We start from the raw sequence: 144179 nt of genomic DNA, 5'->3' as shown, positions 1-144179 counted from the left end.
ACACCAACACATTCACACCCCCTCACCATCAGCCTGGTATACACACACATCTACACACACATGCACACCTACAGACCCACACATACATCTATACACATACACACCCATTCTAACAGATACACGGCCAAAAGATTAGTCCACCTCCAAAACCCTACATCCCACTCACCCCCCTGCCCACCACAAAACACCCCTTCTCATTCTACCTACCCTAGAACAAACAACCACAACTCCCCACTTCTCTCACTGAAGTCCTACCCCCTTCATAATCATGACCCTTCACCCCCCTATACACCTACATACACATGCACCCCCCCACTCCCCCCTACACATGGGCCACTACCCCCCATACACATGCATCTCAATACTCCTCTATATACACACCCCTATTTCCCATGCATTTAACACCAGATTATCCACACACAAGCCCTTACCCCCCCCCCACTCCCTCATTCACAACCCCAACCTCCCACACAATCATGTACTATCACACGCCCCAAAACCTCCACCCCCACACCTACATGCCCTAACACACTCCCCCTTACACACAACCCTACCCCCCACAAACTCATGCTCCACTACACTCCCCATAAACCCCCCACATATAAACCACCACACACCTCCTACACCCCACACACTCATGTACTATCACAGTCCCCTAAACCTCCACCCCAACACCCCTCACACACTCCCGCATACACACACCCCTCACCCCCTATACCTTCATGTACCACTACAATCCTCTATACACACCCCACATATACACCACCGCACTCCCTCATACATACACCCCCACACATACATGCCTCAACACACTCCCACATACACGCACCCCTACCCCCCATACATTCATGTACCACTACACTCCTCCATACACACCCCATATATACACAGGCACCCCCCCATCCGTAATGTTTACAGAGTTCAGCGATCGCAAACCTGCAAAAGGGACTTTTTTGAAATTTGTGTCTGATTTCCTGTCTGGTTCTATCTGAACTGCTGAAGTTGACGCACTCTGGAAGTGTGGTCCATCAAAAAATAGACCTGGTGTGTATATTTACCATGTGTGTATTTAAGCCGCGACAAGGCGCTTCTGGCACACACCTGAAATGAACCTGGCATGCACCTGATACACACCTGGTGCACACCTGGGACACAACTGGCATGCACCTGGCACACACCTGGGACACACCTGGGGTGGCGTTTCTTTGTAGGGCCGCACAGCCCTCCATGTGCTCGCCAGAGGTAGCCTGACTGCCATTAGGTACTGAGATGAGATCCTCAGACCCCTTGTGGGACCATATTCTGGTGCGGTTGGCCCTGGGTTCCTCCTAATGCAAGACAATGCTAGACCTCATGTGGCTGGAGTGTGTCAGCAGTTCCTGCAACACGAAGGCATTGATGTTATGGACCGGCCCGCCCGTTCCCCAGACCTGAATCCAGCTGAGCACATCTGGGACATCATGTCTCGCTCCATCCACCAACGCCAAGTTGCACCACAGACTGTCCAGGAGTTGGCGGATGCTTTAGTCCAGGTCTGGGAGGAGATCCCTCAGGAGAACATCCACCGCCTCATCAGGAGCATGTCCAGGCGTTGTAGGGAGGTCATACAGGCACGCGGAGGCCACACACACTACTGAGCCTCATTTTGACTTGTTTAAACCCTTAACAGTCACCCCCCCAAAATGCCAAATGCGCCTGAAAAGACATACCCAAAATAAAGTAGCTGCTGTTCTTGAACCCTTTGGAGTAGATTCAAAAGCATGGTCTCTTTTTAAAGAAAACACTCTAAAGTTTTACCCTGAGCTTTCAAATTTATTGTAACTGTAACCAGCTTGAAGTTATTGAAGTTGGAACACAAGGAAATTTCTGTTTTTTTCCCTCGTCTGAATTTCTCTTCTACTTTGTCAACATGCTGCTCATGGAGAGATGGAGATATGGACTGGAAAATGAGCTGGAGCCGTAGCATGAAGCCTTTCCTATGACAAGTTAAAATTTGGTGACAATAGCAGCCACAATTATTATTCTATGAGGACTTCACTGTAAGTATGTTCATGCGCTCCCCAAAGTGGCCATTTGGAGTCTCCAAATGGCCACTTTGGATGCTCCAACTTCAATAAGCTATAACTCAAGAACACTTCAACATACAGTCATCAATGAGACTCTAATGAAAGGTGGAATCAAGAGGAATCTTGTTGTATATCCATATTTACTATCAGTATTATTGAAATTCACCAGGTGATGCATAAACACACTAAAAGGTTATTTTTTCTATTGTGCATTATAATAAAAGAGTCAGAATAAGTTTTACAGTCATCATGTTTATATATGTAAACAATATAATGCCATGTTATGTAATGGAAACAAAATGTAATAATAAAAACACCATAACACAATACAATTGACATATTTACATTAGATTTGAACTATTATCTGATAAAGAGCGTTTGTAAAAGTAAAGTTAAAAAGCAGGAGAGCAGAATATGTAGCTGTTATGATGAGCAGGGGTCCTGGTGGTCTGAAGGGCAGGAATGTAGTCTTCCTCTGGAAGGAGCTGGTCCTTCTTCATCTGAAGAGCTGCTGGGTTTCCATCACAATCAGATGACAGACTAATAAAGACAAGAAGTTTTTATCCCACATTAGTCCTGCGACTGTAATGAGTTTATGTTCTAACACACACACATCGCTGCACGCACACAGAGTATGGAAGCGGTCCACACACACGCAGATAAATCAGCAGCAGCTCATTTTTTTCTTTCTATGATTTTGTATCTATGAACAAATGTTTACAACTGGAGGGAAATAGAGGTGTTGAACCGCTGCGTCTCTTTCATCGCTGCTCTTTTTGCTTCACGCACACTCGGACTGAACGACACCCGCATGAACGGTTCCCCCGGTCCGGGGTCTGACTTCCCCCGTTCCGGGGTCTGACTTCCCCCGGTCCGGGGTCTGACTTCCCCCCGGTCCGGGGTCTGACTTCCCCCGGTCCGGGGTCTGACTTCCCCCGGTCCGGGGTCTGACGTTTTAGAGCCGAGACCCCAAGTTTTCTAACAAACCAGGTCCCACGTCTTTACAAACAGAACCACTGGAAATACGGCAACAGTAAGAAAAAAGCGCGGGCGCCCCCACCCCTCCTCCCCCATCCCAACGCACAAAGTAAACAAGCCCCCCCCCCCATAAACAACAGAGTTACTTTTCTAAACAGCTTATAAAGACACCGTTGCTGCATATAGAAGTTCATACTTTTCATGCTCTTCTGCTTCAGGAACTGCATCTTCTTCTGCAGTCAGAGACGTCTTCCTCTGTAAAAATCACTTTCCCTCCGTGTAAACGACTCCACCACCTCCTCGCGGGTGTATTTCCGCTTTTTGGTGTGTTTTGCCAAAGTTCATACAGAGAAAAAGCGGACAAAAAAGGCTTCCACTGCTTTTGCGCACGGACACACACAAGTACGCACGTTGTCACAAATGTTTACGCACGGACCCCCTGAAGCCATTTTACATCCCACACAGAGAAGCTGCACATCGCCATGACGGGAATTTTATTGGCTTTACGGCAGTGGGGTCAGAACTGGCATCAGAGCTGGTGGGCGAGGTCTGGAAGTGGAAACGTATGTGATGGTCAGACCACCTAGGTTGACACTCAGTGGGCATTATTGGGTAGGAGGGACCATGGATCAATCCAGTTGGTCAAAAATGGGGTCAATCAGAAGGGAAGAGCCTAAGGTTTTGTACGAGCGTGATATAAAAAAATTACGGAAAACGGCCCGCAGGCGGGCCGCCGACGGTTAAGGGATTAAAGGACATTACATGAAAGTTGGATCAGCCTGTAGCGTGTTTTTCCACTTTCATTTAGAGTATAACTCCAAATCCAGACCTCCATGGGTTGATACATTCGATTTTCATTGATCATTTTTGTTATATATATTATATATATTCATTCAGGCATTCATTCATACATACACATATATATATATATATATATACACATATGTATATATATATATGTGTGTGTATATATATATATATATATATATATATATATATATATATATATATATATATATATATATATATATATATATATATATATATATGTGGATGTATATACATCCACATAGGATCAGTTCAACATGATTTTTTCTTTCTTTTTTTTTTTTTACCCTGTCCTGTCCAGCATTGTAGCATACAGAATGGCAGTCTGTGTGCCATATTTAGCCATGGTAGATTTACTCTACCAAGGGAGACATGTCTTATATATGGCTGCCCTTGATTATCAGAATTTTTTTAAAATAATTTTTATTGTAATTATCAGTCCTTATATGGCAATGCTGGGGAGGGGAAGATAGGAAAAGAGAAAAAAGAAAGGTGCAGAATTGAAGTGTGAAGGACAAATTTTTGTCCAAGCTGCCAAAATCACAGTATCTACGCACACATTCAAACTGCTGCTGTACTATGGAACTACAGGTTTCCTAATATAGAATAATAATGGCATGTAAGAACACACATAAACATATCTGCAGGGAACCTGACAACACCTAAATATCAGAAACATTCAGTAAAAAGCAAATGAAAAAAGGACTGCCTTTGGCATGTGGGCGTGTATGTGTGAATGCGCATGTGTGATCATGCAGCAATGGTGACCACAGTGCCCCCCCCAGAAGTCCCAGACGGGCCAGAGGCTTGCAAGCCCCAGACCTGGCCTCCACATTCAACTGCCAATACACACACCCGCGTACAACCAGAAGTCCTGCCAGCCCCCAGCAGGCCACCAAGGACCCCCTGGGTGGTTTGCCCCCGGCAGCGCCAGACCCATGACTCTAGGCCAGACCCCCACCCCGACCACCCTCATCCCAAGCGCCTCCCAGGAGGCGGAAGCGTAGGAATACCGCCGCCCCGCCAACCCCCACGTGAGTTGTGTGAATGAGGTGTGTTTGTAGTGTGATTAAAAAGAAGAGTTGCCATGAGGTGATGGGTCCCGCTGTTGCCAGACAGCTGGACCCCCCACAGGCTCCCCCAGATGTGTGAGTGTGTGTGGTATGTGTGATTGCTGTAGTAAGAGTGGGCGGGGGGGGACAGGGCCACCACCATGTCTCCTGTCCATCCACCTACAGCCCATGTCCCTGTCCCCACAAGGCCCTAAGTGTTTGTTTTCTCTAAAATGCATCTGAAATATAGTGGGTCACACAGGTCTACAAGGGACCCCCGTTGGGGACCCCCACTGCCACCAACCCCACAGTGCCCTGGGGGGTAGAGGGGCGGGGGGAGAGGCACAACTGGGGAATTGGCAACTCCTCCAGAGGCACCAGCCCCCCATCCAGCCCACCCAACCGCAACCCGACCGCCAAGCCTAGGCCACCTTGACCACCCTGAACCCCCAGCTGCCCCCTACCTCGCCCCTAAGGGGTACTAGTCCTGGGCGACCCAAGCCCCAAACCAGCCAGATGCACAGCACCCCCCACAGTGACCCACCCGAATGCCGAGCCTGACAAACGCCACGTCCCGCAGCTCCCAGGCACCCCACCCAGCTCCCAGGGGCGGCAAGGCCCTTGCTTCCCTCCCAATTATGTGATGTAACTAAATAGCGGGGTCCATGGAGACTGAGGGTTAGCTGGTTGGTTTGTGATGGATGCAGATGTGATCTCTAGACTGATGTGTTTGGGCAGGAGATTTCTGTCGCAGTTGATACTTGATGATAGATCTCCCACTAAGCAAAGTTCGGGGCATGCAGGAATGCTACTTCTAAATCATATTGATAAATCGTCACAAACCTTATTCCAAAAATATTGAACAGGTGCACCGAGCCATAAAGCATGTAGGAAATCATCTACTGCGTTACTTGTGCACTGCGTGCAAATCTCTGAGTGATTAAGACCCATCTTGTTAAAGTTGTTTTTCGCAACATGATGCGTTTTAAAACTACTGTCATGACTGTATTTTTTTTAGACGTGTAAAAATTATTCATTAATCTCATTTATCAGTAGAAACTAAACACACACTCGTGCCCATTTGTCAGTGCAATAAATATAATTGCAGTAATTCTTTGGCTAGAACCAACTATATATGACAGGAAAACAACATTTGGTGCCTTTGTGTCAACATGCATCCTCCTCTTCTTCCTCTTCCTCTCGTGACAGAGAATGTTTAATCTCCTCCATCTCGGCTCTCTCATCACTGAGCTGTGTCGCTATCCAGACCTCCATAAGAGGCGTTTGCTTATACCTGAGCGTACGGTGGGGCCGCCCCGCTGGGATAGGGGGATTATCTGATCACCTGTTCCATGCTGCATGTCCTCGTTCTGTCTGACAGAGCTGCAGGTTGGAACTGCAGGTGTTGTTTTTATTCCCCACACTCTCTTGTATTTCCCCCATTTTCTTCACATAGGATTGACTTCCAAAATTCTTACCAAAAAAAAGGTGCATTGGTGGGAAATTTCCATGAACCCTGCAGGGATTTCTCATGAGAAAACTTTAAATGTGGAGGATGATGCCCCTTTATTGTTACCCTTAGCCAGCAAACTTTCTTTTGTAATTTATGCAGAAGACAGTCTGCATGGCCTGGGGGTAGCGGCTACATGGAGCATCGTTTCCTGTTGCAGGAATAAAGGTTTAAGCCACATGGAACCGTGTTCCATTAGAGCATAAAACAACATTAGCATCCTTTCATAGTGCTGTTCTGTTGAATCTCTGTGTGACATCCCAAACCACCACCACCAATCAGTAGCTGTTTCCTTTACAGTTTTTCATGCATCCATGTAGCCATGCAGCCATGTATCCATGTAGCCATGCAGCCATTTAGCCATGTAGCCATGCAACCATTTATCCAGGTAACCATGCAGCCATTTATCCAGGTAGCCATGCAGCCATGTAGCCATTTATCCAGGTAGCCATGCAGCCATGTAGCCATGCAGCCATTTAGCCATGTAGCCATGCAGCCATGCAGCCATTTAGCCATGTAGCCATGCAACCATTTATCCAGGTAACCATGCAGCCATTTATCCAGGTAGCCATGCAGCCATGTAGCCATGCAGCCATTTATCCAGGTAGCCATGCAGCCATTTATCCAGGTAGCCATGCAGCCATTTATCCAGGTAGCCATGCAGCCATTTATCCAGGTAGCCATGCAGCCATGTATCCATGCTGCCATGTATCCATGTAGCCATGCAACCATTTATCCAGGTAGCCATGCAGCCATTTATCCAGGTAGCCATGCAGCCATGTAGCCATGCAGCCATTTATCCAGGTAGCCATGCAGCCATGTAGCCATGCAGCCAATTATCCAGGTAGCCATGCAGCCATGTAGCCATGCAGCCATTTATCCATGTAACCATGCAGCCATGTAGCCATGCAACCATTTATCCATGTAGCCATGCAGCCATGTAGCCATGCAGCCATTTATCCATGTAGCCATGCAGCCATTTATCCATGTAACCATGCAGCCATGTAGCCATGCAGCCATTTATCCATGTAGCCATGCAGCCATTTATCCATGTAACCATGCAGCCATGTAGCCATGCAGCCATTTATCCATGTAGTCATGCAGCCATGTAGCCATGCAGCCATTTATCCATGTAACCATGTAGCTATGCAGCCATTTATCCAGGTAGCCATGCAGCCATGTAGCCATGCAGCCATTTATCCATGTAGCCATGCAGCCATGTAGCCATGCAGCCATTTATCCAGGTAGCCATGCAGCCATGTATCCATGTAGCCATGCTGCCATGTATCCATGTAGCCATGCAGCCATTTATCCAGGTAGCCATGCAGCCATGTAGCCATGCAGCCATTTATCCATGTAGCCATGCAGCCATGTAGCCATGCAGCCATTTATCCAGGTAGCCATGCAGCCATGTAGCCATGCAGCCATTTATCCAGGTAGCCATGCAGCCATGTAGCCATGCAGCCATTTATCCAGGTAGCCATGCAGCCATGTAGCCATGCAGCCATTTATCCATGTAGCCATGCAGCCATGTAGCCATGCAGCCATTTATCCATGTAACCATGCAGCCATGTAGCCATGCAGCCATTTATCCATGTAGCCATGCAGCCATTTATCCATGTAACCATGCAGCCATGTAGCCATGCAGCCATTTATCCATGTAGCCATGCAGCCATGTAGCCATGCAGCCATTTATCCATGTAACCATGCTGCCATGTATCCATGTAGCCATGCAGCCAGGTAGCCATACAGCCAGGTATCAAGGTATGAAGATATCACGTTTCAGGGTTTTCTACTTGGAGTGGAAGATTTTCCATGGCTTTTTGAAGCCCTTCTCTCTCATTTGCCTCTCTAATTCCTTGTAAAACTCTGCATTTTGCTGTTGTTTGCTATCAAGGATGGAGTATATATTTTTCTCTTTGTTTGTAAAAGCATTTCCATCTCCTCCTCCATCCATAGATAGCGTGCCATCTTTACTTGAAACAAACTGGTCACATGACCTCTTACATCTAAATGAGCGCGTCTAAAAAAAAAAAAAAAAAACACCTCATGAGAGCATAAAAACCTTTTATCAACATTTGTTTTTAATGTAGGTGTTTCCATCAGCAGTTTTTATTGCGATCTTTAGATTTTGTGCAGTTGTAGGGGTGATGGAGACACAGCTACTGTCAACCAGGCCAGTATTTTTTGGCTCCAGTTCACCAATCACACTGGAATGACATAACTCCTGGATCAGGATTGTCTTCAAACACACTGGATTTATTATTATTTTTAAATAAAGCATTGGTGAAGCAAGTGTACCTCATCTTAAACTACAGATCCACTCTTGTAAATAACTCATTTGGGGTTTTTTTTTTCAGTGACCTGACATTGCTCTCACTATTTGCTACATAATTAAATTCATAATTTAAAAGAAACTCCTGAAGCAGTTACATTTTTTCTTCACTGCATGCAAAACAAAAGAAGCAGCTTTGAAGTCAGTATTTTCTAACTGGGTGAAAGGGTGATTGTTTTTGTGAGTCATAGAATGTGTTGCCAAAAGCTAATTTCATGCCTTGAGCTAATGTTTGGATGCCAGGCAGCAGATCTGTGCTGGGAAGCCTCTGGAGGTGACACTTCCAATAGGTCGTATAAAGAGAGCGCAGGGTTTAAGGGAAGGACAGAAATCCAGCCAAAACTGGAAACCAAAACAGTTTGTGGTTCATAAAGTTCATGCAGAGGACTGCTGGATGAAATGTCCTGCTTTAGCATGACTCTGAACTGCGTTAGCAGGAGAAAATGCTAAATTAAAACTATTAAAAGACATGAGATGGTATTTAGGGGAGAAATTTCACTTCATATTACATGCCCATACATCATCCTGGTAGAGTCTGACCCATGGTGGCAATCATCGGCATTAATAATTAGAGGAGAATAAAATTTAATGAGTCGGTCACCTGCAGACATGGATATAACATCTGCACAGAGGAAGACATCTGATCATGATGACTATTCCAGCAGTCTGCTTGGTCTTCAGCTCACATCTGAGCAGCTTCTCGGCAGCTGCACGTGGAAAAGAAACTTTCTGATCCAAAAACTTGTTTTGGGAGACTTTGACACGACTGTTTTCCTCGTTGTGAGATTCCTGCAGACGCCCTGTAAAAATCTAGTTACTCTGCATTTCATTTGGTCCGATCTGGGCATGCTAAAAGGAACACTTTGCAGGCAGCGCTTTGCATATATACATATATTTAATTTAAGCAATCTATTACACACAATGGAATTGTTTTGCAGCCAGTAGCTAAAGGCGACATCACATGATGTAATTTTAGCCTCGCCATGAAGCACGCACCTGTTGATGTTGGGCTGAACACAATATTTGACGTAAGCAGACAGTACCTGCTAAATTATTGACTTTTAGGAAAATTTTCAACTGGCAAGTGACAGCTGGTTCTTTTAAACAACCTACTTGGCATATCTGGTTGCTTGCACAATGACTCAAGCTACGTTTCCTTTGCACTATTTCACAATGTAAATAGATATTTCTAAAATGTCTTGGTATAAAACAAAATTCAGGTAAAAGCACGTCCACTTGATGAGATTTAATGAGAATTTTGGCTCATGCCAAGTAGCCTCGTATTTATTGATTTTTTTACCTTGTCTTAAAGCAAGCAGAATGATGGTCTGGCTGCTGTGTTGGGTCAAGTAAACTTGCTTTGCCAGAAGCATATATTATAAGTGTATAAGATCCTCTTGATAATGTGAATTCTTATTTTGTTTGTTTATTATGAATATGGAGGCCTGCACAATGCCTACAGAGGTAACCTAGCAAGAGTCAGTCCACCCCCCAGTGCCTCAGTCATGCACACTGCAAATCCACAAAAATCAAATCAAGAGAGCAAATTAGCCAAACAAAAGCAAAAACCTACATTCAGCTGGATCTCAATTATATTACATTTGGCTTTTTTACCTCCAAAATCCTCTGCAAGAAAAATGTGGATCTCGTCAGGCTGGTATGGAACGATATAGACACTGGCCTTGGTCTCAATATCATCCACGTTTGGATCGATCAGCGTGACATGTTAAATTGATGATGAACCAACATTTTTCTCGCTTTCAGCACTTAATATATCTGATATGTCAACATTTCTGTTTTATTGTCTATGACATTTAGAAACCATTGTGTTCTGTTTGCATTGACATTTAACGACATTCCAACTTTTTTGGAGCTGAAGTAAAAAGTTCATAGATGACTTATGTACGACTCTATTGCCTGCATATTATGGCTATGGAGTAGCTATTTCTGGCCTGATTATCCCTTTGTGTTTGCCACATGACTAGAAAACTTTGAAAGTGTTGTTTTAGGCTTTGAAGGGCACGCAGTGTTCTGCACAGCAGCCCCTCCCATGACATCATGCAATCCCAGGATTCACACCCAGTTTTGGATTTGCCATGTTTGTGAAAGCCCATTTTTACTGATTGCGCATAAACCCAAGCTTGAAACTTTTGAAGTATGTGTCACTTAATGATGCTGACATTGTTACCTTGTTCCCAAAGAAATTAATTGAATCCAGGCTTTGGTGTTTAGCGCTATTGGCGCTGTGTTGTCTACAAACTGAGATTGATCAGTCCAGACACGCAAGGCCCACAGCCCCTAAAGCATTATGGCAGACAGCACAAGTATCTCACAGAGGCCAAGAGCCTCAACAGCACTTTAAACACAAGGTTACAAAGTCTCCCATCAGCCTCAGATCTCCCATGCAGGCTTTGTTGTGTACTTCAAGAAATGGGGGGTCATTGTGATGCACTTAAACTGAAGGACATCAAAGCATCCTGAAATGCTACAGTTGCAGATGTTTTCAGACAAATCTGAACACCGTTTTACACTTCCGTTCTTCCGGTCTTTATTGGAATCTCGCTAAGATATTTGCAGCCGATAAAGTGTAGGTGTGTGTGTGTTTCTTCAGGTTCATACCCACCATGTGGCAGTTACAGTAGCTCAGCAACAAACACATGACATGAATCAGCATGCATGGATCTGGCACAGAGCAGAGCAACAGGTTTCAGGATGCAGTGTCACATCAACTCATCCCCCCTTTGGGGATAAAAATGGAGGGTGGTGTGCATGCAAGTTTCCCCTGGCAGCACTGAAACCGTATCCATGGTGCTGGGTTCCTGTCAGCTGACAAAGAAAGAAAACATAACCAGTTAGGAAATATTGACGGGTATTCATCAGGATTATTGCCAACACATTTCACTTCGCAGTGATAACGTTGTGGAAGGGTGAACCTACACCCAGCAATGTTGTTTATGTGCAAAACATAATTGGGTGGGGGCTTGATCCTTGATCTGAAAGATAGAAGCCTCACATCTTTATATTGGACAAACTCTTATGGTTCCCTGACCATTAGATGCTCTGTAGGCTTTCAGCACCACTACTGGCAGGCTTGAAGTCTCAGTATGGTATTGGTTTCACATGGAAGTTAGCTAATGCTACAGTTACACTAACATTAACAGTACCTATTGGTTTAAGGGTGTATTCACATCAGGATAGTCTGCTTGACTCATTGTTTCATTGGGGACTCGGCTCAGTTGTAGGAAGGTGTATCCATTCATACCGAGACTGGGTTCACACTGCACACTGTGCCAGACCTTTACCTCTATGTTAAAGCAAACTGAAGTTAGCTTCAGCTGCTGCTTTTCTTTACAGTTTTCATGTTTTTCATGTGTCTGGGTGAGTTTATTATGACTAATTGAGTTTCTTTCCCGCTCATGTTAACAGGTTTAAAAAATAACCTCAGGTATGAACATGACTGAACATGGTCTGTACGTTAGCAAGGGGGTATGTTAGTTCAGTAATGGCTTCCATTTGTTCTGCCATTACTGCACACAGAGCATGTACAGCTGTGTTTAGAATATCACATCATGCCCTTATTGTTGATTGTAAGCTAATATCACAAAACTCCATGAATGCTACCAATAACATGCTGAATGCTTACATGTGTTTGTCATGTCTGCACAACTCAAATCAAGCCAAGCAGCTTGAAATGCTGAAAGTTTTGGTAACACTTTGGTGTGGGAGAGGAAGGGTGTATCCTTTCCCTGCAACAACAACAGTCGTACAGGCCAGTATGAAGAGTTTAGATCAGTTTCCTTTGAATCTTCACAATAACCTTTCAGTTGTGGAGTTTGCAACTCCCAGCTCCTCATCTGGTTTACATGGCTGCATGGAAAGAGATGAAGAAATGTGGCTCTTTTGTGATTTCAGTGGGCGGGTGAATTCCTCTGATTGTTGTCGCCTAAAATTTTAGGAGATATTTCACAGTTTTTTTCTCAGCTTCACGCTGTGTGGGAGGATATTAATGTAGATATTTAGAGCTGAAATTCATGGATATAACTGAACTATTTACAACGCTGAGGCTTTCTTCTTTCTGGTTCTTGCACGTTTATTTACTTTTAAATATGAATTTAATTTTTTCTACCCTGCATCTGAATGATGTTTTTCACATACGTGTGAATGTCTCTGTCTTTATTGATTATCTACGATCAGATCACTACACCCAACAAGGTCAAACTCATTGAGCAGTTTAGAGGAGGTATTTTTTCCACTCATACAAAAACACAAAAGCTCAGGCATCCTGCTCAAACCTGAATGGGTTTAGTACATGAGGTCAGGACCTCAGTGTCCTATCGAAAGGCAGGAAGTGATGACATTGCAGAGGAAGTATTGCACTCCAGCTTCCTTTGTGTGGTGCAGTGCCGAGCAAACAGCATTATAGATAACAAGTAGACCACTAATGCTAGAACAACCACTGCGTCTGTAATCCTTTAGGGATGTTATCTTACTTAAAGGAAAGCTCCCAGAACAGACTGTCAAAAGTATGTTGTCGGCATCAGCTGCATTTCCATTACAGTTATTTGCAAAAGAAAAGTGATATTTATACATTTTTGACTAAGTAAAATTGTTTTTTGCAGGTGTTTTCATTGTAATTACGAAAATTGTAGCTTACGCCATTTAGCCATTTAGCCATGTAGTCACATATTCTAGTAGCCACATATTCATAGCCTCTTGTCCATGTAGCGATGAATAGAAGGTATCCTGGTACCTAGATATCCACGTAGATAGGTATCCATGTAACTAGGTATCCTTGTAGACGGGTATCCATGTAGCTAGGTATCCATGTAGCTAGGTATCCTTGTAGACAGATGTCCATGTAGCTAGGTATCTGTAGCCAGGTATCCATGTAGCTAGGTATCCGTATAGACGGGTATCCAGGTAGCTAGATATCCATGTAGCTAGGTATCCATGTAGACGGGTATCCATGTAGCTAGATATCCATGTAGCTAGGTATCCGTGTAGACGGGTATCCATGTAGCTAGGTATCCGTGTAGACGGGTATCCATGTAGCTAGGTATCCGTGTAGACGGGTATCCATGTAGCTAGATATCCATGTAGACGGGTATCCAGGTAGCTAGGTATCCATGTAGCTAGGTATCCGTGTAGACGGAAATCCATATAGCTAGATATCCGTGTAGACAGGTATCCAGTTAGCAAGGTATCCATGTAGCTAGGTATCCATGTAGACGGGTATCCAGGTAGCTAGGTATCCATGTCGCTAGGTATCCGTGTAGACGGGTATCCATATAGCTAGATATCCGTGTAGACAGGTATCCAGTTAGCAAGGTATCCATGTGGCTAGGTATCCGTGTAGCTAGTTTCAGGGTTTTCCACGTGCTGTGTAAGACATATCCAGGTAAAGAAAAAAAAAAACCAAAAAACAAGAGGATGTCTGGCTGACCTATCATGGTGGTGTCATGATTTGGGTTTTTCGGTGCTTTGTTTTTGGGCTTCCTGTTTTATTTTGTAGTTTTTCCTGTTTAGTTCCCTCGGTTCTTGTTTAGCTTCATTGATTTCCTGTTATTGAGTTCACCTGGGTTCATTTAGTTAATTTGTTTCACCTGTGTCTCGTTTTGTTCTGTGTACCTCTGTTAGTTTCCGGGGTTAAAAATAAATCAGTCTAGAACCTGCATCCCTGTTCCGTCTTCTCTGCGTGTTGGGTCCACTCCCTCAACATCTCCACTGCCTGCCGTGACAGAATGATCCAGCCAACCGAGGACCCAGCAGAGATGGTTACTCTGTTTGAGTTTTTTCGTCGGGAGGCGGCCAAACACCTCCCGACCAACGAGCCTCACTGGACCGCTTCCAAGAGAAGCCGGCGCAGACAGCACCGACGACTGGTTGGCCCAGTGGAGAGCCCTGGCCAGTCCCCTTTTCTGGGAACTAGACTGGCGCTCCACCCATCCGGACCACTACCACCGCCAGCGCCCAGGTCCACGTCTCCGGCGCTGCAGGCTCCCACGCCAGCGCCCAGGTCCACGTCTCCGGCGCTGCAGGCTCCCACGCCAGCGTCCGGGTCCACGTCTCCGGCGCTGCAGGCTCCCACGCCAGCGTCCGGGTCCACGTCTCCGGCGCTGCAGGCTCCCACGCCAGCGCCCAGGTCCACGTCTCCGGCGCTGCAGGCTCCCACGCCAGCGCCCAGGTCCACGTCTCCGGCGCTGCAGGCTCCCACGCCAGCGCCCAGGTCCACGTCTCCGGCGCTGCAGGCTCCCACGCCAGCGCCCAGAACCCGTCCGGCGCTGCAGGCTCCCACGCCAGCGCCCGGGTCCACGTCTCCGGCGCTGCAGGCTCCCACGCCAGCGCCCAGGTCCACGTCTCCGGCGCTGCAGGCTCCCACGCCAGCGTCCAGGTCCACGTCTCCGGCGCTGCAGGCTCCCACGCCAGCGCCCAGGTCCACGTCTCCGGCGCTGCAGGCTCCCACGCCAGCGCCCAGGTCCACGTCTCCGGCGCTGCAGGCTCCCACGCCAGCGCCCAGGTCCACGTCTCCGGCGCTGCAGGCTCCCACGCCAGCGCCCAGGTCCACGTCTCCGGCGCTGCAGGCTCCCACGCCAGCGCCCAGAACCCGTCCGGCGCTGCAGGCTCCCACGCCAGCGCCCAGAGCTCGTCCACATTCCTTGCTCCATATTCCCGAGGGGGTCCCGGGACGGGACGCTCCTCCCTTGCTTCATGTTCCCGAGGGGGTCCCAGGACGGGACGCTCCTCCCTTGACCCATGTTCCCGAGGGGGTCCCAGGACGGGACGCTCCTCCCTTGCTCCATGTTCCCGAGGGGGTCCCAGGACGGGACGCTCCTCCCTTGCTTCATGTTCCCGAGGGGGTCCCAGGACGGGACGCTCCTCCCTTGCTCCATGTTCCCGAGGGGGTCCCAGGACGGGACGCTCCTCCCTTGCTCCATGTTCCCGAGGGGGTCCCAGGACGGGACGCTCCTCCCTTGCTCCATGTTCCCGAGGGGGTCCCAGGACGGGACGCTCCTCCCTTGCTCCATGTTCCCGAGGGGGTCCCAGGACGGGACGCTCCTCCCTTGCTCCATGTTCCCGAGGGGGTCCCAGGACGGGACGCTCCTCCCTTGCTCCATGTTCCCGAGGGGGTCCCAGGACGGGACGCTCCTCCCTTGCTCCATGTTCCCGAGGGGGTCCCAGGACGGGACGCTTCTCCCTTGCTCCATGTTCCCGAGGGGGTCCCAGGACGGGACGCTCCTCCCTTGACCCATGTTCCCGAGGGGGTCCCAGGACGGGACGCTCCTCCCTTGCTCCATGTTCCCGAGGGGGTCCCAGGACGGGACGCTCCTCCCTTGCTCCATGTTCCCGAGGGGGTCCCAGGACGGGACGCTCCTCCCTTGCTCCATGTTCCCGAGGGGGTCCCAGGACGGGACGCTCCTCCCTTGCTCCATGTTCCCGAGGGGGTCCCAGGACGGGACGCTCCTCCCTTGCTCCATGTTTCCGAGGGGGTCCCAGGACGGGACGCTCCTCCCTTGCTCCATGTTCCCGAGGGGGTCCCAGGTCGGGACGCTCCTCCTCTGTCCCCAGTTCCCGAGGGGGTCCCAGGTCGGGACGCTCCTCTTCTGTCCCCAGTTCCCGAGGGGGTCCCAGGACGGGACGCTCCTCTTCTGTCCCCAGTTCCCGAGGGGGTCCCAGGACGGGACGCTCCTCCCTTGCTCCATGTTCCCGAGGGGGTCCCAGGACGGGACGCTCCTCCCTTGACCCATGTTCCCGAGGGGGTCCCAGGTCAGGACGCTCCTCCTCTGTCCCCAGTTCCCGAGGGGGTCCCAGGTCGGGACGCTCCTCCCTTGCTCCATGTTCCCGAGGGGGTCCCAGGACGGGACGCTCCTCCCTTGCTCCATGTTCCCGAGGGGGTCCCAGGTCGGGACGCTCCTCCTCTGTCCCCAGTTCCCGAGGGGGTCCCAGGACGGGACGCTCCTCCTCTGTCCCCAGTTCCCGAGGGGGTCCCAGGACGGGACGCTCCTCCCTTGCTCCATGTTCCCGAGGGGGTCCCAGGACGGGACGCTCCTCCCTTGACCCATGTTCCCGAGGGGGTCCCTGGTCGGGACGTTCCTCCTCTGTCCCCAGTTCCCGAGGGGGTCCCAGGTCGGGACGCTCCCCCTCTGCCCCCAGTTCCCGAGGGGGTCCCAGGTCGGGACGCTCCTTCTCTGTCCCCAGTTCCCGAGGGGGTCCAGGAGATGGACGCTCCTCCTCCTCCGTCTCCAGTGTCCGGCGAGGAGGTCGCTCCTTCTCCCCCGTCTCCAGTGTCCGGCGAGGAGGTCGCTCCTTCTCCCCCGTCTCCAGTGTCCGGCGAGGAGGTCGCTCCTTCTCCCCCGTCTCCAGTGTCCGGCGAGGAGGTCGCTCCTTCTCCCCCGTCTCCAGTGTCCGGCGAGGAGGTCGCTCCTTCTCCCCCGTCTCCAGTGTCCGGCGAGGAGGTCGCTCCTTCTCCCCCGTCTCCAGTGTCCGGCGAGGAGGTCGCTCCTTCTCCCCCGTCTCCAGTGTCCGGCGAGGAGGTCGCTCCTTCTCCCCCGTCTCCAGTGTCCGGCGAGGAGGTCGCTCCTTCTCCCCCGTCTCCAGTGTCCGGCGAGGAGGTCGCTCCTTCTCCCCCGCCTCCAGTGTCCGGCGAGGAGGTCGCTCCTTCTCCCCCGCCTCCAGTGTCCGGCGAGGAGGTCGCTCCATCTCCCCCGCCTCCAGTGTCCAACGTGAGGGATCCTAAGCCAGGCCTGCCCCCGTCGTCTGGGCCTCCCGGCCGTCCTCCAGAGCCGAGGCTGCCCCCGTCGTCTGGGCCTCCCGGCCGTCCTCCAGAGCCGAGGCTGCCCCCGTCGTTTGGGCCTCCCGGCCGTCCTCCAGAGCCGAGGCCGCCCCCGTCGTTTGGGCCTCCCGGCCGTCCTCCAGAGCCGAGGCCGCCCCCGTCGTTTGGGCCTCCCGGCCGTCCTCCAGAGCCGAGGCCGCCCCCGTCGTTTGGGCCTCCCGGCCGTCCTCCAGAGCCGAGGCTGCCCCCGTCGTCTGGGCCTCCCGGCCGTCCTCCAGAGCCGAGGCTGCCCCCGTCGTCTGGGCCTCCCGGCCGTCCTCCAGAGCCAAGGCTGCCCCCAGACTGTTTCCTGAGCTGGGCCGTTTGGATTCTTCCCCCGGCCCTGTGCCCCTGCACTTTGTTTTTTTTCCTTGGTCCCTCCTCCGGGCCCCCTCCTCCCACCCGTGTCTGGACTCTGATCTTTTTGGGCCGTCCGGTGGCCGGCCCTTGAGGGGGGGGGTACTGTCATGATTTGGGTTTTTCGGTGCTTTGTTTTTGGGCTTCCTGTTTTATTTTGTAGTTTTTCCTGTTTAGTTCCCTCGGTTCTTGTTTAGCTTCATTGATATCCTGTTATTGAGTTCACCTGGGTTCATTTAGTTAATTTGTTTCACCTGTGTCTCGTTTTGTTCTGTGTACCTCTGTTAGTTTGTCTTTTCTTAGTTTCCGGGGTTAAAAATAAATCAGTCTAGAACCTGCATCCCTGTTCCGTCTTCTCTGCGTGTTGGGTCCACTCCCTCAACATCTCCACCGCCTGCCGTGACAGGTGGTTCATCATTGTGGTTTTCTGGACATATTTCAGATGTCTTCTGTTCTGTTTGTTGTAAGTTTGGTGAAATACTAAATCTGATTACTTACCTTATTTTAACATGCGAGCTAAATGAGCACAAACACGAGTCGGTTATTTTGAAAAACATGGTAGCTTACATTGCAAAATGCAGGGGCTCAGTTGGGGAGAACCAAGCCAGCAATCAAAAGGTTTGATGTAGAAGCTAAAACAATAATATTAATATATTCTAAAATAAATAATAGATTTGTAAAGTTGTACAATAGAAACACTATTTCAACCATATAACCATGACAACTAATTCACGATGACCACAATAATCAGTCTGTTTCTTGGTGTAAGCGAGACAGATTTTTTTGTAGCATCTCATCCAACTTTCTGCAGTTGTTGTGACATACTCGAATGATTCAAACAATATGATTCATCCTAAAAAAAACTGCTTGATATCAGTGACATGCTGGTGGAAGTCACCATAGAGCCGAGTAACAGCCAGAAATGCCACAATGACTGGAAGTCAGTATGGCTCCGCTCTTCTAATCCGTCTAATATGGTGAACAGTTTTCTCTTTATTTTTCTTCACAGACTTTTTTTTATCATAATTCTGGAATATTGGGTGGCATATTGGTAAAGGTTGTTCTTCTGACGAGTTTCTAGAGACTGGTATCCCTTTCAGATGCAACACTTTTAATTAGTGACTGAATGTGCCAAACTGTTTTTTACATCAACAAACTGGGCTGGAAATGGCAGTGTTTGTTTCGCCTCCATTGCAGCATCAGTCTGACCTGCAGGATGCCACATTAACAGATAAGAATGCACTGGTCATGTCAGGGTCAATCTCTAACCTCTTGGTCAGGGGGTCCAGGTCAAACAGTCACAAAGCAGGGTGACAAATAGCCTCATGTATTGGCACACAGAGGCCAATGGCATACCTTCCACTTTCACTTTCCCTCTCTGTTTCCCTCTTTCCCCTTTTGTAACATAGGACCTTTAATTAATCTACATTACTGACTTAAAAAGCCATCTTTTCCTGCAACTGTTTCATGTCTCTGTAAGACATCCTGAATGTAAGCAAGCCAGATAAAATACGGCATAAATAACCTCACTCTCAACGAACGAGTGGAAATGATGAAAGCTCAAGCAAAACAAACAAGCAATTCTTCATCAAGCTTAAACATTTAGGAAAACAATATTTACTACTGCTGCAGATTGTCTGCACTGGACCCTGTGAGGAACTAGAGATCTTTCCGGGGCTGTAACTGTCTCTCACTCACCGGCAGCTGTGATGGGAATTTAAAGAAACTGGACAAGTGAAGGACAAAAAAAGAAGCAGCAGGACCTAAAGAAACCCCTGTATATATAGCAGATGGGAGGATCCTAGAGGGATGTCTTTAAGCAGCAGGAAAAACTGGAACAAAAACCTTCTTGCTGGAAGCCTCGTCCCTAAAACCAAAAATTGTTTCCATGGAAACATGGCTGTCCGGAAGACATTCTCCAGACAGGGAAGATAAAGAAAAGATCTGAGGTACGTCACATGAACCAAGTTCTTGCTAACAAGTTTAAGCCAAGAAGTCAAGATTTCCATCTTCCTGGCCACTTCTTCCATCTCATCATTGGGGTGGTGGTGGTGGTGGGTGAGGTAGCCGAGGCATTCAGGTCAGTCGAGAGACTTAGTCCCTCCATCATGTCCTGGGTCTTTCCTGGGGTCTTGTCCTGGAGGTATGTGTCAGGAACACATTACCATGGAGACATCCTGACCAGATGTCCATTCTACCTGATCTGGTTCCTCTGGATGTAGAGAAGCAGTAGTTCTACTCTGATCTCCTGCTGGATGGCTGAGCTTCTGTATGTTAGGGAGAGTCCAGACGTCCTGAGGAGGAAACTCAGATGCTTGTATTCATGATCTGCTTCTTTGGGTCCCCACAGCGGGTTATCATAGGTGAAGGTAGAAATGTTGATAGACATTAAATCCAGATCTTCTTTCAGCTCAACTTTGTCTTCACCAGGACAGACTGAGTCTTCATCATACTCCTGTAGATCCCAAGCTCCATCTTCTTCTCATGTCTGACCAACAGTCCAACATACAGGAACTCCTCCACTCGACCTTTTTAGCGATCCAGAGAGGACACTCTTATTTGGCTGAAGACCAAGATCTCAGATCTGGAGATGATGATTTTCATTGACTTTCAAAACCATAGTGTTTCCACATGTTTCATGACTTTCATCATGTTTCCAGACATATTTTTTGGCCGATTGACGACATGCAGTATCCTTTAGTGTCTAAACTGTTGGCATGAAAGCTACAGGGCTTGTGGACTGCACCATGGGAACCTATGTTTTACTACATGCATATCTAAATGCTTATTCAGGGTGATGTAATCCAGTTTTTAACCTCTCCCATGGCTCATAGCAACACAACGTCAACTCTGTCCTGGTCTGGTACCTCCCAGAAAGTTGGTGTTAAAGGAAGTATGACGCATGCTGGGCACGAATCATACATGACCCACCTCGAGAACATGGTTTTGTTCATTTTTTTCCTTTTTTCTAAATGATGAAATCCCCATTCAGACTTTGTTAGATGGATTATTTGTTCAGATTGTGTCACTTAGTGTTCTGGTGACAGCCAGAAAATACCTCAGACAGCCACTTCTGGAGAACAGAGGCACATTGAGAATCTGGCTTTTTCTTTCCAGACCAATGTTGCGGTTGGTGATTTTATTCAATTACAGACTGTTTACCTTCCACATAATGTCAACACTGATGCAGAGCAGTGGTGAGGTGAAAATGAACTCACCTTTTCCTCATCACATGCAGGATTCAGCTGAAATAAATGCACATGCATGCTTTAGTAAGGTCCTTGTTCCATCACACACACGATGTGTGAAAAGTGGAAGCAAATCAAAGCCATTTCCTTCTCTCTGGCTGTTAGTTGTGGTTCCCTCGGGCAGACGCTGGCAGTGAAGCATCCATCAGCCCTCAGAGTCTGGGAAGTGGATGGAGCTCCTCATGATGCCAAAACCAACAAAGGAAACCACCATCCACAAGGTAGGGGGGAAAAGCAGAAAGCATGCAGTTTGTTTCAAGAAGTCACAGGCTGTGTTTTCATTACTGTTTTTCGCAAAATGCAATATTTCTAAAAATTTCAACACTTGCAGTTTACAGGTGTTTCCATTTAATGGTGTTTGGCACATACACTACTCACAAAAAGTTAGGGATATTTGGCTTTCAGGTGAAATTTATGGAAAATGCAATATGTTCATGCTACAGTGATATAATATCATAAAAGTAAGACATTTAAGTAGAAGGATGCACTACTGATTTCCTCATCTCAAAAAATTCATTCAACACAAAAGGTAACAACAATGGTAGTTACACCACAACAAAAAATTTGAACGTCTCAATATCTCGTCATGTGCCCTTGAGCATCAATTACAGCTTGACAACGACGTCTCATGCTGTTCACAAGGCAACTTATTGCCTGCTGAGGCATGGCATCCCACTCTTCTTGAAGGGCAGCCCTCAGGTCATTGAGGTTCTGGGGTGCAGGGTCTCGAGCCTCTACACGACGGCTCAGCTGATCCCACAGGTTTTCAATGGGATTCAGGTCTGGAGAGAGTGCAGGCCATTCCATTTGAGGTACACCAGTCTCCAACAGCCGTTCCCTGATGATGCGGCCTCGATGAGCAGCAGCATTGTCGTCCATGAAGATGAAATTAGGCCTGTGCTGTTCATGTAGGGGCACAATCACTGGATTAATGATGTTATTTAGGTAGTATGGGCGTGTCACTGTACCATTCACAAAGTGTAGGGCAGTTCTGTACCAAGTGGACACCCCTGCCCACACTGTAACACCGCCACCACCAAAAGCTGGCCTGGTGACAACAGTGGCTGATGCATAACGCTCTCCCTGACGTCTCCAACATTGTTGCCGGCCATCATTTCTGCTCAGTGTGAATCGACTTTCATCAGAGAACAGCACTGAGGCCCACTGGTTCCTCGTCCAGCGTAAATGCTCCCTGGCCCATGCAAGACGATGATGCCTGTGCCTGGTGGTGTGGTCAGGTACCCGTGCAGGTCGTCTAGCACGCAGACCACGCTGATGGAAACGGTTTCGAATGGTCTGACGTGACACTTGGGTGCCTCTCACCTCTCTTAAACGTGCCTGGAGTTGAGTGGCATTCATCATCCGGTTTCTCAGGGCAGTGTTCACAATGTAGCGGTCGTCAGCACGGGATGTGGCCAAAGGACGTCCACTTCTAGGCCTTTCTGTGACTCTTCCAGTCTCTCCATATCTCTGTTGCAACCTGCTGATGACACTCTGTGACACTCCAAGCTCAGTGGCCACTTCTGTCTGAGAACGTCCTGTTTGAAGCATCGCAATGGCAAGGGACTGTTGTTCCATTGTTAGGTGTCGTCTTGGTCTCATGATGTCAAAATGTGAACAGCATGATGAGGACAACTGTTTAAACACCAGCTCTAATTGAACCAGGACATTTATTGGTCAGTTCAAGGATCACACACCTGCCATGATTTTTGCCGTTAAGCTCCTTGTTAGAGAACAGCAACTTGTGCAAAATTTATTGAAACATTTAACAGTTGGACATGTGCATTTAAAAGCTTAGAGAAGATCACATTAAGTTCACCTGTACAGGTTTGAATGCATTTTAGGCTTGTTGTGAAATTTCACCCAAAAGCTGAATATCCCTAACTTTTTGTGAATAGTGTAAGCTACCATGTAGCCAGGTATCCAGTTAGCCAGATAGCAATGTAGCCATGTATCCAAGTAGCCAGGTATACAGGTAACCATGTAGACATGTATCCACTTAGCATGGTAGCCAGGTGGCCATGTATCCAGATATCCAGATAGAACATGTAGACTTGTATCCAGTTAGCTTGGTAGCCATGAAACCATGCAGCCAGTTTTCCATGTATCCAGGTAGCCAATTAGCCTTATATCTAGGTAGCCTTGTATCCAGGTATGTCCAGGTAGCCATGCAGCCAGGTACCCAAGTAACTATGTATCCAGGTATCCAAGTAGCTTTTTAGCCTGGTTGTCGCCATAACTCTAGCCATTTAGCCAAGTTACTTGGTAGACAAGTAGCCATGTAACCAGGTGTTCAGCTAGCCATGTCACCAAGCAGCCTTGTTCCAGATAGCATTGTTTCAGGTTTTTTTCCTCTTGCTGTGGAGGATTTTCCACAGTAATATTAAGCCCTTCTCCCTCATTTTTCTTTCTAATTCCATGTAAAATTATGCATTTTGCGGTTGTTTGTTATCATGAATAAAAGTTATATTTTTTAATATGTATTTTCATTTTTTAAATATCTGTTAAATACATTCTGTCTCCTTCTCCATCCATACATAGCGTACCACTTGAAATCAACTGGTCCTGTGACCCTCTACTTCATGTTGGTAATGTGCAAATGTGGAAAAAGTGTTCACACTTTTGCAGCAAACTTTATACATATGAAAATCCACCTGAAGAGAGTGTAAAAACCATTTTTAGCAATATTTTAGAGTTCTTTCTAAAGTTAGGTATTTTCATCACCAGTTTTTATTGCAATTTTTAGTTTTGCACAATTTTAGGAGTACATGAAATGCAGCTTAATTTCCATTCAGTGTGATGGAAGAGTCTGAAACACGTTCTTCCATTAACTTTCACCTAATTTGCTTGTTTAAGCTACTCCAACTCCTTCACACTCAATCATTCACCTCAGGAGATGAGAAAAGTTTGTTCTAAACACTCTTGAAGTGTTAAACAAGTTTTCTACTTGTGTGAATTATTCTGTGATCTTGATATGACACTTCTTTTCTCATTTAAATGCAAATGACTTGGAGGAGCAGAGCGTCTCATATCTGGCCACAGCACCAGGTGAGTGCATGTCGGCTAAATATGGAAGAAAAAAACAGCTAAATCCTGTTGAAGAAGCAAGTCAAAGTTTTGTTTAAATAGTTTGTGCAAGTGTATTTTATGTTCTGGTGTGTCTTTAGACAGTGTGAGTGTATGTTAGCAGCAGGAATCAGATATATTGGGTTTGTCCTCTATGAAATTGTGATGTTTTAAAGGTTTATTGGGCAGGTTAGAATAACCCTCTCATCATTTTCTTTCCTTCAGCTTCTACAAATCTGCATCTATGTGAGCACTCTCACCCAAATAATAAAAAAAAACGTCCACCTGTCAATGATAAAATAAAATGTAGATAACTCTTGTGGACAACTCTGGTTGTTACGAGCACGTATGAGTCATGTATGCAACAATAACGAAAAGAGTCTATTATTCAGTAGTAGATTGAGTGGGTGCAATGTAGCACTAGTTTTCAATTGTTAGTTGTAATCTGCAGCTTCGCCGCTAGTTGTTGCTATGTTCATCATAATGCTCCTTTAAAAGAAAAAATAGTAAAATCCTGACAAAAGTAGACTGATTGAGTTCTGGTAATAATTAGAATATTACCAGATTAATAAAAGTAATTATCTAGCAATAGTGATCATTACAAATGAAAATAATTACAAATAATTTCTGTTTTCCTTTTATTTATTTAGTGTTGACTGTTGACCTCTGACCTCTGTGTAGTTGTTGCAGATCTTTGACCTGTAAGGTCTTAAATAAAATCACAGGACTTCTGAAATGCTGATAAATGGCCAAGGTTACTATTTTTTTTTTTTTTAAACCATATTTAAGTAAATATTGTAATATTATGTTCCAGTATTTTTAAACCATAGACTGTATATAAAAAGATAGCTGAAGCCTCTGTGATGTCACCCCTAGGTTTCTGAAGAGCTGAATTGAAGCTCGGTGGGTGGTTCCTACCATCGCCATCTTGGCAGGGGCATGCGCGTCGTCTCGCCCAGAAAATATAAATATGGTGGATGATTGACATTGAGCAAACTCCGAGCTTTCTGTAGCTAAAAGTTAACCGAGTTAACCCGGAGCTAACAGGAGCTAACCAAATAACGAAGGTAAGCAGGCTAAAGCTAAGTGACGTTGTTAACCGGCTAAAAACCGCGGTTGTTCTACGTTCTACTTACTTGAAGCAGGAGATCGGGTACCTGTCAATCAAAAAGACACGCCCTTAAATATGTCGAATTTTGAGATTAAAATACTTTTAATCGGGCAAGTTATAAAAACATTCAGTTCTAACCCTAACCCCCCCCACAGTTGTCATGAAGGTAAACCTGACCTATTAAACCGAAAATCGATTTTTGAAACAGGCTGTAAACATGTTTATTTCTGCTGTAAACATGTTTATTTCTGCTGTGAAGTTGGTCTTTTAACATGGGAGTCTATGGGGATTTGCTCTGTTTTGCAGCCCCTAGTGGATGAAGGGGGAACTGCAGTTTTTTGCACTTCCGCATAGACTTCACTTTTGACCTCCGGAGGTTACCACTTGCATAAAAGACTCATGGAAGTTAGAGGACGGTGACGTATGACAATGGCTGAAATGGACGTTCACATTTAGCAGAGTTATGCACTTCTGCTTCTGCTTAGGCTTCACTTTTAACTGCTGGAGGCTTCGTCCATCTTTCATATATGGTCTTCAGTTTAAATACAGGTTTTAATAGATGTTAAAAACCAAAACCTATATACATGTAATTGTTTTGATTTGCAGTGTTGTGGATTAAATTGCACTAAATTAGCTTTTCATTTCTTTCGGCTAATTCTTTTAATTTTTAATTTTATTATAGATTTTACGACTATAAAAATCAGCTCAACGTGCTTTTACTGTCATGTTGCATAATTTATTTCCTCAAACATCCATATTTTCCCTACTTTTACGAGAACAAAATAAGCTAAAGGCTAAATATAAAGCAGTAGTAATGCTATGAGCTGAGTTCTAATCCAACTGGATGATCCTGCAGTTGTGAAATAAATGAAACAGAATCACTTTGCTTCATTCTGACCTCATACTGAATTTCAGATGTTTTCCAGTTCAGTGTGAAGAGAAAATCACCAAGCATGCCGCGTGACAAATCTCTCCACACACTGAAACTTGTTTTTGTTGCAGATGATCTTTTGCACTTTCTAAGGATCACAAACACTGATATAACACCTGGCATCTGTTCAGGGCCCTGCGGGCAGAACGGCAGAGACTCAAGTTCACACCACAACTGGAATGCAGGTTCCTCTGCAGAACATTGAAACTGCTTCATACAGCGTCAATGGCAGCTTGGATCGTGCACTACTGAGATTTTTATCACAAATACAACAGTTAAAGCTGGGGGGTAGGTAATGTTGGGGAGCTAGCAAGATGTGAAGTGGTGCCCTGTCTTGGCTCCTCCCCCTCTGGTTCTGCTCCTTGCATGATCCGAGGCCTTTTTATTTGCAGCTTTTTCCACCAACTATTTTCTCTTTCTCGGCTGTTTAGCAGGAGGAGGCAAATAAACCGAGCCGGGTCAGGAAATCCTTCCTGCATTTTCTCAGCCATCTTTTTCCAAGGTTTTTCTTCACTACTTTGTATTTTCCTCCTAACGCGCTATTTATATGCAAGGCGTGGCGCTGCTGGAGGGGGAGGAGGGGAGCTGGGAGAAGAAGCTAACAAAATATAAGAAATGAAGAACTTGAGGGGTCTAACTATATTTCTTATTGTTCATTATTACCAAATATTCAGACTACTATCAGGACAAAGAACCACTTCACCCAGAGTCAAAAAAACAAAATGTCTGTAAGCAAGATTACCAACTATAGCTTTATGGTCCATTTGTGGAAGAGTTTCTTCAGGGGTCTTGGAGGTAGGTTGATGGCCTTAAAGACCAGAAGGAGGAATTTCCTGCTGGTGGAAAGGGAGTCAGTGGAGGAAATGGAGGACCAGGGATGATGTGGTGAGATTTCAGTGTTTGGTGGGGACATGGGCGGTGTTGTTCTGGAAACACTGTAATCTCTGGGTGGTTTTGGAAGGAAATCCTGCCACTAGAGAGATACAGTAGTTGAGGCCAGAGATGCTGCTTGTTGGCAGCAAACCAGGGAAATGCTTGGAACCCTAAACCAAAAGAGGCCCTTCGAGGGCCAACCAACTTTAAGACAGAGCAGTGACAATATGGAGAGTTTGCAATGATAAAACTCCCTAAAGAGATCCCACCTTCACCTCTAAGGCTTGCTGCAAATAATAAAACACATGTAAATGAGACAGCAGGGTTATAAAAATGAGAACTTTTCTAACTGGCAGGTACAAAAGAAAGAAAAAAACACAGGAAGAGTAAAGAACAGACGAAGATAACATTAAGTAGACCAGGCGTCTCATTATTAAAACATTGCATAGGTAGCTATGGGGCTGAAAGTGTAGGTTTGCCTAGAGCTGGAAATGGCATGCACCAAAAAAGAAATAAAATATCCAGGTTTATAAAAGCATGTGCACGCACACCTGAGTGTGTCTGCAAACGGTAGGAGCAAGAGGACATCCAGCTTCACACTGCTGGATCAAAAAATGGCTACAATAATCGCAGGGGCAAGTTTGTGTGACGCAGAAAAAGGGAGACACCGAACTAACAGAGGCCACAGATTAAGACGGTAAAAATGGTTTCATGTTTTATTTTATGACTGCAAACATTTTTATAGAACATAGAACGTAGAACATAAACTAATGTGCCATGTCCTTCAGTTCTTGCACAGTTGGTGGTGGTATGTGATGACGGCAAGGTGGTCCTCCCAGGTGGGGGGAGATGCAGTCACTGAGCGTCCGGCTGTCCCTCCCCAGTACAGGTCCATCTGGAAGTGGTCAGGCTCTGACCGAAGCCGTACTGAGGACACGGAGGGACACCATCAGTGCTATCAACGTAATTGCTGATGAACTGAAAGAAACAAGAGCAGCGATGCGCAGCTTGGTGAGAATTATGTGTGACATCAATGACATATTACAAGATTTTTATCTGGAACGTCACATTACATCCGAACAAATCTGTGCCCCCGTGTGAAGCTTTCTTGTTGGGAAAAGGGGTCTTTGTCCCGAGGTAGGTCAAAACCTAAGTGCCATGTTGTGGATAACCCCAAACACACCATGATAATTTTCCAGATTTTAGTCGGATGGTACAAAAGTTTGCCCCTCTGAAGCATCTAAAGCGCGCCACCGACACATCAAGATGCCAATGGCACGCTCCAACACTGGGCATGCACGTGAGTGGAAAGCACACCAGCTTTCCTCTGCGCTGTCTGGGTTTGGGAAAGGGGTAAGGAGCCAGTCCCTAAAAGGGTAGCTATATCGCCTGATATGGCAGCGTGTTCGTCAGTAGGAACATCTGACTGTTGGAATGTGGACAGGGAATGACGGGGACAAATCAAACTTGTGACAGAAGGATGGAGTGGTTGTCAAAGGAGCAAATGCAATCATGGTGACAACAGATCGTTTTGTTTTTAACAGAAAGGTCCTGACTCAGAGAAAATCATACTTGTCTTGTTTGAAAGGGGAAAATGTCCTGTCCGACTCATCAGACTGATGCCTTTCTATTTAACCTCTGCCAAGTCACTTCTACAAGACAAACCTTTAAGTGAAGTCAGGCTGCAGAGTGCCAACCGAAGTCAAGCCGGACAGCTTCTTTTGACCCCACCGAGCCGAAGCTAAACACCTCAAACTTTCGCTCCAGCTTTCTGACAGGATTAACTGTGTTTCCCCATTAAAGCTCCAGACTGAATGAAAGGCAGATAATGCAGGTGTGAAAGGAAGCTCAATAGAATGTGATTAAAAATGGTCAAAAATGTTTAATTTTCTCAATGAGCTTTAGAAACTCTCCCAGGCAGCAACTCTGGGACTCGGAAGTATCTAATCAGTGTTTGAATAGAAAAGCAAATTAAGCATTTTCATGTCATTTTCCATGTAGCATCAAGTGAATTACATTTCTCATCCTTTTGTAAAAAAAGACAAGAAAATCACTGAGTACATAAGCAAGATAACGTTTTTAATTTATGATAAGTCGGGCCCAATTTGGTCAATATTCTAAGTCCCTTAATTGAACTTTAAAGGTCAAATATTCATCAGCAGGATGAGAAATCAATGTCATGCCGTTCACAGACATTTTAAGCTAATAAAAATTATTCTTTTATCTTAAATATAGGTACAACTTCTATAGGTAAATGTGAAAAGTCCTCGTGCAAAGGGCATGAAGATGATTTCATTTAAATTCATTCACTTCAGGGGGAAAAAGGAACCATGCAGTCACCATTTAAGCCAATTTCTGTTGAAAATCCTTCCTCCACACCTCATGTGTGGGTGGCAGATGGTGGCCGGCTGGTTGTCACAGAGATAGACGATGGAAATCCTGACAGCCGATTTAAAGCAACTAAACAAGTCTGAAAGACAGAAAGGATGGCAGTCCTTAACACGCAGATGATTAATATATACATCTGTCGCCTGGAATCAACACAAATAACATCATGTTTTTATAAACATACGTGGTATAAAAGAGTTTTACATTGTGACATTTTCACTTCTAAGGTTTATTCTTTTTGGATGCAGATAAATCTTTATCCTCTGTAAATTTTGTAAATACGACCTCATGACTATAACTTCATACCTAAAGGAGTAGTTAGTTTTTTAGAGTTGTCCCACCATAATTGTACTTAATTGCAATGAAAACCAAATTGTTCAAATTTGTGTTTGATATCTTAAAAAATTAATATTTTGTAGGTCAAAAATAACCCAAAACGCCATGAAACCAGGTATTTTTTATTCATAATGTAAACATAAACTTGATGCACCTCGACATTCTCACAGCTCCTCCCTCCAGATGTTACCAAAAAGGTGGGTCATTGCATTGCAGTCAGTAGTTGTGTTTAGATTACACCTAGAACTGCGCAAAAACTAAATATTGCAATAATAAAAAAAAAAAAAACACTAATGGAAATGCCTACATCTAAAAAAAAAAAGAAAAAAAAAGTCTCAAAAATGGCTAAAAAGTCTTTACTCTCTCATGGGGTGATTTTTCAGACATTTTGCTATAGAAATATATCACAAAGGTGTAATGGAAACACTTTTTTGCATTTACATGTGTCTGGACGTGACGTTGGGGACATGATCAGTTCACTTCCAGTAAATATGACGCAATGTGGAACAAACAACAGCGAATTTTAGAGTTTTAGAAAAGAAAATGAGGAAAAAAAGCTTCGAAAAGCCGTAGCAAATTCTCTGTAGCAAGTAGAAAACCCAAAAATAATGCTATGTGGCTACCTTGCACAAGCTGCAATTTTTGTAAAATTTTGCGAGAGGAACAAGATTTTACAAGACTTGAGGCTAATCCACTAAACAATGGACTCACCTGCAAATCGCAATTGTTTTTTGTTGAAATGTACAAAGATTGCTTTTATTTTGCGAAAAAAAATGTAAAGGAAACGCAGCTATAAAAGCCACACCCACAATGTATTTGTACAGATTTGAACTTTTATGTCATAGTTTCACTTTTTTCAGACTTTCATTGCCCCTACGTATGTAAATGTGAACGTCCATTTCAACCATTGTCATACGTCACCGTCCTCTAACTTCCATGAGTCTTTTATGCAAGTGGTAACCTCCGGAGGTCAAAAGTGAAGTCTATGCGGAAGTGCAAAAAACTGCAGTTCCCCCTTCATCCACTAGGGGCTGCAAAACAGAGCAAATCCCCATAGACTCCCATGTTAAAAAGACCAACTTCACAGCAGAAATAAACATGTTTACAGCAGAAATAAACATGTTTACAGCCTGTTTCAAAAATCGATTTTCGGTTTAATAGGTCAGGATTATCTTCATGACAACTGTGGGGGGGAGTGAATCTTTTTCTAACGCCCGTTTAAATGTAATTTAATCTTGAAGTTCGGCATAATTAGGGGCGTGTCCTTTTGATTGACAGGTACCACTCTCCGGCTTCAAGTCAGAAGAACGTAGAACAACCGCAGTTTTTAGGCGGCTAACAACGTGACTTCGCTTTAGCCTGCTTACCTTCGTTATTTGGTTAGCTCCTGTTAGCTCCGGGTTAGCTCGGTTAACTTTTAGCTACAGAAAGCTCGGAGTTCGCGCGATGTCAATCATCCACCATGACGCTCATAGCCCCCCCTTTCAGCTCCACCTCTTTGTCCACATATCTATTTTCCGGGCAAGACAAAGCGCATGCCTCTGCCAAGATGGCGATGGTAGGAACCATCCACCGAGCTTCAATTCAGCTCTTCAGAAACCATATGGAGGCTCCGTCCATCTCTATATATAGTCTATACTTTTGTTACCATAGTTGTTACGTCAGTTCATCCACTAGTAGGCAATGTTGAGTTTGGAGTTCACTTCATGTTTTGATTGGTAGTAGTGACACACCACTATGAAGTTGTTTACTGTCCAAAAGCAGCAGCAGCAGAAGAAGAAAACCACAATGGATTTTGTGTTCCTCAACTTTCTTCTTCAGGTGTTTTGTAATTGGTGTTTTGTTGCATTGTTTTCTTTCTATTCCTTTTCTTCTCTGCCTTGTTCCCTTCTTCCTTCATTTGTGTGTCAAACATACAGTTCAACCCAGCCCCTAATGGTTTCCGGTGGTATTGCTCCATTTTCTGCATCAACTGACAGATAACCAAGCTCCTTGAAAATGGACCACATTATGCACTCAGCTGAAAATAAAAGACACATTAAACTGTCCGTCTGTTTGCAGACAGACAGCAGCTTAAATCATAGCCGTGGTTCTTCCTGCAGCTGCATCAACTTTCTGCGAGTCGCCACAGCTCACCAGAACCTGCTACAGCTGTTGTTACAGGATCGTGCTACATGCTGAGGGGATACTTGCGGGAACGGTTGCCACTCGGTGGTCTAGTTACTTTGTGAATCTGCATTTTTCCATTCGGCTAGTAGGCACTGAGCTGCTGACCTCCGGTGATTAAAAGTGAAGCCTGTGCAGAAGTGCCAAAAACTGCAGTTCCCCCTTCATCCACTCGAGGCTCCAACAGAGAGTGAATCTCCATAGACTCCCATGTTAAAAAGGCCACTTCACAGCAGAAATAAGCATGTTTACAGCCTGCTACAAAAAATTCTTTAAGGTTTAATAGGTCAGGTTTACCTTCATGACGACTGTGGGTGAAGGGAATTTTTTTGTAACTCCTCCATTTAATAGTAATTCCATATCAAAATTCGACATATTTCGAGGTGTGTTGTTTTGATTGACAGCTACCCAATATGTTGCTTCAAGAAGGAGAAATGTAGAACAACTAAACAGAGGGACTTAGCTTTAGCCTGCTTACCTCCGCTTGCTGGTTAGTTCCCGTTAGCTCCTGGTTAGCTCTTAGCTACAGGCAGCTCGGAGTTTGCTAGATGTCAATCATCCACTCCAATGCTCACAGCCCCCCTCTCAGATCCCCCTCTCTCTTGTAATGTTCAAGAGAGACAACACGCATGACGCTGCCAAGATGGCGATGGTTGGAACCGCCCACTAAGCTTTAATTCAGCTCTTCAGAAACCTACAGGCTCTGTCTGTCTCTTTTATATACAATCTTTTCTCTGTACTAAAGTCCCACCCATTCTCCGCCCCCAATCACCTCCCAGACCTCACATCTCAACACAAGCCTTTTCTAACATTTTTCAAAATTTGGCAGTGGGTGGAGTTATGCAAAAAGTAGGGTGTGTACCTACACCTTAAGCTGCTAAGTAGCAGCTGAAAGCTACTAATCAGAGAAACTTCAACAACTGATCATTGGTTTGTCTTGAGAATTCATGTCTGTGCCAAGGAGGACAGACATCAGATCTTAGGTCTCGTTTACACCATGTTTTAAAAAAAAAAAAAAAAACACTTTTTCCTTATGTTTTTAAAAAAAAACAAAAAAAAAACAAAAAAAAAAAACAGCAGAATGACTACCTCTGTGCAGCAAATGCAAATAGGACCAGAATAAAATGTAGTGTGCACGCCAGGCCTCTAGTTGGCATTTTTTTCTAACATTTACATGTTGTCCTCATGAGCCTTGGCGACACAACAGAAGTGTTGCACACTAACTGTTAGTTATTTGGTGCCGGTGTTGCCAGATTGGACGGATCCCGCCCAGCTGGGCTTCATTTAAATATGATGGGCTGAAAAACACTGCATTGAGCAGATTAATAAAGTTTGTGCTGCTTTTCACAACATTTGACATCTTGTTATAAACAGCTGCGTAGAGAACTGTAACAAATGGTATCCATTGTGTGGCAAAAAAAATGAAAATGTACATTTTTCAACAAACCATTTTGTCCTTGCGTTTCTATCATTAATCACTTCGTTTTCTTTCATATTCAAAATTAAACTTTTTTTTTTGTTAATGTAACAACAGAATGGAAGTCTTGGTCATATCAGAAGGACAATTTTAGGTTAAAATTTTTAATTTCAAGGTATTTCGTTGAGTGCCCTATAAACTGTCCAGGTTATGCTCATTGCTCTTCCTTATTTATGGGTTGTCCCAATTATGCCCTGAAAAGTCTCAGGGTCCAAAATGCTGCAGCGGGGGTTCTGATGAGGACTAGCAGGAGAGATCACATTTCACCAGTTTTAGCCTCTCTACACTGGCTCCCTGTTAAATCCAGGATAAAGTTTAAAATTCTTCTCCTCATATATAAAGCTCTCCATGACCAAACTCCATTGTACATAAAAGACCTTATAGTTCCTTAGTTCCTCTTATAGTTGTGGGTTTGGGAGGCAGACTCCCTCCACACCTTTAAGATCGAGCTGAAAACCTTCCTTTTCCATGATTCTTATAGTTAGGATATGAGCATCTCCTGAGTTGGAGTCTGCAGGGACCCAACTGTCCAGGTTCTGCTCATTGCTCTTATAGTTATGGGTAGTCTAGCCATCCATTACTTTTGTAGCAATGGGGATGTTACCTGATGCACTGAGAAGTACCTCGCTCCATTTCTCTAATATATTAATGTGTAAATATATGTCAATATTACTTATGTAGCAATGGGGATGTTACCTGATGCACTGAGAAGTATATTATACTAATGTATAGATACATGACAATATTGCCGTCTCTAACTCGTTTATTCTTTTTTCTGTAGTTCTTCCTGAATAAGTACAGTTGTACATGTTGATCTGTCTTTCCTGTCCTCTCCACCCCAACCAGTCGAGGCAGATGGCTGCCCTCCCTGAGCCGGGTTCTGCCGGAGGTTTTCTTCCTGTTAAAGGGGAGTTTTTTCCTTTCCACTGTCGCCTCGTGCAGCTCGGGATGGTTGAAGTCATGACTCAATGCAATCAGTTGGTTTCTATTATAGGATATGTATGAATAGGGTTGAAATGATGTGTATGTTGATTTGTGTATGTAAAGTGCCCTGTGGCAACACTGTTGTGAAGTGGTGCTATCCAAATAAAGTTGAATTTAAAAAGGTTAATTTAATTTGACATGGAGATCTGTCGAGCTTCACATCATTACTTAGTGATGGTCATGTAAACCAAGTGTCACTTGTAAGCACCCCGAACATGTTTTTATTGAGGTTTTGGGTTTTATGTTGTGTTTGGGCTAAAAACTGTCAGATCTGGCAACCCTATCTGGTGCATGTGACCTCTGCTTCTTCACTGGCGGTATAAATTTTCCTCCAGAAACAGAGCAAATAGATTAAAATAGAACGTGACATTTTATTCACAAGTGGAAAACATCCAACATTCCAGCAAATTCAGCTCGAGTCTGGATGCTCAGTGAAACAGAATAAAACAAAGAAAAGCTGCCTCGCAGATACATATTTGACTCTACAGGTCTTTATGACATTCATTCAGGAGGAGATGAGCTGGTATTTATGTCCTTATACGTAAAACCTCCATGATTGCATGCTTTCTTTTGCAGGTCCTCATGATCTTGCTGGGTTCAGACACAAGCGTGACTCATTAAATATGACAAAACCATATCATTATATCATCGATTTGGAGATAAATGTCTCTAATGATAAAGCCAAAGAACGTTTTCCAAGCTGACAATAAAACACAAAGTACTCCTCCAAGCAAGTGGTTCCAAGAACAAAACAGCAAAATGAGCTGGAATTTCGTCGTCTGATCATTAATCATTTCCGTCACGTCAGCAGATTAATCTTTAAACAGAATCATATTTAACCTTTTACAGCGCAAAGCCCTTTGTAGCCTGAAGTCTTTATTTGACTTTTTTTTTTTTTAAAAAAAAAGTGTTTATCTTCCATTTATCAGATTTATTGTAGTACTAAAGGTGTCCACCAGGGGGCAGAAGACAAGCATCAGGTTGCGTTAAATAGCGTTTTTTATGTACTTCAAAATGATACAACATGTCTTTGAAACTGCATGCATCAGAAACGCATTAAATCTCATTTACTCTAATTTAATTTGCAGGCGCTTCAAAAATGCAGGGATTATCCAATTTAAGTTTAATCATGATTTAAGCGATTAAAGATTAAAGTCCTATAAAACATCACTTTCTGCTCATAAATGTTTTACAAACCAGTGAGAAACAGCTGGAAAAAACAAACAAACAAAATTATAAAAGGAAAAACGTTTCAACCAAAACGTAAAAGTTAACGCAAAAAAATTTCTACGTTATTATTATTATTGTTGTTGTTGTTATGATGATGATGATGGTGATGAAGTCATGCCCCCCCCCCCTGCCCGCCCTGTGGGTGTGTTTAGGGAAACTGGTCTCCATCCACCTGCTGACGTCCTCCCTGCTTCAGTCCGGACCTCCAACTTTCCGTCTCGCGCTCGGACCCCTTGACGCCGTGCGGGATCTTCCTCTTCTTCTTCCTCTTCCTCTTCTTCTTCTTCATGTTTCTGATTTTTTGAAAAATCTTTTTACCCCTCGAGATGCTGTCTGCGCTCGTGCGGGAACCGCGCTGACGCTCCACGCGCTCGCGCACCGTGTTGAACTAGAGGGACGTCTATTCATTTCCTCACAGTTGAGTGGAAACCCCACGCGCACACTGAGGCACGCCGAGGCGCACGCGGCGCGCCCAGGTACAGACGACCCCCTGCACCCCACCCTGACCGCAGATTTTCTGCTGGAACTGATTGGAAGTTGGACAGATTAGTGATCGATCTGCGGGGATTTGGTGCTTCTGAGACTCGCAGCGGGAACAATCCGGTGAGGCTCATTTAATTCTTTCTGCTTCTTTATTGGTTTAGTTAGAATTTAACAGAATAAAAACCTTCTTTCTGTCTTCCTCTGGAAGCTTTTTAATGTCAAGCTCTGTAAATTCCAGTCCGCTTCTTCTTGTTTCACCACAAGACTTGAGTCTGATCAGGTTCTGATCGATCCGCTCCGGCTCTTTGTGCGCGTGAGGAGTGAAATGCAGGAATATCACCCCAGACTGTTTACAGTTCTGTCTTCTGTGTGAAGCCAAGACTGCCAGGCTGTTGGATTAAAGTCTCAGCAACACTGACATGTTCTGCGTTTTTTCAAGGTTTTGTGTTAAACTCCACATTTCCACGCGTCACTTTGACACTTTTAAAAGATCTTATTTGTTGTAAAAAGCAAATATTTATGAAGACAAATAGATGGAAGTTTATCCCCCGCGTGCTTCACAGCCTCTGTGGCGTGTTCAGGCTGCTTGGGTAAATGTGATGAGGTCAGGTACTCCCTGTTAACTTTCAGGCTGAATGCATCTCCTCCCTGTGAGGCTTAATGTGTGTTTCACAATCCTGTATGTCTGTGAGTTGCGGCTTGTTTGGTTTCATGTGCTTGTGTGAAGGACTTGGCCGCTGTCTCAGGATAAACAGCTGGATGCTTAACAAATGATCAGTAAACAGCTTGAGGTTTAAACAGCTGCAACATGCTCATAAATGGGGCTTCAGGGTCTCCAAACATCCAGCCAGGGACCTGAAGGAAGCTGGAGTACGTTTAATGATCACATGTTCGTACCTGAGGTCTTCAACTGGTCGGTCTGGAGACCCTCCACCAAGCCGTGATCCTAAAGTAGTCAACTTTTCCAATTTATTTCATGTTTAAGCCTCTGATTGGACAGAAAAGAACAAACATGAAATTAAAAAAGTGAAACAAATGAGACGTAGTTTAAAACAACAGATATGGAGTCCGACTTTAATACGACGTTGCCGAGATGCTGACAGCCTGACATGCTGGACGCTGGTCTGGAGGAGCAAACAGCAGAACTGGATGTAAGCCTCGACCCAGTGAAGATGGGTCTGCGACCCACTTTGGGGTCGGGGCCCACCAGTTTAGAATCAATGTGATGGAGGAGAGGGGGGGGGGCGTGTAATTACAGATCAGAGCACACACACACACACACACACACGTGTCGTCACCTAGCAGGAATGTGGTCTGAATGTGGCGAGGAGAGTCGCCGACGTTTCATTTTTACCACAAACGGCGTTGGTTCAGAAAGACGGGCGTCGTTGGGACCACTGGGGGTCACTGGTTCAAGACGTTGTGTGAATCAGGGGTTCCCTAACTGGGGGGCGTGTGTGATATGGGGGTCGAGTCTGAACATGTTTAGGAACCGCTGGTGTGAAACTGACAGATGTTTCTTCTCCTGCAGATAAACAGGAAGTGAAAGCGTCTGCGCTGCTATTGGACGCTGGTCTGCCGTGCAGATGGACGCTCTCTGGACGCTCCACGCCGTCATGGCGATCTGCAGCCTCGCTGCTGGGAACCCAGTCAGCAACGACCCCCTCGCTGCTCCCCGAGTCTTCATCTCCTTCAAAGGTAAGAATCTTCTTCCTCCTCGCCGCTGGCGTTTTATCTCCACGTCTGTGGTCGGCGAGGGTCTCTCGGACCGCCTGCTGCTGATGGCGTGGCGGGTTGTTTAACGGTTGCCATGGTGATGGAGCGCCGAAGGATGCCGTATGGTTGGAACTGTCGGCATTACCTGAACCAAACTCAGAAGACAGCAATCAGATCGTGCCCTCTTCCTCTTCCTCATCAACCTCTACATCTTCCTCCTCATCCTCCTCATCCTCCTCATCCTCCTCTTCCTCGTCCCAGATGCTTCCTTCGGCCTTCACCGCGCCAGCAGAAACCCAACTGCAGGATTATTGATTGAAGTGGATTATTGACACCAGAACACGGATGATGGGGAGCGTGTTGGAGCCGTGTGGTTGTTGCACGACCAGATCAGGCGAGCAGAGCGGCGTCCCCGGGGCCCATCGGGCCCCCAGATCCAGCCTCTGATTAGCATCCAGAGGGATGTTTGCTTTGCTTCCTGCTTGCCGACTGGCGCTGCTGGCTGCCGGTGGCGTCGGCCCGCTTTAATCCGGTGGGATTTAACTCATCAGGCAGTTCACGTCCGCAGATCTGCACTTCTCGTTTTAGAGCGACGGCGTGCGGATTCGGGAGAAGTCGTGTGAATCTAGAAGCTGTCAGGCTGCAGGTGGAGAGCGAAGCACTTCTGATGAGGAAAGAAGCTGCTTACCTGTGTGTGTTTGCCTCTCTAGTCAAAACGAATTTCACAGTCTGCTGCTGCCTCTCCCAGAGGAATGCACACGCACACACACACACACATTCAATATTGTGACTCGCTCTGCCTTAATTGCTTTTTGAGAGGCCCGTGCAGGCCGTTACCTCGGCGCTCGCTGCGTTTTGTCTGTTTTCAGCGTGAAGAGCAGCTCAGAGAAAAACCTGCAGAAGGAATTTTTATCCTCGTTGTTGTTTTAATGGCTGCAGGTCAAACCCTGAAAAAAAGCCAACGCTGATGTTGAACTAAGCACATGCTCCCAACTGATTAACTCAGTAGCCCAGGAGCGAGGTTAAGAACCGTGACCTCCATCTGGGAGGCCCTCCCTCCCCTATTAAAGCAGGTAGAGGAAATCAGAAGAGCTAATGACTTTGCTGTTGTCTGCATACAGAACACACACACAGCTGAAAACACAGATTTTACTGTTTGCAAAGAGCTGCAGATGAAACTTGGAGGTAGACTTTGTTCAGGCTTATCTCGTCTTCTGTGCTGGTGAGTGGCGGGGAAACGCTGGTGGGGGGGGCGGCGACTTGTTGTTTAACAACAAGCAGCTGCATGTCTGGAAGGAGAGAAGCAACGTGACATTTAAAGGTCCATTTCTGCTCCATTGCGTACATAAACGAGGACGTAAAATGATTTTATACATCTGTCTTCAAGCATCCATTATACGTTGCCATGGTTGCGAGTCAGTTTGTCCACTAGTGGGCAGCGCTGAGTTCAGACACCAGGATCTTGGCTGTAGACTGGAAAATGAGACGGGGCTGGATGTCTAAACCACGCCCCCTCAACAATTGGTGATTGGTGGCCATTGCTAACCCTAACCGCTAACAGCTATTGCCCGTCTAGCCACGCCCATTTGACATCCAACTCCGCCCATTATCCAGCCCCGCCCCAATAACCGGGGATATTGGCTGATCGCGGTAATGCACCAGAAGAAGAAAACTGTTTTTTTTTCCATGTTTGGTTGGATTTGGTGGTTTCTGCTGCTTCTTCCTGTTCCTCTTCTTCTCTGGTTTTTTTCGCTCTCTGGTTGTGTTCAACTGTACAGCTCAACGCTGCCCCTCCTGGTTTCTGGCGGTATTGCTCTGGTTTTAAATGACAGCTACTCTCCAGGAAAACGGACCAAGTTCTGTATGTACCAGCAGACGTACGGAACTGTCCGTCCGTCTTCTGTGTCCATTAGAAACGGGCCTTAACGCCGTCCCTCCTGATGCTGCTGAGGACGAAGTTGCAGCTTTTTTCTTCTGCATGAAGATCTTTAGCAGCGATAGCTGTTATATTAATGTGTGTTGTTTCCATTGCCTGGAAACGTCTGGCGGGTTTATTCGCCCCCTCACCCCCGTCGGAGCCATGTAAATGTACTGTACAGTGGATCGGAGTCTTAGCACAGTAAAGACATCACTCTTGATTTAGTTCTCCACACATTTAGTGGCACCAGATCGCTGCGTTTCTGTGAAGCTGCCCGTCAGCGAGACGAAAGAGTCCATTAACATGTGAAAGGCTCGTCGGGCCGCTCGGCCTCTCAGGACTCCGGAGTCCTGCGAGGGGCAGGAACCCTCTTCCAGGGTCGGCTGATTTACATGTGCGCGCTCTGTTTTCTTCGCATTCCTGCTGGATCACACGGCGATGCAGAGAAAACAGAAGTTTTATGTGACCTCATGCAGATCCAGATCTACAGGTGAGCCTCTGGCTGGACTGTGAAGCGACGACCCGACGTCCGCTCTGCGGTTCGGTTTACGTGGAAGGTGTAGCTACTTTGTCACACTCTGTTCAGAGTAAACGGAGCAAAAACTGTAAACATTGGCTCTGAAAAGCGGTGGGCGGAGCCGTGCAAACCGGCCAATTAAAAGCTTTCTGCAGTTGATGAAATTTGAAACGCCTCCTCTGATGACCACAGCGACGGCATTATGGTGCGTCGGCACAAAGCAGAAGTCCTTTACATGCCATCATCAGAATTACGGCACGCTCGTTCCTCCTCCTCCTCCCCCCCCCCGGTGTGTGAGGCCAAATCCAGCGGGATGACACCAGAATGTGGGTCAGCTCCGCTACGATTCTCCGGCACACTGCAGGCAGTGCAGGTGGCGGACACAGAAAGCAGCTTTGGCTCCTCATTCTAAATATTTCTCATCTGCATGCCGACTATTTTTACTCCTTTGCACAGTCTCCGGTCGGTATGGGGGTGTGTGTGTGTGTGTGTGTGTGTTTGGGCGGCAGCGTGGAGGGTTAGAAACTCCCCTTTGGGCTTTAAATGCCAGGCATTCCAGTACGAGCTGGACGCTGTTGCACCGCAGTTGTTTTTCACAAGTTTATTTCTGCGTTTGGTCTTAAAAATGTGAAATCTAACCTCAGAGGAGAATAAAAGCCATGAAATATGATTTAGAATTCAACCCTCCGGGGGGGGTAGTTGTTGATAAATCTGTATCAGCTCTGGGTTTGCCCTTTTTACTGCCACTCCAGTAAATGTTTAAACTGGTGTTACTGTTGCTCACAAGCCAGTTGGAGCTTTTTTCCTTCTCCTTCTGCAGGTAAACATTGGAGCTCAGGGTTGCATTAGTCCCCTGTTGACCTGATTGCCTCTGACAGCTCGCATTATGAGGCCCGAGCCTTGAATGTTTACTCAGGATTGAACTGACTTTGTCTGTTTTCTTTCTTTTCATGCAGATTTCTTTCTTTTTTTTTTTTTTTTTAAACAAATCTACCTCTCCATGCAAGCTTGATTATGAAACCTTCCAGCTCAGCCTCTCATTTTGCTCTTGGTGAGTTTTCATATTCACTGATACCAAGTACAGATCCTGATACCTGAGGTTCAGGGATCAGATACCTGTTAGATACCTTTGTTAAGAGATGTATTAAACTTATAATGTAGTTATGTTTATTATAAACTTGGAAGTATGTTATTATTGTCATTCATAGCTGGGAAAATGGTTTTCCAGGGGATTCTCAGATCCATGGAACTATGATGGACGGCAGAGGAATGACGGTTTCCTGTTAAATGCATGTTTCAAGACTCTTTGCTTTTTGGTTTGGTTTGATTTTTACTATTGATCTTTAAACGCTGAGACTCCCTTTTCACAATTTGCTCCTTAAACTCCTTTTTAGTCTTGCATAGAGAATTTTTTTATTTATTTTATTTTCATTTTTTATTTTTATTTTTGTTTTATTTTTTTTTATCTTGTTTGATTTTATTTTGTTTTTATTATATTTTATCTTTTTTTTTTAATTTTATTTTATTTTATAACTTAACAGTTTGATGCAGAGTGGTGACCAATCCTGGCTTGGAAAGACCTTAGTTTTGGGTGGATGTTCCATTAATATCCAATCTTGACACCCTGTTTTGAAAATAGGTTTTCAAAACAGGGTTTCAACAGTTTGGCTTTTTCTAAAGCCATCTCTTCTTCTTTAGAATATTTTCTACGCGCTGCTGTATTGAAATGAAACTGTCTTCAGCTCTTTGGACTCGTCTCTATTAGATCTGTCCAGATAAATTTACAAATGACTGATTTGAGTTTTTATTGCTTTTTCGATCATTTCCCAACATGTGTGTGAGTGGTTTGTGTAGTTCTGGTGGATTTAGCACACCGGCACGTCTTCGTTCTAGCTGTGATATTTCAGCATGTAGAAGCTGTGAAACCTCCGACCTGGCAGTCTGGCCCCGCCGCTGATGTGGGGCTGTGATCTGTAATTACTGCTTGTGAAGACTGAGCCGCATTTCCCCACAGTGGGAGAAGAATGACTGAAAGCTTTGAAAAGCAGCATTCCTGTGGCCGCGTCCCAGACCTCAGCTGGTCTCTACAGCAGCCAAAACCAGATTTATTCACAGGAAAACTCCGCTGTGTGTCAGCAGGCGGAGAGACGTCATGCAGAGCGCAGTGGGGGTTAACCTGCAGGGTTATGCTTAACCAGCCGGGTGGCGGTTAACCTGCAGGGTTATGCTTAACCAGCCGGGTGGTGGTTAACCTGCAGGCCAGTGGTTTACTTATACAATGATAGTTTACCTGTAGGGTGATAGTTAACCTGCGGGGTGACGGTTAACCTGCGGGATGATAGTTAACCAGCCGGGTGGTGGTTAACCTGCAGGGTTATGCTTAACCAGCCGGGTGGTGGTTAACCTGCAGGCCAGTGGTTTACTTATACAATGATAGTTTACCTGTAGGGTGATAGTTAACCTGCGGGGTGACGGTTAACCTGCGGGATGATAGTTAACCAGCCGGGTGGTGGTTAACCTGCAGGGTTATGCTTAACCAGCCGGGTGGCGGTTAACGTGCAGGGTTATGCTTAACCAGCCGGGTGGTGGTTAACCTGCAGGGTTATGGTTAACCAGCCAGGTGAAGAATAACCTGCATGGTAATGGTTAACCTGCAGGGTGATAGTTAACCTGCGGGGTGGCAGTTAACCTGCGGGGGGACGGTTAACCTGCAGGGTGATAGTTAACCTGCGGGGTGACCGTTAACCTGCAGGGTGACGGTTAACCTGCGGGGTGGCAGTTAACCTGCGGGGGGACGGTTAACCTGCAGGGTGATAGTTAACCTACGGGGTGATAGTTAACCTATGGGGTGATGGTTAACCTGTGGGTTGACTGTTAACCTGCAGGGTGACAGTTAACCTACGGGGTGATAGTTAACCTCCGGGTGACGGTTAACTTGCGGGGTGATAGTTAACCTACGGGGTGATAGTTAACCTGCGGGGTGACAGTTAACCTGCAGGGTGACGGTTAACTTGCGGGGTGGCAGTTAACCTGCAGGGTGGCAGTTAACCTGCGGGGTGATAGTTAACCTGCAGGGTGATAGTTAACCTGCAGGGTGACAGTTAACTTGCGGGGTGATAGTTAACCTACGGGGTGATAGTTAACCTGCGGGGTGACGGTTAACCTACGGGGTGATAGTTAACCTGCAGGGTGATAGTTAACTTGCGGGGTGATAGTTAACCTACGGGGTGATAGTTAACCTGCGGGGTGACGGTTAACCTGCAGGGTGATACTTAACCTACGGGGTGATAGTTAACCTGCGGGGTGATAGTTAACCTGCAGGGTGACAGTTAACTTGCGGGTTGATAGTTAACCTACGGGGTGACAGTTAACCTGCGGGGTAACGGTTAACCTACGGGGTGATAGTTAACCTATGGGGTAACTGTTAACCTACGGGGTGACGGTTAACCTGCAGTGGGATAGTTAACCTGCGTGGTGATAGTTAACCTGCAGGGTAACGGTTAACCTACGGGGTGATAGTTAACCTCCGGGTGACGGTTAACTTGCGGGGTGATAGTTAACCTACGGGGTGATAGTTAACCTGCGGGGTGACAGTTAACCTGCAGGGTGACGGTTAACTTGCGGGGTGGCAGTTAACCTGCGGGGTGATAGTTAACCTGCGGGGTGACGGTTAACCTGCAGGGTGATAGTTAACCTGCAGGGTGACAGTTAACTTGCGGGGTGATAGTTAACCTGCGGGGTGACGGTTAACCTGCAGGGTGATACTTAACCTGCAGGGTGACAGTTAACTTGCGGGGTGATAGTTAACCTACGGGGTGATAGTTAACCTGCGGGGTGACTGTTAACCTGCAGGGTGATACTTAACCTACGGGGTGATACTTAACCTACGGGGTGATAGTTAACCTGCGGGGTAACGGTTAACCTACAGGGTGATAGTTAACCTGCGGGGTAACTGTTAACCTACGGGGTGACAGTTAACCTACGGGGTGACGGTTAACCTGCAGTGGGATAGTTTACCTGTGGGGTGACAGTTAACCTGCGGGGTAACGGTTAACCTACGGGGTGATAGTTAACCTACGGGGTGATAGTTAACCTGCGGGGTGACGGTTAACCTACAGGGTGATAGTTAACATACAGGGTGATAGTTAACCTGCAGGGAGACTGTTAAGCTGCTTTTCCTACCTGATATGTGTATAAAACTAATTGGCTGTTGTGGGATATTTTCAGGTAAAATAAATGTGACAATCTGGGAATTCTGAGCTCAGATCAAGCTGCAGCTGTTATCTGGTCAGTCGGAGGTAATGGCTGCACAGTCCAGTTGCTTCAGACCGACAGGTCAGTAATCAGGATTGATTATCTGTCTGTCTCTGAGCCCCAGAAACCTCAACTCTGCCCCTTGTTTGCTGGGAGACTGATAGGATTCTGATTACATTTTATTTCCACACCAGTAAGTAAGTTATCTGGATGGGAATGCTTTATTGATCACTGAAGATTAGTCTAAAAATGCACATCTGCAGGATTTTTCTCGGCTTGCGGGGACAGAAATGACTTTGAAAGCTCCTAGCTCCCATCAGTAATTAAAAGCCATTGTGATGAAACGCATGGCTGCGTGTGTAACCAGAGCAGCTCATCTGAATGGACTTAGAGCGGGACGTTAAAGGCTCATTTATGCTGGACGCAGATACGGCGAGGCAGACGGACAGACGGTAACGTACGCAATTTGGTTTGTTTAGCTATCAATCAAAAACAGCAACACCACTGGAAATCCTGGAGGCAGTTTTGGGACATATTGCTAACACAACCAGAGGAAGAAACAAACCAGAGAAGAAGAAAATGGCAACGTAAAAGACACATGGAAGTATGAGGACGGCGCCATATGGCAACTAGGACTGGGCGATATGACTATATATATCGTCTGGACGATAGAAAATGTCTATTGTTTCATATGAGGCTCTATCATTTACACCACGATAAGGTGCTTTACTGCAGTATTTTACGTCAAGATGCACTTTACGGCACGCTGCAATATATAAACAAACATGGAGGAAGACGGAAGCATAATTCACTAAAAGATGACCAGCCAACCCAAACTGATGAGCTTGTTCATAAAAGAGGGAAATTTCTGTCACATGGATGCAGTTTGGAAATAAAAAGACCGACTTGGAACCGACAACAGACTAGCTCGCAGTCCCAACAACAGACTCCACCACAACTAACTCATTTTATCACCTGTGCAGGAATCAGGATAAAAATTAGTCAACGAGCAAAAGCAGCGTCAAGTAGAGTCAAAAGCTCATAATAAACTCCAGACGAAAACGGTGCAACAGGTATTTACCTGTAAAACGTCATACGGCGCTAGTTCCCCCAGATGGAAGGAGATCACTGCTGCCGTTGCCAAACAACATCCAACACATGACTGATGACTGACACAACATTACACACACAGTTTTATATGGTTATGTATGTCGTTATGAAGATATAAAATGAGCGAAATTGGAATATGAGGTTTTGGTCATATCGCTCAGCCCCAATGGCAACGTTGCGGTTTACGTACATAAGGGAGCAGAAATGGCCGTTATTCTGTCCCTCACGTCTGTGTGGGAGTGGTGGTATGTTCCTTAAAGATTTGGGCACTGAATCGTTTGTCGCCTCTTATCGTCTCCAATGGTGCCGGTTTGTTTCGGGGGATAAAACTCCCCGGGCAGGGTGTCGTCTCATGGCCAACCGTTAGAACCGTCTGCACCTCCCACCGCCGAGGCTGCTGCTCCTGGAGGATCTGGTTTAGTCTCTCTCTGCCTTTAGGTGAACACAAGCCTTTCTTTATGATGCTCCATGAACGGAGTCCTTGTGTTTCAGCGTTATAGAATAGAACCTCTTGGCACTTTGCGCTGCTTGATTCTCGAGCCATATGGTAGGAAGGTTGTAAAGCGTATCTCTGACTGCTTGGGTGGTCTCAGTGACTGATAAAAGAGGAAGTGGGATCAGTGCCTGGGTTGTCTTTCCCCGGCATATGGACAGTTGTTGCTCGGTATATTGGGCGTGCTTGTGCAGGCGTAGAAGTGTTAGCCGATAACAAAGTGCTTCCAGGTCTCCAGGGAACCATCATGTCCAGGTGGAACTGGAGGTGAGAGTGGTTAGATTACATTTAATTACCAAATAGCTGCAGCTACCGTCGTTTCCATCAGTAATCTGATAATTATTTAGCAGAAAAAATGTAAAATACAGCGGAAGACTGCTTTGTAGCGTCCAGTCATATAAGCATATTTGTTTTTAATGAGCAAACTGCGCAAACCTGCTTAAAAAAACCTTGTATTTCCGAGAAATCCAGTCTTATTTATGCTTTATTACATTATCAGCTGCAGTTATTGCATTTTCAAAAGCTCTTTTCATGCCAGAGAGCTTCAACCAATAGTAACTTATTACGTTATTGGCCTGAATTTGGTTTTATGTTATTAGAAACATTGTGCGTTTTTTGGCTCCATTGCATTTAAAATGGCTAAAATGACTGTTGTTGGTCTTTATTGCAGTAGTAGCTGTTTCAGCTCCTTCAGAATTTCCCAGAAGGTCACGATTCCCTTAAAAATCCAAAGATATGCAGATTTTTTGTCACAACCCCTGTTGCCTGAAACCAGGCTACAGGGGCTCAATTGGCTAAATAAATCTGGATGCAGTTGCTTGTAATCAACAAACAGGCTGATAAATGCAGCTTAGATGTGCAGTCAGATGCTTCCCTCCTTCCCATTTCTCCTCCTGGGAAGTTGGAGCGGCAGAAAAAGCAGCGGACCGGAGTGTTTGGGATTCCTGCGATCTGCAGGAAGAAGGATCAGCTGCGTTGAGGCCGTGATGTTCCCTGTTTGAGGGTTGAACAGCCTCCTGAGTCGGGTTACGGCTCTGTCAGTGTCTCAGACAGAGGAGTCAGTGTTGTCTGTCCGTCTTATCTTTCACGGCCTGTTGTTGCATCTGTTGCCGCCCCCCCGCCCCCTCCCTGAAGTCCCTCCACGTACCAGATTGGAAAATACCAGCCAAACTGCCTGTGAATCAGCTTCCATCCAGCGGCGTTGCAACAGTTGTTTCTTATTCCGTTTGTGTGTTACTGCAAAGCTGCAGAAAAGATGATTTTTGTCATTTATTCACGTCACTAGCACATGCTTGTAATGACCCAGGGAGGTCAGAAAGCTTGGATGTTTGTGTAAATGTCCATGCAGAGTCGTCTCCAGCAGGAAAAAGAGAACCATGCCAGAGAGCCGTTGCGTGTTGGACTGTTCTACACAAAGAGGAGAGAAATCACGTAAACTCTCAGCTTCTTCTGAGTCGTCTACTTCCTGTTTTTCTTCTTCTCTGCTGTGTTTCTTTCGCTGGTTGTGTGTCAGCTATACAACTCAACACTGCCCTCTGTGGTTTCCAGAGGCATTGCTTCGTTTTTCTGCATCAAGTGACACAGAGCTAAGCGACACAAGCTAGTCCTTGAAACAGACCAGATTATGTACGTAACCAACGCAGGAGACGTATAAAATTGTCCGTCTGCAGATATGTCTTCAGGTTCCAGCATAAACAGTCCTTTAGCCTGATTTCGGCAGTACAGCGGACTTACTGAATCTTCGGCACAAAGAGGTGCATTTAAAAGCCTTTAAATTTTCTCAAAAATTGACGATGGAAAGCTCCGAATTGGAAAGCTAAACCCGGTACGCCGCATACGTGCAAAATCTACTGTAAAAAATTTAGCAAAGCAAATAAATTTGGACCTTTCCATCATTCTGGGAGGATTAACAAAAAGAACTTCTACTGCTGGACATGAGGGTAAAAAGGGCGTTTAAAGTCGAGTTGCTAGCGCTGTGGGAGCGATATCGAACAAATCTTAACAAAGACTGGGAGACAGCGTCGAGCGAGTTAAGCCACCATATGTGAATGGATTATGGATGCCTGGGCTGATGTATCTCCTTTGACTGTTCGAGCTTTCACAGAAGCCGGTATCATTGCTGAACAGCTACCCAGGAACTCCGACTACGACGAAACAGAACGCGGTATGCTCGGTGGCAAAATTGTCCACCTGTTCTATTCAGATGCATAAGATGAAGACTTTGATGGATTTGTAATAATAGATTGATAAAAAATTATGTGTGTATTTTTAAATATGTTCAATTTATAAGTTCAACCAAACTTGCTGTTTAGCTTTTGTTACTTTGTTTTACTTTTGTTTTAGCATGTGGCCAATCACGTGGTGCGCCTTATGTATGGCTAAAGCACAGAAAAAGACTGTAATTGAGGCTGCGCTTTCTATTCTATTGCGCCTTGTGGCCTGAAAAATACTATATTTGTGGAGGAGATGGTGGAAAAAGATCCTGCTGATTATTGAATATATATTTTCCAGTCATAATACACCAATAACACATACATATAATTGCAGTAAAGAACAGAAATAGTTCCACAACGTCCCTTTAGATGAAGCCGCGTGTTACAACCAAGTCCAAATCCAAAGCTTTGTTTGTTGTGATCATATCAGCTGCTTGGATTTGCTTTTCTGTCAGTATGGAAGCTGGAAAGTGTCGCATCACACCAGCTCCGTTTCGTCTTATTAAACCTGAGAAAAGTTCTCTTCTTGTCCAAATCCTTGGCCTTTGTTCAGGAAGCTGCTGGCAGATCATCCTGCAGCGTTCTCAGGCTGCAGTATCGGTGACCACGGCGGTATGTAGCACAAGCTGAAAGGCAGGTCCTTTTTCTTGGTGGCATAATTAAGACTTCCTGTGGGACTTTGTGTCTTTCTTCTCACCTGTGAAAACAGGGCATTTTAGACTGGCTGAACTGGTTGAGGACTCAGACTGGCTTTGTCCCCGCACCGCCGTTGGGGTTTAACATTGTATATTTTAAGCACTAGTGTTTCTCTTGTGGCAGATTAGGGTGTCAGGTAGAATAATGGTCCAGGCGGATTACCGTAGACGAGTTACTGGATCCAGTTCAAACCTAAACCCATGTTTCACACTCTGGTCCTGCTGTTTTGTGTGCTAGAAGTTTTGTTCAGAGAAACGGGGCCTTATGCAACATATGATTTGATCTTTGATGTTAGAAAGATGGAATCGCTTCAGCGTTTTGGTTCAGATTGTGGATGATTCTCCATCATGGCTCTCACAGCAAACCACCTCCCAGCCTCCCGTTTCTCCCCTCTGACCTCCCTCTCCGCACCGGTGGGATGGATCATATTCGAAGCCCAGAGCAGCCAGGCCGGCTTTGAAGGCGGATACTCTGTTCCTGCAGGTCTGCAGCTTTCACCCTGCTCTCCATTAAGGTGCACACTTCACTACAAATATCCCGGTCCTCACTTGTTCGCTCTTGTTCTTTCCTTTCGGCACTCAGTGTAGACACTCCCTTTCTGCAGTCGAATCCATCTGATACTTCTCTGACTTTCAGACTGGATTTACTTCAGGAGGAATAAATCAGGACATTACAGCAAGTCGTGGTGTGTTTGTCACCAAAACTTTGAATTTCCTTGCATATCAGAGCTTTTGGTTGAGTTTTCCAGGCTGCATGTCTGTCCAGATGAACGGGCGTGTTGCCTGGGGACTGTGTACTTCCTGGTTAATGGAGGTGCTTGTGAGCGTTTGTTTAAGGCCCGTCTCCATGCATGCGTAGATCCCTGAAGACATTTAGTATATGAGAGTTTCCCTGAAAGGTCAAGTGGGAGGGCATGAGCCTGACTGGGGAGGTCAAGGCCACGGCCCCCCACCGCTGCTCCAATCTCAAAGTCATTTCTCACCCTCTGTCACTAAGAGATTGAGTTTCAGACGCGTCTCGCTGCTCAGACTCGTACACACCAGTGTGACGGTTTATTTAAAGCTGGGAGGAAATCCAGCGTGGAGGGGATGGTGGCGTGTTTGTGGAGGGGGAACGGTATAATACATGGACAATAAACGAGGCTGATATGGGATTATTTCCTTTGAGGCTAAAGCGCTCTTGGTGATGCTGCACGTTAATTCCCTGTAAAAGCAACAGGCGGCTTTTTTGGTCTGTTTTCTTTCTTCCATCTTCAACTTTAGCAGCTGCAGTGGTTCTACAGCGAGTTGGCTGCTTCCAGTTTATAATCCAATGATCCTGAAAGAAAAGTCACTTTTTTACGTCTTTTTTATGATTTTCTGGGGTTGCTTTATAGAAGTTATTGTTAGAAATTCTACAGAAGAAAGGCGACTCTGGTTGGACCTCCTTTATCTCTGATTGCAGCATCATTTTCTGTCTCATCATATCCAGAAGTTTCTGCAACATCAGCTCTTTTATTTTCATCGTCAACCAGTTCACAAAGCCTTCTCCAGAACATCCCAGTGATCCTCCATGGGGTTCAGGTCTGGACTGGTGTGGACATGATGTCTCCTGTTCCCTGAACCACTCCTTCACCATCTGAACCTCCTGGAGAAAGATGGAGAAACCTGCTCAGTTGGGACATTCAGGTAGAATATCTAGACCTGAAAAACTGCAGCAACCCCAGATCCAAAACCTCCCCTACAGGCTTGTACAGTAGACACCCACCATGATGCTGGAACAGGGTCCATCTGGACTCATCAGACCACAAGACCCACTTCCAGCTCCAGATTCCAGTCTTTATGCTCATTTTCTGGTTCTGCTCACTGATCAGTGGTTTTCTTCTGGTTCCACAGCCGTTCAGTCTCATCGTTCATGTGGAAATGTTCTTACTTTCACTATTAAACATACTCCTGAGTTCTACTGTTGTTTTTCTTCCACTGTTTCACCATCATTCAGGATGTCTTTCCACCACATTTCTTCCTGGAAGACGATGGTTCTGCATCATGTTTCCAGTTTTTAATGATGCCTTGGACAGTTCTGAACCCAGTTTTAGGAGTTTCTGCATCTCCTTCCATGTTTTTTCTGCTTGATGTCGATGATCTGACCCTTCTGAAACACACCAACACCTTTTCTGTGTCTTTCCACGTGCTGGTTTAAGAAATTAGAAGCTTCTCGTTGCATCAGTTGTAGCTGTCTGCAGGAATTAAGCAAGAAAAATCTTTAATGAATTATTATTTATAATGTAAACATCACTGAAAATGAGAAGCAGCTGGGAACTAAACTTAATAAAATATGTGTAAATAAAATGAATAGAACACTGTAAAACTGCAGGATTAGTTTGAGTCTGTGGGATTTTCTTGGGGCCAGAAGTTTTAACTGGATGAAACGTAAATAAACTGCGTGCAGCTCACAGCCACTTCATCTTTGTCACGATAATCTTGATAAGAGTTTCCGAAAATCCTGATTACAGAAGTTAAACAAACATGATGTCATGGCAGCGTTGGTGAGGTCATAGATTCCCCGCTGGAGCGGCAGCGTTGTGCAGAAGTGAGCTTTCAGGCTGCGTGTTCGGAGGATCCGGCTGCCGCTCGCATCGATCGGGTGTCCAGCTTTCTGCTGCAGAATCAGAAAATAAAAAGTGCAAACAGAAGAGATGATCTTCCCTCTCAGCAAGTTTCCTTTTAAGGTTTAGATGGAAAACAAACCGGATGTGAAGTTACGACCCGTCTGTGGTTTGCATTCAGTCTCCCACCTCGGTCATGCACATTTCCCCTTGATTGAGGTGGAAAGAGGCTGTTTACCCCCCCCCTCCATTTTACAATGCACGCACTCTGAGGCCTTTGTAGTGGCGTGGTTTTGAAATGCTGATGTGGATATTCTTCTTGTCGGTGGAGTAGGTGTTAATTGTAGAGTGTGAAGATGGATTCACCCACGAGGCCCAGCCGAGGTCAGTGCTGACCCCCCAACGGGCTGGTTTTTGTCAACAACCCATCCTTTCAGGCGCCCTCCTGTGGCGGGGCCGCCTCCTGATTGGTGCAGAGGTGAAGAAAGGCGGGTGGAACCCTGGCATGCCATGCAAATCCTGGTGTTGTTGTTGTTGTTTGGCATCGCCCACACACTCCTGCCCCGTTAGGGTCCCATAGCTGCAGGGGCGTTTGTGTAGGTTTGCCTCCTATTCACAGAAGTTCATTCACATTCTGGGAGATCTGGGGGTGGGCATCTGGCTTTTTTCTGTCAGTGAATGCAGCACACGGCGTCCCGCTGGCCCATCTCCGCGCCGCTCTGTCCAGGTCTGAGGAGCACCGCGGTGGAGCTGCTAAAGGGAGGACAGAGGTTTAGAGAAGAGGTGAAAAATGAGGTTCTCAGATCGGGGGAGGGAGGGGCCGAACGTAAAGAGACTGTTTACATCATCAGGCCCAGGCTGGCGCACTGCCAGAGCCAGAGTGGGCGACTGTTGCAGAATGAAAGCGTGGAGGATTAGGAGTATTAGCGGGATGTTTGCTAATGCCCTGTTGCTGCTACTCGCGTTGTTCCGACACTCGCTTCCTCCGCCTGAGACCGACCGACGTGCCCCCCACATCTCCGAGTGTCTCTTTGTTTTGTAAATCTTCAGATGAGTGTGATAAGCTCCTGTTTGACTTCCTCACACAGTTGCTTGTTTTCCTGCTTCAGCAGAGGGTTAATGAATACTTTATTGCCACTTTACTCTGTAAATCTGAGTGGCTTTCTTTAATTTCGCCCCCCTCCAGGGACGTCCCGTGGCGTTTCCCAGAGTTTCGAAGCGACCTACTTTGCATTTCCTTTCTGTTAAAAGACAAGCGGGCCGAGAGTCCAAGATGAAGCATTCGGATGGAGGGAGGGCAAGTCGGAGAAAAGAGGACGGGATGGGATTTCCCTCCCACCTCTCCCCTCCGGCCTGCGAAAGCCTCCCTCGTGACTGACGGTAACGCTCAGGTTTTACCTCCACCTGTCGTCTCCCACCTTCCCAGTTTTGACATGCTCATGTTTTATCTGAGAAGAAGCAAAGCGCGTCCATATCCTGCCGTTTCACTGCGGCTCGGCTCCTCCGTCGTGCCGCCTGGCAGCCGTTCATCATCGTTCAGGGTGCGAACGTCCCAACTGCGCTTCAGGTGCTCCGTGTGATGCTCATAACTCTGTCAGGCACATCTCAGCGCTGCAGCTCAACCGGGACCATTGTTTGCTGTTTTAAAGCCTGTAATTAAGTCAGTTAACCTCCCTTTTAGGGGATCCAGAGGGTCCCCGCGCCCACCTCTGTCACGCGCTGGACCCCATGGTGAGCGATGGCTTTTTAATGGAAGCCTCCCAGCAGAAAAAAAAGGCCGAGTGGAGCCAACCCGGGGGAGTATTTAAAAGACTGGCAGAAGGAGCAGTAATGAATAAGCAGCTCTTCCTGTTTTCCTAAACGAGGAAGCAGCGTTGAGTAAAGGTAATTGATCGGAACTAATTAGCAGCGGAGAGATAAACGATGGTTAGGTGAGATGAGGGGCTTTTAATGGCGCTGGAATGAACTCTGAGTGCTTCAGCCATGGCGTTGTGTTGCACGCTCAGTCTGAATCCTCAAAACGTGGAGTTTATTTCCTAAATCAGCAGAATGTTTGAATGATTTGGAGCTCAGACAGTTTTGGAAGACTGTTGTGTAGAATCGCTCAGGAAATGGATAAAACCTGGAGGCTGGAACTGAGCCGGTGATGTCGGTTTGAAGCCAGGTTGGTAGGTTACCGGTGACTGTGGAAACATTTACCATAAACCTTTTATTTTTTATTTTTATTAAACGTTAACGTCGGGTTTGATGCCAAAAAGACTGAACATGTAAATCACATGTTCAGTCATGTAGATCACATAGCAGCCTTGTCGTTATGAGTCTAATAAATATTAAAAAACAAAAGACCATAAAAGTTCATGGATTGAAAGGAATTTAGTGCATCAGAGAGAAATGAATTATTGGTGTGAAGGCAGGTTTATCAGGCTGGTTTTTGTCCCGATCGTCTCTCGATTGAAGCCACAAAGAGCCGATTGTCAGGAGTTTGTGAAGGACGTGGTGTTTTATTTTCCTGTGGTGTGTTCAGGTCGATTTTGTCTGATCTGATCAGAAGGTCTCAGAAGGAGAGATGGTAAATAACGAACATGTTTAATATTTATGACTAAAAGTGCTGTGTGTGTGTGTGTGTGTGTGTGTGTGTGTGTGTGTGTGTGTGTGTGTGTGTGTGTGTGTGTGTGTGTGTGTGTGTGTGTGTGTGTGTGTGTGTGTGTGTGGTGCTCTGAAAGGAGCTGAGCACGCTCAGTAATGTCACGTGAACCAGGAGAAAAGCCAATCAGGTCGCGAGTCGACTCTGCTGACTGATCAAACATCGACGCTCTTTTTTTGCCACGAACAGTAACGTTGTTCTAACGATGGCAGGAGTCATAAATGACATCATTCGTTACTGTAAAAGGAACGCCATCGGCTATGGTGAGTTCAAAACGCGTTTTGAGCGACAAAAAAAAATCAGAGTTTCTGCGAGCAGCCTGCAGCTCCTGTTTGTGGAGAGAACTGCACCGTTGAGGATCATTATGACTTGTTTAGATGCATTTTCAGAAAGCCGGTCGCTGCTTCACGATCCGCAAGGCAAGAGTCAGCGAGCCGCATGCGATGAGGAACATGTGTCTGGGTTCACCACAGGAATCCTCCAGGGGCTGCGAGATGATCGCTCTGATTGGTTGACGCCCTGCGTCAAGCGGCCAAAGTTCAGGTTTTCCATCTCTAGCTTTACGTGCGTTCCGCGCAGAAGCTTAAAAAACTTCTTAAAGTTTCGGCGCGTACGCTGACACTCAAAACGCGACGCGCCTCCACATAGACTTCATATGTAAACCTGCCGCTCTTGACGCTCTAGACGCTCATAACGCGTTTGGTCTGAACACTCCGTTATTCCCATCACCGGTACCTTGCAGTAACGTCATTTATAACTTGCTAGCAGCGGTGCTAGCATCAAGCTGTCCTAAAACTGTTTTTATTTGCATCCAACTCGGGCTATACTTCAAACAGCTCACATTCCCGTCGTCGTTTTTCCTGTTTGACGATTTTTTCAGAAAAAAAGACACCAAAAAATGACCAACGCTGCTTCTTCCTGTTTGTCCGCCATGTTTGTTCACGCCAAAGTCACGTTCGACAAAACGTCTTTGACGTAGAAAAGACAGAAGCGTTGCAGCTTTCTGCACGTGGACAGATTTATAAAACATAAATTAGGCCGTGTGGTCTTGATCTGTGCATGAGGTCATGTGATCAGGGTCTGCAGGTCCCTGGAGTCATGTGATCAGGGTCTGCAGGTCCCTGGTGTCATGTGATCAGGGTCTGCAGGTCCCTGGTGTCATGTGATCAGGGTCTGCAGGTCCCTGGTGTCATGTGATCAGGGTCTGCAGGTCCCTGGTGTCATGTGATCAGGGTCTGCAGGTCCCTGGAGTCATGTGATCAGGGTCTGCAGGTCCCTGGTGTCATGTGATCAGGGTCTGCAGGTCCCTGGAGTCATGTGATCAGGGTCTGCAGGTCCCTGGAGTCATGTGATCAGGGTCTGCAGGTCCCTGGTGTCATGTGATCAGGGTCTGCAGGTCCCTGGTGTCATGTGATCAGGGTCTGCAGGTCCCTGGAGTCATGTGATCAGGGTCTGCAGGTCCCTGGAGTCATGTGATCAGGGTCTGCAGGTCCCTGGAGTCATGTGATCAGGGTCTGCAGGTCCCTGGTGTCATGTGATCAGGGTCTGCAGGTCCCTGGAGTCATGTGATCAGGGTCTGCAGGTCCCTGGTGTCATGTGATCAGGGTCTGCAGGTCCCTGGTGTCATGTGATCAGGGTCTGCAGGTCCCTGGAGTCATGTGATCAGGGTCTGCAGGTCCCTGGAGTCATGTGATCAGGGTCTGCAGGTCCCTGGTGTCATGTGATCAGGGTCATACCTTTGGTTTAGTGCTTTTTTATGTTTCTTGAACTTCTTTCCCCCTCATGCATGTGACCCTGTGAGTAATGGATGGATGGACTTTGCGTGATCATACATGTCAAGGATTTATTTTAGTTTTTCCATTACAAAATCAGAGACACAAGATCCTGTCAGAGGTAATATGATTTGCGTGGCTGCCTTCTGCCTCGAGCTGAAGCAACAGTGCACGTAAGCTCCGTGAAATAAAGTCAACACAGCAGCGCGGCATCATGGGAGTTTTTTTTCTTTCTTTTCTCAAGACCAATCGCAAATTTGAGAGTATAATCCCAGCTTGCTGTTTTCACCTTGTCAAAACACGACAGGAAGAAAAGAACTTTGTCCAGAATCCAACAACCGAGTTGTGTCAAGTTCTGACAAAACCTTTTAACACCCAGAAAGCGAAGCCGCTGATAGACGAGCTTCGTCTCAGCTGCGGCCGACCTGTCTTCCTCTGCCTTCCAGGTTTAACATGAGCTCAGTTCTCCCTGCACGACCCGCGCGTCAGCTGCCTCCTCACATGTCAAAAAACTCACTTTCATCTGTTAAATTATGGGAGGGAAGTCTGAGCTGGCCCTGAAAAGAGCTGTCATGACCCCAACGAGCAGCGAGACACCTGATAGTTTACCCATCAAAGACTTTCCTTTCTAATTTTCCTGGATCTTTTCATTTTAATGGAGGCTTTTATGTGATATTAAAAGTCTGTTGATGCGCCTGTGGACGTTATCGCTTTCAAAGTCTGCACTGTGCATTTCCTAACTAGGTAATCTAAATTTAATTAAACGTTATTGGTTGCAGGATTCCTTCTGCTTTAATCCGAGTCGGCGGCAGATGCTTCCATGTTAGACGCTTCATTTCAGCTGAACTTGGTTCTGACTCAGGCGTGTGCGGTAATAAAAAGGCCTTGAGGCTGTTTGTGATGAATATCATCTGAAAAAGGTGAGTCCTTGCCAGCAGAACATCACTGTTAACCTCACCGGGCTGCAGATATTTATAGCTCATCTCTCTGTGGTGTCAGGAAAAAAAAAAAAAAAACAGCCTGAAAAAATGATGCTGCAGTATTTACGTGCTAGCTTACCTTGGGAACATAAAGTCAGATGAAAATGCAATAATGCAACTGGGCTGGAGTTTTAACGTGTTGTCTACGTTCCAACATGACAATGAGTGTTGGAGCGCCTCTGTAGCACATAGCAGCTCACCCACATGTCATCGCTGCCAAACCGAGTGTGGTCTGGCTAAACGCTGAAAGGGAAACTGCGCTAAGGACGTAGAATCATTCCTGGTGTCTGAGATGTTGCTGTTTTCCAACTTGTTCAGCATGATTGCCAATATGGATACAGGCATAACATGGACATGTTAGTATTTACAGTCCAGGAAGAAATGGTCTGGTCGGAATGCTAACATGTAGCATAGCAACATCGTCCTGTAATTACTTTACTTCTATCTAGGATAACTTGACTTGTTCCTAACATTACTTTACTCATTTTTAGGATTACTTTACTCAATGATTAACAAGGATAATAGTTTAGTTCAAACCAATATCTTCAACGGGGGTTTGGCAGCTCTGGTCCTTGAGGGCCGCATTCCTAAATAGGTCTGGGCGATTAATCGGATTTTAATCTCAACTACGATCTGGGTTTTCAACAATCATAAAAGGGTGTGATTATTTTTCTCTCTGCAGTTTCCTCTCCTGCTGTCTTCAGCTGCTAATCGAGCGTCTCTGGCGTTGCAGCGCTGTGCTGTAAACTCCTCCCACAGCCGCTTTGCTTTCATTCAGACACTGTTGCCAACTTGCTGACTTTCTCGCTAAATCTGGAGACTTTTTTGGTTAAAAGCGACAAATCTAGCAGCTTTTACTGGAGTTATTAGAGACTTTTCTGGTGTTTTGGCGACTGACTTGAAGGCACATATTGTTCTGCAGTTACTGTAAGGAAGGAGCAGCGGGAGCCTCTCCCGTCCTAAAGCACTCCCAGGCGGCCAGTCTCAGTCGGCTCCGGCTGCAGGTCAATGTAGAATAACTGCAGTAGGTTGTGGAAGTTCACCTAAACATAGTTTATACCATTGTCAGTGACAACTGGCTGCATTATTTTCCTATACATAGTTCGGCGAATTAAACACTGTAATATCCCTCTGTTACGGGGCGTTACCATAGCAACGCTTTAATCAGCTGGTTCAGATCAGCCGTCTTTTAACAGGTGAATCAGAGAAACGCGCTGCAGCCTGACAGCCGTTGTTTGGCATAAAACGTACAGCCAGGCCAACGTAAAATAGCTCCTATATAAGCAGTAAAAGCGGATTAAACAACTTGGAACCGTACATTAGACGGTTATAACACGACAGTTGGTTATAATATGTTATGACCGCTTCGCTGTCACACGGACCGTTACAGGAAGTCATTCCTGCCCACCTCAATAAGACTGTTCAGTGCTTGTTCCTCGTGTCTTATATAACATCCCAAATGTTACCAATGTTATTTATCTCCTCTCAACCGCCGAGAACACCACGACGTGCAGCGTTGTTTAAAAATACTGGATAATTGTGTTAAATAATCAAGATCTCAATTTCAGTCGAAATAATCGTGATTAGAATTTTTGTCATAATCGAGCGGCCCTAGTCCTAAAAGTGTTTTCCTGCTGCAACACACCTGACACACATCAGACTGAATTTAAAAGACTGGTGCAGACATTAAACTCTGCACTAGTCTGCAATTTACTCATTGATTTTATTCAGGTGTGTTGCAGCAGGAAAACCCTGAACATCTGCAGGACTTGAGTTGCCCACCCTTGCTCTACAAACACCAACAAAATGCCAATATAGCAACGTTTTTCTGAAATACCTACATTTTTATTCAGTTATGGCTCCCCTGAAGGAGGCAGATAACAAATCAGGAGTCTGTTTGTAATTTTGGAAGAATTATTAAATTAATCCAAAATATACAGCATGAGGGGAAAAAAAAAGCTAGACTTTGTAAAGATACACACCAGGTAATTTTCTGCTGCTTCCAGTGTTGATTTACTGAAGTTAATCTCACATTATTCCACAAACACTTTCTCTGCAGTGCTCCGTGTCTCTGGCACAGATACAAGTCATACATCTCTGATGAATGCTCCACATTCTCAGGATAAACTCGCCCGGGGAAAATAGCCTGTAATATATCCTCATCGCAGCGAGGCTCCAGAGGAGCGCCGCTTAGACTCGCCTTGCTTAATTGCGTCAATTAAAATGTTTTTCAGAAACATGGAGAGATTCGCCAGTTCTGTAGTTTGTTCACTGCTGTGTGTGATGATGGAGAGAGACGGAGAAAGTGTGTGTCCCAACCCTCACAGAAAAACCACATGTGCTTCACATGTACGCATGCACATGTGAGCAACATGTGCAAACTGGTTTAGAAACAATTTCATGCGATCTACAAGTAAAGCAGGTGTATCGAACATGTTCTTCACATGCGGTTCACATGAAATGTTCCAAAAATGTGTTCTTGCACATGTGAAGAATGTATGATTCACATGTTTTTTTTATGTGAATAACTTTTTTGACTTGCAAATTACATGTTCTTCACATGTGATTCAAATAAAATGTTCCAAAAATGTTTTTGTACATATGAAGAATGTGTGGTTCACATGTTTGTTTTTTAATATGTGAACCACATTTTTAAAATGTGAATTTACATGTTCTTAGCATTCACATAGAAAGTTTTTTAACATGTGGTTGACATGTGAAGAATGTGTTTTTCTCATGTGAATACTGTTTTAAACATGTTAATTATGTGTTAGCATTGGATTCACATAAAAATGTGCCAAAAATGTGTTCTTGCACATGTGAAGAATGTGTGATTCACATGTTTTTTTTATATGTGAATCCCATTGAAACATGTAAATTACATGTTATTTGCATGCGATCCACATGAAATGTTCCAAAATGTGTTCTTTCACATATGGTTGAAAAAATACATTTTTCACATGTGAATCCCATTTTAAACATGTGAATTACATGTTCTTTGCATTGGATTCCCATAGAAATGTGCCAAAAAATATGAGCCTAAATCGGGATGGGATACGAACTGGATGGGTCACTGGGCCATCGTAGTGTCAATTTAGAGATAAACCAGCAGCTACCGTCAGTCTGATGGGGAATCTGAACACGCCATTAGCATGTATGTTTTTGGACCGTGGGAGGGAATACCCGGGTGTTGCGGGCGGACAACCCGTGCGTGTATTTGGGGAACATGTACAGGTGTGCTGTTCTAACCATGCAGCGGTGCCGCCTGTGGAGAATGTCATTGAGATGGTTTGCAGCAGATTCACGGCAGGCAGCTTCCGTGTTCGGTCTGAGGTCAATCCCACAGAGAGTGTGTGTGAATGAGTGTGTGTGAATCATGATTGAGCTGTAACAGATTTCACAATGATAATATTACTGTTATTTGTCATAACTTTCAGGTTCCAACAATAACATGACAAACTAAAAACTCTCACGGTGGAGCTCAGATTTGGATGTGTGTAATCTATTAGAGTGGTCTCTCGTGGTGCATAAACAACTAAAACCCCAGTATCGTCACCATGCAGGTTATTGATGGCTCATTTTCAGGCGACAGAGGAAGCCAAGACAGACCAGCTGTCAACGGGACTCCACAGAGAGCAACATCATCAGAACATCATTTATGTAAATAATAGGGCTGTGACGATATGCTTTTGTCCCGATTCGATTCCGATTTTTTTGGTGTCTATTCGATTTAAATTGCGATTCTCACAATTCTTTGATATTGCTAATTTTTTTGGATTAAAAGCAAAAAGTATAAAACTTTTTTTTTTCGCTCTACATTTTTCTTGATTTCATTTGGGAAAAGCAGCACAGTATCCAGACCATCATTCTGCTGCTATAATGCCCAAGACGACAAGTTAAAAAAGATCAATAAAAACAAAAAAAAAATGACAAAAATTTTGTCATGGATATTTATTTGGGGAAAAAAAAGGTTTTTTGTTAAAAATTCAATTTTAAAATTGTGAAACAAAATAACCCGAATTTTCATTTTTTAGATTTTTTTTTTTTTTTTTTTTTTTTCCCCCCTACCATTAGTAAATAAGCAGGTAAGATTAGTATTTAGACGGGGTCCAGGTGACTGAACAGGCCAGGATCTGGGTGCAAGAACCTCGTTTGAGGTTGCAACTGGTCTTAAAGTTTGATGAGTTGACTTTAGCCGTCCCGCATGTTGTAATCTTACTGGACGATGGGTGTCCACAAACTTCAGAGACTGTTTGCTGTCACTTGTCCTGGATTGTCCTGCGTTTCAACAAATAAGGTGACTTGTGAAAAGTTGTAAACTAGTGCATTAGGGGTGGGGAAAATTGAATCGAAAGATCGAAAATCTGGATCTTTTGCTTCACAATTTTAAAATCGATTTTATCGGTGAAAAACCTATTTTTTTTCCAAGTAAATAAAATTAATCCACTATAAAATTTTTGTCATTTTTTTTATTGTTTTTATTGATCTTTTTACTTGTCTTCTTGGGCATTATAGCAGCAGAACGATGGTCTGGCTACTGTGTTGTTTTTTTCCTCATTGAAATCAAGAAAAATGACGAGCAAAAAGTTTTATACATTTTTTTTGTTTTTAATCTACAAAAATCAGCAATATCAAAGAATTGTAAGAATCACAATTTAAATCAAATCGGCACAAAAAAAAATCGGAATCGAATCAAATCGGGACAAAAGCATATCGTCACAGTCCTAAAGTGCATGGTGAGGGTTTGAAGCTAAAAGCAGTGTTAGCGTTAGCACGTTTGCTAGCGTTATTATCAGATCTTTAGGAAGTAGCAAAACTCACTCTTACATTACCTGGACGGATGCAAGCTCCCTAAAGCTTTGTTCTTGTCTTCGTCGAGCCCTCAACTTGTCTGTTTGTGTCTCAACGCAGCAAATCAGTTATTTCCAGCCGGACAGAACCGCCCCCGTTCTGTCCGGCGATAAATTTCCCGCCTAAAAACGAATGTTTGGACGTGAAGGGCCTCCTCCTCTCTCCTTTCTTGTCTCAACCATCTAGAGTTTCACTGTGAACCACTTTGCAGTCCAGACTCCCCAGCTCTGCTGTAGCTTATTAACTTCAGCCAGAGATTCTCAGGAGGAAGTCTGCAGGTCACCGAGCGGGAATCCCACCTGTCAGTCAAACGTCAAAGCTGTCAAGTGTGTCGGATTTAAACCCAAGCGGAGAGACTGACTGGTCATTAAAAACCTCCCGTGGAGGTGGAGTTGGGAATTCTGCCTGGTGTGAGTGAATTTCCACAGCTGTCAAAGTGTCTGTACATCTGCTGGCTTGTATGGACGTCACCTCAGGCATGACTGAGTCCAGAGTGGCAGGTTTCCTCCAGATTAACCAGGAATAATGATGGAGGGACAGAGAAGTGGAGTGTTTTATTAAAACTTGTGCTCATTTGTTTATCAAACGCAGGTGGAAAAGAGACAACATACAAGAATGAGCTCAGGACTGGAAATCGGTCGTATTCGCATTACAGACCCTTACTGGTGGTAAAACCTTCCGGTCATACCACAGACTGTATATAAAGAGATGGATGTAGCCTCCATGACGTCAGACGTAGGTTTCTGAAGAGCTGAATTGAAGCTCGGTGGGCGGCTCCTACCATCGCCATCTTTGCAGGGGCATGCGTGTCATCTCATCTGGAAAATACAAATTTGGACAAAGAGGTGGAGCTGTGAGCGTCAGGGTGGACGATTGACATCGAGCAAACTCCGAACTTTCTGTAGCTAAGAGCTAACTGAGCTTAACCCGGAGATAACAGGAGCTAACCAGCTAACGGAGGTAAGCAGGCTAAAGCTAAGTCACGTTGTTAACCGGCTAAAACCTGTGGTTGTTCTACGTTCTTCTTACTTGAAGCGGGAAATCAGGTACCTGCCAATCAAAAGGACACGCCCCTAAATATGAACTTCGAGATTAAATCACTTTTAAACGGGCGAGGTAGAAAAATATTCACTCCCCCCACAGTTGTCATGAAGGTAAACCTGACCTATTAAACCTAAAATGGATTTTTGTACCAGAAATAAACATGTTTATTTCTGCTGTAAACATGTTTATTTCTGCTGTGAAGTTGGTCTTTTTAACATGGGAGTCTATGGGGATTTGCTCTGTTTTGAAGCCCCTAGTGGATGAAGGGGGAACTGCAGTTTTATGTACATCCGCATAGGCTTCACTTTTAACCGCCGGATGCTCCGTTCCATCTTTCATATACGGTCTATGGGTCATACATGAAACTTTCCTCTGAAAGCTTGTTGCTGTCCTGAGACGCCGCAGGATGAAGAGGCAGCAGGAGACGGACGTCTTCAGGGACAAAGTTTCAATGCGGAACGAGACCACAGAGGCCAAAGATCAGGACCGATTTCTGTTTGCATGCATCGTCCCCTCACATTGTGTTTGTGTCATGATTTATGGGCCTATTTATTCAGTTTTATAATTGTCATGTTTAGGTTGTTTATCACATTTGTCATCATTTCAGTGCGTTGCTGTGCGCTCTGAGCTGTTTAGTTTTACTGGGAATCCATTTTCATCGACCTGTTTGCTGATGGATTCAGAACAAGCGGCTGCTTGTGCTGAGATGAAGACTTTAATCATTATTTTCAGCTTCTGCTGAGCTGCACCATAAATCCACACTGACTGGAACCTGCCACAGCATCTCAGACCCGTCGTGAGATGGGATCGTATCCTACGCTCACGTCCAGATTCCTGACGCCGAGCGCTGTGTGGAAATGGTTGCGAGCCCAGATATGTTGCATGTTTATTCCATAAACGCGGGCCGTCTTGTTTGTGGACAAATACAGGATATTTAGGAGATCCAGCACATTATTTCTAGTTGTAAAGGAAGTTTATTCAGGGTGTTACTGGTCTCTTCCCAGTCCGGCCATGCAGAAAGAGCATCATACGAACCAGAAAGAAGCGACTACATTAAAAAAAAAACACTTTTTGAGTTTGCAAACGGTAAACCGAGTTTTCTGCAGGATGTTTTGCGAACTTGTTTCCTCCATCTTGGCCTTTCATGATCTTCCTCCTCCTGCTTCCTGCTGTGTGTCTGCCGTCCCGCCAGCCTGTGTTGGGAGTCCCTTCTGCAAAGCCTCAGATGTTCGGGGGAAGGAAGGTTTTCCTGCACTTCCGAGGAATTCTGGATGTGCCAGTTTGTTGTTGCAAATATAAAAGGAAGTTCTGCGGGGCAGGAACATCACGGATCCCGCTGCACAGAAAGCAAAAGTCAAATAAGGAGCGTCCAGATGCGGCTGACCTCCATGTGCACCCGGTGGTCTGAGGTGGCGGCAGCGGCGGGCCGTGATGCCGCCCCGTTATCAGAGATAAGGCAGGAAGAGATTCAGGGAAGCTAAAGATCAATGAGTCATTACGCCGAGCGTTTGGGGCCAACGTGGGATGCTTCCAGCCGTGGCTTAGCCGCAACGCCGCCTAACAATCCCTCAGCTGCTGGCCAGCAGCCGCGGCGAGGCCGTCCTCACAGCAGCGGGATTTTCTCCGGATTAACCGCTGAGTCCATGTCAAACATGCTCTCCAGGAATAATGAGCCGGGCGTCAAGCATCTTACCGACACTCGCTGCGTTCCTAACCTTCGCCTGCTTTACTTTATTTCCATTTGTGGACTTTAGGCTGGAACGCTGCTGGTCAGGCCCAGCGGCCTCCTTCGCTGCTCCGTCTTCTTTCACGCCGCGAGGATTTAGCTTCCAGAAAAGAAAACTGGGAACTAAATGCAAGAGCGTTTCCACCTGGATAAGAACTTCTGAAAAGATTTAGAGGGGCTAATTCCTGGATTCCTCGTTCGGTTTGGTGCTGAGAACTTTCTGAAACAAATGAAACCTGTTTAGTTGAGTCTGAAAAGCTTTTTCTGGAGTTTCACAAGAACAACAAAAACAGCTTTTATAAGAACTGTGTGGCTGCTTCCAGACTTCCTTTTAGCTCTGCAAATTTTAATCCTTCAGGACAAATTAAAATCTTTAAAATGGTCGGCTCTGATTGGTCAGGTTGCTGCCATTTATTTTTAATCAGCTAGAATATTAAATTATATAAATAATAAAATTTAGAGGAATTCCAAAAATATTATTAAAAATAGCAAAATTACTAAATTATTAAAAATAAACAAATAAAAAAATTTAAAAAAATAAAATAAAAATATGATCAAATGAAAATGGCATTTTTTACACTATTATACTAATATATAAATAAAAAAATGAAGACAATCCAAAATTACAAATTATGTTTTTAATAATTGTATATATGAAATAATATATATAATATATGAAAAAAATAAATAAAAAGAAGAAAAACACAAAAGGTTCTTTTTAATAATATGATACAAAGATAAATAATAAATACATAAAAAATGGTTAATTAAAAATACAAAAAAGACAAAACCAAAATAATAAATTCTAAAGTAGACGGAAATAAATTAAACTATCCTATAAAATAATTTTCTTTTTTAAATTGATTTAATTTTGACTTTAAAAAACAGATGATGCAGATTTTATTTTCATCACAAAGAATAAATGTTTGTTTTTTTTGTCCTGCTGATGGAAGCTGGTGTGGTGTGTTTGGAGACCATCCCTGCTGCCCTTTCTGTCCCGAGGCGTCGTGTTCCCGCTAACACTCACCCCGCCGTGTGTCCCCGACTACGTTTTGACTGATATTGATCAGACTTGAAAGGGGAGCCCCAAAGTGAATGTGCAGAAAGTCCCGGTAATCAGTGATTGACAGTTATTATTTCCCTCATTGGGGTCACCTTGCCCGTTCCAGCCTGTCGCAGAGCTGCAGGACCATCAAGCAATGATCTGCGAGGACGGAGGGTTTCGTCGTCTCCTCCGACCAGAAGGAGGTCAAGCTGCAAGGGCGACTTTCTGGCTCAGCTGTACTTCAGCTTCCAGAGGACGAAGGAGCTTGTCTGGTGTCCCCTGACGCTGGGATGTAACCTGCCTTTCCAGCTGCACCGTGGACACAACTTACACTTTGAGTCTGTTTACATTGGAAAGAAGATGTGTGTGTTCTCAGAGTTTAGCCCAAATAAGCTGCAGGCACCTGAAAACGCCCCAGTTGGACGTGCACGTTTCCTCCGACATATCCGAGTTAAATGGCGATGCTAAACGTGTTCCTGCTGGACGATGAGGGGATGTAAAACCATCACTCAGCTGTTCGGAGCGCCGTTAGATGAAGCGACGCCGTTAGCGGTTTGTTCATAAACATTCCACCTCTTCCGACGGATGGCTGGACGAGGGTCAAAGCAACCACGTCCATACGGCACCTTGTAGGAGCAGGAGAAAACCTTCCACACGCTCGTTCTTCCACCTTTCTCCTCATTTCGTCTCATTTTCTAGTAAATCTGCATGTGAAGGGACGGTTGTCATGGACACATGTTGCATCCTTCACGTCTGAACCGCCATTAGTCGAACTCGTGAACAAGATGCTTCATTTTCATTGTTGTTTCCAGGTACGATAGTCTGACAAAATCAGGATTATTTTACGTTTCTTCGCCGTTATACATGAACAAGTTTTATCTTCCAGCTGCTGGTTGACAGAAATAATACTGGAACAGTGGAAATAAAGACTAAAAACCAGATATTCTGAACTAAATATGTGTTCTTCTAGACCAGAACTGTTAAACTCCAGTCCTGAAGCGCCGCTGCCCTGCAGGTTTGACTTGTTTTCCTGCTCCAACACACCTGATTCAGATAAAATGGATCCCAAACATCTTCACAATGGCTACAGTTACATGTTTTTTAATTCCGAATAAATAATTCGGTATTAACGTATTTTCCTATGAGTTTACATGAAAATAATAATTCCAAATGAACGTTTACATGAAACACGTCCTCGTTAATAATTCCTCTTTAAAGCGGCGGGTTGGGAAGGGTTCTGATTGGACCAGAGGGTGCACGTGACATATGACGTCTACCGGAAACAAAGTTAACTCCCTGCTTCTCGTCTTTTCAGTCGTAACTTGTAAAAACTACATAATAAGAACCAGTTTTGCCGCTATTTTATTATAAATGTGAAGTAGCAGCTCAACGCCAGCATACTACTTCACTTTCTGCAGCAACTGAGAAGGAGAAGAAAGATAGACCACCGAACACGGGAGGCAAAACAACGCGCGTCATCGGGACAGGACAAGGTAACGAGCATGCTCAGAACGACCGGAGTTAACTTAGAGCGGAATGAAGGTTTACATGACAGAGGAATTAAAATGCGAATAAACCAGAAACTTACATCGGAATTAAGTTCAATCCTGAACAGAAAGTAGCAGTATGAATTAAGTGTTTACATGGTCGTTTTCCATCGGTTTAAAGTGGAATTAACTTTTATTCGGAGTTAAACTGGAATTAAAACTCCCATGTAAATGTAGCGCATGACCCTTGAGTTTCAGTTTTAGAGTGTTTAAGTCTTATTTTCCTTTAGAGTCTTTTGGCGTTCAGTGATGGACGACATGCAAAACAAAAAGGGCAACATCATGCTTTTTTCTCATCTGTATGCAACATTAACTGTTTTTAGTTGCACATGTAGATCATGTGAATCGTCATGCCCTGAAAGATAAAAAGTCGCAAAACTGCAAATGACATGAAAACATCTCAGCTTAATGTTGCTGTTTCGTAGGAAGCTGCTGGTTGTCCTGCAGGTAGAAACATCCAGGTATATCCTTCCTGGAGGAGTGTTGGGGTTGGGAATCGGAGTCTATCCCAGCTGATACTGGGTGAGAAGCAGGGTAGACTGGTCACCAGTCCATCTCAGGGCTGTGGGGAAACATATTCAACGTATTTCAGCTGTTTTAGGAGCCGCCGTCCACGGCAAAACGTAGCTCAGTTCCTCTACGGCTTATAACACGCAGGGCGACTTCATCTGGTTGTTTGGAGAAAATACGTCTTCATCTGCCAGTTTCCGGCTCCGACAGGAAAACCAAAGCAAAGCGACACGCGCTGGAACTGGAGGATGGAAAGGAGGGATGATGGAGGTTTACAGTGATGATACTGAGGGATTAATCACCTCGTTTAGTTCTGTAATTTAGTGAAACGAGGTTGTGTTTGTATGTTATCAGTGTGTGTTGTCAGAGACACGTCGGTCTGTCTGTGCTTGTCGTCTCTCCCTGCAGCGATCAGGCTGGTTTTATCACCCGTTCGCTGCAGAGAGATTACCAGTGACAAACTGGGATGGCTAAATCGGCTTGGTAAACTCAGTGACCCTGCTAACCGCCAGCCATCCCCTGAGCCTGGATATCTCCTTAACGCCACCTTACATGGAAATAGCATGTGGTCTTTATAAACAGCGTTAACACAGATAAAGCTGAGGAGCGGCGGAGGTGCAAACCGCACAGGAAGAAATAGTCCAACTTCAGTTAAACCGACGTTTTCTACGCAACGCAAGCTAAGCTACGTTGTGCAAATGAAAGAGGACTTTCACGTTATTTGTTTGTGTCTGTTTTAACGAGCTTGATTCAACATCTGAACAGACCCTAAAGATTACATTGGTCATTTGGGGCCAAGCGGCCCCTCTAGATGGGATTCTTGGGTTCTTATGGGAACCTATTATCTCGTTCTGACTGGGAAAGAGGATAAGATAGCGGAGCCTGGAGATGCCCTTTAAAGCCACCGCAGTTTGCAGACAGCAGGTTTACAACGTCAGAGATTGTGATGCATTCTGAGCGTCTTCACAGGGTTTCTACTGGTTTTTACCTGGTAAATTTAAGACTTTTTAAGACCACTTAGAACAGAGTCTCATTATTTACACGCGCAGTGACGGACTACAACACAGACCTGGGTGTGTATGTTAAACATCTTGGTCACCAAAACACAGATCCACCTCCAGTTACAAAGATAATGTCTAAGAAAGTTCAGCAGCGGTGTTTAACATATATAAGGCTTCAGCTTTGAGGGTACAGCCAGGTAACGGCAAAGCCTCGATTCCCATCGTTCCCAGTCTGATGTGAAAGGTGCACTGAGCTTCAGATGGGTTCTCCATCCGGGTCAACCAGGCCGAGACGGATAAAATATTAAATTAGCATTTTCCTTTTGGACATGAATCCAACTCGTCAGGTAGCTTGTTTTAGTGAATAAAGGCTCTGGGTTAAATCTTCCCCTGATGGTTTCTCCCCGCAAAGTCAGCAGCAACTGGTTCCCAGTTTCAGTATAGTGGTTGGAAACTACAGTTCAGACATTTCAGTCTGTCCGTTGACATGGGAGTTTTAATTCCTGTTTAATTGCGAATAAAAGTTAATTCTGCTTTAAATTGATGAATGAACCATGTAAACACTTAATTCCTAATGCTAATTTCTTTTCTGAATTAAACTTAATTCTGATGTAAGTTTCTGGTTTATTCGCATTTTAATTCCGATCTATTTAATTCCTCTGTCATGTAAACCTTCATTCCGCTCTAAGTTAATTCCGGTCGTTCTGAGCATGCTCGTTACCTTGTCCTGTCCCGATGACGCGCGTTGTTTTGCCTCCCGTGTTCGGTGGTCTGTCTTTCTTCTCCTTCTCAGTTGCTGCAGAAAATGAAGTAGTATGCTGGTGTTGAGCTGCTACTTCACATTTATAATAAATAGCAGCGAAACTGGTACTTATTATGTAGTTTTTACAATTTATGACTGAAAAGACGAGAAGCAGGGAGCCGACTTTGTTTATTTCCGGTAGACGTCATACGTCATGTGTCCAATCAGAACCCTTTCAACCAACCCGCCGCTCTGAAGAGGAATTAAGTGAAGACGTGTTTCATGTAAACCTTCATTTGGAATTATTATGGTCATGTAAACTCGTAAGAGAATAAGTCAATTCCAAATTATTTATTCTGAATTATTTATTCCAAATTAAAAAAATACCATGTAACCGTATTGACACATTTTAATGCAATACAAGGTGAAGCATTATGCCCACATTATTTCAGACCTACTGTAGAAATTTTAAATCAAATCAAATCAAATCAAACTTTATTTGTATAGCACTTTTCGTGCTTAAAAACAATACAAAGTGCTTTAGATTATAAAACAATTTACATCAAAGTAGATAAAACACTAACACACATACACATCCCCTTTCACCCACCCACAACCACCCTCACCCATGCCCTATTTGCCCTGTAACAGTTAAAAGAAGATGAATGTCCAGGTGCATTTGCACCAGATGTGCACCAGATAAGGAAACGATATTCTCAGGGAGCCTCTACACAATTTTAGGACCAAAACTGTCAAATTTGGATTTTTGAAGGTATTAAATGCATATTTGTAAAATCAAGACTTTATACGACGCTGCAGGAGTCTTGTCTTCAGCAGCTGCAGACAGAATTAGCTGAGTTTAGAGGAGGAAGGTGGTCATGTGACCGTCGGTTCCCATGGGTGCACGCTGCTTGTGGCGGTAGACGGCCCCCGCTAGGTGCTGGCGGCCCAAAGCACAAAGCTGTTTGCAGAAGCGTAATCGTCTGGGTAGCAGATGAACGCCCCAACAATAGAGAAAATAAGTGATGAGGCAAAATGAGCGAACGGAAAATGGGGGATTTGCTCTCTAATCCCGTTTCCTCCCCCTGAGGCCTGGGAATGGGGGGGCGCGTCGGAACTTGGCTGATAGGCGGCTTCTTTTCAAAGAGGGTCTCTGTCAACAAAATCTGCCTAATGTCAGGCGGGAGTTGTCTCATTTAACCGCTTGAGATTTAAAAAAGACATGTCAGCTTTTCCTGCCGGGACGTCTCCTCAACAAGTGGCGAGGTGGTCCATCCAGTCCAGGATGAGGGAGCAGCGGGAGACCGGTGGGAGGAAGAGACCTGCAGCTGAGCCACAATCGCTGCTGTCACAATCCATCGTGCCTCGGTGTCACTCTCAGGAAGGGGCTGCAACAACTGGCCCCCCACGCTGTGACCCCCACTCCGGCTACACAAATGAGGCATTCATAAGCGGCCCACTGGTGTCTTTTCCACAGACCTGTCAGGATGCACCTGAGAGACGCAGAGATGTATTGTTGCTCTGAGATGCTCGCGCTGCCAAGAGGACCGAGGTGCCCCCCCCCCGGTGCTTCTAAAGTCAGACGTTGCTGAGTGGAAAGTGTGACTGCAGAGGGAAATATTTACCTCATCAGCGGCGTTTAACCCCTCGCGTTTAAAATAAAACTTTACTTTTGTGTCTGACGTACCAGGAGAGTACAAAGACAGAAATAAATAATATTCATGAGCTGCTCTTTTTTTCCTGACTTCCACGGCGGTGACAGATCCACAGTAAAAAGACTTTGTTCTGTTATCTGACACCGGCTTTGAACCCGGAGCTACCGTGGCTCTTTTCTTATTAAATAACGTGATGAGACGTGCATTTACAAGTCGGTGAAACAGAGGAGAGAAAGGAAACAGACATAATTAATAACAGACGTGCAGTCCTCAGGATGGCGAAAATAAAATAAAATTCATCAACAAATAAACTAGAAAAGCAGTGTGAGAGCGCAGACCTCCATCAAGAAGCTTAAATAGTGATTTCCACCTTCTTCTAGTCCTACTTTCATTTTATAAACTATATAAACACACATTAGCATTTAAAGTATTAGTATTTTCAACAGTGAAATGTTTATTAAAAACACAACTTCAATTTCAACAGAAAACAAATGTCAGTATACAAACCATGTGGATGTGTTGGCATAGTGACACAGAATTAGGAACTCATTGGCTTCAAAGATGTCTTTTACGTGTTTTCAGTAGTGAACGTTTTCTGCCGAAAGACGTCATAAGATGTCTTTGGTGGTTTCTGTAGAGGAAAAAGTGATTTTGGTCAAATCAGCCCTCCGTATGAGGAGTAGGTCCTGAAAGAAGGACCCATGAAAAAAAAAGCCAAAATGCTGCAAAACGCTGGCAGTATGCGGCTCTCTGCTTTCACAATGCTCGCAGCCAATGAGTTAAATACGTTAAAAATAACGTTACGCAATTTCTCGCAGTGGTAAAGAATCCTTTTAAATTCCTGTATTCACAATTCATTCCAGATCTCCCAAAATTCACTGGAATCTAAGTCGGACCAAGATCCATTCTCAGAAGAAAAAAAAAAAGGTGACAGAAATCCAGTTTTTACGTAAAGTTGCAAACAAACCGATAAACTCTGGTGAAAACACAACTTCCATCGTAAAAAACCAAGTAAAAGCTGGTTTTTCATGAGCTTCTTGTTTGGCATGGCAAAGAAGTCTCAGTCAGACCTCCACCATGCCTTGTTTTTCAGTGGATGGGAGCATTATTTCTGAGTTAGACGCTTTAATGGCTAAATAATCCCACATCTCCTCAAAGTAAAGAATCATTTAAAAAATGATGCTGACAGACAGACAGACTCTGCTGACGACATGACGTCCACCTGGAGCAGGTAAAAGGTCTAATTCATGCAGCGTGAAGCAATCTTGGTCCGGAACAATGTTGCACCCCCCCAATCGGACCAGTTCTAGCAGACCATCCTGCTGCTCGCAGGTTCATTCATCCTGTGGACTCGGCGGAGCCAGCGATGGTCGGGTGCGTCTACCTGCGAGCGCGTCCGCAACGTGGGGATTACAGCCTGACATTTGGCCGAGGCATGCCAGGTTAAGATAAGGGGGACTAAAGGTATCGCAGGGTTTTATGTTGAGTCTTTGTAGCTGTTGCTCTCTCTTTGTGGTGTGCAAACTCTTCTGAGCTGCAGATGAAATCGGCTTGAAAGTGAATTTAGCTCGCTGAATGTTCTCAGGAAACCAGAAGGTATGCACATAACTGGCCAGACAGACACGGCGCACCAGTGATTCACTGGGTCATGTGCCGTAATTCCCATCTGAAATGCATGCAAGTGAGCTGCAACCTGTCTGCCAAGCTGAATGCTAGCTCTCAGGCCCATTGCAATTCTTGACCGACTGTCCAGTAATGCCACTTTACCGCAGGCAATCCCTGTTTCCTGATTCCACTCAGGCCCAAGAGAGATAACCCTGACTCTGAGCTAATCCCAGATTAAAGAAGAACATAAAGCAATGCCACCGCTGTGATCTCCCCGTGTCTCCCGGCTCTGGTCTGAACAGCCCATCTGATCAGCCAGACAAGTAAACATCCATGTGTGACCTTTTCTAAAAACGCTGAACCAGTTCAGACTGCGGTTTGACTGGGATGGAGATGCAGGGAGAGACATGTGGGATGGGAATGAGGCAAGACTGTTGAGGTGCAGACTGTTGATAAAACACATGTCCATTAAAACAGAGCCGTGTTTGTGCAGATGTGTGCTATTAGATCAAGACTCTCGAGGGAGGATTTCCTTCCCCACCAGTCCTCACATCCTCCACAGCTGGACCTGCTGGTTTTTCTGCGCTCCTAGCGGCCTGGGCGAGACGCTTGTTCAGTGGTTTTAACAGCCAACAGCAAGTTATTGTTTTGGAGAAGATGCAGAGGCGATAAACTACCAGAGCAGATCTGTCTGCTGTCACAAGCCTTTTCAGAAAAACGAAAATAAAGAGATGAATGCGTACCACGCCCCCCCCCCCCCTGCCTGTCCGTCAGCTCGCTGGACGTGGTAGACATAAGCAGAGGGGCTTAGTTGATGGGAGCCAGAGGCCCCCGGTGATAAGGCCATCTCTCCGCATGAGAGCTCATCAGAGCTGACAGCCAATACAAATTGGTGCCATTAGCAAGGAGGGGCAGTAGATGCAAGAGGGGTGGGGCACTACAGTAGCTCCTAATTATAGAGCCCCCCCCTCCCCCAGGTCGATAGGGGGGGTGCAGCAGCAACGAGGCGGCAGGGGTGGCAAACGAGGAGGTGTCATGCTGGCCTCAGATGCTGCGAGAACGAATGTGCTGGTTAATGATGTGTGATGTGGAAGCGCTTTTAGTGACTTTTTATTATGATGGTTTACATTAAACGCAAGTTCAGACAAGATGGGGGTCACACCTTTACCCCCCCCCCCCAGAGAGGGAACATGCAGCGACAGAGCACACATGCCAGTCATGAATAGTTAAGTAGCTTAGTGAAACATCGACATGTTTATTTCTGGCAATGATGTCGACACATGGCATTTAGGGATTTTGTTTGTATTTAACGATTGTTAAGACTTTCTCTACCCAGTCTGTTCAGTTTTTCAGCCTGAGGGTCGGCTTTTACACCAACTCTATAAGACTCCAACCCCAACATGCCCCCACAATCTGGAACAGCGCCCCACTGTGTTCACAGTTTTTACTTCATACCTGGTCATATAAATGCAGTGGTTGCTTAATTTCATTTGCGACATTTATGTACTCTTGAATACTCTGTAAATAGTTTAAGCTCTGTTATTGCCACTTAGATCTTTTAAAACTAACATTTCCATTGTGGAAGTGATTAAGATCACATTTCACTACATGTATGTGTGTAAGGTGAATCCTAGCCCCTCCCCCTCCAACCAGCGTTTATTGTCCATTTATTTTGATATTGTTTACTTATTATAATGAAAATATCGCATTACTAATGCCAGTTGTTACATGAAATTCTTAAACTAGAACTTTTATATGTTCTTTGACAGCTTTCACTTTTAATTGTTTACCATTTCCATTTTAATATTCAGGGCCAATATGATTTAATGTAGGTCCTAGCAGAAGGTTAAACAGTGCTGAAAACTCCGTTATGACCCTTTAGGACACATTTTTGCAGATACAACAAACACAAAAGTAGTTTTAGAAGCATAAAGGCTGCTGGACATGGGAAAAACACCATCTTTACACAATGACTTTTATCCATCTACTTTTGTACGTATCACATTCTGGTTATGGATTCTACCATTTAGCATTCCATTTTAATTTCTTATTATCCAAGTTATTTGTTTTTATTTTCAGCCATTAGACACCCAAGTAGACTTAATGAGCTTCTAGACCACCTGCACAACTTTCCACCTTAATGGTCTACATACCTCTGTCCTGGTCTACATACCTCTGTCCTGGTCTACATACATCTGTCCTGGTCTACATACATCTGTCCTGGTCTACATACCTCTGTCCTGGTCTACATACCTCTGTCCTGGTCTACATACCTCTGTCCTGGTCTACATACATCTGTCCTGGTCTACATACCTCTGTCCTGGTCTACATACCTCTGTCCTGGTCTACATACCTCTGTCCTGGTCTACATACATCTGTCCTGGTCTACATACCTCTGTCCTGGTCTACATACATCTGTCCTGGTCTACATACCTCTGTCCTGGTCTACATACATCTGTCCTGGTCTACATACCTCTGTCCTGGTCTACATACCTCTGTCCTGGTCTACATACATCTGTCCTGGTCTACATACCTCTGTCCTGGTCTACATACCTCTGTCCTGGTCTACATACATCTGTCCTGGTCTACATACCTCTGTCCTGGTCTACATACCTCTGTCCTGGTCTACATACCTCTGTCCTGGTCTACATACATCTGTCCTGGTCTACATACATCTGTCCTGGTCTACATACCTCTGTCCTGGTCTACATACATCTGTCCTGGTCTACATACCTCTGTCCTGGTCTACATACCTCTGTCCTGGTCTACATATCTCTGTCCTGGTCTACATACCTCTGTCCTGGTCTACATACATCTGTCCTGGTCTACATACATCTGTCCTGGTCTACATACCTCTGTCCTGGTCTACATACATCTGTCCTGGTCTACATACCTCTGTCCTGGTCTACATACCTCTGTCCTGGTCTACATACATCTGTCCTGGTCTACATACCTCTGTCCTGGTCTACATACCTCTGTCCTAGTCTACATACCTCTGTCCTGGTCTACATACCTCTGTCCTGGTCTACATACATCTGTCCTGGTCTACATACCTCTGTCCTGGTCTACATACCTCTGTCCTAGTCTACATACCTCTGTCCTGGTCTACATACCTCTGTCCTGGTCTACATACCTCTGTCCTGGTCTACATACATCTGTCCTGGTCTACATACCTCTGTCCTGGTCTACATACATCTGTCCTGGTCTACATACCTCTGTCCTGGTCTACATACCTCTGTCCTGGTCTACATACCTCTGTCCTGGTCTACATACCTCTGTCCTGGTCTACATACCTCTGTCCTGGTCTACATACATCTGTCCTGGTCTACATACCTCTGTCCTGGTCTACATACATCTGTCCTGGTCTACATACCTCTGTCCTGGTCTACATACCTCTGTCCTGGTCTACATACCTCTGTCCTGGTCTACATACCTCTGTCCTGGTCTACATACATCTGTCCTGGTCTACATACCTCTGTCCTGGTCTACATACCTCTGTCCTAGTCTACATACCTCTGTCCTGGTCTACATACCTCTGTCCTGGTCTACATACCTCTGTCCTGGTCTACATACATCTGTCCTGGTCTACATACCTCTGTCCTGGTCTACATACATCTGTCCTGGTCTACATACCTCTGTCCTGGTCTACATACATCTGTCCTGGTCTACATACCTCTGTCCTGGTCTACATACCTCTGTCCTGGTCTACATACCTCTGTCCTGGTCTACATACATCTGTCCTGGTCTACATACATCTGTCCTGGTCTACATACCTCTGTCCTGGTCTACATACCTCTGTCCTGGTCTACATACATCTGTCCTAGTCTACATGTGACAAAATATTTCGCTTTAATCCAAAATCCAACAGCATCTACACATTTTTCAACCTGGTGCCTTTACAAGTGCTAACTTGTTTCACTAGCTGTGTTTCCATTACATGTTTTCGCAAAATAAAAGCGATATTTGTAAGTTTTGCCAAACAAAATTTGCGATTTGCATATGTTTCCATTCAACAGTGTTTCGCACATTAGCCTCCGTTCTCATAAAACTGGTCCGGCTCACAAGATTTTATGAGGATTGCTGCTCATGCAAGGTAGTCGCGCAGCATTATTTTGGGGCTTTTTAATTGCTGCAGAGAATTTGCGACAACTTTTCAAAGTTTTTCTCTCTCATTTTATTTGCTAAAACTAAAATTCACCGTTGTTTATTCCGCACCGTGCATCTTTACTGGAAATGAACTGGTCATGAGGCAAAACTGCTGACGACGCTGCCCGCACGTCGTACCCGGGGCACGTAAATGCAAAAAAAGTATTTTCATTACACTTTTGAAATATATTTCTATATCTATATATAGACTTTTCTTGAGAAGTAGGTGTTTTCATTGTCTTTTTTTTTTTCTTTGCGTAATTCTATGTGTTATGGAAACGCACCAGTGAGAAAAGGAGGAAAACATTTAACTTTGCAATTTAGCATCTTTAAAGTCATAATGTTGAACCGAGCTCTTCTAATGGCGATCCAATGGCCAATAAGCAGGTAGATTCCTAAAGTTACCAGCCAATCAGAATTTCTACCCACCAGATAATTTGTGGGTAAATGAAGCCAGCTGAACCACAAACTCACCCAGAATGTGATCAAGTTGAGCAATTTGCCAACTGTGATGCTACAACATTTTTTTTTTTTTTTGTCTCCACCCTACAGAGACGAAGCCAAGGTTGGCAGCTGCTGCCTTCTTACGCCGTCATTGTTCCTTCTCATTTAGCAACAAAGCTAAAGCTCACTCATCATTTTTTTGCAAGTCTGTTGCCTCTACATTGGCTTTGAAGCATAAAGTTTTCACAAACCCAAATAACTCATGTAAATGTTTGACATGAGCACAAGCTGTGTTGAAAGAAGCTGCTGGATGGGTGGAGGAAAGTGCTGTGGGTCCCGAAAGTTGCAAGGTTAACAAGCTAGTAATACACGGGCACACATTTGTCCACAAGCACCAGAGCTTTCTTTAGCGTCCACCTGCATGTCAGTGTTATTCCCCCTTTATCAGGTGCTTCTTCATCCTGCTGATGCAGGAAGTTGTTGAGAAAAAGATAAGAAAGAGAAAACAGCTGCTATCAGATAGAGGTGTTTGGATATGAGCCAGCACAACTTCTGCTCCATTAACACAGAATATTCACATCTGCTGAGTTTTATAAAATCTGCCCATAGATTTATCTGAAAACATTGATTTATGTCTCACTAAACAACATAATTGTTTTTCGAGTAATTTCTTTATGAACTGAAGCTGTTAGCATTAGCATTTTTGTAAAGGAATTTGTGCATTGTTGAAGTAAAAACAAGATTTTAGCTGATTTTTATTTAATAGTCCTTCTGTTAATGCACCATTCATTTTCAATAAGAGACTAATCGGGACTGCAGGCCAGTGGTACTTTCACAGACGTGCAGGTCACCCATATCATGAGCACTGATTTGCCCTGATAGATGCTGGCTTTTCTGTATTTTGCTGATAGTTTCTTTGATCTTTCACAGGTAAAAATCACATTAATTTTATGAAATGTGGATTTATCTGATCACAAAACATATTTTCTCTCTTTCTGTCTGTCTGAGAGGAGCTCGGCTCTCTTTCTGTTGATGTGTGACTTCCTTACTGTATGATGCAGGTCTGGGTTTCACTCTGATGCACCTCAGACTGTGTGGAATGAAATAGTGTTCCAGGTTTTTCCTGAGCTCATGTTGGAGTGTTGATCACGATGGCATGCAGGATTTTCACGCATCATTGCTAAAGTGCTCAAAGGTTCTCACACAAACAGTATTGGTTTCTTAGTGCGATTTCCCCACTCCATGAATCTTTCAGAATGTCATGGACCATGGATGTTGAAAGACACGATACCTATCAACATTAATTAATAATAATACAAATGATTATTTTGTAGAAAGAGTTTGGCACAAAGACAACATTTTTGGTGGATGTTCCTTTTATATCCAATCATGGCACCCTCACACGTCACCAGTTCAGCTGCTATCTTCCAGAAACCTGTTATATTCTCTAAACTCTTCTGTCTCTATTTACATTTCACAACTTTTTGAGTGTATTGCTCAAATTTGAAATGAGTTCAAATATATTCCTTTTACTTTTAAGTCGGTCAATGAAGATGCTGAAAACAATTTCTTTGAAATGTTTCAATACATTCAGATTATATCAGATAAATGAGCAAACTACACTTAAAATATGTAACCGCTATTATTATTATTATTATTATTATTATTATTATTGTTGTTGTTGTTGTTATTATTAATAATAATAATAATAATAATAATAATAATAATAATAATAATAATAATAATAATAATAAAATAAAAATAATAATATCATTATTATTATTTTATTGGGGTTTTTTTTTTGTTTTGTTTTGTTTTTTTTTCCAGAAATTATGTTTTCTAATTGTGGACAAATTTGTTGTCCTTGCTTGGTATTATTTTAGCTATTTGCTTATTGTTTGGAGTTTCTTTTTCTTTTAGATTTGTTGGAATATTTGGTAAGAAAGTGTAAAATTATTAAGATTTAGCACTAAAATACCACACAGCATGTCAAAATTGAATGTTTAAAGAGCCTTGTCTCAATTAGTACTTTCATAAGTGAACAGACAGCCAGGAATTATTCAGACTGAGAAGAGTACTGCATCGGGTACATATATGTACCCAAGAGAATGAATGCAGCTTTGTGCAGGTTCACACGCAGCCGTTATGAATATTTCAGCGACAGCGTCTCACACAAAGTAATGAGGATTGTGTCACGTCGAGCGAGTCTCTTAAACCTGTGGCACTGTCGCTGGTGGCGTCTCCACTCATTACGGCACCTCATTAAAAGTTGACCCAACTGCCAACCTCGCAATTTTCCCCTTAAAAACCCGCCTCTGAAGCCCTCCATCAGAGCCGCTGCAACGAGCGGTGACTTCAGACCTCAACCAGAATTTTGCGTCTTTGCATCGACAGCATTCCAAATATTTGGCGGAGGTTCTTGACAAGAGCTGCCTTTGATGTGTGAGAGCATGTCACCTCTCCCGCCTTCGCTTAAACACCCTAATTATCACTCCTGCCACTCTGGTGTGTGTGTGTGTGTGTGTGTGTGAAGTAACACACCTCTTTCTGACAGGTTGGAAAGCGCCTGAGGGCGCAGCTCAGGTAGAGCAGCTTGTTTGTGACGTGCCACAGGCTAATGGGGTATTTTTGTCTCTTTATTACACCACCTGAGAACGTTGAGTTTAACCTCATTCAGCAGAAAGACCTTTTCATTTCCAGATACTTCGGGTGAATCTTTTTGTTTCGGTTTGGACAGGACGAGAAGATCGTGACTTTTCAGCTGCCAACCCCAAACCTCTGCCTCATCGCATCACCCCCCTCTTCCTCCCCTTCCTCCTCCTCTTTTCTCCACGGGGAGCATTACAGGCTTCAAGCAGGGGCATGCTCTGCACCGACTCTGGCAGCGGCCTGCACTTTTAATTTACCCAATTTGAAACCAGAGAAATATGCAGCGGGGTGGAACACCCATATCAGTGTCATGTAACGCACATCAGGCTGTCAAATGCCAGGATGAGTATTTGCTCCCCCTCCCACCCTGTCAGCCTTCCTTGTTCATGCACTTTAATGTCACAAAGAAGACGCCCCTGTAAGATTGCAATGGTTCGCCTGGAGCGACAACTGCGTCGGGTCGTTTCTCTCTTAAACAAGCAGCAGCCCACCATCCTGACATTCTTCTGTGATATGAAGTTGGTGAAATCAAGGCTAATTTTACCAGAAATATGGAAGCTAACTCTGAACTCAACACTGTCCAATAGTGGATGAACTCCATTAACAACCATTATAACACATGAAAGCATGAAGACGATGACGTATGACCATGTTTGAAATGGACGTCCCTGTTTACGTAAACAAGGGAGCAGAAAATTGACTTTTTCCAGTATAAGAGAACTTTGTTCTGTTAATCCATGCTGGGTTTGATAATCTGACTGATACTCTGCAGTACCTGACAGACGATGAAGGGCAGGATGCATTAATACGCTTAAATACTGCAGAATGCGATCCATTACTGTCCGTCTGTGCTTTCCTTTGTGTAGCCGGATGGTGGGAGATCCTCTGGTGCAGGACTGCAGTGCAGTTTGCTTTTGTATGAGCTGCTCGTGTCTTCACACTCTTCCTGTCCACTCATTTTTCCAGAGCAAACTCAGTTCGTTGGCTATTAATTTAAGATGGAGAGATATGCTCCAACTTGCCGCCTCAGAGATCGTAAGCAGCCAGGTATTCTCTCAGGAGGAGGAAGAGGCTGGCTCAGTCTGACAGTGAAATATGTCTCCTCTCTGTGTTTCTATACCTCATTTCAAGTTCCATGCTTGTAGCTGTATGAGGGAATTCATGCAACACCCTCCGGTTCTACCAGCGCATTGTGCTGCAGGACTTTTCGTAACCCTGGTGCAACATGCAGATGTTCCCCAGCGTGCAGCTGATGGCAGGGAGAAAGATTCTGTGTAAAATGTAAATAAAAAGCACTACTATCCTCATTCTGTGTCTCCAGAACCATGAAGATACCTGCATGAGCATCACCATGGCAGCAGCGCAGAAAAAGCTGACATTAGAACAGCAGAATTTGTATTTACTCTACGCTTTCAGCTCATTTTAAAGAAGACTGATGTAGATATGTAGGTCAAAATATAGGAATTTACTTTACAGGACAACATATTTCATGGATAGTAGGTAACGATTATCAGGAAATTTATTGTAGAAATGATTTCTGCAGAAGCAGTTCACAATATCCGAAAGGACCCAAAGGAGCACATGGGGGTCAGCGAGGTTTTTACATTATTGTGATTAATCTCCACTCGTTGTTGCTATTTTAAGAAATAAGAGTAAAGTTATATGTTACGGAAGAACTCAGCGGAATATGGAGCATAAAATTCAATTCAATTCAACTTTATTTGTATAGCGCCACTTCACAAAAATGTTGTCACAGGGAACTTTACATACACGAATCAACATACACATCAATTCATACAAATCCTATAATAGAAACCAACTGATTGCATCGAGTCATGACTTCGATCCATTTTCCCATCCTGAGCATGCATGCGGCGACACTGGGAAGGAAAAAACTCCCCTTTAACAGGTAGAAAACCTCCGGCAGAACCCGGGAGGGCAGCCATCTGCCTTGACTGAAACCAGTATGGTTTCAGCACAGGGTCGACAGGAGGTCCACAGCTGTTTAGTAAGTGGTGGAAAACAGGTTGGGAAACACTGGTAACTGGAATAAAACTGTAACTTCCAGTTTAAGATGTCAGTGGTTTGTTGAGGTCTGGTTAGCTTTTCTTTTATTGCAGCTTTGGTAGAAAATGGAAAAGGAATTGTTGTGTGGTTGACAGTCCAGTTCAGGACTATTCAGCACAGTTCAATGAGCCCCACAGGCCTGCAGGTATCAATGTGTCCCTGCTCCAACATAACCTGATTCAAGGTGAATGGATCCAACAGCCATTAAAGTTCTTCTCAAAGACTCATTAAAGACGCATTACATAACTTTCTGACCTTAAAACTGGACTGGTTCGATAACAGTGACATCTATCGTGTGTATTTCTGGAGCTGCTGCTGCCCAGCGGCGTCCAGAGGCCGAGAAACCGACACTAGACAACTCTTACATCCGGGATGCGACGTGACGTTGTAGCAGAGTTTCGCTTCAGGGCAGAAAATGGAGTGACTCTTTTAAACATGCAACGCTGCTGGTTCGGGGGAAAAAAACAAAACAAAACAAGAAGATTAAAAAGGACTAAACAAGTCCTCGTAAGATCGTCTTTTGCGGCTGGAGAGAGCTAACAGGTCAGATAGGATGCAAGATGGAGGCTGAGTTAGCCGTCAATGGGTGCATGACGGGAGAATGGCAAAAGTTCTGTAGTGTCTTTAATGTGAGTCAGATGGGTTGGAGCAGGGGAACATGGAAAAGCTGCTGTGGGACTGAATTTACTAGTCCTGGTCTATTGTCTATGAATGTAGAAAACTGGTACATAAATCAGAAATAAATGCAGTTTAAATGAGATGTGGGTCCGTACAGGGTGCGAAGTAAACCACTGCTGTTCGTTTTGCTGGTTGACTTCTTGTTTCTTGTGTCAGTTCTCGTCTATCAGCGATCAAATTGTGTCCTGGATGAGTCAGGGGGACACAACCCCTAATTAACTTTTCTTTCATACAAAAGAAGCAACTTATTGAACTTGTGATGATTTGTGTGAAGATTAACAGCTTTTTAAAGGATTATTTCCTTGGAGACAGACTTGTGACGACTCTGTGACATCTCCCGAGATTCACGAGCATCGATTCGCTAACCTTCACTGTTTTCCTCATGGCTCGTTAGATGTCGCATGCTAGCTAAGATAGCTAACTAACAATAGCTAGCCAAGCATCCGCTTCATTGCCTTTACAAGCGCCCCAAGCCCCTAACAGAGCGGTTTGTGCATGAAGAAGGGCACGTACAGAGGGGTTGCGTTTGATAGGCATATCACCATCAGATTGTTTAGAATGGGCTAAAACAATTGGATGGCGTTTCTCCAGTCCTGTCTGTTAGACAGGTGACTTCTTGTTTTGTTTAATCCGTTGGCTGCATTCGGGGTGTGAAGTGGATTTTTTGCAACCTAGCTGCTGGAAAGCATCTTCTTCAAGCTTTTAAACATTAATAATGAAGAGGACATTTCCTAAAAACCACATAGAAATATAGTAAATATAATTTTTTGAGAGTCTGAGCTGCTTTTTTCTGCGTCGGTCTCTTACATGGATGTTATCTGCAGCTCTGCATGGCTTACGATCTGGTTCTGGTCCAGAAACAGTTGTCCGACAGGACTCGTCCAGCTCTCAAACACCTTTCTGACCAGCAGATTGCTGAGCTGTGGGGTCTGCCAGCCGGCTGATGGTGGGAGAGAGGACAGGATTGTGTTTGTTCAGCAGACTGGAAACTGGACCGAACTCACTGATCCACTCATCTTTAACTTGCTTTGTCGCGCTGCTTGCTCTGCTTTCTCTCTGTAAGACAGAAAATTTATTAGAAAACAAAAACATCTTGTGATTTTTGCTGTTTTATTGCTTTAAAGACTTCCTCAGTGGACAAAGGAAGGTGAAGAAGGAAAGTTGGAGGCTCATTGAGTGCAGGGATCATCTTCCCTTGCCGGCTCACTTTCACCTCTAATAGAGCTATTGGCGTTCCTCAGGGGGAGGAAGCAATGTGTTCCTGAAACAAAGCCCCCGCTGTGTGTGTGCAGACCCCCCAGAGTGAACCTACACACGGTAATGGGCTACTTTAAGAGTTTATCTGGCTTTAATAGACACACTGGTTCTGCTTCCAAGCTCTAAATCTCCAGGATAAGTCTGTGTGCTGTCATGCCGAGCAGCTCAGCCTCTCTCCCAGCTCGTCCTAGAAAAGTAATCTGCCGCTGGTTAGCGGACGAGGCTGCAGAACGCCGCGGTATGATGTGTGGAGCTTAATAAAATGTGACTGGCTGAAGAGATCAGAGACCATTTGTAAATTTAATTTACCCACTAGCATGTCGGTGTCCTCTGGGACATCATGCTTTCCTCTCGTCTTTCAAAGCTGACTGCGTAAAGGTCCGATTCTGCTCCGTGACGTACGCAAATGGACACGTCATTTCAAACGTCATACATATTTACAATTCCATGCATCCACCAGTGGGCAGTGTTGAGTTCAGAGCGCCTTCATAAAGTTGTTTACAACCATCCAAACACACCAGAAGAAGAAGAAAATCGCAAAGCTTTTTGCCGTTGTCAGCCTTCTTTGGGGTGTTTTTCACCTCCCAGTTTCGGCTTCGCTTCCTCTTCTTCTTTTCTGGTCTGTTCCCTTCTCTGGTTGAGTGTCAAATAAACAGCTCAACACTGCCCCCTGTGGTTTGATATTTCTTTATTTTCTGCATCAAATGATGAACAGATAAGTTCCTTAAAAAATTAACCAAATCAACGCAAGAGATGAACGAAACTGTCCGTCTTCATATCTGTCTCTGCGTCCAACATAAATGGGCCTTTAGACCCCATTTACACAACGCGGCTGAGACAGAAAACACAAACGTTTTGTTTAGTTTTGGCCTCTCGTTACCGTGGTAACAGAAAACTGCGATGATTGGAGAACAGGCTGCAGAGGGAAGTTTTGTTTTTCTACTGAGGTTTTTTTGTTCTTGTTTGCGGGTGTAGAGGTATAATATCTCTGTACACACAATTCTCAGCTTTCATCACTGATCACAGGACTTGCACACCAGCAACGTTCCTGGTGAAAAATAGATAAACAAAGCAGGCATACTGCTAGCAGCTTAGCTGCTACAGCTAGCTTCTTCTGTGTCTCTGGATGTTCCCAATGATGGATTTCATTTTCCAGACTTCCTGCTGACTCTGAACGACGGGATAAAAGTGTTGCTGCCATCAAACCAGATAACTGGAAGCCTCTCAGCTGTGTTAGCAGCACTTTGTTGCTGTTAAGCAACAAATGAACCAAAAGAATCATCCCTCATGTTTACACCATGCTAACGTTTTCTGTGTCTGTTGGTTTTTACTTTGACATGAAGAGGAAATTCTTTGTTTCTGATACCCATCCTGCCACCAAACATGAACAAACCTCCAATGAGTTGTAAGCTTTTAATTCTGCTCCTGTGAAACCAACCGGGTCGTCGTAAATTTGGTGGGAAGCTACATCTGGTAGCTAAATCTCTGTTAGCTGGAGGTTTTGGGAAATCATGCAGGTTTTGAGCACCAACTGCTTTTTAAAATAAATATCGTTGTCTTTAATGAACAAACAAGATCTGAGCTGGTTTGGAAAGTGTGACGTTTGCTAGCGTCGTCCTTGTTGAGAAACAATTAGCAGGAAATTTGCACAATAACAGCAGCTTTTTGCCGCCCAACAAGGCGGCGCAACAAACAACGTGAGGTCAGTGGGAACTGTCTATACTTTCCGACGGTCTGCTAATGCAGTGAGAATTGAGTAATTTGGGACTGATGAGCCTTTTGTTTTCGTGGCACCAGTTTCAGCCCAGAGACGTGCTGGGCAGGCCCACCTCCAGACCAGAGCGGCAGCTGAGCTCAGTCTGCTGCCATTATGCATCTTCAGCCAACATTTCAAAGCAGCACAAAGCCGCGTGCCCCCGCCTGAGGCGAAGGTTGACTTTGTGGTTGAGCTGAGAACAGGCTGACAGAGGAGGAGGCATTTAGTAGTTCTCTCTGTTTCATGGAGAGGGTTTGACAGCTTTATTCTCACCGTATTAGAAACGGCTTGAGTGCTAATTCGGTTGTGAACGACCCCCGGGGTTGGATTTCTTCAACAACGCCATCATCTTAACAGCTGGGCGAGGATCATGAAGTGTGAGGAGAGACATTTTCACATCCACCTCTTAGCAGTGATGCGCTGCTGGGTGCATTTAGACCAAAATGTGCGATTATCACATGACTTTGAGATTAGATTACATGTTTGTTTCTGTGTCGGGCGTGTTGTTGCCTCGTATTCCTTCCTCAGCTGACAGATGGTCCCATTCAGCTTCTCTCTGACAACAAACGCTGAGGAGTCGCTGACAGCCAGCTGCAGGAAGGGCTTCCACAGGCCCTCGGGAAGCGCGTGCATGCACAATGCCTTCTCATTGGTCCACACGGACACACAGGCCAAGACTCCCAACACAAATAATCACAGAATCCAACCACATTCACCAGAGCTCTGACAGCTGCCAATCACGCCGCCTACCCGTAAACATCCCCTCATCCGACACAGTTATTAAATCAAACTATACAAATATAGAAAATCTAATGCTATTAATCTCTGCTTATTGACGTAACCCCACGTTAAATATAGATCTGGCTGCGAAGACCGGTGATATCAGGTTCCATAGGGAGTCTGTTTAAAAAGGGCCGGAGAAGGTGTTTATTTTAAGGCCTGATGTCGGACATGTTGATGGCTTGGCATGCTTGAGTGTCCAAACCTCTTCCTCAGAAACACCTAACGGTCTCGCAGGAATGCTTCGGAGCATGACTGCACATACAGAGCTGACAAAAAAATTCTGCCCCGAAACCTTTTAGAATGTGGAAATAACCCATATGTGGTGCACTTCAGGCCTCCGCGCCGACTACATTTCCTGCTTGGCTCCTTTAATTACACCCTGGCAGCCCTCTGTTGGGATTCGTGTGGAACAGTCAAACAAAACTAAATGTATTTGACAGTTTATCCTCTAGTTTCTTTCCACCACATTTTGGCGGCACATTCAGCCCAAAAGAACTTGGGGTAACCTCAAGCGGTTCTGTCTTGGTTGAAGAATAAATCTTAAGAGCAGATTGGGACTTTCCTGCTCCACTGAGTTAACGCTCTGTTTGTCCAACAGAACTCAAATGCCACCCTTTAACGCCGCTCTCCAATAGATTGCGAAGGAGTGTGTTTGTCTATGGTGGGGCGTGTGACCTTTGCTGTGGGAGCCGTGGCCTCTCCGCTCTGCCCCCGTACATGGTCGTTGAGCTGAGGAGAACATATCAAACAAACACTCCAACATGGAGCTGACAGGAGACGAGGTTACGCCTAACATGTGAGGACATGACAACTGCATTGTGTTTCCGAAGGCGCAAAACTCCTCTGACCTTTCAGAGGCTGGTGTCTAAGCAATGATGGGAGAGCTTAACCCCCCTCCTTAACTATGGTGGTCCTGACATGCAAACCACATCTGAAAATGAATAAAAAACAACAACTGGAAGACGAAAAAATGACGAAATTACAAAAACACAAGAAATTGAAAATGACTATCATTTTAAAAAACACAATTTAACAAATTATTGTTATTAAAAAACAACAATTTAGAAAAAGTACATGAAAAATTACCAACAACTAAAACGATAAATGAAAGAACACACCTACATTAACCTACCAGAAGAGAAATGTACCAATGGGCAACGTGACAAATCGCTGATTGTACGACGGCGCCGTCATGACGCCCACCGTCCTCCGGTAGGTCAGTGTCGTTGGGATTCTTTTTTAAAAACTGTCGTCATTTCCAATTTATCATTGTGTTTTGCACTTCAGGGCCACCGTACTTAACCCTACTGGGTGTGCAGTGTGAGCTTCTTATCAGTCAGACTACCGTGTCCTTATTGCCGTGAGCGACCTCCCTGCTTCTTTCTGATCCACTCGGGAGGTTCGATGCCGTCAACACAGCGTGACAGAGACTCAGTAGCACTCAGCTCGGATGTGTGGTGTCAGGTTGCAGCGGTGTTGGTGGAAAACCATCAGATAAGTCCTTGCAGCTATGCGGGAGTGGCATGTGACGAACACGCCACTTGGTTACACGTGTGTGTTGAAAACATGCATTTGAAGCGCAGCTGTTGCTAACGGATACGTTTCTGTCTCCACGCAGAGCTCCGATCCACCGGTACCGCTCATCACTTCGCCTACCTGCTCAACACATCCGACTACCGGATCCTTCGCATGGACGAGGATCATGATCGAATGTACGTCGGCAGCAAGGACCACATCCTGTCCCTGGATCTCCATGACATCAACCGGAGCCCACAGATTGTAAGACCCCCTGAAACAGGCTGTTAGCACGGGGGGAGGCAGGGGCCTTTACCGCAGCAACCTTTCTTTTTGTTAGGTGGTTCATTCGCTGTAACTGGGTCATGACAATCCCAAAAGGCCTGATATTTGTCTGGGTGGATTTTTCAGCCCTGAAATCCAGTAAATGCCACTGATGTATAGCAGCTTGGACCGTGGCAGTAAAAAGTCCTCCTTTCCCCCCTTTCAGATCCACTGGCCGGTGTCCGAGCGCAGAAGGATGGAGTGCCTCGTGAGTGGGAAAGATGCCAACGTAAGTATGCGTGAAGACAACTCGGCTCAGATTTTCATGCATCGCATTAAAGCTACACAATCCCCTCCATTGTTTCCTTTTGGTTTTAATGTGGAGAACCAGTTTAAACAGCAGTCACCTGTAGGGTTGGATTTGGCCCTGTAAAACGCTTATTCCCTCCTGTCTGGCAGGGGAATCCAGTCAAGCCTCGCCGTCCTTCTGGTCTGACTTTTAGCTAAAGAAGCCAACTACAATAAACAAACAATGAACAAAACAAGCTAACTACAAGTAGCATATTTACAGTAACTGCATGTTTGGTAAATCTGCAGGAGGTTGCAGCAGTAAAATGTCTTTTTATTTGGACCTAAGTTGCATTTTTGTTGTGCTTCTAGGAGGAGTGTGCAAACTTCATCCGTCTGATCGAGCCGTGGAACCGGACCCAGCTGTACGTATGCGGAACTGGAGCTTACAATCCAGTCTGCACCTTCGTCAACCGCGGACGCAGACCTCAGGTTAGAGAAATGTAGAGGCCAAGAAGGGTGACTTCAGCCAGCAAAGCACCATTACCAGCAAAGTTCGCCCTCCATCCACCTTACATTAGCCTCCCTTTACGATGGCGGCTTTCCTCCGTCATTAAACCTGCCTGTGGTGCCGTGCGTCCTCATGCGGCAAAGCCTCCCCACCGTACAGCTGTTGTCCCCCGTGAGCTGTTAATGCTACTCTGTTTAGTCTCAACTTTTAATGGGACCTCTTGAATATCCTGAACCGAGCCTTTAACACGCTGCACTTTTTTAAATGCAACACTTGTTCCCTAATTACAATCAGGGGCCTTTTATAAAGTGCAATAAATAAGGAGTTAATATCCCATTGTTAAGTGTCACTGAGAGCCTTGTCGCATACAGTTCCTCTAATGAAGGGCTTCCATCCAGAGCTTTCCCGTGCTTATCCATCCTCCCCTTCATGCATACATCCAGGCCACCCGCCAGACTCTACCATGTTAGACGTCAGCTAATTAGAAGTGGGAGCTCCCATTATGGGGTGCAAGTAGGATATTCCAGAGGGCTGTTTTCTGTGTAACACTAAACAGGCAGGTCCAAGGCGTAGCACCAATAACGCCCCTGCCAGGCGAGCTGGGGGTTGAAAACGTGAAGCTCAACGCTGATGCATAAACACAGCTTGTCAATATTAATTCCACTGATGTTTATCTGATTACAGCAGGATGTGTTTGTGCTTTTTGTAAACTTGACCAGTGAAATGTTTTGCTTTGGCAGCTGCTTTTAGAGCTTTGTTTGGTAATGTGACATAATGCAATGTTCTTTATTAACCTAACAGCAGGTTAGAGGACTATTTATTGCCTTTTCCACCATCTGGTCAAATTAAACTTCTCATTCCCAGTTTAATCTTCCATACCAACATATCTATTCAACTGAGAAGATTAAGGGAAATCTTTATAAATGCAATAAAATGTTATTATCTGTTTTACTTTATTAAGTTTGAGTTGCAGGAAATTATTTCCTGTATCTTTATTGACCCCACCATTCAGAATTTAAAAAAAATTATATTATGCCAACAAAAGAAACTCCAAAAAAAACAGATGAGAGGTTAAAAAAAGACAAAAATCAGAGGAATATAGATTCTGTGATGGTGAGGGTGCCAAGATTTGGTATAAAAGGATCTTCACCTTTTCAAAGGTTTAGTCTTTTGAAGAAAAAAAGGGGCAAGGGCCTTATTTTGCCTCAGAATCATCAATATGTTTCAAGAAATGTTTCTTAACATAAAATTACAAAGAACTCAGTTTTTTTTTAAGCATTACAATGGTAGGGAGGTCTTTATTGACTCTGCAGAGACAACCAAAGTCTACTTTTCCAGCTGCTTTTGAGGAAAATGAAACATCTGTTTTATCCAGGCTGGTATCATCAGCATCTGTGCTGGTTCATCACTTTCCATGAAATGCTCAGCTTGAACGCATATGAATGTGCCTCTAATGCTGCGGTGTATGCTAGGATTCTGGAAATTCTGCCAGGGGTGTCCAAAGCTGGTCTCTGAAGCCTGCAGTCCAAAGGCAATCATTTTAATTAGTCTTTCTTTTCTCACTCGAGTGCCACATTTGTTTTAAGACAATATTAACTAAACACAGAAATACAATAAGCTTCCATCTGGACTTAAAACACAACCATCAACTGCAAAAGAAGACCTTAACAAACAGGCTAGCGCCATCTTCCCGACAGTCCACGATCACTGGGGTTTTTAACCGACAGTTTAATTACAAACAGGACAGTGCAACATGGCGTGCACTCAGACAGCGTGGTTGGTAAAGCCATGCTGTCCTTTAATCTTGTTAAAAAGCTGACATTTCGAAAAATGTTGCAAAAATTTCTCAGCCAATATGAATTTCCTGGATGAATATTCATGTTATAAACAGCTATTCCACAACTTTACAATGACATTAAAAAGGTAATACTAAAGGCGATCAAACACATTCAATTTTACCATTCCACCTCTGGTCAAGTCCAAACATGTCCCCTAATATGAGCTTTATCAGAGACTATGTAACTGTGTTACATGGTGTTTAGAGACCATATGTTCCAGATGACCACGTTGCCAAAACCCCAGGAGAAACCCTGATCTGTTTTATCAGACTGGGGACTGGATGAGCATAAACTAGTCTGCACATCGAGCTAAATGTTCTTTAGAAATGAAAGTATAATGATCTTTAAAAGGGCGTACTTTCATTAATATGGTATTATTGTTATTTAAGTTGAAAATGGTCTGAAAATAACAACAATAATCACTTAGCGCAAAATTATCATCTATTGCAATAATTTCTTAGAAAATTAATGGCATGAAAAAATGTGTTACCGTGACAGGCCTACTTGGCACAATGACCTCTTCATCTGGTTCAGATGTGTTGGAGCAGGGAAACATGAAAATCTTGCAGGATTGTGGCCCTCTGGCCCCTGCCTTATGCTATAATCAAGGCCAGTCAGCGATGAGTTGCTGGTATTAGATTTTAAATTTGGTTCTACTTTTTAATGATAAAAAGATTTGTAGTCTGTGAATATAAATCATTTATTTGGATTTTTGTCTGAATTATAAAATTTCAAACAAACAAACAAAAAAATACATTTTGAAATTGTCTGCAAACCTTTGGGAGTCCTCAGTAGTTTCTGCCCATGTGTGAAATCAACGCTGGATAAGAAGAAGGATCTTTCTCCTCATCAGCAGCATAACATCCAGACTTTATTGCTGTTTTGTTGTAGACGTCCATGTATCTACAGATGACCAGAGGAAGAGCTAGCCGCGCAGCTGAACCCAGCGCGGTGCACGAGACACTTGGACTGAAGGTGCGACGCGGACCAAGTCTGCACCTCAGCCCTGCATTCTGACTTGGCTGGTGGTCTCCATGCTCTCATTCTTTGTGTCTCCGTCTTTAATTCCACCGTCGTTCCTTTATCTCCGTAGCATTTGGCATGCATCCTTTTCCGTCTGACAGGAAATGCATTACTTTTTTCCATGTTTCTTTGTGTAATCCCCGTGATTTTGTTCCTCATTGTGTTTTTGGTGCTTTGTGTCTGGTAAATGCCACGTTTTGCATGAGAGCTTCGTTATCACCTAATTTAATTAAATTAGAAATGCATGACATATTCATTTTCATTTAGCTGCACCTTGATGCCGTAATCATTTATCTCGCTTATCTGAGTTGATGCAACTTGTCCCACCCATCACACAGAGCCACCCCCCCCCCACCCCCCCACCTCCACCTCCACCTCCACCTCCACCTTCTGCAGGAATGTTGATCAGGCTCTCCCACAGAGGCAGCAGGAGTACGACCCACTCCCACAGCAGGCTCTGTTAGCCCAGAGCAAACACCAGCCATCTGTAGTGATCTAGCTGTAGAAAAGGAAAGAAAAGAGACACATAATTGAACATGTCTTCATTGTTTGAGCACTTTAGAAGGATATTGAAGGGACGTTGTGTAAGAATTACCCCCATCTAATGTTGAAATCGTCATCACAAACTAGCTCCTCACCTTTACCAACACCTGTTGCAACAACGGTAGCCGCCGTCGATCAAAAAGCTTTGTTACCACTAATTACAAACATGTCATCCCATAGTGTTCATAGTTGTGGTAGAACCAAGCGGCAACCTCCAGCGGTTAAAAGTGAAGCCGATGCGGAAGTGCATAAACTACAGTTCCCCCTTCATCCACTAGGGGCTCCAAAACAGAGCAAATCCCCATAGACTCCCATGTTAAAAAGACCAACTTCACAGCAGAAATAAACATGTTTACTGCCTGGTTCAAAAATCCATTTTAGGTTTAATAGGTCAGGTTTACCTTCATGACAACTGTAGGAGGAGTGAATTTTTTTCTAACTCGCCCGTTTAAAAGTAATTTAATCTCGAAGTTCGACATATTTAGGGGCGTGTCCTTCTGATTGACAGGTACCAATCTCCGTCTTCAAGTCAGAAGAACGTAGAACAACCGCGGTTTTAGGATTGTTAACAACATGACTTAGCTGTAGCCCGCTTACCTCCGTTAGCTGGTTAGCTCCTGTTATCTCGGGGTTAGCTCGGTTAGCTCTTAGCTACAGAAAGGTCAGAGTTCGCTCGATGTCAATCATCCACCATGACGCTCACAGCTCCCCTTTCAGCTCCACCTCTTTTTCCATATATGTATTTTCTGGGCAAGACGACACACATGCCTCTGCCAAGATGGTGATGGTAGGGACCGCCCACCGAGTTTCAATGCAGCTCTTCAGAAACCTACGGGTGACGTCACGGAGGCTCCGTCCATCTCATTATATACAGTCTATGGGTAGAACGCCGGCTTTCAGTGGAGGTAAAGCCGTACTAAAACGTGGTGAGAAGACTTTTACCGTTAACCAGCGTTTAGCGCAACTTTGAAAGCCACTGAAAGCACATAAACACCAGCTTCTGTAGCAAGGAGGCAGTGTGTTTTATCAGGATGTACTGTCATACTAACTTTGCAAATGAGAAACAATTTCACACAGAAGCCAATAAGATAACAGACGAACAAATGAATCTCCTTCTTGACTCCTGCCGTCTGGGGAAGGCTAGCTCCATGTTGACGTTACCGTCTTGTCGTAAGTTCCCGTTGGCTTCTGTGCTGCTGCTGCTGCATTCTTCTACATGGAGGCTGAACAGATTTTCCAACTTGCTGGGATATTATCGTCTAGTCCTTCTTTTACACACCTACTATGAATATTTCATCCCAATCAATTGCATGGCAATATTTTTAATGGAATCGTTATCAAGTTAATGAGAACATTCACATCAGTGATGAAATTTCGTCCTGCGACTTTAGGTTTATTTTTCTGAACCGAAGTGGATTTTTCTTAATACTGGCATCCAACGGATCCACAACGAACCAGTCAGAGAGGGCTTGTCGTCACCAGAGCCGGTTATGAGTTAAGAAGTGTCCCTTTGTCGCTGGTGCTTTATTCAGTCTTTGTATCATCAGGACCAATCGGCATGTCTTATTTTTCTCTGCTTCTTCAAGCTAGCAGCTAGCTGCTGAAGCAGATACTCCAACTGTCCTAAAGTCCGTCCTGAAGTGGCTGTAGTCCGACTCTACCTTCTGGACTAAAGTTCTCCTCTCTTTTCTAGAACACGATGAACCCGTTGCCTCTTATTTTATTTTGCAACATCAAAACAATATCGTCCTTGTTTAACAGTTTATCCTCTAGTTTCTCGTGAAAGATGGATTCTTGTTTGAATCCATCTTTGTTTTTTCCATCTTGAGTTTGTTTTACAATCTTCATCATTTATTCTCAATTTGGCTTCGAACTTGGTGTGCATATAAACAGAGACCCATATTTCACCTCCGAATTATTCGGAATTTCATGTTGTTTTTCCACATCGGTTCCGTTGTGCAAAGACCTTTGTCCCATGTCAGCTGTGAGTATTTGTCCCTCGTACTTGTGGCTGTAGTTTTAAGATGGCAGACCTTCATTGCACTTCTCCGCTGGCATAAGGCCCATTTCTGCTGGATGCAGAAGACTGATATGCAGACGGGCGTGCAGTTTCATCCATTTCCTTTGGAGCTTAGCTGTCCATCAGTTGATGCAGCAAATGAAAAAATACCACCAGAAACAACCGCAAAAGCAGTTGCAGAAGATTGTTATTCTTTTTATTCTGGTTCTTTTGGACACAACTTTCTTGTACAGCGGTTCATTTCCGCTGCCAACTGGTGTCTAAACTCAGCACTGCCCTCTAGTGGATGGACTGAGTTCAACAACCATGGTAACGTAAAAGACACGTGGAAGTATGAGGACGACATACAACGTTTTAACCTGAGGTCCTCATTTACTATTGTAAGGGAGCAGAAATGGACCTTTTACTGTCAAATATATTTTAAAAAATCTAAAAATATTCACTTGTGAGTTTGATACCGCAATGACGAATAGTTCTGGCCAGTAAAAACAAGAGAAAATGTTACACAATGTCCCCTTAAGACTTTCTCATGTGTTTTTCTCTGTGAAGGTTAAAACTTTCTGAAGGGGTTGTATTTCATGACAGGGTCATAAAAGTACATTTAGCAGACAGTTTCCCTCCAGTACATAAAATGTTTGTGCCTGTTATCGTGCACATCGCTGTCTGGCATGGCTTTCAGTCAAACGCCTGCACCTTCCCATTTAAACAAGCGCTGATTTTAATCAAACATGAGTCGGGAAGAAGTGTGTGTGCTTGGTGAAGTGGTGTGTCAGATTGCCGGAGTCTCTCTTGCTTTACTGCTGATGGACGGTGACAGAGATGTCTCCATGTCCGTCTCCTCTGGGAATGAAAAATGAGGACCACAGGACATGTCATTGCACGCAACTGTTTTATTTTCCTTCCTCATACTCAGATTCCTGCCAAGCACCTCTGCGTGTTTGTATGCTACGATGCCGCGAGCACCAGTCATCCAGCCTCCATCTTTGGCTTGTTTTCACGTAGCTGGATTACAGGTGTCAGCAGTAAGCCTGCAACACCCATTGGCACCAAGAAGCTGAGAAATATTTGGCTTTTTATGGAGAGACACAGCAGGATGACACATTGTTTCTTGCAGTAGAGTGGCATGGAGATGGATTAGAAATCCCCACTTTCCCTGCATGCATTTTTTCATATGAACACACGCTCATTATTCTAACACCTCATCCTCCATCAGGCCCCGTGGGTCCCACAGGACTCAGAGACATTACCTCCTTTTCCCTGCACAAGGGAATTGCAGTGACATGGTGAAGAGTGCTGAATTTATTGCCGTCTCCATGTGATTTTTACATTTCAGGAAGATATCTTCCATTTGGAACCGGGCAAAGTGGAATCTGGGAAGGGAAAGTGCTCCTACGACCCGAAGCTCAACAGCGTGTCGGCTTTGATCAGTGAGTATGATGCAGGGTAGACATGGCACAGTCCAACTCACATCCCTACAGCAGCAGATTTTTCCCTTTATTTACATGCCCTCCTTCTCCAGTACTGTATTTATCCTCAGCCTTTCATGCCCCGACGCTGCTCATCACACACTAGGGCGTTTCCATTACACATAGAATTGCGAAAAAACTAAATATCGCAATAAAAAACGCTGATGGAAACGCATGCACTTTGAAAAAAGTCTCAAATATTGCTAAAAAGTTTTTACACTTTCATGTAGTGTTTTTTTTGTTTGTTTTTCTTTTAGATGTTTTGATATGGAAACATATCGCAAAAACACATTTTTTTTTCGCATTTACGTGTCCCCGGACGTGATGTTGGGGTTCATGACCGATTCGTGTCCAGTAAAGATGGTGAACAAACAACAGCAAATTTCAGAGTTTTAGATAAGAAAATTAGGGAGAAAAGCTTTGAAAATCTGTAACAAATTCTCCGCAGCAAGTAGAAAACGCTACAAAAACACTATTGCGTGGCTACTTTGCATCAACTGTTATTATCATAAAATCGCGCAAGAATAACAAGATTTTACGAGACTTGAGGCTAATGCGCTAAACACTGTTCAATGGAAACATCCGCAAATCGCAGTTGTTTGTCAAAACGTACGAATATCGCAAATATCATAAAGGAAACGCAGCTACAGACCCCTGATCAGCATCGGACTTAAAAGATTAATGACAAATAATATTATATAAAGAAATATAAAACATGTAAAAGTGATGTGATGAATACAATAAAACACAATGGTTTTATTTGCTTTGGGGTTGTAACAATGCATTAATATATTGATCATGTCGTCAGTGAGCCAAAGACGTTTGACACAAATACTAACTTCATAAAAAATCAATACTCTAATAATTTATCAAACGCACTTTTATTTTGAAAATGTCTGTATTTCCCTTTCATGTTGTTTTCCATTTACCTAGTCTGTCTTCGTTATAAAAAGTTTTCTTTAAATAAAGTTGTTTAAGAGTTCAGAAATAAAAATGTTAATGGCGAACTGTGACATCATTTCTTATCGATTGGTTGAACTTTTCTGATCGGATCAAAATCTGTTCGTGATGGAATTTAAGTTACTGGTAAACACTGAATTGTATCCATTAAATCAATATAATATCATACCACTACCCTGCTTTAAACCAGTAAACTGATCACTAACCGCGTGACGTCTGATAGGCCGCCGCGATCATGTGACTCAGAAGAAAAACGCTGTCGTTTGGTTTCTCGTGCAGCTTTGAGCCTAAAATTACACGTATCTGCAGAGTGGTATCATAATCGATATTTTGATTGGCTGATATCAACATATCGACTCCAGAGTATCCGTTGGCCGATCGCAATCTCTACATCTAAAGTTGGTGTTTATGATGGTGCTAATGGGTGAAATAAAAGGATCCCATTAAAACGGGAATGCTGTGCTAGCGTAGCGCTCATGAGGTCGGTTTCCTCTGTCCTTTTAGCTCAGTCTCTCTGAGTCCGGATCAGGCCGCACAGTTGCCACCAGTGAAAGGCGATTTTCTCCCAGCGGGCAAGATGGCAAGTGTAAATCACCGCCACTGCTTTCCCACATTAGCGCTGTGCCAGCTGACCAGAATGGAACCAGGACTGTCATCCAAGATGGATTTACCTCCCACTTCCATCACTTAGCATTATCTAAAGGACACGGTTGTTGGTGTTGATGAGGATTAAGAATCCTGTGCAACAACAGAAGATTTAGCGCTGACCACCGACTGCTCGGCTCCTCACCACATTACACATCCCGTCATCCGTGGACGTTTTAATGATGCGTCATCAATCTCCCGCAGCTCTGCCGGGGAGCGTGACATTGAGTGAAACGGTGGTGAAGGACTGTTGCTTGTCCCTGCCGTCTCCGTGCTCGGGGATTAACACCTGCTGCCTCGTGGGCCCCAAACGGCAGCTGGAGGAACAACACCTCACCTTCCTGTGGCTTAACAAGCCTTTTCAGGCTGCACACATGGATGTGCTCATATTTTACGCCTTTATGAAGTGTGCTGTTATTCCTAATGATTCCTTACGGGAAGTTTCCTGGAGGACTCGTTGTTCTGGAGTCGAGTGGTTTTTTTTTTTCCTGTTTAAAAAAAGGGAATGAAGCTGAATTTTTTTGGAGTTTATGCAGCTGTTCATATCCACAGGTTTACGTTAATGCTGAAAAGAAAAGTTGTTGTAAAGCAGGGATCCTCCGTCTTGGTCCTCCAGGTCTGGTGTCCTGTCTCTGCTGGAACACCGGACTCAGACTCTGACTAGATCTGCACATCTGCTGAATACACGTTGATTTGAATCAGGTGTTTTTGCAGCGGGGACAGGACCAGGACTGAGGATCCCTGTTGTAAAGGAAGGTAACGCTGCACGTTTAGTCCTGCTAATCCATTTTTTTCAGTGACCTGCAGAGGTTTACGTGTAGAAGTGCTGTTTCCAGAGAAACGTCTCTTTATCGGGCAGAATTACAGACATAAAGAGATTAACTGATCAGATTAGAGACAAATGCCTGTTAATGCAGAAAAACTTTGCATGAGGTGCTAACTTAGGTGGCTTTCCATGTTGGGGAGGACGGAAATAAACTCAACGGAGTTCTTCTTTGTTCTTGTTCTCCTCCTAGAACACTTGTTCTTCCTTCCTGGAAGTTTGATTCACGTTTAAACCAAGCAAGTTTTACTGATTTACAAGTTACAGCCGAGCGCAACGAGGAATTTCAAAGGAAATGTAAAAATTTACTAATCTCATAAACCATGATTTTTGCATTTAATTTTTCAAAAATATTTTTTTTATTTGATTTTTTTTTTAAATTTGGTTTCCTTTTGTTGTTTTGTTTTATTTATTATTATTATCATTATTATTATTTATGTATCATTGTAATTATTATAATTATTATAATGTTATTATTTATGTATTAATATTAATTATTATTTATTATTAGTAGTATATTTCATTTAATTTCCTTTTTTGTCTTTTTTTTATTTCACCTATTTTTATTTTCATTTTGTTTTGTAGAAATTATTTGTTTATCTAAGGATGTCCTCAGACTCTTCTCTGCCTCAGCTGTTCAGGTAAAAACAGGGTTTGGTTTTTTTTTTTTAGCAATAAGAAGAACTCAGGAAGACAGACTAACAGAAAACAAAAGAAAGCAACAAATCAGTCATGTTAAATTCTGAAGCATCAAACCAGAAGTTTGCTTTCGCCTTATCGTGAGATTTCAACATGTTTAATTCCAAACAGATCAAGTCATTTAAAACACGATTAATTCTAATTCCAGACGACTCTCTGAAGCAGCAGAGTGTTTAGTGCAGAACGAGGCGGCAGATCAACGTCAGAGTGAAGGACTTTAACTCCTCTCTTTCCTCCTCAGAGGGTGAACTCTACGCCGGAGTCTACGTTGACTTCATGGGAACAGACTCGGCCATCTTCCGAACTTTAGGAGCAAAGACCGCCATGCGGACGGATCAGTACAACTCCCGATGGCTGAACGGTAAAACTGCGACGCCTCTGAAGTGTCGCCGCCCCACGCGGCTCCCAGGCATCGGTTGCAGAGACGAAGATGCTGATTTTCCCAACATCTCTTCTCTCCACAGACCCCACCTTCATCCACGTGCAGCTCATCCCCGACAGCGCCGAGAGAAATGACGACAAGCTGTACTTTTTCTTCCGGGAGAAGTCCTCTGAGATGGGCCAGAGTCCCGTGACCCAGTCCCGCATCGGACGCATCTGCCTGGTGCGTACGCAGAGACGAGCGTTTTTACTTTAACAAAGCGAAACCCCGCAGCGTCTGCAGGAAAGGATCCCGAGACAAGCCGCTAACGCTAACATGCTAGAATCCACATGTCTCCAGCCTTCCTGTCTGCAACGCGTCCTTCTGTTTGCCCTCTGACCTTTGACCCTGTGACCCCTCGGCTCCTTGTCCGGAGATACTGGAAGCTTGTGGCGTAATAAAGATAAAGAAATAAGACTTCCTGTACAGAGTGAACCCAGCCAGAAAAATAAATGCTAACTGTCTCCAGAAAGATCGGCCATCGTTCTGAGCTCATGGTGTTTATACAGCACGCATGTGCATGTTCTGCACGCTGCGCTTGTCGTCTCAGCTGGTCTCTGTTGTATTTATTTGAGGGGGTCAGGCGCTGACCCGGCACACAAACACTCATCCCTCTCCCGGCGGAGTCCGGCGTGGCCCTCCAGGGACGCCGTTCTGTCATTCCTGCTTCGCCGCACATCTGGATCCTCTTATGGTTTTTCTTCACACCAGAAGTATCTTCACTGTAATCACACTGAAAGCATTTCAACCCCCCCCAACGGGACTGCATGAAGACCAGCAGATAATGATGCTGGGTCAGATCCCCGCTCATCTTCACTGGGATGGATTCTGGTTTTCCTCCATCACAGATGGATGTGAGGTTGTTTACGCCGCCTTTGATTTGTACTCAAAGTCGAATTTTCCGAGTTTCCAGTTGGAAATACAACTTGAACGACATCTGAAGTCAGAAAACCAAATGAGAAAGTGAGAGCAGACCATAGACTGTATATAAAGAGATGGACGGAGCCTCCGTGGCGTCACCGTAGGTTGCTGAAGAGCTGAATTGAAGCTCGGTGGGCGGTTCCTACCATCGCCATCTTGGCAGGGGCATGCGTGTCGTTTCGCCCGGAAAATACATATAAGAGCAAAGAGGTGGAGCTGAGAGGGGGGGCTGTGAGCGTCATGGTGGTTGATTGATATTGAGCGAACTCCGAGCTGCCTGTAGCTAAGAGCTAACCGAGCTAACCTGGAGATAACAGGAGCTAACCAGCTAACGGAGGTAAGCGGGCTAAAGCTAAGTCACGTTGTTAACCGGCTAAAAAGCACGGTTGTTCTACGTTCTTCTGACTTGAAGTGGGAGATCGGGTACCTGTCACAAGGACACGCCCATAAATATGCCAAAATTCGAGATTAAATTACTTTTAGACGGGCGAGTTAGAAAGAAATTCAGTCCCCCCACAGTTTTCATGAAGGTAAACCTGACCTATTAAACCTAAAATGGATTTTTGAACCAGGCTGTAAACATGTTTATTTCTGCTGTGAAGTTGGTCTTTTTAACATGGGAGTCTATGGGGATTTGCTCTGTTTTGCAGCCCCTAGTGGATGAAGGGGGAACTGCAGTTTTATGCACTTCCGCATAGGCTTCACCTTTAACCGCTGGAGGTTGCCGCTTGGTTGCAACTTGGTTGCAACTTAGCTTCTCATGGAAAACAGTCTTGTATCTCGTGTCATTATGCTGCCCCTAATGTTCAAAACTGAAAGCTGAGCTGAAAATTGAAAGTTTTTTGCGGCTCCCTAAGAGGCGCTTGAGGCTTAAGGATGGCCCCACGTTTAACCTCTTCATCACCACCAGGCTGTGATAATGTGTTCTACTGGATCACCGATGACCCAGTGGTAATGAAGAGGTTGACAATCACTGCTTGATCGGATCCATCCTGACGTCTCTTTAGCTTCCTGGCTTTTAGACCTGCATGCGCTCTGCGTTTACATGCGTGTAAATGTGTTTTTCTCACCAACAGAATGACGACGGAGGTCACTGCTGTCTGGTCAACAAGTGGAGCACCTTCCTGAAGGCCCGGCTCATCTGCTCAGTGCCCGGGGCCGACGGCATGGAGACGCACTTTGACGAGCTCCGTGAGTACAAAGAAGCTTTGCACCTGCAGAAAAAAACCCTGCTGTTGTGTCTTCCAGCGGGATCCACTGATGTGCTAATGTGGAGGCTACTCGCTGTTTTATAGACCCGCTTGTCAATCAAAGCGGCTGCTGGGAGGTGTGATGCCTTCTCTGTGGGCGGCGCATCGCTACTCAGGAGAAGCATCTCAGTCATTTCATTTCTTTTGGAGCGAGTCATTATCGCAGGAAGAAGGGAAGATCTGGATTCGTGTTTGTTTTTCATTTTTCAGACAACAAATGAAATGAAAAACACACACGGTGAAGCTCTGTCGTCTCCTGTCATATGACTCATGGAGGCCATGACAACGGCTCACAACTCTAAAAGAATATTTATAGCTGAAAAATATTAGTTTACCGATAAAGAAATATGTTCACATATTGATTATAAAAACATGCACAAATACTTTTAGTTTACTTAGAAAAGTATAAATATAACATTGATTTCTTTTGCAGCTCTGTCACACATAAGGTGACGTTTTATTTCTTACACTGGTGAGACGAAGCTGAAAGAGCTTTGAACTCTTTAAAAGCTGCTTGTATCGGGAGTAAACACAGCAAACTGCTGATAAATCAGTTGGAAATAGAAGAAATACTGTGACACAATCCAGATCCACTTTCCCACAACGTTGTCTGGTTGTCCTGGTATGTTCCCTACGAAAAGAGCCGTCTTCCTCTCCAGAAGACTCACAGGGTCACAGTCATCTTCAGCTACCTTCCAAGCAAAACCTTGAATAAAGGAACAGAGAAATAATCTTTTTTTTTCTTTATGAAACATAAAGATGATTACATTTGTGAGAATTTCATTTAATATTAAATTTGTGACACTTTATAACACTATTACTGTGTTTTTCGGAGCACGTAAGGTTTTAGCTGTAATTGTTGCCTGGCAGACTTTATGCTCTGAACCGTGGTACAGAGACGGTTGTCAGGAAAAGTTTGGCTCGTGTGTTGGTAACTTGTATCTGTCCAGATCGGCTTCCTTCCTTAGAGCGCGTGCAAACCGTCTCTCCCTCTCTAACTGCTTTATTTCTTCAACCGGTAAGCAAACAGTACAGCATGCGCAGAGATCTACAGGGATGACGTCCTCAGCTGGCACATCTCCAGTTCACTGACTCCTTGTGTCACCACACAGACATCTGGGTCAGCAACACACCGTCATGCTGGCTCCGTAGCTTATCCATGTCATCCAAAAACATTTTGACAGATTCTTGAACAACATAAAATCAGATCGGGCTCAGTTGGTACAACCAGAATTAATGCGTCGATTTTTGACAAAACTGAAGGATTTTAATTGTACAGGTCTAAAAAAAATGTGGTAATGTCGTCTGCATTAATAATTTATTTTAAGATAAAAATTGCAAAAACAATTTGTGAGCTTTTTCTTTTTCAAATAAAGTTGAGAGCATCTGTTTGCAAACCGGCTTATTAGGGCTGTGACGATATGCTTTTGTCCCGATTCGATTCTGATTTTTTTGGGTGCCCATTCGATTTAAATTGCGATTCTCATAATTCTCCAATATTGCTGATTTTTGTGAATTAAAAACAACAAAAAAGAATGTATAAAACTTTTTTTTTTTGCTAGTCATTTTTCTTCATTTCAATGAGGAAAAAACAAAGTATTCAGACCATCATTCTGCTGCTATAATGCCTGAGAAGACAAGTAAAAAGATCAATAAAAAAAACAATAAAAATGACAAATATTTTATATTGCATAGATTTTATTTATTTAATTTTTTAACAAAAAAAACTATTTTAAAATTGTGAAGAAAAAAATCCTGATTTCTGATTTTTCTATTCAATTTTCCCACCCCTACGGCTTATGTATGGAGAAGTATCATGTGTGTGAGATACCTGCATTTAATGGGATAAAAAGTACAACAGGCAGGTCTAGAAATGCTGGGACATCGACACAATTATTATCTTTTAGGGTCGAGACACTACGATGGATTTGTCATGAAATAAGATGTCCTTTAAAACTATAGGAGGTAATCTTGCTCAGAAACATTTTTTTTTACTCACCCTGATAGTAGTCTAGTAGTTAGACCCCTTGGTTTACTGTAAATCTGTAAAAACTCTGACTAATCCAAACATTTGTGCCGAAAAGAAGATGTTAATTTCTTATAAAAAAACACGTCTTGGATCACGCAAGGAGCAAAACCAGAGGGGGAGGAGCCACGACAGGGGGAGGAGCCAAAAACAGAGCGACACTGTCACATCTTACTAGCTCTACAATATTACCTACCCCTGTTTTAAGTGCAGATGTTTTTGTTTTGTACATCATTAGTTTTATTTTGAAGGTTTTTACCTCCTCATCAGGTGAACAGTGCAGGAATTACAGCAGTTTCTACATTTCACTCATAGATGACCAAAGTTATGGGATTCACTAATCAATCATAAATCACTTTGATCCCAGCACCACACGCATCCTTTTCTTGAAAACCAATATTCCTGTTTCTTGTCATGTGTAAGCCGGCGGTCTGATGGCGGACAGGTCATATCTCGCAGCGCTACAGTGGTGAAGGACTGATGCACGAGGCTCCTGCTGCTCCTCAGCTAATCTCAAGAATGAAAAGTGTCTTTCCATCTATGATTTTTTTTCTTTTCGTCCATCTCCATGACACTTTCTTTACTTTTTCTGCGCCTGCCTGCACCTCCAACAACACCACTTTGTCAGGTTACAGAAGTTGTAGAAGAAGAAAAGTGGACTTGAGATGCTTAAATTGAGGCGGTTTCTAAACGGCACTGGACTGATTGTCTGCTCTGGTTCGGTCCGTGTAATCCCAGTAAAGGCGTGTTGCACATTGAACAGGGACCAACTGGGAAACTAAAGTAAATCCCAAATGAAAGCTTAATATGAGCAGATGCAAATCCAGAAGCATAACATATGCTAGGTTAGCTTAGCATATGTTAGCTTAGTGAATAGCCTGTACAGCTAAGAGAAGGTCTACGAGCTCCAGTAGACTAGGGTTCCCAAACATCTGTTCTTACCTGGACAAATCCTCCGTGCAGAAACGTATATTTATGCACAAACTAAAGAAAAAACTTCCTGCAGTTAAAGAGGACCAAACAACAGTAGTTCTGGAGACTGATTCCAGATCCAGCTAAACCCTGCAGGACTGTGGCCCTGGAGGACCAGAGTTTAGGATTCCTCTTCTAGACCAGGGAACTGCTTAAAACTGCATGAGTTTGGCCCTTCTTGGGTTCTTGGGAAACTTTGTGTTTACAGTTGGAGCGATGAACTCTTCAAGCAACTGGAAACTCACCTGCTGCTAATAAACTGTAGTTTTAGGGAAATATTTTTAGGTTCTGGGAAAACGGTTGAACATGCTGTATGTCTCAGTATGAACAGTAGAAAAAGGTATTTTAGATCTTTTACTCTGTACGGCTAAAGATCGTTTCATGTCCAGACCTGTTTCCAGAGCCGCATCTGTAGGACTCGTAAATCTTCTCCTTCTGTAAGTTATAAATAAAGGACTCTTCAGGTAAATTTGCTAAAATGTCCAGATGTAGTCTTTCCTAGAAATCCACAATGCCAAAGCTGATCAAGTAGGAAATGAGGAACCGGGATGTTTGATGGCTGTAGAACCTGGATGTTTGATGGCTGTTGAACCTGGGATGTTTGATGGCTGTAGAACCTGGGATGTTTGATGGCTGTAGAACCTGGGATGTTTGATGGCTGTAGAACCTGGGATGTTTGATGGCTGTAGAACCTGGGATGTTTGATGGCTGTAGAACCTGGGATGTTTGATGGCTGTAGAACCTGGGATGTTTGATGGCTGTTGAACCTGGGATGTTTGATGGCTGTAGAACCTGGGATGTTTGATGGCTGTAGAACCTGAATGTTTGATGGCTGTAGAACCTGGGATGTTTGATGGCTGTAGAACCTGGATGTTTGATGGCTGTAGAACCTGGGATGTTTGATGGCTGTAGAACCTGGGATGTTTGATGGCTGTAGAACCTGGGATGTTTGATGGCTGTAGAACCTGGGATGTTTGATGGCTGTAGAACCTGGATGTTTGATGGCTGTAGAACCTGGGATGTTTGATGGCTGTAGAACCTGGATGTTTGATGGCTGTAGAACCTGGATGTTTGATGGCTGTAGAACCTGGATGTTTGATGGCTGTAGAACCTGGGATGTTTGATGGCTGTAGAACCTGGGATGTTTGATGGCTGTAGAACCTGGATGTTTGATGGCTGTAGAACCTGGGATGTTTGATGGCTGTAGAACCTGGGATGTTTGATGGCTGTAGAACCTGGATGTTTGATGGCTGTAGAACCTGGATGTTTGATGGCTGTAGAACCTGGGATGTTTGATGGCTGTAGAACCTGGATGTTTGATGGCTGTAGAACCTGGATGTTTGATGGCTGTAGAACCTGGATGTTTGATGGCTGTAGAACCTGGATGTTTGATGGCTGTAGAACCTGGATGTTTGATGGCTGTAGAACCTGGGATGTTTGATGGCTGTAGAACCTGGATCCACTCCCAGTTTCCTGTCAGGATCTCTGTAACTGTAGATCAGCCTGATTCCTGCTCTAAGATCTTGATCTGTTTCTGCCTTTGGAGGCTTCCATCTGCACTGCGTGCAAACCTCCCATTTCTGCAGTCCAGCAGCTGTGTGCGATGACGGGGATCATGTGTTGGGTGACATCCATGGCAGCCCATCGGGATGAGGCCACGCTAACCCATGACCGTTCTGCTGGTTTGTGGCAGCTGTTGGCATGTTGGGGTGTGAACCTCTCTGAGCTGGACGAGCTCCCTAGAGGACGACTGCGCTGTCTTCTGTCTCATGGATGTGGACGGGATCATAACCCAGCAGTTTGCAATCAAAGGATTCTCAGAGCGACCATGTTTCAGACGATCTGCATAGCAAGCTGACAGATCGTTTCTCATACTGGTCTGTAACTGGTATACTTTCTCGCGCAGCATCGGATCAGTTCTCCATCTGTTCCACACTTTCCAGGCTTTAAATGTGTATTTTTTAGCTTTTTCTTTCTCCATCGCTCACATCTGGACTGGGTTTTAGTCCTCCCGGTGACTTCCCTGCACATCTAGGTTAGTTTCATGCTGATGGTTCTGGTCTTGTTGTGGGCTGAGAACGAGTGTTTAGGTCAGGTTACAGCAGAAAAAAACTTCACCTGGACTCGTATGATCATCTAAACCTCGACCCTCATCCTGGAAGTTTCCCATGTCTCCCTGTTCCAACACACCATTCATTCATTCATTCATTCATTCATTCATTTTCCGAACCGCTTATTCCAATTCAGGGTCGCGGGGAAGCTGGAGCCTATCCCAGCCGGCTTTGGGCGACAGGCAGGGTACACCCTGGACAGCTCGCCAGTCCATCGCAGGGCCTCCAACACACCATCTTCAGATAAATCATTGTGCAGATCTTTATACGTTGTTGGATCCATTTGACTTGAATAGGAGTGCTGGACCAGGGATACCTGGTAAACCTGCAGGATTCCGGCCCTCCAGGATCTGGGTTCCCCACCCGGATCTAAATCCTGCAGCTTCAGTGTCGGAGCCTTGTAGGACAAGTAACAGAGGGGTTTGTGATTTTACGATGATGAACTATGGACACGTGACGAATGAGATTGTAGTATTTTAATAATAAAAACTGATGACTTAACATGATATTACTCATTAAGTTTCAGCAAATCCAGTCAAACTTCAGATGGGACACATGAGAGTGAATAGAAATGTAGAACCCGATCAATCCACTGCCGTTTGGTCCACTTTTACCAGACAGACAAACGGACCGTGGTCTGCATCCGTTTGGTGCAGTATGAACACCAGCTGCACTCGGACGCGGATCAAAGAAGCAGACTCTTTATGTCAGGGTTTGCTTGCAAAATACCCATCCAGCGACCAATCAGAAAGTGGTGTAGGCCAACAAAAAACAAAGCAAGAAGAAGAAGAGAAGGAAGAACAAGAGGAAGAAGCGATGTAGATTATTGTTGGGGAGGAAAAAACAAAACCAACAGCATCTGTTCAGAAAACCAAGACCAGAACCCTGCAGGGTCCAGTTATACCCACCAGAACCCGTTAAGAGGAGCAAACCTGACCCGTTTCTGTAGAACCTGCGACCCGACCCGCATGTTAACACGTTAATAGTAAACCCAACCCGTCCTTCCTTCACTACTTTGCTTCATTCCTTCTTCTACTTAACGTGATTCGTCTTGTTTTCATTCCCAGTAAAACGGAAACCAGTAAAAACATCTTTAACATGTTTAATATCAGACTGGACCAGTTCACCAGCTCCCTGCAGTCTGCTGGTTTATTCATGATGACTGTCCTGCTGTGAACCCCCCTAAAAGAAATGTCTGATATCTAACAGCATCAGGACAGCATTCATTTATTTATATACCGTAGGCATATAATTATAATGATATTAGCCAATATAAATACCACATAAACCCATTAAAAACGTAATTTCCATGGATGAAAAGTTAATAAATACATGCATATATAAATGATCATTCGATAAATTATCCCTTTTATTATTAGCGTTGTAACACTGTTATGACACGAGTTTCCTCCAAGTCATGAAGCAGCAAACAGATACAGTCCAATCTGTAGGATTAACCAACGAGGAGCTGTATTTCACTGCAGCTCCTCAGTTCTTCTCAGTTCTGCTCAATTTTACCAAATAGTCATCCCAACTGGATCTGACATGAACCCTGTGGTTTTTAAGGTGGAACTACAGTTTTCATGCACCCTTACGTGCACGGTGTGTTGTTTGTGATGCATCTTCATCTTTCCTCTCCTACAGGAGACGTTTACATCCAGCCCAGTCAGGATACCAAAAATCCTGTCATCTATGGGGTCTTCTCCGTCTCGGGGTACGTGCACAGAAAACTTCTTGATCCTTATGTTTCTGCATCTCACAGATGAATTTATTCCTTTTTATATCTATCTACCCCACAGTTCTGTGTTTAAAGGCTCAGCGGTTTGTGTGTACTCGATGGCTGACATCCGCATGGTCTTCAACGGACCCTTTGCCCACAAAGAGGGTCCCAATTACCAGTGGGTGGCCTACACTGGGAAGATCCCCTACCCTCGGCCCGGCACGGTGAGCCTCCCCCCACTCTGATCTCATGCACAGAAAGCGGATAAAACTGAACCAGATCCGGGCATCAGCGTGTCGTCACACTCTCAGGATGTTGTTTCCCTCACAGTGCCCCGGAGGTACCTTCACCCCCAACATGAAGTCCACAAAGGACTACCCAGATGAAGTGATCAACTTCATGAGGAATCACCCCGCCATGCACAACGCCGTGTACCCGGTGCACAAGCGCCCCCTGGTGGTGCGGACCAACGTGGACTATGAGTTCACCACCATCGCGGTGGACCAGGTGGCGGCTGCAGACGGCAACTATGAAGTGCTCTTCTTGGGAACTGGTAAGTGTTTAACTTTAAAGGTTAAGATAAGTGACTACACTTTGTCATTTGGCCTTTGAATCATCGCCGGGTTGTTAGTTATTTTTAATCTAACAGAAGTCAGAAGCCATGAGGCCTTTGATCCGAGTCGGCATGCCGGGGAGCAGAGTCCCCCGTTGGAAATAAATCCCGTGGAAGTGGAGGACTTGTCTCCACTGCAATCATTTGTCATTAGGAGCAAAGCATTCTTTCCCACTGTGCCCGAGTGGAAGTTTAACCAATCAAAGGATTTGTACGGGGGTCTGCGACCATGAAGCAAACAACAGGAGATCTGTACCTGGAGGGCAGGAAGGAGGCTTGTAGTTAGCATATCCATCACTTTAATCTGACCCGCTGGTGGAAGAGGGATTATCTGCTCTCCTGCAACCCCCGCCTGACAGCGACCACCGCACATGGTTGCAGGGAGGAGGTGGTGGGCCTGTGCGCTACGGCCGCCGCTGCAGAGGAATGTGTGCCCTTTCAAGCCCTCACCAGGGCACAATTCAGAGGACAGAATAAATGTCAGGTATCCCGCTCGCAGGAATTCTTTACAGAAATCACCAGGAGAGGCTGGAGATGTCTCATCGCCTCCAAACTAACAGGTCAAAGCGAGAGAGTGACAGGAATGGGACGGCGGTGAAGGAGAGAAGCCTCCAGCAGAGATGAAGCAGGATAATCATTGTTAGAGGCGACTGGGGTGAGATGCTGACCGGTGTGTGTTGTGCTCCACAGACAAGGGCTCCGTTCAGAAGGTGATCGTGCTGCCCAAAGACGACCTGCAGACCGAGGAGCTGGTCCTGGAGGAGGTGGAGGTTTTCAAGGTTAGCCTGCATCACGTAGACCTCTTCCTTCCTCACACACTGTGTCTGATGCCGTTTTATCAGCTGGAAAGTTAACTTCCTGCCCTCACCGTCGTTATTTCCTCCCTCAAGGTTCCCACTCCAATAACAACAATGAAGATCTCATCCAAAAGGGTAAGCTTGTCTGCACGAGACATTTTCCTAACCTTTTGCTCTCACAAGCAGGAAGAAAACTTTGTGATGAAGTTTGAGAAAGGTCGCAAGCCGCATGTGCACAGCTGTATTTTCCTCATAACTCTCTGAAAAGCCAAGAGACAATGGGGAAAGAAATATGGAAAAGACATCAAAACGTTGGGTGTCCTCTTTCAGAGTGATTAAAATACTTGGCCTCCTCTGCATGTCATGACTTCAGTCTGCAGGCAGTTAGGATTACACACAACCTGCCAGGCTGATGAATCTCACACAGCTGATCATGAAATTATGAACCTAACCTCTATAAGAGATCAGCGTTATCCCAGACCATGCACAGGCTGCTGCTGTTTCATTGTTTCATACTCGCATCATTATCAGTGACCTCACACAGGCAGAGCTTCCCAAGCTGCCGAGGAGCCTCGTGTGAAAGTTTGGCCGTAAACACCTCCTGGCCGAAAGGTCTTTTATCTCTGATTCCAGCATCGTTCTCCGCCAGAAGAACATAGAAGACACGGTTTCTCAAATGGGGGTACGTCAAGGCATTCCAGGGGGTACTTGGAAATTTTTGGAAACATCTTTTATGTTTTCTTTAAAACATCCTTAAATATAATAACTTAAATATAATATATAAATATTTAATATATTTCAATAAATGTAAGTTTACCTTCATAAACTGAATTTACATTTAGATTTACACCATTTCATTCCTCCTAAAATCCCATAATCCGACTTGAATTGACTAAAAATATTTTGCAGTGGTTAGGGGGTACTTGGCTGAGAAAACATTTTAAAAGGGGTACTGTGTTGCAAAAAGGTTGAGAACCGCTGATATAAGACATTATAAAACACCAGAGGTGTATAAAGTAGAAGTAAAAATAAAGTAGAAGTCATGCCATGAATTTTGGATCTACTGATGCATTTAGAGCAGGTGTTTCCACCAACAGGCTCCTCTACCTGCAGTGGAGCTGAGCTGATTACATTCAGCTGGTTTAGTGACTGGTTGGAAAGATCTGCCAGACAGGACTTCTACTCTCTACTTCTAATTCCTTCTCCTGTGTAAAACACCGCAACAGGCCATCTTCTAGTTGCAGCTGCAGATGTAAACCACCCTGGGGTCCTTCCTGGTAAAAGGGAGTTTTTTCCTTCCCACTGTCGCCGTGTGCTTGTTCAGGATGGGAGATTGAGTTGGCACCTCCAACTCAATGTATTTGTTTCCTTATATAGACTATAATGAATTGGCTTTCGTTGTGTTTTTTTCCTGTCTGTAAAGCATCTTGAGGTGGAAATGGCCGTGATTTGACGCTATATAAATAAAGTTGAATTGAATTGAATTGAACTGAGGATGTCTGCTTCTAACTTGCTCCCGTTGTAAGTAGAGAATCTGATCGTTTGGCCTTCATCTGAGTCTTCCTCTTTCATTTGTTGGAGCGTTATTCTGGATTTATTCTTCTGATTCAGTTCCTCCACCAAGGCACTGGGTGTGTTTTGTTTGCGACATAAAGATCAGAAATTTATGGACGGATTTGGATGAAAGTTTCGGAGTGGAATCGGGATTAAGTCATAGGATTTTGGGGGTGATCCCGGGTCACCGTCTGGATCCAGGAATTTTTAAATCATTCTTTACTCTGGGGAGATATGCAGTCATTTTATTGACCAGAGCTTCCAGTTCAAACCCTAATGCCCATAATCATTAGTAAAAACAAATGAAAATGGCTTGATGAAGGTCTGAGTGCAGCCGCTGGGTCCTCATGCTGGTCACATGTTGCTGTGGGATGGCGTCCCATCCCTCAGCTAGCAGTTGCAGAAGGTCAACCACCCTGGTTGTCTCATTCCATCTTCTCCATTCCAGACCCAGACTCTCATTCTGATAAGCCTCTTTATCACTCCTTATCTCATCCGTCTTCACCTGGCAGCGGTAGAAACTAGAAACGAGTGAACATCAACAGGAGAATATGGCAGGAAATTGTAAACTAACTGCTTCGTTGTGCCTGGTTGTTACCGTGACTCATCAGGCTTTCCAACCACGTAAAATACGCCGCGTATCATTAAAGGCTCTTCTGTAACTCCCTGGTTGCCTGTATATGTCCAGTTCTGCTCTTGGCCCGTAACCAGCTCACACCTTCATTATTTTTTTAATCAAAATGCTGTTAACGCTATTTTCCATCTGCTTTTCTATCAACAGCAACAGCTGTACGTATCGTCTGCGGTAGGGCTGACCCAGCTGGCTCTTCACCGCTGTGACATGTACGGCGAGGCCTGCGCCGACTGCTGCCTGGCCAGAGACCCGTACTGCGCCTGGGACGGCAAGTCCTGCTCCCGGTACTCTGCCTCCCAGAAGAGGTAAGCACCAGCAGCAGCAGCAGTGTTAATGTTAGCTAACAGCTTACTGACTGTTTGAAGGGTTTCCAGACCTGCCTGGATGGCTGAATGGCTGCTGATCTCATGACTTACCGGGCCTTAATGACGCAACTAGACTAATAAAAGATGTAAAAACCACACGATGACATGTTTGTGATGCTGCTTTGTGTATCACTGAATGGCTTCGAATGGCTTGCGGTTGCTTTATGATGTTTTTCTCTCCTTATTTGGCAACACTGGTCTGACCCCTTTAGACGAAGCCGGAGGCAGGACGTTAAGTACGGGAATCCCATCCGACAGTGCCGAGGCTTCAACTCCAACGGTGAGCAAGTTTCTGCTTGGGTCTCATCACAAACTTCAGTCTGTAAAAACATTTCTTCTCCGAGGAGCCTCATCATAATGAGTGTTGCTATGGAAATGTCTTTGTTTGCTCTGCAGCCAATAAGAACACTCTGGAGATGGTGCAGTATGGGGTGGAGGGCAGCAGCACCTTCCTGGAGTGTCAGGCTCGGTCTCCTCATGCGGTCATTAAATGGCATCTGCAGAGAGACAACAGCGACCGCCGGAAAGAGGTGAGCTGCACAACACTCAGCGTCTAGATTGGTCTAGTTCACTCCTACACATATAAACTGTTGAGTTATTAACTTATTAAATTATTTCTTTCTAAACTTTTACTAAATTTTTTCATGACTGACTGCCAGACAGTTCTCCGTCTAGGGCCATATATCTCCCTACAGTCACCTATGTTCTGGTTGTACAACGTCGCGTGATGAACCCACAATGCATTTTGCTTTGTAGTCCAGTTCCTGTATTTGGACCAGACCTGTGTTTTACATGACCCCCAAATGAACTGGACTTTCTGAACAAATGCACTAGGTTTCTAATCCAAGTGAATGATCCCCTAAAATCCTCCAATTAGTGCTAAACTTTGCAACCAGAGTCCTGATGGTACATCCAGGTGTGGATGTGCCATCCATTTCCTTGTCAAAGGAAGACACCTTAACCTGACCTGCCTCTCAGGTCAGGTTAAGGTTGGCTGTCCGAATGAATCGGCGTTACAGCCAACCATCTCGTCTTGTCTCATCCCGTTGGTGGAAATGAAGCTTCACTCAAAAAGGACCAAGCCATGACCTTAAAACCAAGGTACATATCAAACTAGAATTTTGGCATACCATCACAGTCTCCTAGGTACTGGAGTGCTAACCACTACGGCCTCACAGCAAGAAGGTCGCAGATTTGAACCTGGCTGGGGGGGGAGGGTTGGGCTAACCAGCTAACGGAGATAGGCAGGCTAAAGCTAAAGGACGTTGACCACTTTTCTGCTACACTCTGCCTTCTTGCCACTGGATATCAAAAGGAATCAATAAAAAGCCCCTAATTATGCCCTTAATACCATCTTAATGGATTAGTTATGAACAAAATTTTCAGGAAATCTCTGGAATGGAACCAAGAACCACATCAACATTTCCAAGAAAACTCTTAAATATTGCTAAAAAAAATTTGAGAAAATGTGAAGTGGTTTTTCCAGATGTTTCGATATGAAAATATACAGAAAAAGTGTAATGGAAACACTTTTTTTGCATCTATGTGTTCCGAGGAATGACATAAGGGGTCATGTGACCAGTTCATTACTAGTAAAGATGGCTCAGTGGTATGAATTTCAGAGTTTTACACTGGCTACAGTTACAGGATGTTTTTTTTTTATTAGGAATTAAATAATTCAGAATTAACGTATTCTCCTTTGAATTTATTTGAAAATAATCACTCCGAATGAAAATTTACATGAAACACGTCCTCACTTAATTCCTCTTTAGAGCGGCGGGTTGGGAACGGTTCTGATTGGACAGAGGGTGCACGTGACGTATGACGTATACCGAAAATAAACTGAACCGAAAGTCGGCTCCCTGCTTCTCGTCTTTTCAGTCGTAACTTGTAAAAACTACATAATAAGAGCCAGTTTCACCGCTACTTTTATTATAAATGTGAAGTAGCAGCTCAACTCGAGCACACTACTTCACTTTCTGCAGCAACTGGGAAGGAGAAGAAAGATAGACCACCGAACACGGGAGGTAAAACAACGCGCGTCATCGGGACAGGACACGGTAACGAGCATGCTCAGAACGACCAGAATTAACTTAGAGCGGAATGAAGGTTTACATGACAGAGGAATTAAATAGTTCGGGATTAAAATGCGAATAAACCAGCCACTAATTTTAATTCTGAATAGAAATTAGCATTAGGAATTAAGCGTTTACATGGTCGTTTTTCACCAGTTTAAAGCGGAATTAACTTTTATTCAGAATTAAAGAGGAATTAAAACTCCCATGTAAACGTAGCAAATGAATTAGAAAAGGAAATGAGGGAGAAAGCTTTGAAAAACCGTAGTAATACCGTGATGTAGCTACGTTACATAAGCTGCAATTCTCATAAAATCTTGTCCGGCGGACGAGATTTTACAAGAAATGAGGCTGTTGCGCTAAACACTGTTCAAGGAACACACCTGCAAACCGCATATGTTGTGTATCGAAAATGACCAATATCGTTTTTATTTTGCGAAAAAACGTGATGGAAACGCAACTTTTGTGGAGTCACTCTCTTTTGGAGCCCCTAGTGGATGAGCGGGGAACTGCAATTTTTGGCATTTCCACGTGGGCTTCACTTTTAACCTCCATAGGTTGCTGCTTGGTGTAAATAAATAAAATGCTTCCCTTAAAGTTGCTCAGCAGCTGTTTTTCTGTCTGCAGGTGCGTACTGACGGTCGGATCCTGAAAGCGGAGCAGGGTCTGCTCCTGCGATCTCTGCAGCCTTCAGACTCGGGCATGTACCAGTGCACGGCCACGGAAAAGAACTTCAAACACACACTGGTCAAGCTGCAGCTGGTGGTGCTCTCCAGCCGAGCCGTTAACAACGCCTTGGTGGACGGCAGCGGAGGACTGGTGCCGTTACCGCTGCACTCCAGTGGCACCCAGTGGACCCCCAGCGCTGGACAATACAAGGACCTGCTGACCATCCTGAGCCAGCCTGAGATGAGCCTGATCAATCAGTACTGCCAGGACTACTGGCAATTCGGAGACCCTCTGCTGGGGGCCCTGAAGAGCAAAGACCTGAAGGAGCTCAAGGAGCAGAAGAAACCTCGCAATCGTCGGCATCACGGGGACGTAGAGGACGAGGACAAGGACGAGATGGAAGCTGAGACATGAGTAGGTTCCACTGAGCTTTGCCATGAAAACTGAAAAAGAGACTTGATGAGAGTAGGAAGATAAAAAAAAAAAAAGAATAAAAAATCCAAAACCCAGAAAAGAACTGAGAGAACAAAGCTTACACACAAAACCCCACATAAACCCCCTCAAACAGCAAAGTATATGATACAGTATTTATTGTAGGTTGTATATAGAATCATTCTGTGGATTTCTTTGTACTCATAGAAAAAAGATGACAAGCTTTTTGTGTATAGGTACTTCTGGGACAAATATTGCTGTTGTTGTTAATCTTATTGTTGCTGTTAGTGTCATTACGGAATCTGTCGGCATCATGTGAAATGTTGGGACAGTGCTGAGAGGCATGACAAGCTTTCTGTACCAGGGTGACGGATCTCACTTTCCTTTCTGTTGTTTTGACTGTTGGACAGACCTGGAGGAGACTCCGGAAGCGTCTGCCATGCAGCCGCCTCGTGGCTGCATGGCAGACTTTGTGTTGCAGGAGGACCATGGGGGAAATGGTCTCAGTTATCGGGAGGAAAAAATGGAAATATTTGGGGAGTTTTTTTGTTGTTTTTTTTTTTGTCCAAAAAAAAAAGTTGATTGGAGGACTAAATATGAAACAAGAAGCAAAATCCCTTCATGCCAGCCAGACATTAATAACAATCAATTAGATTGATATTTGCTTGTAAACTCGCAGCAGAACCAGCCAAAAGAAAAACCACATGTGGTGCATTTTTTCATGTGATCGACATGTAAAGAAGATATAAACCACATGTAGTTGACACAGATGGAACACATTTAAATCACATGTGGATCACGTGAAAACGTTCCAAAACCATCATGACACGTGATTTTTCTGGAAGTTTGGACACAACTTAACATTGATGTCAGAAAAAGGATCAAATCGAGCCTCAGATAAAGAAATCAGTGCAAACATCCTGACGTGGATTTGCACACAAGGGCATTATGTTCTTTTAGTTTTTAAGGAGCATTGGCAGGGGCCAAGAGCAACAAGCACACTTAGGCAGGAAACGCGGATTTCTGTGAAACAAAAGCAGTTTATCGTGAAAGTTGTTGGCAGTCTGAGCACACGTAATGCATATGTTTTTATTTCCTGTTGGGCTCCATGTGAGGGAAAGAGAAAAAAAAACAAACAACACAACATGGTAAGAATATCAGAAACCAAAATATCGACTATCAGGAAGCTGGCTTTCATTGTGTGCATGAATCTGTATTTGTACTGTTATCCGAATAGTGCGTGGTAGTTTTTATTTCTGTTTTTCATCTCTGTGGGTGTACAGTATGATCTGACGTACTTTCTTATTACAGAGTAAAGAAATGCTTTAAGATGCTGTCATTTGGAGTATGTCCCATGTAAACAATGATGCATCTTTTCATTGACTTAAATATAAATTTCTGTCAAAGTACAAAGTGAAATTTTTTTTTGTGTTTGGATCAGAGATATTGTTTGTAGGGCTGCTCAAAATTGATTTTGTTTTTGTTTGTTTTGCTTTTTTACTCCATTTTTAAGTAAACCAAGCTAATATAGCAGAGTAAGAGGAAATAAAGTGAACTTTTTAAGATGTAAGAATGTATGAAAGAAAGCAAACCTTATTAATTTTCACCTAATTTTCATGTAAAGGGGCTTTATATGCAGCTGAATAAAGGTCAGCATGGAGATGTATCTATAACTCATGCAGGAATGTTTGCATCTGCTCCTCCGTATGGAATTTCTCTGCATTCCCACATTCGAACAAATCCGTTTGAGGGTCCGAGAGCAAAAAATAAAAATAAAAAAAACCAATAAGAAAAGCACATAAAGGTTGTAAAATTTATTTTTAAATAAAGTGTCATTAGTTAAATGTTTTGTACTTTTAATTCTTTTTTTTTTTTTTTTTTTTTTTTTTTTTTGCATTGTCAGATTTTATTAAAAAATGCACAGAGGTGATGTTGTTGTAATGACTTGTGTAAATTACTTCATCTTCCCTTTACATTGTTGTTGCTGACTAAAAAATTAAAGCTCTATATTTTATAAGAATGGAATGCTCCCCCCTTCATTGCTGGATGTTTTCCATGTTCTGTCTAGAAACCTCTGGATCCTTGGAATAAAGTTGTATCTGTTAAAGACTTATGCACATTTTTATAAAATAAGTACAAAACACTTTAACTTAGTGAAGCTACTGTGATTTATGCACGTTATTGGATGTGTTCATATAAGAAAACGCAGGATATTACCATGAGCTGATCTGGTTGCTTGATTCTGAGATCGCTGCATTTCTGTCATTTTTTTTATTTAAAAAAAAAAAAAAAAAAAAGCAAACGATATAAAATTTTCAACAAGCACAATTTAGATTCGCAGGTGTTTATCCAAGAGTTTACTGCATATTACCCTGGAAAGGGAACCACGGGCCGTCGGGTTGAAGGGGACCAAACAGCAGCGGTGTGAATTTCTAGAGCAATAAGAAAGTAGGACCTTTTTATTAGACTGTGACTGTTTGTGACCAGACCGTGTGGATCCTGCATCCCAGCAGGAGGTTTCCTGAACTCACCTTCAGACCCTGCGTTTCACGTTTGCTACAGATTCCAGAAACAAGCTCATGCTTTCTCTTCTTCATTTGGAAAGTTAAGAATTAAATGTTAAATATAAGCGATGATATTTTTATTATCCTTTGATCATATTATCTGTCATCTTTCATGTGTCTCCAGTTGCCAAGAAGATATTTTACATATTATTAAAAGCAAACATACAATGTCTGAATATGAGTATTGGTACACTGCCCAACAGCATATCTGATGCATGAAACACTCTTTATGGTGTCTGAAGTATATTTCACCGTCCAGACTCCTTATTCAGCATAATTCCCATCGTGACTCGGATGCAGTGGAACTTTCTGAAGTCCAGCTCCAACATGCTGCACCAAAACAAAACATTGTTTTCTGCTCATCTATTCTGGACACATGAAAGGAGTAAAATGAGATTTTTATTCTGTTAATATAAGAAAAGATCTGCAGGTTTCTGACGTCCAACTCAATCCAAAGCTTGGAAAGCAAGATGGGTTTAGCCAATGTTTAGCTACGTTGGCTGGTTTAGCCAGCATAGCTGTGTTTACGTAGGCTTCTTGAGCAGGTTTGAATAAACTTTGTTAATCTCTTATAATGGTCTTGTGTTTGGCTTTTTCAAATCTGCTTCTATGTGAGATGTTTCACTGAATTTTCAATGAGAAAATACAATTCAAATAACTTACAAGAAGAGTATCACAGAGCTAGCTAAAAATCCGTCGGATGTTAAAGATCATAGGAAGAATACCTATAGATTGACTTTACAAGCTGAATTTCATACTCCATGCTGCTCCTTCCCTGCTATCTTGTGTAAAATGAATTCTTGGAGAAAAGAGGCTGTTAAAGGACCTTTCCAGGGTGCACCCTGCCTTTGACCCACTGATTTCTGGGATAGGCTCCAGATTCCCCCAATCCTGAATTGGACTAAGCAGGTGTGGTGGAAATTGTGCACATAGTGTAGTTTTAATAAGTTACTCATTTATTAAGCTTCTTTCATCTAGTACAAAATATATATTCTGCATAGTTTAGAGTAGTTCAGTAAGCTTGCTTTAGTAGGTTCATGCATAAAACTGAATGTTCTGTTCAAGGCCTGTTTCAGCTTTGACTGTTGTTATCTTCAAGCTGGCAGATGTTTTGCTTAGTGCTGCCAGGCAAAGGTTGTTTGTGTCTGCTTAAAGATCGCTGTAACACCCTGAGCAGGGGCAGAGCTCTCACCTCTCGCTTGCAACAACTGTGCATTGTCAGTAAACTGGACAGAGCATGGTTGATCATGACCATTTATCCAGATTTATTTCTCATCAGATAAATTCCACGACAGCAGGTAAGAAAATGGATGGATTATTGGAAGACGATGTTAAGGATCCAGCGCTAGCAGCCTTCATGTAGGGTGGACTGGGAGGAGTCTTTCAGATGGGACAGTGCTTGGCGCTGCTGTACATACGAAGCTGAAGAAGCTGATGTAGACCCTTAATTAGGACACGACATGTATTTACACTGAATGACTCCAGGTTTGGTGCACACAAGCTGCTGTCCTTAGATGGACTTCTGACCTGTGATCAATCATTTTTACTGAATGATTCTGAGATGAAGAGAGAATATTTAATAATGTGAGTTAATTTGTAATATGGTGGCCCTGATGGACAAACAGGAGATTCTGAGTGCATTTCCATTACACCTAGAGCTGCCCAAAAACTAAATATCGCAATAAAAAACCTCTAATGGAAAAAAAAAAAAAAAAAAAGTGTCAAAGCAAGTTCTCCACAGCGAATTGAAAACCCCAAAATAACGCTACATGGCTACCTTGGATAAGCGGAATTAGATTTTACGAGACTTGAAGCTAATGCGCTAAACACTGTTCAACGGAAACACTCACAAATGTGAAAAAATGTAATGGAAACGCACTTAAAGTCTTCCTCTGCTTTAAGGAAAAAGCAGGTATTAACCTTGATTATCTTGCTTAGATGTAATTGTAGGAGAGCTATGAAGAGAGCTGTGCAGGTTCTTCCTCCCTTGTCATCAAGTCTAAACCTCCTGGCCAACAGAGTTTCCGCTTTCACTGATACCTGATGCACGTTTGAAGAGGCATCGCTGCAAAATACCTGCAGAGAAGGGTGAAAAAAAGCCCCTCAGGTCTGAGAAAACTGCACTATCCACCATGTTTTAGCAGTGAAATGTTTGAAAACAAGACTTTATCGACCCAGTTTGGGCCCACTGGGACAACCTACAATCCTCTGCAAGAACTGTAGAAAAAAAACACTTAAAAGAGGAAAACATGAAAAGACGCTTTGAGCCTGGTGGTGGGTTGTACCCAAAATATAAACTGCAAAGACTAGAGAGAAAAAAACAAACATGCATTCAGATTGAGGCCATAACCCGGCTTCAACGGGGAATTTCTGTCCCCAAAACAAACACTTCACAATTCATCTAAGTTTTAACCTTATAAGCAAAAGAAAAGAAACTGGTTTTAACCCATAAACCAGCAGGTTAGGGTTACTACAAGGTTAAAACCTTGTATAATCTGTAAGACTTTGCATTTCTGTCATGCGACTGCTGGTCGGTCAGTAGAATTGAAATATGGTATCAATGCTCGGCTATGGTATCAATAAAAGTATCCTTTCTGACATATTAATAATATATATTAACTGTATCTGTTTAGCCCCGTTATGGACTGCCAGTCTGTCCAGGGAGGGTGTACCCCGCCTCTCACCCTAAGACTGCTGAGATAGGCTCCAGCTTACCCGCGTCCCTTTATCGGACTAAGCGGTTAGGATAATGAATGAATTTATCTGTTTATTACACACACATGTTGGAAGAGACCTCTCCTCTAATACTTTTAAACACACACACACAAAAGCCAAACACTTTTTTGCACAAGACTGTGTCATCATCTTTGAAACGGTTCAGGGGCGAACCCCACTAGCTAAGGGGTTAAGCTACGTTATGAAGAAAAAACTGTGGGGTTGGGGGCAGTTACCTTTTAATTGATTCATTAAGTGGCACGTACCAATTCCATCCCAATTTGTAAATGTTCACAAACTATTAGTTTTTACAACAACTGAATGACAGATTTGTAGCTGCAACGTAATGCATGAACATAAAAGCTACACATGCTGGAAAACAGCTAACAACAGCGATAGCATGAAGCTAGCAGCAATCCTCACAGCTACTGTTACAGAGATTTACTCATCGGTTTGAAGGCTAGCGTTTAGAAACATTTCGGTTTGTATGGACAGAAATGACAATTGAGAACAGACGAGACAAGACTTATGGGCTCGACACTCGACGCAACAGGCGACATACATCGCCATCCAGGTGAAACAAAACACACTGCAAGCAGCAAACACAACAGCTGCACAGTAGTGCATCCCACTCTGATCGCTTGTCTCCAAGTAATATGATTGCTTCTGATACTGTATGGAATTTTGCAGCAGTGCATGACACATAAAGCATGAAAAATGACAAGTTGGGAGATTTGCTTGAATTGACAAATCTTACTGTTAACTTTGGGTTCATCCTATTTTAAAAACAAGAAGACATGGTGAAAATCATTTGATGTTATATCTCAAGGCCGATCCAGAAAAATTCTTGTTTTACGAAACCCTCTCTGGTTGTATAGCCATGTGACAGCAACAGGTGAACATTTTTCAACAAGCAATCTCTGGCGGTTGAAAGTGAAGCCTATGCAGAAGTGCATAAAACTGCAGTTCCTCTTTCATCCACTAGGGGTTGGCTCCAATACAGAGTGAATCCCCATAGACTCCCATGTTAAAAAGACCAACTTCAATGCAGAAATAAACATGTTTACAGCCAGGTTCAAAAATCTCTTTTCGGTTTAATAGGTCAGGTTTATCTTGACGACAACTGTGTCGGGGGGAGTGGGTTTTTGTCTTTTGTTTTTTTTTTAATGTAACTCATCCATTTAGAACCAATTTCATTTCCCCACGCTCACAGCCCCCCTCTCAGCTTCATCTCTTGGCCCATTTTTTTATTTTCCAGGAGAGACGGCATGCATGACACTGCAAAGATGGCGATGGTGGGAACTGCCCATCAAACTTCCATTTACCTCTTCCAGGGGTGATGCCATGGATGCTCCATCCATCTTTTATACAGTCTATAGTTGTAATAAGAGACTGAAGACCCAGAAATTCAACCACACACAGGAGTAGTACAAAAGAAACAGCTTTAATAGAGCCAGGCAATGAGTCCGGTAAGACTAGACTGGTCCTGAAGCTCAGAGGGAAGCTGAAAAATCCACAATCCAGAAGGCAAGCTCAGAGGTCAGGCAACGGTCAGTATCTAGAAGCAAACAGTACTTATTAAGCCGACAGGCTTGGCTCAAGGTCCAGAGGCAAGGTGTGGGTTAACATCCAGAAGTCCAGAGACAGACAGGAGGAATCCGATAAGGGCGTGGCAAGAGGGGAAATCCGAGGCTCTACGCTGGTTGGCAATCTAGAAATAAGTAAGAGTACGCGGGATGTCAACTAGGCAGGAAGCTGTGCTGATAATCTGGCAGAGAAGGAGAGAATGAGGTGGGATTATATAGTGTGAAGACCAGGTGGCCATTTGGGAAACCCAGGTGGAATGAGTAGGACTGGTGGTCAGAGCGGGAGCCATGGTAGGAAACAGAGTGGCAATCAGATGAACTGGTGAACTGAACCCACTGATCAACCCAGGCAGAGCAGAAAACATGACATTGGTCGCATCACAAGCCCCCTGTGTGTGCGCCTACACGAACAAGGACGAAATTTCACATGCAAAAATTTGCTTGGCTACAGAAGGTCGCTTTAAGTTCCACAGCGAACAAATAGAGAATAAGCGATGTTGCCCCCCCCCCCCCCCCCCGTGTCTCAGCCCAGGTTAGATGAGCTTGTTGTCCCTAACTTTTGCCGACACATTTATCTTGTAGATTCCTCAGAAAAAAAACATAATGTTAAAAATATGTTTGGTTTGTTGAATTACTGGAGACTGAATGGAGTAGATTTCATCTCTGTGTGGCCCTGCGATGGACTGGCGAGCTGTCCGGGGTGTACCCTTCCTTTTGCCCAAAGACAGCTGGGATAGGCTCCAGCTTCCCCGCCACCCTGAATTGGATTAAGCGGTTTGGAAAATGAATGAAAGAATGGAGTATAAATTAATATAAATGTCGCCACATATTGATGAAAAATGCTGCATGAACATGCTGATAATTGTTGGTTTCGTCTGATTGTAGCACCAGATTTTGTGAGGTAGCTAAGCTAGCAGATCCCTAAAAACCAGCGGGGAGGAAACGCTTGTTCCGGCTGATGAGAGCCCCTGTATGGAAAGGGATTCTAGATCTTTCTACAGTGAGATTTTTATCGGCCATGTTTGGTCTGAATGACACATTTTACAGCCAATGAGATCGTCTGCAGACTTGTTTTAGTTCCTGAAGATAGAAAGGTTTGTTGGGGAACCATCGCTGGGTGGTAAACTACAGCTGAAATTTGGAGAATATAGATCAGGCTCTGTTTCTTATCTGATTCCTACAAGAGACGGGTCAGGATGGAAACTGACCATCATAAAGACCATGTCGTCTTCTCAATGAGACATCAGAAAGCCCAACCACTTGTCAGAACTTCTAAACAACCCACAACAAAGGCGAAGCGTCCAGATCTGAGATGCACAGTGTTACAGTAGGTGATTATCTCCACGCTGGCATGTCGCACAACAACACGCCTCACTGTGGCATCGCTTGTGAGTCGGGTTTTATCACAGACCCCAATCTGGAGCTCCGAGGCGGGGAGGACACAGTGTTGCTATCGGCTCTGTCGGACAGGGAGCACATTGTTGGAGCAGAGAGACAGAAGTCTGCTGCTGAAAGGCCAAAGTTTCGTATGAAGTCATTTCTGCTGGGAGGCGGCTCGCTTGAAAGCTGTTTCTGTCCGAGATTTACCGTCTTATTTCCAGCCAAAAAGTCTTCATCATCCTGTGTTTTCAGTGTTAGTTCATCCACTACGTAGGTCGCAGTGGCACAAGCAGCGTGCCATCTGAATCCAGCTGGCAAACCTGCGCTCCATGTGGCGAGGTTGATCCTTCCTCCTCGCTTCCCCCAGAGTTCACAACAAAGGAGCTGCGTTTTCTTTAGTTTACCTCACGTTAGTGGAAATATAGAGAATCCAGATACAATTACGATGTTGAAATGGTGTAATATTTAATATTTGTGGATTTTTAGTGGTTAAAAATGTGTCTGCTAGTTTGAAAAGAACATTTTTAGCTTAAAGGAAGAGCTAAATGAAAAGAAAAGGAAAATTACTGGCTTCATTCTGTGTAAATTTATCTCCAGGAAGATTTGTAATGATTTGATTATTAATCTTTTGAGGGTTTCTACATCTTCCGTTGCAAAGGCAGCAAAAGGCTGGGGCACAACGGTATTAGCAGCCATGCTAACTAGAACTACGCAGCCAGTCCACTCTGAAGTGTGTAGACCAGTGGTGTAGTCCAGAGTATACGAGAGTATATGGAGTATACACACTTCTAAAGCCTCTGTGATGCTGCTTTTACAAAGACAAACATTCCCATGACTGTATGTCTACCAGTAGCTCAGCTAATGATACCAAATCCACAATGGTGCAGTTAGCCAACAGTTGCATTAATTTTAGCCTGAACATAGACATGATAAAGATGTTTACATGTCTAGTAGCTAGACGCCCACTTTATTTTTTTAAAGGACAAAATATTGAGAGTATACCCGCTTCTTGAGGGACCACCACACCACTGGCGTAGACATTAAATTGAGACACAACTTGTGACTTTAATTCCTTCCTCACTTCTTACAGAAAATCTTAAATGGTTTATTTCACATAAGTTTATATTAAGTTAAATTGAGACTCAAGTGTAAATACAGACTATTGGTCTTGTTTTAGATCTTTTCTCTTAAAGTGAAGACAAAACACTGAATAGAAACATTAACCTTCTAAACATTCTGTTGGTTTTGGTGGATTTTACTTTCTTTTCTGTGGTCTGTTTAGCTTTGGCTAGAGATGTACGGTATTTTTGGTACAAAATATTGTTATCAGCTGATGTCGGCCTGAAAATGAAATATATGGGATATCAGACATTCCAGTGTATAATAACCTGATAAAATTAAAAGAGCTGGAAGAAAGTGATCCCGGTCTGTTTTATGTTGTTTTGTTAAAAAATAATGGTCATGATTCAGTTTGACATGTTTCACATGATGCATTTTAAAACAGTTTCACATGTGTAAACATGTGTTTTCTAACATTTTCATGTAATCCACATGTGCAAACACATTTCTAGAACATTTTTGTGTGATTCGTGTAATTAATCCACATGCAAATCATGTGTTAGACACATGTGATTCACATGTAAATCACATATAATCTACATGTGATTGACAGGATCTTCACCAGTGGAACACATGAAATTGTTCCAGAACAGCATGTTTGCATGTGTGGTTCACATGCAAACATAAAAGCATTTTAGTTAGAAATGCATTTGAGAAAAATACATTTGCACACAGTTCACATGTTCATCACATGTGCTTCACATGCATATGGATTTTCATGTGGTCCACGTGTGCAAACAAGTTTCTGGAACAATTTTGTGTGATTCACATGTTTTTCCAGAGTGAATCACATAAAATGTTTCCCAACCCATCCGTTTGCACACATGGTTCACATGCGTATATACATGTGAAGAGCGTGTAAAACACATGTTTTCTCCTTCTGGGCTTCCACCTCGTCTCCCACGTTCACGTTTCATGACAGAATGAAGTGACTGAAACGGGACGCAGCCGACTGATGGAGCTCCGTGTCTCACATCTGACAACTTGTTTAAAATGTTTCTCAATCGTCTAAAATGAAATATTTTTCCATTTTTTTAGAAGGAAAATCTGAACAAATCTTCCTGCATGGACAGAATTTTACTTGATTATAGGATGGTTAGTTTCCACATTGAGGCGGGTCCTTGCGGCACAGAGACGGTGAGATAACGAACATCCCTCTAAAAGCACCTGATGTTTTATTTCCCAGAGGAAAGTGTGGAAGAAATGTTTCCTGCTTTCTGTCACGGTAAAGACGGAGCAACACTGCTCTCTGCTGCTTCTGAACAGGACTGTTGCTCAATCAATATTTAACACAAGCAGCTTGTTAAAATCAGCTTTTTACAAATCTTTATTTTTTTTTTTTTTTAAACGAATTCATTTTTCCCCCTTACTTAGTGTTTGAACAGTGACCTTTCTGTGTGGAGTTTGTGTGTGTGTGTGTGTGTGTGTGTGTGAAATGCTGCTTGTGTCACTGTGACGGGCCTGTGATGGACCAGTAACCTGTCCAGGTGCCCAGTGACTGCAGTGATGGATTCCAGCCAATCGGACGAAGCTGTGAGGAAAATAGATGAAAACATATTTAATCTGATTTCAGAAGCTCCACCGTTCAGATGATTTTATTGATGATTTATCCTCCTTGTTGGGAGCAATCTCTGGCTGCGTGGCCGTTGCCATGGTGATTGTCCATGTCGGGGTCGGGTTGTCTGCCCCGAGTGGTTTCCATGGTAACGTTTTTATTTTCCTACTTTTACTTTGTGAAGCGGTTCATGATTTTGTTGTGGATAAAAAGTGTTTTATAAATAAAGTTTGATTTAATTTGATCCACCCAATCTGGATGATCTGCACTGCTTCAGTCCTGGTTCTGTAGGGATCCTTCCCTCTATCAGACCTGTTCAGGTCCTGGTCCTGGTTCTGTAGGGATCCTTCCCTCTATCAGACCTGTTCAGGTCCTGGTCCTGGTTCTGTAGGGATCCTTCCCTCTATCAGACCTGTTCAGGTCCTGGTCCTGGTTCTGTAGGGATCCGTCCCTTCATCAGACCTGTTCAGGTCCTGGTCCTGGTTCTGTAGGGATCCTTCCCTCCATCAGACCTGTTCAGGTCCTGGTCCTGGTTCTGTAGGGATCCTTCCCTCTATCAGACCTGTTCAGGTCCTGGTCCTGGTTCTGTAGGGATCCTTCCCTCTATCAGACCTGTTCAGGTCCTGGTCCTGGTTCTGTAGGGATCCTTCCCTCCATCAGACCTGTTCAGGTCCTGGTCCTGGTTCTGTAGGGATCCTTCCCTCTATCAGACCTGTTCAGGTCCTGGTCCTGGTTTTGTAGGGATCCGTCCCTTCATCAGACCTGTTCAGGTCCTGATCCTGGTTCTGTAGGGATCCTTCCCTCCATCAGACCTGTTCAGGTCCTGGTCCTGGTTCTGTAGGGATCCTTCCCTCCATCAGACCTGTTCAGGTCCTGGTCCTGGTTCTGTAGGGATCCTTCCCTCTATCAGACCTGTTCAGGTCCTGGTCCTGGTTCTGTAGGGATCCTTCCCTCCATCAGACCTGTTCAGGTCCTGGTCCTGGTTCTGTAGGGATCCTTCCCTCCATCAGACCTGTTCAGGTCCTGATCCTGGTTCTGTAGGGATCCTTCCCTCCATCAGACCTGTTCAGGTCCTGATCCTGGTTCTGTAGGGATCCTTCCCTCCATCAGACCTGTTCAGGTCCTGATCCTGGTTCTGTAGGGATCCTTCCCTCCATCAGACCTGTTCAGGTCCTGGTCCTGGTTCTGTAGGGATCCTTCCCTCCATCAGACCTGTTCAGGTCCTGGTCCTGGTTCTGTAGGGATCCTTCCCTCCATCAGACCTGTTCAGGTCCTGATCCTGGTTCTGTAGGGATCCTTCCCTCCATCAGACCTGTTCAGGTCCTGGTCCTGGTTCTGTAGGGATCCTTCCCTCCATCAGACCTGTTCAGGTCCTGATCCTGGTTCTGTAGGGATCCTTCCCTCCATCAGACCTGTTCAGGTCCTGGTTCTGTAGGGATCCTTCCCTCCATCAGACCTGTTCAGGTCCTGATCCTGGTTCTGTAGGGATCCTTCCCTCCATCAGACCTGTTCAGGTCCTGGTCCTGGTTCTGTAGGGATCCTTCCCTCCATCAGACCTGTTCAGGTCCTGGTCCTGGTTCTGTAGGGATCCTTCCCTCCATCAGACCTGTTCAGGTCCTGGTCCTGGTTCTGTAGGGATCCTTCCCTCCATCAGACCTGTTCAGGTCCTGGTTCTGTAGGGATCCTTCCCTCCATCAGACCTGTTCAGGTCCTGGTCCTGGTTCTGGGGAGGACTGCAGGTCTGATGGAGGTATTTGTTTAGTGGCAGATGTTGTTTACTTCCTTGTTTCCATGGTTTCTGATGAGGACACAGATGTTTACTTCCTGTTCCCACAGTAAACAGGTGGAAGATGTAGTTTAGAGAAACGGCCACTAGAGGGCGGTGTGACATTTATTCACAAAGCAGCCTGTAGAAACTTATAGACAGAAATATTTCCTCCACCGAGGAGTTTATGTTTTACTGCATGTAGAAATATGTTGTTCAGAATGTACTTATTACTGCCTGAAGTTTATTTCTTTAATTTCAATAAATGTTAGATCTTCTTATTTCACTTCAAATATTCAGCAGCTGTTTTTTATTTTTATTTTTAAGTTCATCACAGTTTCTAGACTCTCACTCATCATTGTTTTAGTATTCAAACATGCTGGATGTTCGTCTGTCCACATGGAGACACTGTGTATCCTGACAGACAAACCGCGCATGTTCCACATGCATATATATTTATTATATTTTATTGAGCAGAGCTTAGACTGATGCTGTTTTATGGAACCACTATGATCTTTTATTTTGCTCAATTTATGTACACTTTGTGCACTTTGTGATTTTAATCTGGGGAAGCTGCTCTATAAATACATGTTTTCTGTGGTCAACATGTGTAAATTTGCTTTATGAATGTTTTTGGACCATTTTTATGTGTTTCACGTTTTGTTCTGCTGCTTACTTTTCAAACTGCAGAAAGACCTAAAACTTCCTGTCTGGGTCTTATTGGACCCTGCAGAGACAGTTTAATCTGTTTGTACAAGTTCTGATTAAATTTGGGGATTTTAAATGGTTTTATTTCTTTTTTTAAAAAAATTGTTTTCATTGTTTTAAAACTTTTTTTTATTGTTTGTTGTTTGTGTTTGTAAACCTTTCTGCCATTTTCACCCGGACTGTCTTGAAAAACTATTTTCATTTCAATTAGGTTTTCCTGATGAAATAAATTAAAATAATTAAAATCAAAATAAACTAAAATTCCTAAAAAAAGAAACATATAATGTAATATGATAAAAAACAATAATGAAAGAAAGGATTAAAAGCATAAATAATTATTAAAATGAAAAATTATGAAAATAATAAAAAAGACAATAATTAAAATCAAATTAAATAATTATTTAGCAAAAGTTTTGACTAACATAGAATAAATAATAAAAGTTAATTAAACTTTAAAAATGAGAGCTGCATGGTGGAACAGCGGTTAGCACTGTGGCCTCACAGCAAGAAGGTCACTGGTTTGATCCTTAACTGGGGAGGGGTTCAGTCAGTGGCCTTTCTGTGTGGAGTTTGCATGTTCTCCTCGTGTATGCGTGGGTTCTCTCTGGGTTCTCCAGCTTCCTCCCACCATCCAAAGACATGATGTTAGGTTAACTGGTTACTCTAAATTGCCCCTAGGAGTGAGTGGTTGTTCGTCTCTCTGTGTGGCCCTGCGATGGACTGGCGAGCTGTCCAGGGTGTACCCTGCCTGTTGCCCACAGTCAGCTGGGATAGGCTCCAGCTTCCCCGCAACTCTGAATTGGATTAAGCGGTTCAGAAAATTAATGAATTAAAAAAATAATTACTTAAAGAATTTTTAACTAATTTAAGAGAATACAAATAAGTTTAGATCAAACGACAACATAAAACTCATGAAAATAAGAAAAATAAACAACAGACCTATTTAGAACAAATAAGATTAATTCTCATGTTCTCAGGTACAATAATAATAATAATAATAATAATATAAAACAAAATGTCACCTGAGGGCCACTGGAGTGAATTTAACTTTACTTTGTGTCGTCGTCTTAGCAATGAAATATGGATTCACAGCAGTACGTTATTGTTCAGAAACGTTTTGTATGTTGGGTTTTTGTTGGTTCCAGTTGGATGAAAATATTCTGAACCAGCAAAGCTGATTCTCCAACTCACTTTGACATTTTCTTTAGAATAATAAATGTTCATCTGCAGTAAATTTACAGCGAAGGTTAAATAATTCATGATTCTATTTTACAATGAGTCCCAGTGACGTCACTGCAGTAAAGCAGCAGCTAATGTTGCAGCTTTTTCTGCACTCACAGACTCCACGAGCTGAAGGAAGTGCTGCTGGCCTGGTTTCTGGTGTTGCATAGCGTTGTCATGGAGACGGAGGTATGAATCACGTGTTCAGATATTTTACCTTTCAGTCATGAAGTGATGAACAGGAATGTTGGAGGTTCACGACCTCATTCTGTGTGCATCTGGTTTCACGTCTTTGCTTTCAGGATTCATGACGTTAAAAATAAAATAACAAATAAAAGAAAAAAAAAGCTCAACTTCTTTTCTATTCTGATGTTATTGTGATAAAAAGTCAAATATGTTATAATAATTACTTAAAAAATTCCTGCTTCTGGGTTTTATCCTGAGGTTCCTGAGCTTCCAGTTTGCTGTGTGTTGGTCATCTGCAGGATTTCAGACAATAAACTGGCTAAACTGGACCAGTTTGAATTGTTTTTAACCACAGGGTGAAAATACAGAATTAAACAACCTGTCAGACTGGAATAAAATCATTTCTGACATAATGAAGGAAGAAATGACTAGAAGCATAAAACCTGCGTGTAGATTCATGTTTCAGTATTCCACATGATGTCCTCAGAGGAAAACTGCAGGCTCCACATGCGACTCACATACATGTGCAAACGTCTGCTTTTGGAACAATTTCATTAAAATGTGGTTTACATGTGATGACATCAGGTGACGGCATCAGGTGACGGCATCACGTGACGACATCATGTGACGACATCATGTGACTGTCATGATGTGGTGTTTTGTGTTCCTCCTTAGTTCTGGTTTCCTGTTTTGGTTTGTAGTTTGCCGTGTTTAGGTCTCTGGTGTCGAGGTTCCATGTTTAGTTTCACCTGTGTTCAGTTAGTTCATCTCCCGTGTCTCGTTTGGTTCGGTGTATTTATAGTCCTCACTTGTTGGTTTTCTTTGGTTAAAATAAATCAGTCTTCAACCTGCATCCCAGTTCCCGACTCCTGCATTTGGGTCCACACCTTCACCCCCCACGTCACCATTCTGACAGTGACAGCATCATGTGTCTCACATGTTCTGCAGATGTGATTAACATGTAACCTGCATGTGATTCGCAGCAGTCAAGCCAGATGATTTTTTTTTTTTTTTTTTGACTCCTTTGGGCTGCGATGGACTGGCGAGCTGTCCAGGGTTTACTCCGCCTTTCGCCCGAAGACTGCTGGGATAGGCTCCAGCTTCCCTGCGACCCTTCGTCGGACTAAGTGGTTAGGATAATGGATGAATGAATGAACTAATGAATGACTCCTTTGGGAGTGTGGGTGGTTATGTTTTGGGTGGGGGGGCAAATTTGGTCAATGAGTGTGTCTGTTTGGGTGTGTGTGAGTGTGCATTTGTCGGAGTGAGACTATGATCCATACATGACAAGTTTCCCGTTCTGGCTGGGAAACTCCAGCATGAGAGACAAAATAAGGTGGATGTGATTTGATGCATTTCACATGTTTTTTCAGTCCTTGCATAAGTGTGTAGTAATAAGAGCGTAGTTATTATCAGCTGCTCCCACAGAGTCAGACCCTGTAAAGACCACTCGGCTGGGATGTGCTGTGATCGGCGGTCTTTCATCTCCTGCTGCTCCTGGAGGAGAAAACTGACCCTCCTCCCACCTCAGTGCTCCTAATGAAGCCGTCCAGTGACACAGAGGCAGGATTAGGATCCCCTGGAGCTGCAACCATACGGATGGATGCATGCTTTTACACAGGGGCCATGAAGACCAGAAAGGGTCCCGAGAGGGGTCCTGCTGAACCCCCAGAGGACGCTCAGCTCTTTGCATTTTATTCTGATGTGATGCAAGTCAAGCATCTTGGAAAGTGTCACCAAATGGCACTGCTGGGAGTTCTGGGAATGTCACAGCCCATAAGATCAGCTGCTAAGCTTGTGCTAATTGAGAGAGTGTAACACAGATGCTCTCCTCCGGGTTGCGGTGGGGGGGGGCATGGTGGTGAGAGCGGGGGCTGCAGCCCCAGTGACGCAGGCTCTTTCCCACATTTTATCTACATATTCCTGCCGAAAGTCTCAGAGAAACGAGAGCAAAGACACACGGAGAAACAGATGAATTCAGTTTTTATTTCCATCAAAGTCGAGTCGTCACGGAGAATGTTACAGAAGTCACGAATGCAGGACAGGACCTGCAGGGCAGCCCTGGTCCTGGAACACAGCATATCAACAAACACACCTGCATGGCCGAAAGAAAAGACACAATAATATCGTAAATACGCTGAGAACTGGATGGAAAGAGCCTCCCGGGTTTTATTTGCCTCTAAGTCACACGGGTTTCTGAGCTGTGTGTGAATGCGTGACGTAATTCAGAAAGTGCTTCAAATCAGACGAAACAAAATGTCGGAACGAGGAAGTTAAAACAGTCTGTCAGAAATATGATCATTTTTCTCTGTTTCACTTAAAATGCTAATTTTTTAGAAACACACACTGACGGCGGTGGGGGGGGGGGGGGGGGGGGGGGGGGGGTCGTATTAGTGTTGGGAGTTTCCGTGTTGCAGCTCATCCTGATGCCCATCAGACCTCATCTGCAGAGCTTGAAGTCAAACTTTGCAGAGGTTTGCTAAGAAGCCGTCGATTAGAGTCAAGTCTGTTGCAGCAGGGAAACTCTGAACACCCGCAGAACGGTGGCCCTCGAGGACGGGAGTTGTCCACCCCTGCTTAATGTGGTCCGGTGTGTGCGTGTGTGTGTGTGAGAGAGAGAGACAACTGGCGAAGACTTGACTTCTTACAGGTACAGAAAGACACCAGGAATCACAGTTTCTGCAGCCAGTCAGATATTGCTCAGTTTCCTCCAGACTGATTATTATTATTGTTGTTGTTATTATTATTATTATTATTATTATTATTAATAATAATAATGATGCTGGAACAGACCAGTAAAGAGAGAAAATTTAAGGTGTTCATCAGCGAGTGACTGAAAAAGCTGAAAATTGAAACATAAATCTTTATAAATAGATAAAAGGGATGTTGTCTGCAATTAACAATAGCTTAATAATTTTATTTATTTATTTATCCTATTTTGTATTTTGATCGTGTCTTCCTTTCTTTCTAAAATGTTATTTATTTACTTTTTTATTTTAGTGTATACATGTAAGTGTTATGTAGAATAAGTTTCTTACTTTCTATCATTTGCACAATGTTTTGCCTTAATTTGGTTTTATTTCTTTTCTGTACGTTAATATAACTTCTCTCCATCCTGTGTTTATTTTTGTTTATATATATATATTTATATATATATGTATATATATATATATATATATATATATATATATATATATATATATATATATATATATATATATATATATATATATATATATATATTGATCGAAGATGGACTGGAAACAAAAATAGACCAAAAATAGAAAAAAACAGTAAATTAAAGAATGAATTAATCATGAATTGATAAAAATTGGATAAACAAACATAAACAAATAAAAACAAATAAAAGAATAAAACATAAAATAAATAATTAATACATGATAATGAATGAATTAATAAATACATAAACAAAAAGGAACAAAAAATAAAAATCAGCTAATGAATGATGAATTAATCAATGAACAAACACAAAGAAAGAATGACATTAATAAGAACTAAAAATGATTAAAAAACTTTTAAAAAAAATCAATGAATAAATGAATAAACATAAATAATAATAGATATATGAATAAATAAAAATAATTCATTCATTTTCTAAACTGCTTAATCCAATTCAGGGTACACCATGGACAGCTCGCCAGTCCATCGCAGGGCCAATAAAAATAATTGATTAATAAAAAAAATCAACAAATGAATGAATAAATAAATATGTAGACAAACAAATAAATAGATTAATAAACAAATAAATACATAAATTATTAATAAATAAGTTAATTCTAAACAATTGTTGACAAACAGTACTTTCTTAGAAATCCGCTCATATTTTAGTTTCCAGCTGATTTTAAGACGAGCGTCATCAGCGTAACCTGAACTCCTGCGTTCAGCAGACATTTAGTGGGAAAAACTATCTATCACTCACGGCATTTGTTGGGATGCCTTTAAAACCAAAAGCTACAAATAAATGTGGATGCATAGAACTTAACTGTGATGGAAAATGTGTTTTTGTTCCTTCATGTAACATTTACAGCGAGAGCATGGAAAAGAAACAGCTTCATTATGCTACCGGAAAGAACGTTAGCATGGACGAGGCTTGCGGCGCGAGGCGAAGGAGCTGTGGCCTACGATAAGACGAGGTTGGCAGGGTCTTTCTCCACCAAGTGGGAGGACGTGGAAAATGGACAGCAACAAGTAAGAGTGCATGCTCTTTCAGCTACTTCTACAAAGGTTTCTATGTACAGAATCTTTACAGCTGTGGGATTGTTTCCTGAGCAGGAACTTAGCAAACCAACGTTGTGTGTGTTTGTGTGTCAAGCTGCCTCATTCAAAAAAGTAGAGAACTGGGCTTAAAAACTCCCAGTCACCAATCTCAAGACTGTTTAATGCACGACAACTGCTAGCGGAGATGCTAATAGAGAGTACAGTTATACACATTTTCCATGTGAAAGAATACATCAAACTTTCTCCATGTGTGAAGACCAGCCATTATTTCAGTGCAAAACTGGCAGATGTTCCCCTAAAAATGACATTTTCAGCCCAATTTAATCCTTCTTATCACTAGCAGAGCAGTCAGAGCGGCGGCGTTAGCTGAAGGCTGGACAGCAGATCTGTTTTTTCCTTTCACAGGAGAAGGAAGTGGTTTCTAATCAAACACGCTGGAGGGTGGGTGAATACACGCTACAAGGAGAATAAAACGAGACAAAAAAAGCTGACGCAATGCAGCAAAGGTAGCACACAGCCTCTGTGAGATAATGCTAATGCTGCGAGTGAGAGAAGCCGAGTCAGTGTCACCATGCTAGCAGCTAATTTACAGTGAGCAGGAGCCGGTGGGGGCTGCAGAGGTCAGGCAGGGGCGGCTGTGGACGTTTAACCCTGCTCATCCCCGGCAGCTGTGTGAAGTGAGGCTGAAGCTTCTCCGTTGCAACGCGATGTGGGCCCGGGCCCCTGAGGATCCGGGCTCGGCTGGCGGGGCTCTCCAGCTGAGACCGCCACAGTGGCTTCGGGCTCCGGTTGGCTCACCTCCCCTCCGGCAGGCGGCTCCGTTGCAGCAGCTGTGGAGCCATCGGGCACGGCATTGGACAACGGTGCAGGAGGGTCGGCGGCAGCCTGGGGAGCCACGGGGTCTGCAGGGACCCTAGCTGCAGGGCTGGTGGACCTGGACTCGCTCTGTTCAGGCGCTCTCAGTCTCTTCATGATGGTGGTGACCCGCACGGCTTTCTGCAGGACAAATGCAACAAATTCACCTTCGACACAAAAACCTTCTTCATGTTCAGAACAGATGAAGCTTCTAGAAAAACCTACCTTCCACTTCGCTCTGGCAAAGTTCTTCTCTATTTGCGCGCACACGTTTTCCTTTATGTTCTTATCTGAAGCTGCACCGCCAGAGATCCTGTCGTTTAAAGATAAATTAAGATTATTTCTTTTAGTTCTTTTGAAAAACTTCTGAAAAAGATGAGCTGAAAATAAGGATAAATTAGGTTTTAACACAATAACAGTGAAATAAATTAAATAAACAGGGATCAGAAAATGTAATGTAAACGATCTCAGCATAAAATGTTGCAGTAAACCCGGAGGAGTTGCTATGAGCCACGGCCCCCCCGGTAACATAATGTTCATCTATTTCCCTTCACCCACTCTTCCTGCTGTTTCCAAACTACTGCAGCTGAAACCGAAAAACACCAAATAGAGCAAATAGTAATAATAATAATAAATCAAAGCTCTAATGAAATAATTAATATTTACTAATATATACATAACCTCAACAGCAGGTCAGAGTACCCACCCTTTCTAGACTTATATATATATATATATATATATATATATATATATATATGTATATATATGTATATATTTCTATTTTCAAGGTCATGCATTGCATCAAGTCATTAAGTCATTAAATAATTGTTATCACATTATCATCATTATTATAAAAGCCATTTTCAAGATATATGATAAAATCTGAGTATTGTGTATCAACAGAAGGTCATATCAATTAGGCTCTGCCTTATTCATTCTCATCATTAAGGGTGTAATGGTAAGCCAACATCCCAGTTCAGTACATAAATTGGTTTTTAAGGTCAGATAAGTAAGGCACAAAACATAACACTTAGCTCTGGTGTAAACAGGAACATCTTATTGAATTTAAAATTAAACAAAAACACAATAGTGCTTGTTTTATTTTCCAATAAAATTAAATAAATATCAATTAAATGAAATAGGGCATAAATAAAAATTTACCACTTATTTTAATCGACAGTATCTGCACATGCATACTATCTGGGAGGGAGGAATGTTCCAAGAGAAAATCAAGGTAAATGTCTTTAACAAATATTGTGTCCTGCACAGTTCAATGTTTTATTTGAAAAGTAAAGCATGCTGTAAAATGGGCTTAAGGGGGAATGGACAATGAACACTCGACACATGACCGGCAGGCTTCTTTTGTCTTATCAACTTGGCCCTAGCAATAATGTCCGCAAGTCATAAAACCAGTTAGCCATAAAATCTGCAAGCTATAACGTCCGTTAGCCATAGATCAATTAGTCATAATGTCCACTGGCCATAATGTCTGTTAGCCATAAAGTCTGCAAGCTATGATGTCCGTTAGCCATAGATCAATTAGTCATAATGTCCACTAGCCATAATGTCCGTTAGCCATAAAGTCTGCAAGCTATAACGTCCGTTAGCCAAAGATCAATTAGTCATAATGTCCACTAGCCATAATGTCTGTTAGCCATAAAGTCTGCAAGCTATGATGTCCGTTAGCCATACATCTACTAGCCATAATGTCCACTAGCCATAATGTCCGTTAGCCATAAAGTCTGCAAGCTATAACGTCCATTAGCCATACAGCTACTAGTCATAATGTCCACTAGCCATAATGTCCGTTAGCCATAAAGTCTGCAAGCTATAACGTCCGTTAGCCTTACATCTACTAGTCATAATGTCTGTTAGCCATAAAGTCTGCAAGCTATAACGTCCGTTAGTCATACATCTACTAGCCATAATATCCATTAGCCATAAAATCTGCAAACTATAACGTCCATTAGCCATACATCTACTTGCCGTAATGTCCACTAGCCATAATGTCCGTTAGCCATAAAGTCTGCAAGCTATAACGTCCGTTAGCCATACATCTACTAGTCATAATGTCCACTAGCCATAATGTCTGTTAGCCATAAAGTCTGCAAGCTATAATGTCCGTTAGCCATAAAATCTGCAAACTATAACGTCCATTAGCCATACATCTACTTGCCGTAATGTCCACTAGCCATAATGTCCGTTAGAGATAAAATCGTAAACTGAATGTCCATTTGCCATAGATCTAGTAGCTGTAATGTCCACTAGCCATAATGTCTACAAGCCATAACGTCCGTTGGCCACAACATCCACTAGTCATAACATCTGCTACCTATAACGTCTATTAGCCATAACATCTTCTACCAATAACGTCTATTAGCCATAACATCTGCTACCTATAACGTCTATTAGCCATACATGTACTAGCCACAACATCCACTAGTCATAACATCTGCTAGCCGTCACGTTTGTTAGCCATAAATTTAACTTCTGCTCGTCATCTGCAAGTCATCTGCTGAGATCCCAGGAATTCACAGATACTAAATAGGTTTTTTAGATAACTGGGAAAGGGTTAAAATTTCCACACAAAGTCTGTTTTTCTCTGCCACATCTAAGTCTTTGATCGATACGTGATTAATCTATCTTGTTTGTAAATTAATCCTTGATCTTGCTGATATCAGCTGATCTGTCCAAGTGAGCTGTTTGCCTCGATTCTCCAAGAGAAGCCTGCATGTTGTCAGAAATCTCCTTTCTTTTCTTGTTTGGAAGCCTGATTTTCCTCATAAAGTTTTGTGATTTAACTGTGATCTGTATTTTTCTGACAGCCTCTCTGATCCTCCTGATCACAGTCTTTAGATATTCATTTATTTCGCACATTATATCAAAGCTGCCTACCATTCGTGGTTTATAGCCTCCTGGGCCGTCAGCCTCTGGTCTTGATCCACCTCCATCAAACGGGCAACCAGGCTCTTAGCTGTCAGAGAGACATCACACAGAGGAAACACAAGAACAAAGACTTTACTCCCCTGATGGGTGAAACATTAATATGATGCGTTCGAGGACACAAGGGAGAGGAAGAAGGGAAGTGTTAACTTTTGTACCTGAATCAGAGATTTGATCCCAGTAAGGAGAGTCAAACTCATAATCGCCTGCCAGGATCTTTCGAAACAGGTTCTTGTCGTGGTTTTCATAATCATCATCATCAGCTTCATCGTAAAAAGGAGGGTTTCCTGACAGCCTGAGTTAGAAAGTAGTTCAGTTTCCAAGAAAGGCTCTGAATGGTGGAACAAAATGGGTTAATGAATTTAAACACAAAAATAATGCTTATAAATTGGGAACTTACAGTATGTACATGATGACGCCTGTTGCCCAGCAGTCTACAGGTCGGCCATATCGCTGCCTGCCAACCACCTCGGGAGCTGTTCAACGAAACAAAGGACACTTGACTCGGTCTGAGACTTCATGTTTGTAGATTAAGGTATTTTAAAACATGCATTAATCCAGTAAAGAGGAAAATGTACTTTTATTTGATAGTATTTTATGATAATTTGCTGTTAGCCTTGATAAACACAAGTTCTAGCTCTGTCATTGTTGCAAAAATGTTGTATCACAATAGACCCTTTTGGTAAATTGGTCATTTTTATACGAGTAACTACCAGACCTGGTCAGAAGAGTTTATCGTCGCTGCATTTTTTCTATGAACGTGGCTGATTTTTTAAATTTGGGTGAAATTTCTTACATAGAAGCTGATATGAAGTAAAGAGAAGATGATTATTAAAGATTACCAAAGGCTATTCTGACCTCCCAATAAACCTCTAACACATCTTTAATCACAGTTTTGTTAAAACAGCCCACATTGCCAGATGTGAAATTGAAGATGCTGTGAAGCAGGAATAGATCTAGATCTAGCATTGGCCATCTTTAAGTGGATTTTAAAGATCCTTCTCTGGTATTTTAGACAGTGAATGAGGACAATCTCCATGTTGTGCCCAGTTTCTCATATCTACAAATGAGCAGGTCATTGGAACCTTCCAGGCTTTGGATGGATCTGTCAGTCAGGCCTCAGCAGGATGTCAGAGACCTGCAGATCTCTTCCTTTTTATGATATCAACAGACTAAAAATCTGTTTTTATTCCTTTTAGTGGAATTAAGAAAATACTGATTTAATTGTCATGGAACGTCTGTTACAAACTGGTCAAAAATTGAGTGGTAAAGAAAGGAAACCTTCTTAATTAACCCCATACACATAGACCAGAGGTGTCCAGCTCCGGTCCTCGAGGGCCAGAATCCTGCAGGTTTTCTATGTATCCCTGCTCAGACACACCTGATTCAAATTAACTAGTAGTAGAGCTTAATCAGTTGTGCACGTCATTGGCTGTTTGATCCATTTAGTGGAAGCTAGATGTGTTGGAACAGGAATACATGGGAAACCTGCAGGACAGCGGCCCTCGAGGACCGACTTTGGACACCCCTGACATAGACAGAGACATATGGCATAGCGACCATTTTTCTAGTAGTCTGGCGTGATTCTAGGACCAACAGTGTATTTATTGGTCTTGTTCATTTATTTAAATCAGTAGATATCTGGTGTTTTAAAGATTACTTCCATGTTTAGTCTGAACTCTGGTCTGGTCTCTGATCTGGACTCTGGTCTGGTCTCTGATCTGGACTCTGGTCTGGTCTCTGGTCTGGTCTCTGGTCTCTGGTCTGGTCTCTGGTCTGGTCTCTGATCTGGACTCTGGTCTGGACTCTGGTCTGGTCTCTGATCTGGACTCTGGTCTGGTCTCTGATATGGACTCTGGTCTGGTCTCTGGTCTCTGGTCTGGTCTCTGGTCTGGTCTATGGTCTGGTCTCTGGTCTCTGGTCTGGTCTCTGATCTGGACTCTGGTCTGGTCTCTGGTCTGGTCTCTGATCTGGACTCTGGTCTGGTCTATAGTCTGGTCTCTGGTCTGGTCTCTGGTCTGGACTCTGGTCTGGACTCTGGTCTGGTCTCTGATCTGGACTCTGGTCTAGTCTCTGGTCTGGTTTCTGATCTGGACTCTGGTCTGGTCTCTGGTCTGGTCTCTGATCTGGACTCTGGTCTGGTCTCTGGTCTGGTCTCTGATCTGGACTCTGGTCTGGTCTCTGGTCTTGTCTCTGATCTGGACTCTGGTTTGGTCTGTGGTCCGGTCTCTGGTTTGGTTTCTGGTCTAAACACTGGTCTGGACTCTGGCTTGGAGCTGGTCTGGACTAGCTGACCTGACTCTTTGGATCTAAGAGCTCAGCTTGGTTTATATTCTCTGAACAGACAGATGGATTCTGGTCCTAAACCATTCCGAGTTTGTAAAGAATCAGCAGGGTTTTAATTCTATCCCATGGCAAACTGGAAACCAGTATGAACTTCTTTCAGTCCTGGTTAAAGCTCCATCAGCAGCATCTGGATGAGTTGCTGATGTTTAATGCTCTTTTTAGGAAGTCTAGCTAAAAGACCATTCCATCAAGTCTACTGGAGATAAATGCATGGAGAAGTTTCTACTGGTATTTCTGGGAGACCAAACTTTTGATCCTGTCGATGTTGTTTCAGAGTTGGTAAAAAGCTTCTTAGTGAATCTTTGATATGGCTGCTTAAAGTCAGTAAGTTGGTTTGATTATTTGTTACATTCTATAAAAAAATATTATTTGTGCTCCTTTTTATTGTAGTGTGTAAGTTTATGTTGTCTCAGCTGTTTTAGTAAAAATCAAAATAAAATAAAGGTTAAATATTCTCACCCAAGTACTCAGGTGTCCCACACGGGTCTTTAATTAATCCATTCTCCAGCTTGGCAAGATGGAAGTCACTGATGACTATTTTGGAGTGTTTCAGCCGGTTGTAGTACACCAAGTTCTCCAACTGTGGAAATATCAGTGTAGGTCATATAAATTTAAAATGAACATCTTTATAGTTGGAGTTAATCATCATCTCTGGTACCATCTTGGTTTATTTCAGTGAAGGGAAATGGGTGAGAACTGGAGCATATTTCAGGTGCAATACAGTCTGCCAGTCCCCTTCAGGCAATAACTCAACTGATAAATCAGTTGAAGACTTGTGGTTATTTGAGTTATATTTGAGTTTTCCATTCTCTACCTGAGCGACACCACCTAAATAAAGAGTTCCTAAATACACTGCCTGGACAAATAAAACAAAGCTCCCACTCTAATATCTGATTGGACCACCTTTAACTCTGATTACAGCATCATTCTGTGTCATCGTCTCTAGAAGATTCTGCAACATCAGCAGATTTATGTCTAACACATGTTGCCTCCTGTTGGCTCACCATCTGCGGGAGGGGCTGTAGGGGTCGGGTGCAATGTGAGCTGGGTGGCGTCAAGAGGCGGGGACCCTGGCGGTCCGATCCTCAGCTAAAGAAACTGGCTCTACAGACATGGACGTCAACTTTCTGGTGGGGAAGGAGCCTGAGGTTGTGCGCAAGGTTGAGCGGTTCTGGCTAGATATAGTTGGATTCACCTCAACGCATGGCTTGGGCTCTGGAACCAGTTCCCTTGAGAAGGGCTGGACCTTCTTCCACTGTGGAGTTGCTCCTAGTGAGAGGCGCAAAGGGGGTGTGGGCATTCTCATTGACCCCTGGCTTGGTGCCTGTAGGTTGGGGTTTACCCCAGTGGACGATTGGGTAGCTTCTCTCCACCTTCGGGTGGGGGAACAGGTCCTGACTGTTGGTTGTGCTTATGCACTGAGTACCCCCTCTTTCTAGAGTCCTGGTAGACGATGGTACCCCACCATCTTTCCAGTTTTTGTTTATGCCTTGGATAGTTCTGAACCGAGTTTAATAGTTTCTGCATCTCCTTGCATGTTTTTCTGCTTGATGCCGATGATCTGACCCTTCTGAAAAAGACTTTACATTTTTGGAGACCTTTCCACCTGCTGGTTTAAGAAATGAGAAGCTTCTTGTTGCATCAGTTTGGATTAACAACCTTTGCGTTACCTTGAGGTTTCTGTGAACGATGTGCAGGGAGTGCAGATAGGCAACGGCCTCCAAAACTTGGCGCACAACATTGCTGGTGTCCCGTTCAGAGTAGTAGCCTTGGTCCAGGATCCAATCAAACACCTCCCGGCCTGTCGCACTGTGGAAAGGACCACTAATCGTTACATGTCCCATTTTTTCAGATATTTGTGTTGTGACTGTGTTGCATCTTTCCAGAAATAGAGCAGATTACATGCAGAGAAACAATGATTGTTTCCCAACGGGTAGCACAAGTTTTAGTTCAACCAGAATCCCTAAACCCACAACTCAAATATACTCAGAAGAGGAAAATGTGTATTTCTACATTTAGAATTTCCACAGAAATACATCAAAATCCCCAAGAACACATGCTGATGAGGGAGCCGCTATCATCTGAATAGCAAATGACGTGAAGCTCCGAGCAGCTCTCATATGTGTGAACAACAAAAGCTTGTTTCCCACAAACATACAATCAGCAGAGGGAGTTCAAATCCCAGCAACTCTTCTCCGCCTAAACTCACAGTTCAAGGAAGAGGAAGTACTCCTTTTTGGTCTCGTAGACATCAACCAGTTGGAGAATATTGGGATGCTTCACCCTGGGGAGGACGAGAGAGAAGACGCGAACAGAAGGAGATGGATGTCATGAGTCAAGCAGCAGATGACGTGTGAACCGCTAACATGCATTTATAACACAACACAATGGTTCTGGAAACCAACAGGAGAAAACAAATATGAGACCAAATTAATGTCCTTTAACAGTCAGATACGGATCTTCTGAAGGTCTACGTTATCTCATCTTTCTACTGAAGCATGAAGAAAGCTCTGCAGCAGCTGACAATGCCTTCAGCAGCAGCAGCTGCAGCCAGGGGGAAGGAAATACAGAAATACAGACACTGACAAAAAACTCCACTTGCCTCCATCTCTGTAGAAAACTAAACAGACTGAAGCAGCTTCCTTTTGCAACATATCTAAAGGTCCAGTTCTGTTTCCTCATGTATGTTTGTCTGTTCCAAACGTTGTCAGGCGTCGCCGTCCTCATACTTCCATGTGTATTTTACATTACCATGCAAAGTCAGTTCACCCACTAGAGGGCAGTGCTGAGTTCGGACACCAGTTGCTAACGGTAACGCCCTGCCATAAAGTTGTTTACAAACATCTCAAAACTTTTAGGGTTTTTCTTTTTTTTGGTGGTTTCTGTGTTGTCTTTTTCCTGTTCCTTTTCTTCTTCTCTGGTTTCTTCCTTTCTCTGGCTTTAAAACTCAACACTGCTGCATGATTTCCGCTGGTATTGTTCCGTTTTCTGTGTCAAGTGATGGATGGCTAAGCTGCTTTAAAACGGAACAAATTACTTACATAACCGAAGCAGGGGTAGGATCAAACTGTCTGTCCATATATGTATCTGTCAACTGCGTCCAGCGTAAATGGACCTTTACACATTCGGTCAATAATTTACATAGGGGACGACCCTAAAGCTGTTTGGTAGTTTATTAAACTTGCAGCAGTGCATATAGACCATTCTCAGT

General features: G+C 44.0%; 2 protein-coding genes across 2 annotated transcripts in view; one reads left to right on the top strand and one right to left on the bottom strand.

Moving 5' to 3' along the window:
• Positions 1–36087: 36087 nt before the first annotated feature.
• On the top strand, positions 36088–117471 carry LOC306757274 (semaphorin-3F-like). The gene is made up of 19 exons (XM_079242278.1): positions 36088–36348; positions 37760–37926; positions 88250–88410; positions 88637–88699; positions 89071–89190; positions 91939–92022; positions 95967–96060; positions 99468–99587; positions 99691–99830; positions 101645–101759; positions 108572–108641; positions 108727–108871; positions 108978–109200; positions 109951–110039; positions 110151–110192; positions 112393–112550; positions 112823–112890; positions 113007–113140; positions 115313–117471. The coding sequence occupies exons 2-19, from the start codon at positions 37815–37817 to the stop codon at positions 115766–115768; spliced, it is 2394 nt and encodes a 797-aa protein (XP_079098404.1). The 5' UTR covers positions 36088–36348; positions 37760–37814; the 3' UTR covers positions 115769–117471.
• A 17998-nt stretch (positions 117472–135469) lies between these two features.
• Positions 135470–144179, bottom strand: part of LOC306757778 (caM kinase-like vesicle-associated protein) — a gene marked incomplete at both ends in the record, with an annotated part of 10781 nt that continues 2071 nt past the window's right edge. Inside the window, 8 exons of the mRNA XM_079242912.1 lie at positions 135470–135820; positions 135905–135992; positions 138575–138653; positions 138781–138917; positions 139023–139098; positions 141428–141548; positions 142639–142777; positions 143178–143252. Of these exons, the coding sequence (XP_079099038.1) occupies positions 135470–135820; positions 135905–135992; positions 138575–138653; positions 138781–138917; positions 139023–139098; positions 141428–141548; positions 142639–142777; positions 143178–143252 (1066 nt within the window). The remainder of the gene's footprint in view (positions 135821–135904; positions 135993–138574; positions 138654–138780; positions 138918–139022; positions 139099–141427; positions 141549–142638; positions 142778–143177; positions 143253–144179) is intronic.

This window comes from Telmatherina bonti, assembly GCF_933228915.1.
Source record: "Telmatherina bonti genome assembly, chromosome: 6".
Taxonomy (NCBI): Eukaryota; Metazoa; Chordata; class Actinopteri; order Atheriniformes; family Telmatherinidae; genus Telmatherina; species Telmatherina bonti.
This window is presented reverse-complemented; position numbering and strand designations above follow the sequence as displayed.

Coding starts and splice junctions, on each gene's coding strand:
- LOC306757274 (XM_079242278.1), top strand. CDS start 37,815: ATGGACGCTCTCTGGACGCTCCACGCCGTCATGGCGATCTGCAGCCTC. Junction 96,061..99,467: donor CAGCGTGTCGGCTTTGATCA/GTGAGTATGATG, acceptor TTTCCTCCTCAG/AGGGTGAACTCTACGCCGGA. Junction 112,551..112,822: donor TACTCTGCCTCCCAGAAGAG/GTAAGCACCAGC, acceptor TGACCCCTTTAG/ACGAAGCCGGAGGCAGGACG.